We start from the raw sequence: 125,398 nt of genomic DNA, 5'->3' as shown, positions 1-125,398 counted from the left end.
GTTTGGGGATCAAATACTTATTTAGCTCGCCAAACTGCAACCTAATTTATAGTTATTTGTTTTTGTGTTTTTTCGGTTGATCTTCTGTCTCTATCATTTAACCACATCAGCCCCGGAAGATTTTACCCCCTTAATGACCAGAACATTTTTTGCGATTCGGCACTGCATCGCTTTAACTGTATTTTTTCCCCCCTACAAATAGAGCTTTCTTTTTGGTGGTATTTGATCACTCCTGCGGTTTTTATTTATTTTTAAACAAAAGCTCGACCATTTTGAAAAAAAAGCATTTTTTTTTTAAACTTTTTGCTATAATAACTATCCCCAAAAAATATATAGAAAAAAAACGAATTTCTTTCTCCGTTTAGGCCAATATGTATTCAAGTAGAGCATTATTATACTACATCTACCCACACCAAGCCCAATTGGACAATGGCTATCATTCCATTTAGACTCCATAGATTTACCAGGAATGGGTTATGGTGGTGTTGCATATATTCTCTAGGCAATATTTGTTTTGTGTAATTTTATATGTCTAAATTTTGTAATCAAATAAAATAATCTTTTGTTAAACCTTTGTGTTCTTGTGCCTATAAAGCCCATGAGTAAAAACCAGGAAATTGATTTGGACTGGTTTGGAGAATCTAACCTGTCGTTATACCTCCTGAAGTATGGTAATGATTCAATTGAGCAAACCCTATTCTGAGATATCACCATCGCATCGCTGTCCTTTCATATGCAAAGCACCTCAGGATGGTGTTAGACATAATGTCTGCCTAGCTTTGAAATATAAAGTTTTCTGCAATTAATAAGTTAAATAATATATTTTATATATATATATATATATATATATATATATATATATATATATATATATATATATATATATATATATATATATTAGTACCATACTGTGTGTGTGTGTGTATATAATGTGTACATGTATATGTTTTTGTGAGCCATGTCCTGACTAAATAAATTTGAAAAAAAAAAAAGCCCATGAGTGAAGCTGATCTAGTGTGGTGAAGTATAATAGACTAGCTTAAGTATACCCTCCGGCATGTGCTGCAGTTGAGCAGCCAAATAGTATACCCATGGGTTTGGGAATGCTATCCCCCTGTTTTCTTAGATTTTTGTACTTGTTCTAGGCAGATCCTAGGTGAACTTTGCCACCAAAGTAGTTGTCTAAAAATGTAATTTAATAGTCCAAAAAAGCTTAAAGTGGATGTAAACCCGAATTATTATTTTTAAATAAGGCTTGCACCTTGTACAGTATAGGATGTCATGTAATCTGTGCCCAATCTTGGCACAAAGAGTTAATCCAGCTCTGAGCAGTCCTCTTATCTTTTTTTCAGTGAGATACAAATGGATAAATAGGAGTCAGTTTTTCCCCCTTACTGTGAGTGACAGGTAATTTACATATCTCATGCAGGAGCCTGAAAGAGACATTCTATGTACTTCAGATCCCCTCCTCTTTTCTTCTCCAGCTCTCTCAGGATTGGCTGCTCCACACCTCAGCACGCTGAAGGCATGTGTTGACTGGGTTTTGACTATTTTAGTGATTATAGCAGAAGTTCAGTGTAAGAAATACACAGGAGAAAATGCATGTTGACTAGAGGAGTGTAGAGGTGGGTGGGGAGTCTACTGACATCACAACTCCACCCACCGAGCTCCGGACAACAGAATCTTCAGTTTTTCGGGTTTCATAAAAGACGTAAGGAATACATTTGACAGCTAAGGATACATGCAGAAGGCATGTAAATCCTTATAGATAACCACTATGGCAGTAGTTTAGAAAGGATGAGAGTGGGTTTACATCCACTTTAAGAGGTAGTACTATGGGAGCATTATGGAGAAACTATAGCAGTTGAGGCATTAAAATCATCATCACTAAGTTAGCCCTTCCTTCCATAGAGAGACAAATTTTAACTTTGTCCAGGAATTTAGTAAGCAAGAGCAGTATATTAAGATGGGAGTAGTTAGTTAAATTGGGCAAAATCACCACACCTAAATACTTAAATGACCCAACTACCTGGACAGAGTAGAATGTGTGCAGACAGGGATCAATTATGTCCTCTAAGTGTAACAATGCGGACTTGACCAATTGATGGTTAAACTAGAATAGGTACAAAAGTCCGTAATTACTGCCACAGCTGTGTCCCACAGCAGCACTAGCATATCGCCTCCGTATAGCATAAGTTTCTCCTGCTGCATGCCATACTGGAAGCCCACTATGTCCACTATGTCCTCTGAGGAAAAAATCCAAACTGCCAGTGATTCAATAGCTAGGGCAAACAGGGTTGAAAGCAGATACCCCTGTTGCGTGCCCCTGCCCAGACAAAAGAAGGGGGGATACTGCACTGCCCAACCGAATAACAGCCTTGGGGGCGTGATAGAGAAGATAAGGTAGGCTAATATTCCTTACCTACAGGGTTATATGCCATCTATAGGGGAATTGACACTGGTAGACAAATTCTTAGACAGGAAGTGATCCCCCATTAACCCCTCCCATACAGGAAGCACTTCAGTTTTTTTACCAGTGTCTGCAAGGTGGATGGGCACGTTTGTTTGAGCTCTCTGAGCTCCAAGTCTTTAGGGTACCCAGTTCTGGAAGGTCCTCAAATGATAGGAACTCGCCGTGATGGGTGAAGATTAGGCTCTTCCTTTCTAACGCTGCTCTGAGCCTGGACAGGTAAGTAAAACCCCCTTATTTACATATTGTGGGGTGCCCAAGTGATTGTAACAATCAGTCAAGCTAGCTAGAGGCTGAACACCTGTGTGTGGTGACCACAGGGGGAGTTTTGGGCTAGCTGTGGGTGTTAGCAAAGAATACCTTTTTTCTTTCTCTTATATTCACCGACCGACACAGCTCCTCTCTGTAAGAAAATGGGTTGTTAGCCCTATCACTGGAGATTACTAGGCAAGTTGTAATACAACACTTGAGGACTTTTAGTTCCGCCCAGGGGGCGGTCCTTAGGCTACAACCCCCACAGCCTGCCCTAGCAGACTCAGTTTTATTTTGCCTGGTGAAGGAGATGCACCTAGGAACCCTGCGGGCCCATAGGTCCCTGTTTTTTGATGCAGAAGCTTTGCTTTTTGCGCAAGATGAATGATCCTGTGATCTTCTATCAACAGCTGGCTGGGTGACAGGCTGGTTCATTCATTCATTCAATTATCCTTGTAGTCTCCCCAGTCCGGCCATCGAGCGTGTGCAGGTCGTAGCTACGGCTCGGCAGGCCACGACATACCTCGGCTCCAGAGGTGGCCGGTGAGCTTTTATGCAAACATATTACCGGGCTACTGATGTCTGTCTCACAGTATGCCGAGGCCAACAGCCACCCTGTACTGATCATTGAGTGGATCTGTAATGGAATGTCTCCCAGCTCTTCAGGACTGGTTAGTACAGCCCTCTCTGCTTCAGTGGGGCTGAGCAGCTGGGCATTCCCTGGGAGATCGATTCGGGGGCCACCTCACCTCCCTCCTTCTCCCCTGTCCCTATCTTCCCTCTATCCCCCCCTCCGGGGGGGTCGCTGCATGTGTCTGCTGAGCGGTGTGTGTAACCTATGAGGGGCTCTCTGTGGACTCTCACCTGTCATGAGGGGCTGAACGGATAGCGGTGGTTCTGGGTCCTGTGTAGGGGTCCCTGGAAGGTGCCTGTGAGGTTTACTGTGGGCCAGCACTGTGACTCTGCAGGGGGTGTTTTATTTTCACCTCATGGCGATGTCTGGCGGCCATTTTAGGTATGGGCAGAGCAGGTTGTCTGGGCTTCAGCTGCCATTTTCTGTGAGTTTTCCTTGCAGGCCTGAGCATATTCGTTCAGTGTTCTCTAGCAGCAGCATGACATGCTTTCACAGCCTTGCTTCCTGTGGTTCCTGTCTGTGTACAAGATGCCGGGTGGCCATTTTCCTAAAGCCTGAGAACGCTGTACAGATCGTTTCAGCGCTCATTTCCACGGCTGCTGCCGTCACTTTTTTTGTCCCTCTGTGCTTGGGAACCCCTGGGGGCTGCAGGCATCGCTTTGTATTCAGCACAGAACTCCTCAGGGTGGTGAGTCCGGCAGGTAGGAGCCCCCCAGTCAGCGGCAGCAGGAGGGTGGGACCTTTCACTGTCCTAAGTCCCCTTCAGGTGGCAGACAGGGTAGGGTCAGTATGGCTACAGAAACTGGTGTTTTTTTCCCCTGAAATCCAGGCAATTGCAACCGGGGCACCTGCGGACTACTCAGTGCCCATGGACACCCTGACGGCGGTCCTCAATTTGTTGTTGCTAAGATGGAGGCAGTGTGTGGGAAGAAAGGTGCATTAAAGAAGCCCCGTCCTCTGCAGAGAGCTCTGATGCAGACTCGGGCCCTGCTTATTTTGACATGTTCATTTACAGGGAATGGGGTCGACTGCAACTGACCTTTTCGGTCCCCAAAAACATGGAGGTGCGTTACCCCTTTGAGGAAAGCCTTCTCAAAAAGTGGTCGGCTCCTCTGGTCGTGGACCCCCCAGTATCCAGGTTAAATAAGTAACCATGATCCCGGTAGTAGGGACTCCTGCATTTTAGGATCCCACAGACAGGAAGGCCAAGGTAGCGGCTCGTTCCTTGTTTACGGTTGTGGGGTCCGCCATGCGACCAGTACTGGCATCCGCACTGGTGTCGCAGACACTGAGTGGGCAAAACTTTTGCATCACGAATTGGGAGAGCAACAAGCTTCTCCCGTCTGCGTGGAACTAGCAGGCCAACTAGTGCAAGGCCTTAAGTACGTCTGTGACGCGTCCCTGGATACTCTCCCGTTGTTATCCAGGGCTTCAGTGTGAGCTGTGGTGCTGAGGCGCCTAATCTGGTTAGAATGCTGGTCTGCCGACCGGGCATCCCAAAAAGCCCTGACGGATCTTCCCTTCCTTGGCGACCGGCTCTTTGGAGTCGCTTTGGATGACATTGTTAAAAATGCCACTGGTGGTAAGAGTACACTACTCCCACAGGCCAGGAAGTCTAAGGAGTCACGCCGTAGGCGAGGGCCCTTTTTTCCGCTCAAACGGCTTTTTCATCCGCCCGGAGCTTCGACAAAGCGTCCCCAGCGTGACAGGACGGCCACGGACGGACAAAAGCATCCCTGGCACCGCAAGCCTGTGACAAAAAGTGCTACCGCATGAAGGTACGCCCCACCCTTGTTCTCGGGTGGGGGGCCGTCTTCAAGAGTTTGCAGCCCGGTGGTCCTCTCGACTGTCCGACCAATGGGTTTGCGATCTGATTTCCTCCGGCTACAAGCTGGAGTTCCTCTCTTGGCCACAGAAAAGGTTCTTCCCCTCCAGCATACCAGTTTCCCTTGTTCGCCTGGAGGCCCTCTTGGGAGCAGTAAGGGACCTGCTGAGTCGCGGGATGGTTGTACCGGTTCTGGACTCGGAACATTTCCAGGGATTCTACTCAAATATGTTTGTGGTTCCCAAAAAGGAAGGGGTACGTCCAATCTTGGACCTAAAAGCCCTATATCACTTTGTAAGAGTGCAGAGGTTCAGAATGGAATTAGGTCGCTCGGTAGTCGCTGCACTCCATCAAGGGGACTTCCTGGCGTCTTTAGACATCCAGGATGCATACCTGCACATACCCATATGCCTGAGGCATCAGAAGTTTTTGCGATTGCAGTCGGGGGAAGCCCACTATCAGTTTGCGGCTCTCCCTTTTGGCCTGGCATCAGCCCCCCTAGCCTTTACCAGGGTGTGTAGACGATCTCCTCCTGAGAGCATCTTCCGCCTCAGAATTAGAGGTGGATGTAGCGATCACCATGCAGACCCTGCAAGAATTTGGGTGGCTGTTGAACCTAAAGAAGTCGGTGTTGGTGCCGACCCAGCATCTGGAGTACCTAGGCTTGTTGGACTCCTTGGAATCGAGGGTGTTCTCCCTTCAGACAAACTGTAGGCTCTCAGATCCGCAGGTAAATTGCTGATGAACCACCAGTGATCGTCGCTTCGCTTTTGCAGGCTCATGGTGGCCTCCTTTGAGGCAGTACAGTTTGCCCGGTTCCATACCAGAGTCCCGCAGTAGGAGATTTAGTCAAAATGGGCCAAATCTCAGTTGTTCCTGGATCGCCAGATCCAGGTGAGCCAGTCAGAGACTCACTGATCTGGTGGTTGAGGTCCCCGGGGATTTAGTCAGGAAAATCTTTCCTACCTCTGAAGTGGACAGTGATCACAACGGACGCCAGCCTATCCGACTGGGGTGGAGTGATGGGGGTTCACTGGGCTCAGGGCCTCTGGTCAACGGAAGAATCCAGGTTGCCGATCAATCTGCTCGAATTGAGAGCGATCAGGCTGTGCCTATCCACATGATCAATGAGACTGAAAGGACGTCCGATCAGGATCCAATCAGACAACGCCACCACGGTGGCATACGTCAATCACCAAGGGGGAACAAGAAGCTCAGCCGCTGCTCGGGAGGTCGCTCACATACTTCGGTGGGCAGAGCAACATGTACCGGCCCTGTTGGCCATATACACTCCCGGAGTGGAAAACTAGCAGGCGGACTATCTGAGTCGCCAGATGCTGTACCCAGGAGAAAGGGCATTACATTCGGAGGTTTCAGGTCACTGTGCCTGAGGTGGGGCACACCAGACGTGGATCTTCTGGCCTCCCGTCTCAATCGGAAAGTGCCGAGATTCGTGTCCAGGACAAGAGATCTGTGGGCAGACGCGTCGGACGCGCTGGTGGCTCCGTGGGATCAGTACCAGCTGATCTACACCTTTCCTCCACTAAAACTGTTGCCACACCTGCTTCTCAGTGTAAAAGCCGAGGGGATCCCAGTAATACTGGTTGCCCCAGATTGGCCTTGGCGTCCTAGGTATGCAGATCTGGTGCGTCTGGTGGCAGACGCTCCCTGGCGACTGCCGTTTGTGGGACGACCTTCTGGGTTAAGGTCCGATTCTGCTTTACCATCGCGGGTTTAAACGGCATGGCTATTGAGAGCCAGGTGTTGAGGAACCGGGGTTTGTCGGAATTGGGGATCCCAACCATGTTGAGAGCACAAAAATCTTCCTCTCGGAAGATATACCACTGTACCTGGAAGGCCTATATCTCCATGTGTGGGTAGAAGGATGACATCCGCGCTCTTTTTCCATATCCAGGATCCTGCTGTTTCTTCAGCAAGGAGTATACCAGAAATTGGCATTGAGCACCATTAAAAAGCAAATTTCAGCTTTGGCTGTCTTTTTTTTTTTTTTTTTTTTTACAGCGACCCCTGGCGCCTCACTTGTTAGTGAGTTCCTTTGTTCAGGGGGTTCGTCGTGTAGTCCCTCCGCTGTGTCCATTGTTACCCCCTTGGGATTTGAACCTGGTGTTATCGGCACTTCAAAAACCGCCGTTTGAAAATACCAGGCCGATTCTCCTGTTGACTCATTCCCAGAAAGTGGTCTTTCTTGTGGCCATCGCATCGGCCAGGAGGGTTTCGGAACTGGCGGCCTTGTCTTGCAAGTCGCCCTATCTGGTTATCCTCAAGGATAAGGTGGTGTTGCGTCCGCAACCATCCTTTCTACCAAAGGTAGTCTTGGCTTTTCATATGAATGAGGACATTGTGTTGCCACCTCTGTGTTCTAAGCCGAAACATCCTAAGGAGGTGGCCCTTCACACTCTGGATGTGGCTTCAGGCTCTTAGGGTGTATTTGTCTGCCACGGCTCCCTTTCGGAAGTCAGACTCACTGTTTGTTTCGGTGGCTGGGCCAAAGAAAGGCATGACGGTCTCGTTGGCCACCATTTCCAGGTGGATCAGACAGATTGTAGTACAAGCCTACGCCTTGAAGGGGCAGGTGCCCCCCTTTCCGGTCACGGCCCACTCCACGAGGGCAATCGGAATATCTTGGGCTTTCCGACACCACGCATCTGTCGTTCAGGTGTGTAAGGTGGCGACTTGGTCGTCTGTCCACACGTTTACCAAATTTTACAGGGTAGACGTCAGTGCATTGGCTGATCCTTGTTTTGGCTGCAAAGTTTTGCAGGCGGCCGTGTAGTTGCAATTAAAAATGCAAAATATAGTTTTTCCTGGTGTTTTGATAAAACACAGTACTGTTTTTTTGGGGTGATCACTCCTGTTGAGGATACCCTGATTTTAATGCACTGTTGCATTACGTCCGCAGTTTTGGTGTGGTTTTTGGGTAATCATTCCTGTTGATGATACCCTGATTTTTGTGGTGGTTTTTCCACGCACTGTTTGGTGGGTAGAGTTTCACTAGTTCCCACTTGCCATGGTGGATGAATTTTTATGCTGTTTTCCCACCCCTCATTTGCCACTGCTTGGGGACGTCCCATTTTGTTAGAGAGGAGCTGTGTAGGTCGGTGAATATAAGAGAAAATAGGATTTTTTTGTACTCACTGTAAAATCCTTTTCTCTGTAATTCACCGACCCACACAGAACCCGCCCCTCCTTTTTTCTCTTTACGTTATACTGCTTGTTGACGTACTGAGTCTGCTAGGGCAGGCTGTGGGGGTTGTAGCCTAGGGACCGCCCCCTGGGCGGAACTAAAAGTTCTGAAGTGTTGTATTACAACTTGCCTAGTAATCTCCAGTGATAGGGCTTACAACCCATTTTCTTACAGAGAGGAGCTGTGTCGGTCGGTGAATTACAGAGAAAAGGATTTTACGGTGAGTACAAAAAATCCTATTTTTCTTGTTGCCTGGCTGTTTTTTTTTTTACCTTAAATTGTTCGCACTGTGCATCTTGGTACACCATGGCGCACGTGTGTTCACCAAAGTGCTCAGGCGTTTGTGGTTGTTTGGCAGCCATGGTGCACACAGCTTTGCCACAGGTGTTCTGCGCACTGAGCCGCACATGCGCTATAGCCTAATCTGGGCGCACGAAGATTCACATCATATGCAAAACGCTTATTTAAGCTGTTTATGCCAAGCATGTGGTGCTTCCAGAGGGCAGCTGTGGGACACAGAGCAAGCTCTGAACCAGGCATTTTCAGCAGTTCATTTCTCCTTACCCAGGTCACATGAGTCACCAGGTGTAGCTTGGCAGACTAAAGTGCTTAGCATGATTGTTGCATAGGGGCTTGGAGAGCCCCATTAAGGGGTCTCCCTTCTGGGGTATGTAAATACTAAACCCAGGTACTCCCTTTTTGCGGCTTGCAATGTCTTCAAAAAAGAGGAGCAGGGTTAACACTACAGGGAAAGCCACACCAATGTCATCAGTAGCTCCTAGTCATATCCCTGGTGTTGTATCCCCTGAGAGACCAGAGGCTTCTGGACTATCTGAGCCACTGCGCCTATCTGGTATTGTGCCTACAGTCAATGCTGCTGCTTCACTCTTCATAACCAGGGATGAACTGTCCTCAGCGCTAGCTGGGTTAGAGCACAAGATTGCTGGCATGATTGCCTGCATCCTGCAGGGTGGCGAGAAGCGTGACAGATCCCCCTCTCCTGAGCCTCCTAAATTGGAGCAGGAATGGGTTGAGGATAGGGAAGAGCTAAACAAGGATGCTGTGGAGGGCCTGGCAGATGAGTCTGCTTCTGAGCAATCTGGGCCAGAAGAGATCCAGTTGGTCTCTGCCTCTCAGTCGCAGAGGCCTTTGATCCAGACTCTTACTGAGATTGTTCATTATGCCTTTAAGTTGACTCCTACAGAGGTTTCTGAGCCCCTCTGGTCCTCTTTGGGGTCCCTGAGGCCTCCTCGGGCCGCAAAGGCTTTGCCCTTGCAACTACTGTTGGAACAGGCGGTGTATGCTGACTGGGAAAATCCTGATAGGATTTTTATTCCTCCTAAGGTTTTCCCTTTTTTATATACCGTGGAGCATACCAGCCGTAGATGCTGCAGCCTGTTCCTTAAACAGGAACTTAACTGGTTGATAACGCACAGGGCTTGAAGGACCCTGTTGACAAGAAACTGGAGCCATTATTAATGGCTTCCTTTTCTTTGGCCAGTTCAGCTGTTCAGCCAGCTGTCACAGCAATTGGAGTCTGCCAGTCCTTAAAGGATCAGGTCAGACGGCCTGACCGGCCTAACCAAGAGGATGATCCTGCTGAAAGCAAAGCAGATATACCTCGAGCGCTGTTTTTTGCTGTTGATGTCTTAAAGAATTCAATACAGCAGGTTTCTCGTTTTGGCTATCCTGTCTGTAAACATGCCCAGACATTTTTGGCTTAAGAACTGGTCAGCCGAGCTTCCTTTTAAGAAGTTATTGGCAGGGTTCCCCTTTCATGGGGAACGTTTGTTTAATGATGATATGGACAAGTATAGCCAAAAGATTTCCCAAAGGAAGAGTTCTCTACTCCCTGTGACGAGAGACCAGACGTCCCTCCTTTAAAACCTGAGACCACTTTCTCAGGTGTCCCAGCACCAAGGCAGTTCTGCTGCCAACATTGTGCTAGAGCCAGGAGTAAACCACAGGACTAGGGCCAGAAGAAACTCTGGGTCCAAAACTCTTCTAAACCTTTCACCAAGCCCCCCTTTTGATGGGATGCCCCCACTCTATCGGGTAGGGGGAATGCTGTTGCACTTTGCGTACATTTGGAGAACAGTGGTTCAGGATGAGTGGGTCACCTCGACAGTATCCTGGGGTTGTAAGCTGGGGGGGGGGGGGGAAGTCCCCCTCAGAGGTTTCTAAGATCCAGTGTCCCCTCAGATCCTCCAAAGAGAAACTTATTGTTTCAGGCACTAGACCAGTGATGGCGAACCTTGGCACCCCATTTGTTTTGGAACTACATTTCCCATGATGCTCATGCACTCTGCAGTGTAGTTGAGCATCATGGGAAATGTAGTTCCAAAACATCTGGGGTGCCAAGGTTTGCCATCACTGCACTAGACCATTTAGTGCATCAGGGAGTGATTATACAGGTTCCTGTATCCGAAAAGGGTGCAGGGTTTTATTCATTACTGTTTACGGTTCAAAAGCCAAATGGTGACACAAGGCCCATTTTAGATCTAAGAGCCCTAAACCAGTATCTATTAATTCAGTCCTTTCGGATGGAGTCTGTCCACTCAGTAGTAGCCTTGCTCCAGATGGGAGACATTCTCGTCTCCATCGATATCAGGGAACCGTATTTACACATACCTATCTTTTTATCCTCAGAGGTTCTGAGATTTGCAGTAGAGGAAGGTAATTTCCAGTTTGTGGCTTTGCTCTTCGGGCTTGCCACAGCACCCTGGGTGTTCACAAAAGTCCTAGCACCAGTATTGGGTCTTTTAAGGGCCCAGGGGATCTTGGTGCTCAGGTACCTGAATGACCTCCTACTCAGAGATTACTCACTATAGACTCTAGAACAGAGCATAGCCTGCACAGTGTGGTATTTAGAAAGCTTGGGCTGGGCCATAAATACCGAAAAGTCAGCCTTGAGACCAACTCAAAGTCTAAATTATTTAGGTCTGGTCCTAGATGCAGTGCAGGCAAGGGTATTTTTACCACCCGTAAGGATCTGTCCCCTGAAGGATCAGGTGCATCAGATAAGGGGCACCAGACAACCCTCCATCTCGCTCTGTATGAGTCTTCAAGGAAGGATGGTGTCCTCCTTCGAGGCAGGGCCCTATGCCCAGTTCCATTCCAGGCCTATACAACATTCCAGGCCTATACAACAAGATACAATTGGCCACTGCCGGCCAATTCATTTTCCGACTTGATCACACGGGCGAGCCAGGAGAAGCACCTGGAGGGCGACAAGAGTGGGGGGGGGGGGAACGTCCTGCCACCTGTAAAAACATTCAAGAGTCTAAACCGCTATGATTTTTATATGACAGGGAATCACGGCGCAGAAAAGAATGAGATCTGAATGATGCCTGCGGCTACAACTCCAGAACGTCATATGACGTCCACATAAGGAGAAGTTAAAGCTGTACTGGGAGTAATATGAGGTTGCCTAGTTGTCATTCTGCAGCTGGTGTTTTAAATAGCAACCTTCATATTTTTCTCAGTCTAGATTCTTCTTTTAAAATTGATATTCTACTTCTATAACTGTTGCTACCTATAGTTTGTCTAGTTGTGCCCATAATAAAAAGCTAGTGTATTGGTGAATAAGGGGTCACAGAACTTACATGCATAATAAAATAAAATAATGAAAATGAAATGATGCAAATTTATTGCAAATGAAACATGTTCACAAGCATGGATTTATCATACTAACAATAGTATGCTAACAATGATTTATAAATCCGTAACTTCATATATACTGTAAACTCTTGTGGAGAGACAATAAAAAGGTTGTTGGGATTTGAAGTATATGTTAATGTAAACTATACCATATCCCTGAATGTCACCACCAGGAGGCTGGCACCGCAGCCTCCATCTCTGCTACTTTTTTATCTGGGAACTGAAATTGTCCATTGCGCTTTCTCATAAAACCATTATAAACTAACCTGCCTCAAACATTTATCTGACATCTGAAAACATTTTGGAGCATTCTGGTTTCACACAGAACATCCCATAAATGGTACTATAAAAATTTTTTAATATATAATACAGCAACATGTATCTAGCTAGACTGAATACTCAGAACAATAGTTACATTTGTAAATAAAGTCTATCCCTGTGGTAACCTAGTCAACAAGTTGTCCCATGGCTTACAAAGTCTCTCTCAAATAAACACTGTAAGCAGAGTTGGCAGTGAAAGAAAGGGGCGTGCAAGGAACCTGTTTGTCCATCTCCTAGGCAGCAGACTACAGCCTGCCCCTACTAGTACACAGAAGAGCTGAGGAAGGTAAGCAGAGCCAGCTGACATTTGTTTCTGTACAGTATAAAGAACAACTACTACTGTCTAAAAAGTTTAATAGCAGAAGTTATGAAAAGTTTGCTAGTGGGATTTTTAAAACGTTCTGCATAAATGCATGTATCTATATGTATATATACAGTGCATACATTTAACTGCATATTTTAACTGTTTGAAAATGTGTTATTTTGTACTGTGATCATTCTGATAGTAATAACAAATATTCTCTAAGGAGTGCGAAAGTACTCATGATTGTGTATTGTGTTCTTTCTTCTTACAGGTCACTAAAGCTATAGTTGTATGAATGACTCCAGAATTTTTCTTGAATTCATCTAATTTTGCCTACATAAACTAGACATGACTAGTCCTCGACAGCTCAGTCCACACAGTGTTAAGCGGTGGCATCTGGAGAGTGTGGGGCTCCATGGAGGAGAGACATCAATGAAAGATAACATTCATTTTGATCAAACTGTGCTCACTCAGACACGCTTTAGTGCCTGGACACCAGTAGCAAGCAAATCTTTCAACAAACAGGTAAACATGCTGGATGCAAAACTGTTTGCATACAAGGGGCACTGAGATACTTCTTTTATAATGTAGAATTTGTGTTTTTTTTTCTTCGGTATACATCTCTAAAGGGGGTGGTTTAGTACAGCTATGTCTAAATAAGGGGCAGAGTTGAAGCCCAACCAGGGGTGGACTGGAACAAAAATTTGGCCCTGGACTTCATCATGACCGACCCACTTTAATTTTGAGTGTCCCCAACAGTGTCCCGACCAGGAGCCTCCTTCACATCAGAGTGTCCATCCTCTCCTCCCCCTCCCACATGTACTCACTGTTTTGAAGGCAGCTTTTCCTTCCTCTCTCCAGTCATGTGATAAGGGTAGAGAGAAAGGAAAGTCTGCTGGCTGTCTATCTCCCCATGCAGGCTGGGGGGAGCATAACGCCTAATGCTCTCTCCAGCAAGTGACAGAAGCAGCTCCTCCTGGCAGGAGTGAAATCACGATCACTCGTTGTCAGAGAGGAGCAGCTCCAGGACTGCACCTGACTGGCCCACTGAGCCATTCGTTCCACCGGGAAACTCCCGGTAGTCTCGATGGCCAGTCCATGCCTGAGCCCAACTCTGGAAACACTGAAAATCTTCCCTTGCAGCGGGGTTTAATCTTTACTGGATGGGGTGAGGTCAGTGTTAATTGGCAGCAAATTTTGATTTCGTTTTACTCTTAGTCGTAGGACTAAAATGGCATTTTAGTTTTAGTCCCATTTTAGTCTCATGCAATTGTTTTTAGTTTTAGTCGTAATTAGTCAACTAAATCTCCAGTACATTTTAGTTGACTAAAATGATTTTAGTCGACTAAAACTAATTTTAGTCATCTAAAATCTAACGGGTTTAGTTAAATAGTAATGCATTATTTAAACATGTCTCTACAATTTCCGAACTCCATTATATTACTGCTGGAGTGAAAAATTTAATGTTATTATTTATGGTATTGAGATATGAACATGCACTACAGACCAGTGTTAATTTTGACATCAAATTTCAATTTAGTTTTAGTCTTAGTCTTGACTAAAATGGCATTTTAGTTTTAGTCCCATTTTAGTTTTGCCGTTTTAGTTATCTCAATTGTTTTAGTTTTATGCCACGTACACATGAGTGGACTACCCGGCGGACAATCCGCCGGACTTTGCAGCGGAGGTCCGGCAAACTTTCTGAACGAGCTGACTTGCCCACATATGACCACACATGAACAGACTTTTCCGACGGAGGTCCGCCGGACTTTCCAAATGAACGGACTTGCCCACACATGGACTAAAGTTCATTTTGAACATGACTTCAGGTACGACAGGACTAGAGAAGGAAGTCTGTCACCGCCTCCATCGGTGAGATTGACACCTTGCTAGCCCCGTCGCCTGGTATGGGTTTTAAGGGTAACCCCTATGCCGAAAAACGTCATGGGGGTCCCCCCAAAGTCCATACCAGTTCCTTATCTGAGCACGCAGCCTGGCCGGTTAGGAAAGGAGGTGGGATTGAGTGGGCCGCACACCCCAAAGCACCTTGTCCCCATGTTGATGAGGACAAGGTCCTCTTCCCGACAACCCTGGCCATTGGTTGTCGGGGTCTGCGGGTAGGGGTACGATGTACCCCATACTCATTCACATAGGGTGGGGGGCTGGGAATTGTCCACCGGAAAGCCGAGTCCGGCGGACAATTTTGAGTCAAGTCTTCTTTCAAAGTCCACCAGATTTTTGGGAAGAAAAAGTCCGCTGGAGCCCACACGGTCGAATTGTCCGGCGGACCAGAGTCCGATCGTGTGTACGCGGCATTAGTCGTATTTTAGTTGACTAAAATGGTATCAACGAAATTAACACTGGGTGAGGTGGACTGCTTGTTTAGAATTTAGGAGAGTAAAAGTACCTTTACTTACCTGACACTCCTCACCCTTGCTCTGCTGGTGAAGTGCACCTTGGCTTCTCCACACCCAAGACAAGGCTATGGACCCTGCCTCTGTCCTAATGACGTTAGGACCTTAGACTGCTGAAGCTTTGGGAGAGAAGACACTGAAAGGACCCGTCAAAGAGCATTGATGATCAGGTAAGTAAATCTACTCTTCATGCCCCTAGACCTAAAGAACCGCTAACCCTTGCAGTGAGGACACATCTCCACTAAAGGGAGCATTTTTAAGTTTCCTGGACTTCAACTTTAAGTCTTGTCTTAATCAATGTGACTTGCACAGTTATCATGCACAGTGGTAAAGCTTAGTGATGACAAGGCCTCAGAGGAACCATCCTACATCTCAGCTGTGTGCTCAGGTTATAGGCATTCAGTCAGGGTTCTGGGTTCCTTAGAAACCTGAGCTTACTTGTGGTATGTTTTAATTGTAGAAACATTCATCAATTGGTAAAGGAAACAAATTGCAGTACAGAATAGCCATAGTTCTTCTCTGACAAGAATCAAGTCAGAAATAGCAACTACAATGAATAAGATACTCCTAGATATATTAAGCGGTGTAGAGAAAGGGATGCAATAATCCTTATGGTATATTTCTGATAAGAGTTTTGTATATACTTCTAATTTTTACAGCTGAACTCCAGGGAAAAGCAAATTGCTGATTTGCAGGTGGGCTGTCCCCACATTGTAAAGGTTACATGCTAGTTTAAGGCCAGGGGGCCACAAAAAGCGGTGTAATTTCCTTTAAGTCTCTAAGCCCTTGTACACACGGTTGGAGATTCCGACAACCAAATCCGTCGGATTTTGTCCGAAACTGTTGTATACACACGGTCGGACAAAGTTGTCGGAAAATCCGACGTGATGACGTTATTTCGTTACGACGGGACTACATTCACGCTAGTAGCCAATAGCTTTGGTGTAGAAATTTGATCTGAGCATGCGTGGCACTTTGTCCGATCGGAATTCTCTACACATGATCGGAGTATGTCCGATCTGAGCATTTTGTCGGAAAATTTTACCAACAAGTTGGAAAACTTGGTCCGTCGGGTACTCCGACGGAAACAGTCCGATGGAGACCACACACAGTCGGAATATCCAACAAAATGGTCGGATCAGACACATTCTGTCGGAATCTCCGACCGTGTGTACAAGAGCTAAGACAAGTCCCTGCAAAATCTCTGGTGGTCACAGGTTCTCTGATGTCAAGTTCAATGCAGGGCTCATAGTCCTCATAGGATACGAAAACACTCAGAGGTAGTCCACTGCTGGAGTGTAGGAGAATAGTAGAGTGCAGCTGGTAGTGGAGAGGGGGATTGGATGAGTAAAACTGGGTTTTGAGGCTCTCTGGACCTAAACTAACAAATAATCCAGGCAATGTGGTGGCAGCACCACTGCAAGAGAGCATTTTTCTTTTCTTCAGGGATGGTCTTTAATAAACACACACAGAAGATGCACAGGAAGAGGGAAGAGAGCGGAGTGTTGAGATCTCACTTGTGAGACTTCTAAGCGAAGTCCATTTATCTGTCCATGTTGTATGTTGCACTCATATTTAGCTTGTTTCAACTCCGGAGCAGGGGGCAATCCTATCCCCCATAGGCACTTCTGGCTCACATTACAGTGATCCCGAAGGAGGACAAGGATCCCACTGCCCCCCAGAGCTACCACCCCATTTCCCTTTTACATGTGGACATTAAAATTCTGGCAAAAATTTTAGCTAATCGGCTTAAACACCTTATGCCCAGAATTGTCCACCCAGACCAAACAGGCTTCATTGCAGGGGTGAAAGCCAGAGATAACTCCCTTAGGGCAATCCAAATCATCCACTGGGCTTGTACCCGACAGGATCCCCGACCCTATATAATACTATCCACAGACGCGGAAAAAGCTTTTGATCGTGTGTCGACTGGTCCTACTTGAAACCATTATTGGAGTCCCTTGGAATAGGGCCACGAATGCTGACATCAATCATGGCCCTCTATTCGACACCTTGCACGCAGGTTAAATGGTACTGTCTCACAAAGTTTTCCGATTAAAAATTGCATGAGGCAGGGGTGCCCCCTCTCGCCCTTTCTATTTGCCCTAGTGCTGGAACCACTGCTTTGCATGGTACGGGCCAACGGAGACATTAAGGGTCTACATAAGCTATCTACCTACGCCGACGATATCTTATTCCACTTCTCAGACCCCCTGATATCTTTGCCCAACTTGATGAAGGAAATCCAGCATTTTGGTTGACTCTCCAACTTTAAGATAAACTATACGAAATCAGAAATCCTACCCATCCAACTGACCTGCCCCTTAACAAACAGCCTCCAAACTGCCTTCCCTTTTACATGGGCCAAATCATCTAAAATATCTAGGCATACAACTCAGACTGCTTCGATACCTTGTACACTGCCAGCTACCCCCAGCTGCTTACTGCGGTTAAAAGAGACCTTTCACAATGGACGCAAACTGCTTTCACGTGGTTGGGATGGGTGAACCGCATAAAAATGAATATCCTGCCACTTATACTCTTCTTCCTCCAAATGATACCAATACCCTTACCTAGACTTTTTTTTTCATCGCATGTACAGCATGCTGTCCGAATTTGTATGGAATGCACGAAAACCCAGAATAGCCCTAAGGGTGCTGAAACGCCCAAAGTGTGAGGGTAGCTTTGGAGTCCCCAAAATACGGCACTACTATCAGGCCATGATCCTCCAGAGGATACTCAACTAGTGCTTCCACACCCACTCCAAGCTATGGGTCTCCTTAGAGAAGAGCTTGGCGGGCAGAAATTTAAGCGACACCCCCTAGCTAACCCGGGAATACAGGGGGCTATTTGATACAACCTCTCCACTGACAACACAGGTGCTCTCAGTCTGGGACAAGATCAACCTACTATAAAAAGAAAAAATAGCCCCTCCTCGTGGCCCTACTGGGTAGGTTCCTATGGTTTCCCCCAGGCGAACAAATGGATTTTTTTGGGCCATGGGTAGACAACGGCAACGCCAGTTGTGGTAAACTCATGAAGGATGATAAGCTTCTATCTTTTGACACCCTCCAAGCCAGACATCATGGCTCCCGCATGAATTTCTGGAGGTATAGACAAATTAACTTTTTTTACACACATGGCCACTCCATTAGCGACTCCTCCTCCATCACCTCGTTCAAACAACTCTTCGTAGATGACGAACCAATACCCCACATGGTGTCAGAATCGTATCGTCTGCTGGGCTCTGCTGTGCATAAACCTAAACACGCCTACATTCGGAGATGGTAAAGAGACTTCGGCCACAAACTCACGGAAACACAACTAACTCGCCTATATCAGCTCACTCATCCTCTATTGACTCCAAAACCCAGGAAACAAACTATAAGATACTGTCCCGCTAGTACCGGGTACCAACAGACTTGGCACGTTTCTACCCCTCTGGGTCTGAGGTTTGCTGGAGAGGATGTGGACACAGAGGCTCACTTATCCACATATGGGGGAATATCCCCTAATCATATGCTTTTGCCAATATAAGAAAAGCACACTGCCCCATTTACTAAATGCAGCACAGTGCCTGCTTCCAATTTACTGGAAGCAGCCCAGAATCCCTACCCAGGAAGAGTGGGTCAGAAGGGTGAATGACATCCGGGAGGCAGAGGAATGGATAACGACCTGCCGGGGCTCCAGGGACTGATTTACCAGTGTCTGGACACCCTGGTTTGAATGTTTCAGACCCGAGTCACATGCCCTCCAGCTTGGACACAGCTCTAATAGAACTGGCAGACCCATTCCTTAAAACCCGTAGGCATGTGAAAACCTAGAGGACAGGGATACAACTTTTTGCCATACAGCAGTTATCGGACTCCGGAGGACCACCATATCTTAACCAGATGGGATGTGCTCGGTGTGGGTGTGACGAAAGCTTCTTACAAGGTTCCAGGTATGACCTGATCATTCCCCCCCCCGTTCTTTTTTTCCCCCCTCTCCTGTTTTTTTGTTTTTTTTTTCTATCTCTTTTTTTCTCCTGTTCTCTTTCCTAAACCCCTTAGGAATGACACACATTTTCTGTTGCATGGATGCTTGTCCAGGATTTACTCAATATGATATTATTAGACCTGATGCCTCTACGCTCGCGTGGCAGGCTCCTTATTTAAGGGGGCGCTGTTTATCCCCACAGAGCTTAAAATATATTACTCTCTGGTGCACACGTGGGCGGGGGGAGGTTAACAGGACACTATGTTGGCCCCCTCCCTCCGCCGCAGCCGCGGGCCAGGGTTCTATACTTTCATTGAGGAATTGATAGCCCCCGTTGGCTTAACACACATAGTGAGGCTACCAAACCAAGGCCTATATGCATTAGCTGTCTCGCACACTTATCTCAGATATCCATGGGGACTGCACCCACTGCGACCTCCTTAGAACCTTTTTAGAGGATAGCCTTTCTGTTACCTTGCAAGATATTCCCAGGGTACTTCTTCCTTATACTATATACTTCTGTGTTCAATTCATTTGTATGCAAGGTTTATGCACAACGAGCCCACATGAGCCTGAGATTTTACCTTACGAATGTTGAACATGACATGTTATCTGTTTTTTGAAAAAATAAAGATTATCCAAATATTTAGCTTGTAACATGGTCAGAGTCTGTAGCTACTCACCTCCAAACCACCCCCTTATCTTGAAGATCGAGGTTCTTCTTGCAGAGCCTGTTATTATCTTTTTATTTCATGTGGCTGTGTAGAGATCTATGATTGGAGAGAATGCAAGTCCCATCTTCCACTGCAGCAGAGGAACTTGTAATTCTCAGTGGAGCATAAGTGCAATGAAGTCCAACCTCAGTACATATTTGCAGCTGGAGGAACAGTCTGAGGGAGCCTCAGCAGTTGCAATTCTTTGCAGGCTCCAGTTAGTGTTCTGTCTGAATGCTTACTTATGTTGCTTATGTTTGTTCTTTGTCTGCTTCTTTAGTCTTGTTTAGGGTATTCTATGTGAATTGCTGCTTGTGAACATTTTAGACATCATGTTGATTTACTAAAACTGGAGCACTGTGCATGGTGGCCAATCAGCGTCTGGCTTCAGCTGGTTCAATTAAGATTTGACAACAAAAACCTGGTGATGATTGGTTTCTATGCACCGCTGCACCAGATTTTGCACTCCCGTTTTAGTAAATTTCATCATATGCGTTTCTGCACCTGGCACTGAAAGAGACAGTACAATAGTCACGTGGATCCCCACCCAATAGTACAAATAAGGTCCTGTCTGGATATGAGGAAGGGAAGAACAGGGTGGGAGCCTGTGGTCAGATCAGGTTTACCACAACCACTGCACTGGAGGAGGGGTTAAAATAAAACACTGCACTTATATGTGCACTTTAGTGCACAACCAACATTTTCAATACATTTAAAAGTGCAACAGAGGTAGCATCCCTTGTTATTGCCTGATGTACAAGCTTCATACTGGTTCCAAGGCAACCTTCTGACTTGTAAATATGTAGATCAGGTGCTTCTCTCTTCTGTGGTTAGCAGGTAGTAAGACAATTGCGGCCTTCATTAGAAAATGATTTAGCCCAATTATATAGTCAACTTTAAAGGATAACTTCACTTTAGTAAAAAAAAAATTGCACTTTTTTACAAGTAAAAATGTGTATTTATCATTTTTCTTCTTAGGTGCCTGCAGAGCATTAAACCTGCAATCAGCAGTTCTGGGGTACAATGTCAGGCTCCCGCAGACTCTCAGTACAGCTGTCTGCCCGTACCTTAGATACAGGCAGACAGTTACTGAATAACAGGGAGAATCAATTAATTATGAGGATGCTCACCAGTGCCCTCGCAGTTTGAGGACTAGAAGCTATCTGTCTGCCGCGGTGGCGTTTGTTATCATTCACAGGACTCTGCGAATAAATAATGACGCTCAATGCTGTTTTTAAATTGGCACAGCGGGTGCCGGAAGAGGATCCCTTGAATATGGGTGCAACATGTTACTAAAAGGTGAACTTAGCCTTTACCAACCACCATGTTTTAGGATTCCTAAAGAAGATACTGAGGCCTATATAATATAAATATATGATTGTTTAAAAACACAGTTGTTCTTTAATATTCGGAAAAAGCAGCGGGCAGCTCATTCATTTGTATTTAACAAAAGGTGCTTGTGGGAGGGCCAGTTTGCATTTTTTGCACAAAACACATTAATCATATTTCAGTGAAAACCTACTTCGAATATCGTATTAATGTCATGTTTTGCAGAATTTACATAATTTCACTTTGACTTCTCTTTGTCTTTTGCATTCAAAGCTCTGTGTTCACTTCTACACTTCTCATTTTTATTTATTACAATTAATCGCAAATTTGCTAACAGCTCTTTCAGGAGAGAGTGAATCTTATAGGGCATTGGTATGACCTCTGGACGGACAAGCAGCGCAAACAGTTTCTCCATTCTATTTTAACTAGGAGCAGCAGATCACAACTAAAGTAAGTAAGGAAAAAACACACTGGCTCACCTAAAGAGAACCTTTGATCAAACAGGCAGATCTGAAAAATGGGCACTTTTAAGTGGGTTTCTGTCCATATTTCTGTTATTTTATTGGTGGATTATTCATCAGAGTCCCAGTGGCTTAGTGCAATTTACACTCTCTTTCTCTTAACAAGTATTAAGATACCAGCAACATTAGGGTGCACTGTCTTCAATGAGTTGGCCAATTCATAGACTTGCAGTGGGAGAAAAAATAAGTATATATTGATTGGTTTGTGCAAAAGTTATTTTTGGAATTTTTGTGGAATTTTTTTTATACTAGTAATATCGGTGATCTGTGATTTTTAGCGGTACTGCAACATTGCGATGGACAGATCGGAGACTTTTGATACTTTTGGGACCATTGCCATTTATACAGCGATCAGTGCTATAAAAGGGCACTGATTACTGTGTAAATGTCACTGGTAGGGAAGGGGTTAACACTAGGGGGCGATCAAGGGGTTAATTGTGTGTTCCCTCAGTGTGTTCTAACTGTGGGGGGATAGGATTGACTAGGAGAGGAGAGCCCTACTTAGTAGGAACAAACGATATGGCTCCTCTTCCCTGACAGTACAGGGGTTTGTATGTTTACACACACAAATCCCCATGCTGGTGCTCGTGCACGTGATCGCACCCACCGGCGGCACACACACACCCTTTGGTGGCCGCTAAAGGAATGGATGTACCCATACCGGATTTCGCCCAGGGGAGTCATTCTGCTGCAGTATATCTGCGTGAGCCAGTTGGGAACTGGTTAAGCAACACAGCTGACTACAGTGCATGGCATGTGCATTGTGACACGCTACAGTACAGGTGCATTGCTCACTACTGTACTGTGTTGGAGTTCCATACACAATAAATAGTATCGCAACACACCACATTTGAACACGTATTGGTGCATCTTGTAGTAGCATGCATTTGTTATGTTGATACACAGATGACTCTGGTGCTAGTGATCCTTTAGCTGTCAGTCATCAAAGTTGCCATCCACAGGATCGCTGAGAGGCTACCTGTGTGTCCCTATGGAGTTGCTCCCTCTTTAGCTGAGCCAGCAAGATGTCGCTTCCATCACTACCATGTTTGCCCAAAAATAAGCCTGGATCTTAACTAAATTTTGGCTACAAAAAAGACCCTAGGGCTTATTTTCAGGGGATGTCTTTATTAGTATCAGTATTTTGACATCATTTTAATCCCCCAAAAAATCTTGGTTAAAGTACTTTTAGGATTATGTAGTCTGTTTTGTGAAAGGATTGTGCTGGTATAGGGTGCAATGTGTCTCCCTTTGAGGCTGTTTTATGAGAAGTACCTTTTTTACTGTACCCCTGGGTGCTCATGTGACCTGCCTGAGCTTTTCTTCTCCGCTTCGAGATCCCCACTGATGTGAGCCTGCTCCGAGCACTGCAGAGGAAAGGGGCCACAGTCCTCAGCTGGGAGAAGACGGAAGAGCCAAGATCCCCACTGATGTGAGCCCGCTCTAAGCACTGCAGAGGGAGGGGGCACAGACGTCAGTCGTGAGGAGAGGACCTCCAGCGGGTCAGCTGCTTCTGTGGATGGGGTAGTTTGCACGATAGTTGCCGGAGTTGACACACTACACCCTCTGCCAGTGTGGTCGCATTACAAAGTGGATTACATTTTTTTTAAATTAACTTTACTAGGGCTTATTTTCAGGGTAGGGCTTATATTGCAGCCCTCCCCAATTATCACGCTAGGTCTTGTTTTCGGGGTAGGGCTTATTTTTGGGGAAACAAGGTAGCAATAAAGATTCAGCAGCTTTTGAGCCAACAAGGGATTTCATGGGGATACACAGGAAACCTTTTTTGGCAGTCCTTCCACTGGCGATTTGTTGATACTGCCAGAATCGCCTATGTGTCATGAGCCTATCAGCCTTACCGCAACATGATATTCTAGCCCTTAATGTATTTTCGAGAACGCATCACAAATAAAGTGATATTTATTTCTTTGGTTTAGAGATCTTTTACTGCCATTTCTTAAAATTTTCATTCCATGATTCATGTGTTTTTTTTTTTTTTTTTGTAGATTTGTTCAAGACTGGTTCACTGAAGAATGTCCTGTCACCAATTTAGACTTTACCACTGTGATTCCCAGGTTTCTGTCTTTGTATATTTTTTCCTTCCTGAATGCCCATGACTTATGTGTTGCTGGACGGGTCAGCTGGCACTGGAAGTTCCTCGCTGAGCAGGTACAGTTTGCGTTATCTGTGATATCCTGTCTTGATGCATTTTGTTAATTGAATGGGCATATCTTGAATATTAGACAGATTAGGCCATTTTAAACACGGACAGGGGAATTCATAAAGACTAGTGTTAAGTTTACCAAGTTTCTTTTAAGTTTAAGTTTCTTTTATTCATATTAAAAGTTCCAGGTTCATGGACATGATACACATACCTCTGTGAATCTGTCTGAAACTGACAGAACTGATGCAAGTCAAAAATGTAATTTAAAAAAACTTCTAGTAAAACATCCCTTTTACATAACTACTGTACAACCTAGTTGATCAGATTATGACTTCTCTCTGTGTTCACTGATATAAATTATACAGGACTGTCTGTGGATGCCCAAGTGCACGAAGTTTGGCTGGTTTTTGCCATACACTCCAGCAGACAATGAGTATGGTGCATGGAAAAGGCATTATATCTCCTGTGCCTGTAGCCTGGACTATCTCACTCCGAGGGAAGCTGCAGAGATATATGGTACTTTGAATGAGCCTAAGGAAGGAAAAGAGGAGCTGAAGGAAAAACTACAGGAAAAGTGGCTGCGCAAAATGCTTCGGGAAAGGCTGTCACTGCAAAAAAGTGAGCATTTGTGTACACTGGTTAGCAAACTCATGAAAATAAAATATGATGGTTAAATAAGCTGTATTTTGTAAAAGCAGTGACAAACATTTCTTTAGTTTATATAAGTGTAATGTAAAAAGTCTTTATTTTATAATGAAGTTATTTAGTATAGATTAAAGCCTAATGCCCTGTACACACAGTCAGACTTTCCGACGGAAAATGTGCGATCGGATTGTGTTGTCGGAAATTCTGATCGTGTGTGGGCTCCATCTGATTTTTTCCGTCTGAATTTCTGACACACAAAGTCTGACAACAAATTTCTGAATTTCTGACACACAACAAAATCCGATCGTTTAAATTCCGATCGTGTGTAGACAATTCAGACGGACAAAGTGCCACGCATGCTCAGAATAAATTAAGAGACCACAGCTATTGGCTACTGGCCCATTTATAATCCCAACGTAGGTGTTGTACGTCACCTTGTTAAAAACGATCGGATTTTCTGACAACTTTGTCCGACCGCGTGTATGCAAGACAAGTTTGGCACAAAATCCGTTGGAATGTCCGACCGTGTGTACAGGGCATAAGTGTCCCATCAATGAGATGAAGGGAGAGAAGCAGCAGAGAGAAGATGCTATGATATAATGGTTAATCCCAACAATCTAACTATCCAATGTTGGTATCATCCACCTCCTGGCATACCTATACACCTTCTAATCATAAACGCACTTAAAAATATGTGAATATGTAAAAGAAGAGGCCCAGAAAATTTTATATATTTTGATGTATGTTTGTAATTTCTTGTAAGGTTTTTAATTCTGACCCCTTTAAGGTAATTTCCTCTCACTTCTTGTCCATCAAATGCCTATATAAGAAATGAGGGAAGCAAGTTATCAATCAGACAGGAAAGCGCAGACCACATTAAAATATGAATTATGATTGAAGCTTATTTTTTACCTACTGTACTAAAACACATTTTTTTTTCCTGTTGGAGAGATTATCTGTCACTTCCTGTCCTGAATTAGGAGAACAACCCCCCAACAGAGAACAAAAATTGTAGTAGAAAATCTTACAAGGGCTTTAACTAATCTAAAACAAAATTAAAGTGGATGTAAACCCTCACATATACACAGTGAAGTGAACAGCCTCAGATGATACACAGAGATGAAACAAATCCTCCTACATATGTTTTACATGTATAGCTGCTGTCTTCAGCTTTATATATTCTTTATAAAGTAAACATTGTGTTAGAATTTTTACTTTCTCTTCCAGCAATAGTAGCGGAGTCTGAGCATACACTGTGTGACAGCTGATAGGAGGAAAGGCACACACCCTCACTCCACATAGGCAAAGGAACAAAGAAACTTGCAGAGGTTTGCTGTGAATAGACCAGCTCTCTGATAATCTATTTATAGCACCCACCCCAACACAAATTTCAGGCTGGTTTTATCTCAGTTGTCGGAATACTTGTCAGAAGTTATCATGCTGATAACACAATAACGGAGCAAAAATGGGCATATAAATGCCACCCATTGCTGCCAGTGATGCATCTGCCAGCCTATCCGAATTTAGGAAAATATTTAACATCTATTATATACATAGCAAAAGAGTTAATGTGCAATAGCCACCCATCTATATTACAAAATCTGTATTTGTATATTAATGGGATGTAAATAAAATGTTTACGTACCTTTTTTTTGACCGTTTTGCCTCACAAAGACCTAGTATCATTACAGGGTTGTGAAAAATAAAATAATAGTACCACTCAGCTTCTATTTTAAATAGCTTAGATATACAGTGCCTTAACAAAGTATTGATACCCCTTGAAACTTTCCACATTTTATCATGTTACAACCAAAAACTTAAATATATTTTATTGAGATTGTATGTGATAGACCAACATAAAGTGGCACATAATTGTGAAGTAGAAGGAAAATGATAATCGTTTTTCAAAATTATTATGAGTGTCTAAAAAGTGTGGTGTGCATTTGTATTCAGCGCACCATCCCCCCCCCCCCCAAGAGTCAATACTTTTTTGGGTATGTCTCTACCAGCTTTGCACATCTAGAGAGGGAAATTTGTGCCCATTCTTTTTTGCAAAATCGTTTAAGCGCTGTCAGATTGGATGAAGAGCGTCTGTGAACAGCAAATTTTGAAGTCTTGCCACAGATTCTCAATTGGATTTAGGTCTGGACTTTGGGCCATTCTAACACATGAATAATGTGTTGATCTAAACCAGGGGTCTCAAACTGGTGCCCCTCCAGCTGTTGCAAAACTACAAGTCCCATGAGGCATTGCAAAGCTGACAGTTCCAAGCATAACTCCCACAGGCAGAGGCATGATGGGACTTGTAGTTTTGCAACAGCTGGAGGGCCGCCAGTTTGAGACCCCTGACCTAAACCATTCCATTGTAGCTCTGGCTGTATGTTTAGGGTCATTGTCCTGGTGGAAGGTGAACCTCCGCCCCAGTCTCAAGTTGTTTACAAAATCAGGTTTGCTTCTAGGATTGCCCAGTTTTTGGCTCCATCCATCTTCCCATCAACTCTGACCAGCTTCCCTGTCCCTGCTGAAGAAAAGCATCCCCACAACATGTTATACGGTGTATTCAGGGTGTTGTGCAGTGTTAGTTTTCGGTCACACATACCGTTTTGCTTTTAGGCCAAAAAGTTAAATTTTGGTTTCATCTGACCAGAGCACCTTCTTCCACTTGTTTGCTGTGTCTCCCATGTGGCTTCTCGGTGGGGGAGGCTCAGACAGTGGAAGGTTTTTGTACTGTAATACAGTACTGTACTGTAATTTTGAACGTAATATGGTGTCATAATGGCTGCCTCGAGAAATATGTTAAAAATTAATACATTCTTTAAACTATTTACTTTTTATTTCTACATATTACAATACATTTTAAAACTTGGTAAATACCGTCACTGGAGTAGTGGGGAAAACTACGGGAGGTATGGTGTGCATACCTGCAGAAGCCTCCTGAACCTTCTATCATGGCTGAATCGCAAGACCTTCTGATAGGCATAGCTTCAACATTACCTGATAGTGCCAAAGCTTGCCTGCCCTTTCCTGCCCCACATATCCCTATTAGTGATGGTCCAACAGGGGAATAATAGGGTAGGAAACTGGCCAATGTTTGGCCCATGTGTACAGCAGCCTGTCCAACAGAGTCTGACCAATCGTCCGAGTTCTATCGAACAAGCATGGTGGAAAAACAGATGCTGATCAGCATCCGATCAACGCTCTGGCTGCTAGCACTGACTGGTGTGTTCTGGCCGGGGGGGGGGGGGGAGTACAGACACCTTCTTGCAAAATCCTCAGTGTGTACCAGGCTTTAGAACCATGCTACCACACTCTGTGGAAGTATTGGAGATTCTGTTGTCATAACATCTTGCCCCCCCCCCCCCCCCCCATGACATATTTAAAAAAAATGGTTTTATCTTACAGTCATTTTTAAGTGTATGGAGCTGCTACTTCCATTATGAAGAAAGACACATTTCCACTATCGTAAGGACAGCAGATTGTTAAATTAGAGCTAAAGAGATTTTTTTTTCTTTATTTTGACTAGAGTAAGGGAGGGGTTTTTCCCTCTGACAGTTTTTTGGCCTCTGCTCATTGGGGAGATTTTCTTTCACTTTTGGTGATAACAGTAATTGGGACAACTAGAGGGGGCAAATCTCCCCAATGAGTACAGACAGGAATGAAAAACAGACAGGTGTTCTAATACCTATCCACTCTCTTCATATCTAAAAACAGTTCTGCCTATCATTAACTAACCTAAACTAATTTAAACCATAAAATAATGAGCCAATGTTAATCACTGAAGACAGAATCTAAGGAGACCAGCAATTATTCCTTATGAACCAAACTGCATCTCTCTAGTCACTAGTATTGCGTGAACTTCCAGTAATAAAGTTGTCTATGAAAGCTGAAGCTAATAAAACCTATTCTGATTCTTGACAGCCCATGTATTGGAAGTACAGTTTTTGTTACAAGGCATGCTTCTATACATCAATCACCAGCATACTAATTCTTGATCTAAAGGTGCACTTACAGTATCTGTTAACATTTCCCCCCTTCAGTAATAATTACGTGTCTCAGAAGTATTTAAATATGGAGGTCTGTTTTTTGTTTTTTAGAAGAGCTCTTGAAAAACCGGCCACCTTGGATGAGTGGAGCTTGGAGATCAGCCGAGAACTCTAAAATAAGCTTAACACAGTCTATGAGTCTAACTGACCAGGCTTCAATGCAAGCAGCACTGTGGTTAATTAAGGTGAAATGAGAAAGGAAAAAAAAGATTTTTTTAATGGTTTTATTGTGTATTACAGTTTACATATATTAAGAAGTGTTAGCACTTTATCTGGCATGCTTTTACGTTATATATTGTGAATCCGTAAAAATATTTTATACATTGAAAACATTGTTTTTTTAATATTTGTTTATTCGGAAATCTGTAAAGTTCCCAAAATTAAATTTAATATGCAAAGAAGATATTATTTTACTAAGAAAAAGAGTTTGGATGGTTTGGAACCCATGTCAGGTTTTTACTCCTATCCAGGGCTCCATTAGAGAATGTCTCTTGATTCCTGTCCTGCTGACATATTACCAGATAGGAAGTGAGAGGAACTCTACAATACCCTCAAAGACAGAAACAAAAATGCTTTTTCTTAAGTAGAGTAGGGGAAGGCATTCCCCTGTCTACTCTTTCTTTCTTTCTATGTCACTGTTGCAGATTTGCGCTCACTTTCTGTCTGGTGAATCCATTGTCAGCAGGACAGGAAATGAGGATATCTCTTTGTAATGGAGCTCCAGAGAGCAATAGACAGTGGTTGTAATTCTTCTCCACTTTAAAACATTTTGGAAAAATCTTTTTGGCTTGACATACACTTTAAAAGTCATAGCCAGAATTGTGGCTATGCCACTTTTTATTTAGTTCTTAATGGTTCTCAACCCTAGCACTCTCAGTTGTAGTCAATGTAAGATACATAGGTGTAAACATTGATAACAGTATGCGTATGGTGATCGTCTATCCTTTTTTTTGGATTCGTTTATGAAGTTAATATGATTGCCTTTGTTTCAGGATAAAGATACATTCTCAGAAAAACCTTTGACAAGTTGGCTCTTAAAAGAAGAAAACCACACACCCAGCTTCACCTTGGCTTTGGAAAAGAAGCTTGTAGAACAATCAATAGACTCGTTACCCACAAGGTGAACAAATTATTTTGGATCAGATCATTTACCCACACACATACCTGTGATCAGGGCCGCTGATAAGGTGGTACAGAGGTACTGGATAAGGCGGTACTGGGCCCGGGCTCAATCAGTTCCAAAGGGGGGCCCAGGCACTTGCTGAGCAGGAGAAACTGCTGCATTGACTTGTGATTCTTGTGGAGGGAGAAAGTCAGCAGGGGAATCCATTCCAGTATCTGCCCTGTCCACTTAGGTACATGTGAGATGATTTTTAACAACATAGTACATTGTATCACCATAATTGGAGAAGACATTACCCTTAGTGACATTGGCACACTCTCAACAAACGATCTCAAAGATTTCTTACAACTTGGGTTGATCCTACCACCAATCACGTGGTTCTGTTAAAATTCATGCTCTGGAATTCTTCACTATCAGGGTTCACTTTATGTAGAATATGCCACAAAAACACATACAGAAAAGCCATGATACCAACACACAAATTGAAGCCTATTTGTCTTTACAGCAATATGTGACTCATCATTTGAAACAGATCTAGATTGAACCTCTTCCAAGAGTAGCAAAAGATAACCCCTGGCAATAGTTGAGGCATTAGCAATCCTGTCTAATCTGATAAACTGGCATTTACTACTGGACCCAAAAGTCGAGGGAAGATGAAAAATCAAAAGGCAGGACTTTTTTCTTCGGACGTTCCGCAAACAGCTGAATAAATGTTTTTTCACCCCCGAACTGACCACAATGCATTGCGGCACTGAACAGTGAAAAGTGAAAGCTTCAGCCAATCAGGGCACAGAGCACTGTCAGAGTTATGATTGGACACTGTCATCATGACTTTATCCAATCATGGCTCATTACCGCCCCACAGTATCAAAGTATTTTTTCAATAGCAGCGATTTTCAGTGTGATTTTGCCGTGGAAAAAGATAGAACAGGGCTCTGTTCAGTGCTATTGGTTACTTAGTATGCTATACTGTGCTATTTTGCTTCAATTGTCAGTGTAGAATATTAGTTTAGTGTCAGTCTAGGTATAGTGTGAGTATAGTCAGGAGGACCATTATTCAGCTTTGCATAGTATGCAGCTAGAGTAGGGACAGCTCAAATAGAGTCACTGTAGTGTAGTGAGACCGTGTCCGTAATCTTGACATTAGTGTATAGCTAGAGTAGGGACAGTTCAGATAGTGTCAGAAGGTTGAACACCTTCTATTTGATAGCATTACTGTCAGTTTAACGCCATTTACTTCTGTGTGCGTCACTGCCAGTTTAACACCATATAGTTTTGTGCGTTACTGCAAGTTTACAGATGCATATCATTGCAATTTTTTACAGCAAGGCCAATTCTTGCTTTCATCGAGATTACCTGTATAAGGTGACGGTGGGAAGGTGCCACCGACACCCAAAAACTAATTTTTATACACTCGTTACTTCTATCCAAAGTCAAAATTACACCAGAATGTATCCAAAAAATCTCTAATCTTGTTCCCAGTGCACTACATTGTGGCCTCATCATACACACTGGCTCCCCAGCTGTTACTGAGCAAAAATAAAGGCAGCTTGCAGGGAAAATTACATTTTTTGGCTTTATAAATGCAATTATTGCTTCAGCAGATTCTAGACATGTCCCCCAGGGCAGGACCCAGACCCCTATAACCATTGTATACCAAATTAATTGCATATAAGCCTTTAAAATGGGCACTTTTGATTTTTGACTTTCGGATCCATTGACTTTAACCACTTAACAACCGCCCCATAGCCGAATGACGGCTACAGGGTGGTTTCTTAACTCTGAGAGGCCGTCATATGACGTCCTCTCAGAATTCCGCTCTCGCGCGCCCCCTGGGGCGTGCACTCGAGAGCATCCGTGACCGCCGGGTCCATCACGGATCACGGTAAATGGCCACTCATCGCGGCCGTTTACCACGGGATCGCTCCGTCAAATGACGGAGTGATAACTTGTAAACAAACCGGCGCCATGTTATGGTTCCTGTTCCGGTTCCTCCCTCCGCTGCATCTGCAGTGCCCACATTACTGCTCACCGAATTGAACCCCTCAATTCCCTGCCAATACTCTGCAATACCTGCCAATACTCTGCAATACCCAATACTCTGCAATACCCAATACTCTGCAATACCCAATACTCTGCAATACCAGCCAATACTCTGCAATACCAGCCAATACTCTGCAATACCCGCCAATACTCTGCCAATACTCTGCAATACCCTGCCAATACTCTGCAACACCCTGCCAATACTTTGCAACACCCTGCCAGTACTCTGCAATACCCTGCCAATACTCTGCAATACCCGCCAATACTCTTCAATTCCCGCCAATACTCTGCAATACCCGCCAATACTCTGCAATACCCGCCAATACTCTGCAATACCCGCCAATACTCTGCAATACCCGCAAATACTCTACATTACCAGCCAATACTCTGCATTACCAGCCAATACTCTGCAATACTCTGCCAAAACTCTGCAATACTCTGCCAATACTCTGCAATACCCTGCCAATACTCTGCAATACCCTGCCAATACTCTGCGATAAATTGCCATACCCAGCCATACTCGGAGATACCCTGCAATACCCAGCCATAGACGTCCCCCCCATCCCCCTCCCGCCGCCCTCCGGTGCTTCTACCGACTCGCCAATACGATCAAAGCCAGAATCCTTTTTTTATTTTTTTATTTCAGGCTTCCCAGCCTAGAGGTGAGATGCGGGGTCTTATTGACCCCATATCTCACTGTAAAGAGGACCTGTCATGTCATATTCCTATTACAAGGGATGTTTACATTCCTTGTAATAGGAATAAAAGTGATCAAAAAAATTCTTTTTGGGGAATAAAATGTCAAACTAAAATAAATAAAGTAAAATGAACAATAAAAATAAAAATTTAAAGCGCCCCTGTCCCCATGTGCTCGCATGCAGAAGGGAACACATATGTAAGTCCCGCCCACATATGAAAATGATGTTCAAACCACACATGTGAAGTATCGCTGCAAACGAGAGCAATAACTCTAGCCCTAGACCTCTTCTGTAACTCAAACATGTAACCGTTAAAAAAATTGAAAGCGTCGCCTATGGGGATTTTTAACCACTTGACCACTGGGCACTTAAACACCCTTAATAACCAGACCAATTTTCAGCTTTTGGTGCTCTCACATTTTGAATGACAATTACTCAGTCATGCAACACTGGACCTATATGAAATTTTTGTCCTTTTTTTCACACAAATAGAGCTTTCTTTTGGTGGTATTTAATCACCTCTCAGTTTTTTTTTTTTTTTGTGCTATAAAAGAAAAAAGACCGAAAATTCTGCGAAAAAATGAATTTTTCTTCGTTTCTGTTATAAAATTTAGCAGATTAGTAATTTTTTCTTCATAAATTTTGGCCAAAATTTATACTACTACATATCTTTGGTAAAAATAAGTACAAATTGGTGGATATTATTTGGTCTTTGTGAAAGTTATAGAGTCCACAAGCTATGGTGCCAATATCTGAAAATTGATCACACCTGAAGTACTGACGGCCTATTTCAATTCTTGAGACCCTAACATGCCAGAAAAGTACAAATACCCCCCAAATGACCCCTTTTTGGAAAGAAGACATTCCAATGTATTTAGTAAGAGGCATGATGAGTTTTTTGAAGTTGATATTTTTTCCCACAATTCTTTGCAAAATCAAGATTTTTTTTCCTTTTTTTTTTTCCCCACAAAATTGTCATATTATCAGGTTATTTCTCACACACATCATATGCATACCACAAATTACACCCCAAAACACATTCTGCTATTACTCCCGAGTACGGGGATACCACATGTGTGAGACTTTTACACAGCGTGGCCACATACAGAGGCCCAACTTGCAGGGAGCACCATCAGGCGTTCTGGAGCACCCAGGACAATTCTGACATTTCTCTCCTACATGTAAAAATCATCATTTATTTGCTAGAAAATTACAGAGAACCCCAAAACATTATATATTTTTTTTTAGCAAAGACCCTGGAGAATACAATGGTGGTCGTTGCAAATTTTTATCTCACACGGTATTTGCGCAGCAATTTTTCAAACGCGTTTTTTTGGGGGAAAAAACAGTTTTGTGCTTAAAAAAATACAAAAAAAACAGTAAAGTTAGCCCAATTTTTGCATAAAGTGAAAGATGAAGTTATGCTGAGTAAATAGATACCTAACATGTCACTCTTCAAAATTGCACATGCCCGTGGTATGGTGCCAAACGTCGCTACTTAAAAAATCCCCATAGGCGACGCTTTACATTTTTTTTACTGGTTACATGTTTTGAATTGCAGAGGAGGTCTAGGACTAGAATTATTGCTCTCGCTCTAACGTTCGCGGTGATACCTCACATGTGTGGTTTGAACACCGTTTTCATATGTGGGCGGGGCTTACGCATGCGTTCGCTTCTGCATGCGAGCACATGGGGACAGGGGCGCTTTAAATTTTTTTATTTATTTTTTATTGTTCATTTTACTTTATTTATTTTAGTTTGACATTTTTTTCCCCAAAAATACATTTTTGATCACTTTTATTCCTATTACAAGGAATGTAAACATCCCTTGTAATAGGAATATGGGGTGACAGGTCCTCTTTACAGTGAGATCTGGGGGTCAATATGACCCCACATCTCACCTCTAGGCTGGGAAGCCTGAAATAAAAAATAAATAAATAAATAAAAAGATTCTGGCTTTGATCGTACTGGCGAGTTGGTAGAAGCACCGGAGGGCGGTGAGGGGTGGGGGGCGTCTATGGCTGGGTATTTCAGGGTATCACCGAGTATGGCTGGGTATCTCCGAGTATGGCTGGGTATCTCTGAGTATGGCTGGGTATGGCAATTTATGGCAGGGTACTGAAGAGTATTGGGGGTACTGAAGAGTATTGGGGGGTACTGCAGAGTAATGGCAGGGTACTGCAGAGTATTGGGGGGTACTACAGAGTAATGGCAGGGTACTCCAGAGTATTGGGGGGTACTCCAGAGTATTGGGGGGTACTGCAGAGTAATGGCACGGTACTGCAGAGTAATGGCAGGGTACTGCACTGCAGAGTAATGGCGGGGTACTGCAGAGTAATGGCGGGGTACTGCAGAGTAATGGCGGGGTACTGCAGAGTAATGGCGGGTACTGCAGAGTAATGGCAGGGTACTGCAGAGTATTGGGGGGTACTACAGAGTAATGGCAGGGTACTGCAGAGTAATGGCAGGGTACTCCAGAGTATTGGGGGGTACTCCAGAGTAATGGCAGGGTACTGCAGAGTAATGGCAGGGTACTGCACTGCAGAGTAATGGCGGGGTACTGCAGAGTAATGGCGGGGTACTGCAGAGTAATGGCGGGGTACTGCAGAGTAATGGCGGGGTACTGCAGAGTAATGGCGGGGTACTGCAGAGTAATGGCGGGGTACTGCAGAGTATTGGCGGGTACTGCAGAGTATTGGCGGGTACTGCAGAGTATTGGCGGGGTACTGCAGAGTATTGGCGGGGTACTGCAGAGTATTGGCGGGTACTGCAGAGTATTGGCGGGTACTGCAGAGTAATGGCAGGGTACTGCAGAGTATTGGGGGGTACTACAGAGTATTGGGGGGTACTACAGAGTATTGGGGGGTACTGCAGAGTAATGACAGGGTACTGCAGAGTAATGGCAGGGTACTGCACTGCAGAGTAATGGCAGGGTACTGCACTGCAGAGTAATGGCGGGGTACTGCAGAGTATTGGGGGGTACTGCAGAGTATTGGGGGGTACTGCAGAGTATTGGGGGGTACTGCAGAGTATTGGGGGGTACTGCAGAGTAATGGCAGGGTACTGCAGAGTAATGGGCGTACTGCAGAGTAATGGGGGGTACTGCAGAGTATGCACTGGTATTGCAGAGTATGCACTGGTATTGCAGAGTATTGGCAGGGAATTGAGGGGTTAAATTCGGTGAGCAGCGATGTGGGCACTGCAGATGCAGCCCACATTGCTGCTGACACCGATCTCTTTCCCCTCCGCTGTACCGATCGGTACAGAGAGGGGAGGGAGGAACCGGCGTCATAATATGACGCCAGTTTGTTTACAAGTGATCACTCCGTCATTTGACGGAGCGATCACATAGTAAACGGCCGCGACGAGCGGCCGTTTACTGTGATCCGTGATGCGCCGGGTGTCACGGATGCTCTCGAGTGCGCGCCCCAGGGGGCGCGCGAGAGCAGAATTCTGGGAGGCCGTTAACGGCCTCTCAGAGTTAAACAACCGCCCTGAAGCCGTTAATCGGCAATGGGCGGTTGTTAAGTGGTTAAGTAGCGATGTTTGGTGCTATTCCACGAGCGTGTGCAATTTTGAAGAGTGACATGTTAGGTATCTATTTACTCAGCATAACTTCATCTTTCACATTATGCAAAAATTGGGCTAACTTTATGGTTTAGTTTTTTTTAAGCAAAAAACTTTTTTTTTTTTTTTTTTAAAACACGTTTGAAAAATTGCTGCGCAAATACCTTGCGAGATAAAAAGTTGCAATGACCACCAATGTGTTCTCTAGGGTCTTTGCTAAAAAAAATATATATAATGTTTTGGGGTTCTATGTAATTTTCTAGCAAAAAAATTATGATTTTTACATGTAGGACAGAAATGTCGGAATTATCCTGGGTGCTCCAAAACGGCTGATGGCGCTCCCTGCATGTTGGGCCTCTGTATGTGGCCATGCTGTGTAAAAGTCTCACATATGTGGTATTGCCATACTCTAGAGTAATAGCAGAATGTGTTTTGGGTTGTAATTTGTGGTATATGCTGTGTGTGAGAAATAAACTGATAATATGACAATTTTGTGAAAAAGGAAAAAAAATCTTGATTTTGCAAAGAATTGTGGGAAAGAATGACAACTTCAAAAAACTCATCATGCCTCTTACTAAATACTTTGGAATGTCTTCTTTCCAAAAAGGGGTCATTTGGGGGTTATTTGTACTTTTATGGCATGTTAGGGTCTCAAGAATTGAAATAGGCCATCAGTACTTCAGATGTGATCAATTTTCAGATATTGGCACCATAGCTTGTGGACGCTATAACTTTCACAAAGACCAAATAATATCCACCAATTTGAATAATTTTTACCAAAGATATGTAGTAGTATAAATTTTGGCCAAAATTTATGAAGAAAAATTACTAATCTGCAAAATTTTATAACCGAAACGAAGAAAAAAATTTTTTTTACAGAATTTTCTGTATTTTTTCTTTTATAGCACAAAAAATTAATAACCCAGCGGTAAATAAATACCACCAAAAGAAAGCTCTATTTGTGTGAAAAAAGGACACAAATTTCATATGGGTACAGTGTTGCATGACTGAGTAATTGTCATTCAAAATGTGAGAGCACCGAAAGCTGAAAATTGGTCTGGTTATTAAGGGTGTTTAAGTGCCCATTGGTCAAGTGGTTAATGGGGTTCGTTATTCGGGTCCGAACTTTCGCGTTGTTCGTCACAGTTATAGCTTTGTAAACAGACCCTTATAGGTTTAAAAAAGAGACTGCTATCTTGTACCTCACCTCAACCTCAGATGAAGGCATACAATATAGAGGGATGGGTCACTGGTCTGATGCATTTGTGCATATATATTTTTACTTTCAGCTCTTGACCTCTGTAGATAACAGTCTTCCTAAGACAAATGAGAAAAATTGGAAAATATGCAAATATAGTCTAAAGCTCCACCTGCTGGCTTAAATGGAGGATGCAACATATTTACTATGCGATATTTCATATTTACCTGACTAAAAAGTTTTTATTATATTCTGACCAATACAAAGAAAGCCCTATATGCATATGTATGCTTATATAACATGCACATTTTCCCTTAAGTTACAGTAATGGGTGTGTAGTGTACATGTTAAAGCGTCTGTAAAGCTGCTTATTTAGGTTCGAAAGAGCTTAGTGACAGTCCAGCTGATCTGTGGTCTAATAATCCTATGAAAACAGAAATCGAAAATTTTGCAAACACTGAAAGGGCAAAACTATTCTAAATCGCATCAAGTTTGAAGTGGTTTCTAAAGCTTCCATTAGCATCACAAGTATAGTATATTTATTTGTGATAATGTAGACCTGCCTCTCTGATACAGCAACTGTAGTCAGTAGTAGAGGTCAACACAATCGGCTAGACCTGAATAACATAGTATGTCAGTACTCGGAAACCTATCATTTATTTCACTAATTTTATTTTTAATAATTATGAAAAATTGTTTAACCTTTGCTGTTTAATTTTAAGAATTTTTGCACAAAACCAGAAAAATAAAACTTTAGCAGATTAAAGAATGAAATTAACGTGTATCTGTGGTCAAAATTTTAAATAATTTTTTAATTTTCACATTCTGTATCACTTATTTCTAACCTATTTCCATTAATCTGAATGATCTTGAAGTTTGTAAACTTACTTTGTGAAAAATTTACTTCCTTGAATTCTGTGACACGTATTCACTATGCCCTGTGCATAGGCATAGCTTTGTCACACAAATTTTACAGAGACTGCCTTCTGAACTACAAATGTATTGAGAGGGGGACTTTAAGGAAGCAGAGCCATCTGAATCTGTCTGACAGTATTGACTTCAATATAGTGCTAGGTACAGAAAAGCAGAACGTGTCCCAACACCTGGCATCCCCTTGCCACTGTCAGGACCTGATTCACCTGCTGGTGGCACTGTGGTTCTCTGGGCTGAATGCTGTAGTGCAGCCAGCAGGTTCTTGCAGTCTGTTCCACCTGTCCCCATGCTGGGAGGATACTTAAGTCCCACCTCTGCTATTGCAATTTGTGTCAGTGTTTTGAATGCCTTGCTTGCTGCCAGATCCATCTTGCTTCTACACTATCCTTGCATCCTGTTCCCTTACTTCTGCTCACCTTGTTCCTGTACTCAGTCCTGATTCTCAATTTTTCATGCATTGCCCCTGTTATCCTTGCTTCCTATATTGTGCATATTTGTACAGTATATATTGTATATAGTTCGTTTGCTAGGTTTCTGTTAATTAGGCATTTTTGGTTGTGGGTCACGTGTTGTTTATATTCGCTATTTGCTGGTGTGTACATGTCTTTTTGCTTGCTGTTAATAAATGTACTTCTTAATGCATTATTTGGTTACGGTTTCTGTATGTAGCTACATATATCAGGTCATCCAAGCTGCTGACTCCTGACAGCCACTCTGCTTCACCATAGTGCCAGGTGCAGGAACACAAAGAGCATCCCAGCACCCAGCATCCCCCTGCCATTCTACACTGGTTCTCAGCAGATGGTGGCTCCCACCACCTTCATTAATGAACAGTGGCAAAGCTGTTAACTCCCCCATAACCCCTTCCTACATTGATGGTCAGTTGCAGCACTGTGGAATTTGAAAACACGATTATATACTGGTAAATTAAATCATCCAAATAGGTTGTTCTGTAAAGTATGCAATATAGTTGTTTTTGCCTGTGTGTATTGCAGAATATCCTTTGAAATAGAGGCCTCTTCCAAGACTGTTGATCCCTGCTATATGTTACACATTTTTTCGCTTTTCTTTTTTTTAGGCATAATGTAGCTGGATGCAACACCTACCCTTCTACAACCACAAAGAAATGCAGCAGTCTCCAGAGTCAGTCAGCACAGAAGGACACCTCAGGTCCTTTTCACCTTGTGTTGATATCATCCCACATATTGGCATATGAGGTTGTTTATCTGACATCGTTATTACACAAAACTTGAGTTGCTAGCATTACTACTAGATGTATACCCTTTTGCCTTTGTAGGTTATTCTCAGTAGCGTGAAACCCAGTGTGGTTCCTGTAGTTTATGACTTCAATGGGATGACTCTAGAAAGTTTAATCTTTTGTGTGGAGAAAGCTTTGGATGGACGCACAGCACAGAGTGTTGCAGTTGTTGCAGATGGGAATTCCCAACACTTGCATTTACTACAGAGTAAGTGTTCTAGTGCAGAAATGGTAAGATGTACACATTTTGATTTTCAGCCATGTAAAACAACATTTCTTTTTCATACATCATGGGACACAGAGTCAGGCTAATATTCATCACCTGCTGGGTTATACTCCATCTCCAGGTGAATGGACACTGGTAGACCAAAGGTCTTTAGGCAGTAAGTGATCCCTTGTATAACCCCTCCCACACAGGAAGCACTTCAGTTTTTTTTTACCAGTGTCTGCAAGGTGGATGCATAGTTTTTTTGAGCTCTCTGAGCTCCAGGTCTCTAGTCCCACGAATGGTTCCTAAATGAATCAAGGGATTGACCGATCGGATCCATTTAACACAGGCTTTATATGCTTAGATAAATGGTACACGAGCCTCGCAAAGAAGACTCAAAATCTTGCAAGGGTTTGCCTGTAATGCGGCCTCCGGGCACTGGACCCTGCGAAGTGGAAACCTGGACACTATAGCACTAAGGCATTCCTGCAGGCTGATGTGCAGGTCCAAGGGAGTGGACCCTAAACATGAAAAGGGGTACCCAGTCCTTGAAGGTCCTGAAGTGAGAGGAACCCGCCGTGAAGGGGGAAGATTGGGCTCTTAGTTTCTAAGTGGCCCTGCGCCAGGACAGGTAAGTGAAACCCCTTTATTATTGTGGGGTGTCCCAGTGATTGTAACGATCAATCAACCTAGCTAAAGGCTGGACACCTGTGTACGGTGACCATACGGAGGAGTTTTGGGCTATCGGTGGGTGTTTGCAAAGTACCTTTTTTTGCTTGTGTTTGGCTGTTTTTTTATCCAAATGATGGCGCATGACGGTGCGCCACTTCGCCTTAGTTCACCATGGCGCACATGCATTCGCACATGCATTGCTAAACCGCTGCTAGAATTAGCAGTTGTTTGTTTGGGACACGCGGCTTCGCCACACATGTGCAGTAGCCTTTATCTGGGCGCTTAAAGATTTGTGTCATATGCAAATACAGCCACACCCGTTCGCCGGGACCACGCATGTGCATGCACACACAGAACGTTCCGCTGCACACCCAGCTTATTTAAGCTGTGTAGGCCAAGCATGCAGTGCTTCTAAAAGGCAGCTGTGGGACACAGAGCAGACTCTGAACAGACACTTGCAGTGGTTTCTTTTTCCTTACCCAGGTTACGTGAGTCACCAAGTGCTGCTTGGCAGGCTAAAAGTGCTTAGCAGGACTGTTACATAGGGGCTTGGTGAGCCCTATTAAAAGGTCTCCCTTCTGAGGTGTTTTTATACTACACCCAAGTACTCTTTTTATGCCTAGTAAATGTCTTCAAAAAAGAGGAGCGGGACTAACACTACAGGGAAGGGCACACCTATGTCGGCAGTAGTTCCTGATGAACCTGGTCGTATCCCTAGTGTGGTATCCCATGAAGGACCAGAGGCTTCCAGGCAATCTGAGCCATTGCGCCTATCTGGGATTGTGCCTACAGTCAATGCTGCTTCTTCACACTTTATCACCAAGGATGAACTGTCCTCGGCCCTAGCCGGGTTAGAGCACAGGATTGCTGGCATAATTGCCTCCATCCTGCAGGGTGGCAAGAAGCGTGACAGATCTCCCTCCCCAGAGCCTCCTAGTCTGGAGCAGAATTGGGTTGAGGATGGGGAAGAGCTAAAAGCTCAGGATTCAGTGGAGGGTCCGGCAGATGAGTCTGCTTCCAAGCAATCTTGACAAGAAGTGATCCAGTTGATGTCTGCCTCTCAGTTGCAGAGGGTTTTGATCCTGAGCCCCCCTGGTCCTCTTTGGGATCCTTGAGACCTCTTCAGGCCACACAGGCTTTCCCCCTACACCCCCAATTGGAACAAGGTGGTGTATGCTGATTAGGAACATCCTGACAGGATTTTCGTTCCTCCTAAAAGGTTTTCCCTTTTATATGCCATGGATGAAAATTTTGTTAAAATTTTGCCAGCTGTAGATGCAGCAGTCTCTTCCTTAAACAAGAACTTAACTTGTCTGGTAGATAACGCACGGGGCTTAAAAGACCATGTTGACAAGAAAAAGGCTTCATTTTCTTTGGCCAGTTCAGCTATTCAGCCAGCTGTTGCAGCAATTGGTATTTGCCAGTCCGTAAAGGATCAGGTCAAATGGCCTGATAGGCCTAACCAGGAGGATGATCTGGCTGAAAGTAAGACAGATATTCCTCAAGCGCTATGTTTTGCTGTTGACGCCTTATAGGGTTCAATACAGCAGGTTTCTCGTTTGTCTCTCGTCTGTACATATGTGCAGACTTTTATAGCTTAACTGGTCAGCCAAGCTTCCTTGTAAAAAGTTTTTGGCAGGTTTCCCTTTTCATGGGGAACTGTTTATTTGGTGATCATTTGGACAAATATATCCAAAAGATTTCCGGAGGCAAGAGTTCTCTACTCCCTGTGAAGAAAAGCACCAGATGTCCCTCGTTTAAAACCTCAGGGACTGCTTGCTCAAATGTCTCAGCGTCAAGGTTGTTCCCCCACCAACAGGGAGCTAGGGCCAGGGGAAAGCCAGTGCTAGAAAAAGCCCTGGGTCCAAAATTCTTCTAAACCCAGCACCAAGCCCTCCTTTTGTGGGGATCGCCCCCACTCTATCAGCTGGGGGAAAGGCCGCTGCACTTTGTAGATATTTGTAAAATAACAATTCAGGACGAGTGGCTCACCTCAATTGTATCTCGCGGTTACAAGCTGGAGTTGCAGGGTTTCTCCCTCAGAGGTTTTTAAGAGCCAGCGTTTTCTCGGATCCCCCCCCCCAAAAAAAATGTATTGCTTCAGGCACTACATCATCTAGTGCATCAAGGTGTGATTGTAGAGGTTCCTGTATTCGAAAGAGGCACAGGGTTTTACTCCAAACTTGTTTACGGTTCAGAAACCAGACAGGGACACAAGGCCCATTTTGGACCTAAGATCCCTGAACAAGTATCTATTGATACAGTCATGAGGATGGAGTCTGTCTGCTCAGTAGTAACCTCACTCCAGAGGGGAGACTTTCTAGCCTCCATCGCTATAAAAGATGCGTATTTACACATGCCTTTCTTTCAGCCTAATCTGAGGTTCCTATGTTTTGCAGTAGATGAACGTCATTTTCAGTTTGTGGCTCTACCCCTCAGGCTTTGTTACAGCTGTCCAGGTGTTCACAAAGGTCCTAGCACCAGTACTGGGTCTTTTAAGGGCCCAAGGGATTCTGGTGCTCGGTTATCTGGAGATTACTCATTACAGGCTCTAGAACAGAGCATAATATACACAGTGAGGTATTTGATAAGGCTGGATCATAAATACCAAATCGATATTTAGGTCTGATCCTAGACATGGTCCAAGCAAGAGTATTCTTACCACCTGTAAAGATCTGTGCCCTGAAGGTTCAGGTGCGTCAGCTAAGGAATACCAGACAACCCTCCATTCGGCTCTGTATGAGTCTTCTAGGGAGGTTGATATCCTCCTTCAGGGCAGTGCCCTATGCCCAGTTCCATTCCAGGCCTTTACAACAAGATATCTTGTTGGCTTGGAACAGAAGAGGAAAAGCCCTGGATTATCCAATGTGCTCATCACCTCAGGCACACTTAAGCCTAAACAGGTGGTTGCAGGATCAGAACATACGAAAAGGAAAATCCTTCCTCCCATTAACTTAGAGAGTACTGACTACAGATGCCAGTCTCTCAGGCTGGGGAGCAACCCTAGAAGGGCTCACAGCCCAGGGGAAATGGTCAGGGACAGAACAGATCCTGCCCATCAACCCCTTGGAATTACGGGCACGGTCATTCTACCAGGGGTGTAGGAACCTCCTGGGCTTTTCGCCATCCATTATCTGTAGCTCAGATTTGTAAGGCTGTCATCTGGTTTTCAGTGCATACGTTTACAAAATATTATCAAGTGAATGTTCGAGCAGCTGAGGATTCGGCTTTCGGCCGCAGTGTATTGCGGCTGCCATATAAGTTCTGATGACTATTGTTTAGCAGGGTGTCTCCCTCCCCTCAAGACTATTGCTCTGGGAAGTCCCAGCAGGTAATGAATTTTATCCAAAAGAACTGTCAATGACAATCAACACTGCGCTAACCCCAAAAATTACACATAAAAAAGCTGCCAACACAATCACGAGGATATACAGTAGTGAAAAAAATTCCAAATGTTAAATTATAGTGTAGCGCTATATAAAATGAATTTAAACCACTTAGTGATGTGACAATAATATGTAAGTATCAAGATTACATAACATACAAGAGTGCTTGCCCAAACTACCCAACAATTGCATGAATAATAAAAAATAGTGAAAGATGACGTCTTTTGAGGACGAAACGCGTCGGGACTCCTACTGCAGCTCTGTTTTATGATAAAAGCGCTTTATTCATTTGGATCCATGTAAGTTCATTACTTATTCTATTAAATTTTTTAAAACGGATTTACACTATTGTGGCCCTCATTTTCTTCCTGTATGAGTTCTATAATGGGCGTTGAGGTTTAAAGTGGAAGATTTTCCCATCGTTTGAATATTTGATTGAGAATTTCCAGGAGAGCCTTTTTACGTTGGACAACTCTATATGAGAGTATTCTGAAGTTTTGATTGATCCTTCGAATGTATATTCGTTTGGATCCATTCTATCTGGTAAGCCTACATCTCATTTGGTGACGGATATGCCACGGGGTGCCTGCATGTGGTCTTCATAGGACGAAGGTGGATGGCTCTTTCCCTCTCACGTGTGGATTGGACTTAATTGAATTGAATAACAAATTCTTTGGACTGTTTTCACATTTAATTTTTTTGGGTTCATTATAATTTTTTCACTATTTTTTATTATTCATGCAATTGTTGGGTAGTTGAGGTAATGAATTTTAGCCTGACTCTGTGTCCCATGATGTACTCAAAGAAAAGGATTTTACAGGTTAAGTATGATGAAAAAAATCCTATTTTTTTTTTCTAAGCCTAGACCTAGCCTTGCGTAATTCAATCAACCATCAAAAATAAAAAAAAGCACATTACATATTTAACCAAGTAAAAACTGTGAAGAGGGGAGCAAGGGAGTTGGAACTTTGTGTGAAGCACAGGATAGCAATTGGATGATTAGGAGGCATTCAGGTGTTGGCTGGTGGGATATGTTATCCTGACCGGCATCACCCCTCCCCCGTACCTGCCATACGGCGTGACGTTGGTGGGCGGCCCTGCGGGGGCGCTTATATGGTGGCGTATCTCCGGGCGGTCTTGACACTCGAGGCTCTCGTCACACCTAATCACACAACTTGGAATTCCTCCTCCTCTTGGTCTTTTTGCCATTATAGGTACACCTACACTCCTGCATTATCTCTAACTGGTACTTTAGCTTCCGTCCTTCATTCAATTGACCCACTCATGCTTTTGTTACTGCCTTTTTGGCAACCTCTCTGGCTGCCTGTTTTGTTTCCTAGCATCACAATTTTCATTCTTTTCACTAACAGCGGTGTCTTTTTCCTCCCTTATTCTTTCTTATCTTCCAGTCACCTCAGTGACTATTAGTCCTGCTCAATCTCTTTTCACCTTCACACAGATTTGCCCCGTAGTTCCATGGCCGCCTGGATCTATGCCTGCGTGTACGCCTCTGTTGGGTTGTCTGCCAGGGCTCCCGGTTGGAGGTGGTATTCGACCCCATTATCACACCATTAACTGATGAATCTCCACTAGTAAGTATATACTTCGGGGCTGTTCTGGATTTTACCCCATCCCTCTGTATTATTTTAATTACTGATGATGTCCCCATTATGATTTTTACTGTAGACTACCACGTGCATGCTCCTGATGAGTGGCGTGTCAGCCACGAAACGCGTAGAGCTATCTAATGCCGTGTTTCCATCTATACACATGCAGATTTTCAAGTCACGATACTACTACTACCCCTAACAGGCTCAGTGAAGCCTTAGGTCTTGCAAATTTCATGTTGTAATTATTAATTTATTTAACCCTGCCTTGGTGGAACTACGGATTTTTATTAGAGTTTTATTCATGACAATTTTGTATGATTGTATTTACTGTTTTGTTACCTTGTATAATTTTCGACTATTTGACACCAGTTGTCATATTTTGAGACAATTGTATTATTATGGATATTTTTGTCACTATATCTACCATTTATTCTGATATCAACAGTATATGTACAGTGGTGTGAAAAAGTGTTTGCCCCCTTCCTCATTTTCTGTTCCTTTGCATGTTTGTCACACTTAAGTGTTTCGGAACATCAAACCAATTTAAACAATAGTCAAGGACAACACAAGTAAACACAAAATGCAATTTGTAAATGAAGGTGTTTATTATTAAAGGTGAAAAAAATCCAAACCATCATGGCCCTGTGTGAAAAAGTGATTGCCCCCCTTGTTAAAACATACTATAACTGTGGTTGTCCACACCTGAGTTCAATTTCTCTAGCCACACCCAGGCCTGATTATTGCCACACCTGTTCACAATCAAGGCATCACTTAAATAGGAGCTGCTTGACACAGTAAGGTCCACCAGAAGATCCTTAAAAGCTACACATCATGCCGAGACCCAAAGAAATTCAGGAACAATTGAGAAAGAAAGTAATTGAGATATATCAGTCTGGAAAGGGTTATAAAGCCATTTCCAAAGCTTTGGGAATCCAGCGAACCACAGTGAGAGCCATTATCCACAAATGGCGAAGACATGGAACAGTGGTGAACCTTCCCAGGAGTGGCAGGCCGCCCAAAATTACCCCAAGAGCGCAGCGATGACTCATCCAAGAGGTCACAAAAGACCCCACAACAACGTCCAAGGAACTGCAGGCCTCACTTGCCTCAGTTAAGGTCAGCGTTCATGCCTCCACCATCAGGAAAAGACTGGGCAAAAATGGCCTGCATGGCAGAGTTCCAAGGAGAAAACCACTGCTGAGCAAAAAGAACATCAAAGCTCGTCTCAATTTCTCCACAACACATCTTGATGAGCCCCAAGACTTTTGGGACAACATTCTGTGGACCGATGAGACAAAAGTGGAACTCTTTGGAAGGTGTGTGTCCAAGTATATCTGGCGTAGAAGGAACACTGCATTTCATAAAAAGAACATTATACCAACAGTAAAATATGGTGGTGGTAGTGTGATGGTTTGGGGCTGTTTTGCTGCTTCAGGACCTGGAAGACTTGCCGTGATAAAAGGAACTATGAATTCTGCTGTCTACCAAGAGATCCTGAAGGAGAATGTCCGACCATCTGTTCGTGTACTCAAGCTGAAACGAACTTGGGTTCTGCAGCAGGACAATGATCCTAAACACACCAGCAAGTCCACCACCGAATGGCTGAAGAAAAACAAAATGAAGACTTTGGAGTGGCCTAGCCAAAGTCCTGACCTGAATCCTATTGAGATGTTGTGGTATGACCTTAAAAAGGCCGTTCATGCTCGAAAACCCTCTAATGTAACTGAATTAGGACAATTCTGCAAAGACGAGTGGGCCAAAATTCCTCCAGGACGCTGTAAAAGCCTCATTGCACGTTATCGCAAATGCTTGGTTGCAGTTGTTGCTGCTAAGGGTGGCCCAACCAGTTATTAGGTTTAGGGGGCAATCACTTTTTCACACAGGGCCATGATGGTTTGGATTTTTTTTCACCTTTAATAATAAACACCTTCATTTACAAATTGCATTTTGTGTTTACTTGTGTTGTCCTTGACTATTGTTTAAATTGGTTTGATGTTCCGAAACACTTAAGTGTGACAAATATGCAAAGGAACAGGAAATGAGGAAGGGGGCAAACACTTTTTCACACCACTGTATATGTATACTTACAAGCCATTTATATGAATAAAAATTCCCTCGTTCAGCCTTAGTCATCCAATTGCTATCCTGTGCTTCACACAAAGTCCCAACTCCCTTGCTCCCCTCTTCTCGATATAAGGGATGGAAATGCATGACCTTACCGGGTCATAATTTCATTCAAAGTCCCATAGGGATGGACATACGTGACCTTACCAGGTCTAGGTCTCCTAAAAGTCCCTAAATGTTTCCTTTTTTTCTTTTTCAATACAAGTAAAAACTGTGTTAAAACTTACAATATCTGTTTTCCAGGTGTTCAAATCGATTCTCAGAATGTCTTAAATCCCAATATTAGAGAGTTTTGGGAAAAATTAGGCAGCTGTGTGGTGTCCAGCAAAGATGGCGGTCACATTAACCTGTTTGTCCCATTTGCAGCTTCTGGTAAGACATGTTGAATAAGAACATTATATCAAAATAAGTGTGAATATCTGCTCACTCTTTTTAGTTGCCCAGGTACTCCTCGACAGCTAGAATTACTTTGCCCACTGATGGAAATGGTTCTGTAAGACACTACCTCAAGCCCGTAGGCCCTGAGGTCTACACATTTTATATCCCCATCTACTCTCTAGAGATACCTATTATCATTTGTGCCTTTTTTTATCTGATTCTGATATTTGATCAAACTTCATGCAACTCATTAATCCATGATGGCTCGGCTTCCCAACCCCCCCCCCCCCCCCCCCCCCCCAAGAAAAAACAAAAACAAATTGGTCTGTACAAAAATGGGTATGTTGAATACAATATGTTATGTGTCATGTTTATATTTTCTTGATATGGACTATGCTATTTCTTGTGAGCATTAGAAAAGCAGGGAAACCATCTCTTTAGTGGCTCCCTTTTAAATGAAAACTTTTTACATAAATCCTCAATTAAAGCTTTTAAATCTATATCTCATTTTTTTCAGTTTTGCACGATTTAAAGCAGAACTTCACCCTAAAGGGGAAGTTTCACTTTATATCCTCCCCTTTGTCTTTTTTTTTTTTCTGGGGCAAAGATCCTCTTTAACATCATAAACTAATGAACATTTTCCACTTTAAAGAGATGCTATCAACTTGCCCATTCAGGGGGAAAAGGTTAGGATCTGTGAAATCCCCCCATAAACACTTTATACTCCCCTCTTCAGCCACTCCTGTGCTTGTCATTGTAAACTACCTGACACCAGGTAGTTTGGTGGCGACTGCTATAGAGGAAAGAGTGGCAAAAGAATGCTGGAGAGGTAAATATAATGTGGTCAGATGTTGGGTTTATCTCAAACCCAGAATGGCCAAGATGATGGCATCCTTTAAAGTGAACCATTCCTCCACTATGATGATATAACACTAAATACTTCTTAGAGTATGCACGAGTTACTGTCTCTCTTGTCCAGAAAAGCCTCTTCTGTGCCCTGCCTGAGATTAGTTTGGGGTTTAGTGATCAAGTTGAGAAGTTGACATGTAAATAGCACAGTGAAAGTAATCTCAAAAAGGGCACAGAATGTAGACGAGTGCAGGTGGAATGCCAGGTGTGCCTGGGTACACCCTAATCACTCTTTGAGGTGCCGATTCTCCCTACTGCACAGGCTTCCCCCCATGCTGCGACCAACCCCCCCCACCACAGTGCTGCTGACTTCCCTCCTCTCCGCCAGCTGCTGCAGAGGATGTTTCAGGATGGAGAGAGGGAAAAGAGGCTAATCAATACAGTATGTCTTTTACAGGCCACTTCCTTTTCTAAATGAACACAGTTGAACGCACTCTATGTGTTCAATCTGTGTTACTACGTTTCAGCTTGAATGAACAGGAAGACTCTCAGTACAGAGCACTTTCCATTCATTCACTGTCCAGTGCAGCTGAGGCTGCAGAGAAAGGCATGTGTTTGAGTTTTGGGGTGTGCACACCTATGGCACCGAAGATGATTTTCTGGCCAACAACAGCAAATAAAGCAGGAAAAAGTTTAAAACAAGAGGTTGCGTTTTAGATCACTTATTTTCTGTATTAATGGTCTAGTTACAGACTCCTTCTCTTGGCATGACAGTATGTGGCCTGATTTATGCAAGCATTATTCTCAATTCAAATATTGCTTGCAAGTATTTCCTAAGCATTCTAAGCCCTGGTTCACACTAACATTGGGAATAAAATTTAATTCCCACATGTCAGTCCCGATTTCGGCGGCAATTTCAGAGACATCTGTGCGGGTTTCTGCACAGATGTCAATGGAAATCACACCCTGAAATTGCAAAAAGTAGTACAGAAACTACTTTTTGAAATTGGGGCGGTGCAGCAAATACGGCATTGTACTGATTAGGACTGTGTCTCATTGCCGGGCAATTGCCGCCAATTTGACATGTTAAATTGCACCAGTGTGAACCAGGGCTAAAAGACAGTTTCCACTTGTTGGAAGTGTTGATATCACACAGAGATTTTCCAACTTACACAATATTTGTGTGAATTGATACTAATGCCCCCATTCTTACCCTGAAGATACAACTGAAAGTCACTGCAAAACTAGCTGAAGTCCTATTTATTACTGGAATGAGTATCTTGATAGAGATTTTGAGTTAGTTCCACTCTAGTTCACTAAACCAGATAACAACTTTGTCCAGCCTCTTCTTTCAGGCAAGTGGTAAAATTCAGATCACTCAAAGAAATAAGAGTTCTTATGTGGCTTGATGACATTGGAAATACTTTTGCTTCTTGTCATTTTTAACCTTCTTGAATCTTGTATCTTGTGTTTGATTCTTGAATCTAAATGTATTCGATTTTTTTTTTAAGTCTAAGTGTATTAGATTGAATGTAAGTGTATAAAGTGGTTATTATTTACCTGGATTGTGGATGACAATTGTATAACATTTTTGTTTGTGCTTCCATGTATTGATGCTCTATGTAGAAATAGTAAATGCATCCTTTTACTCTTTGTATTGTAGATGCAGGAATGGAAATCCTTGACAATTTGTCTCAGTTAGCTGGCGTTACGTTTTGTTCACCAACTGGCATAGCCACTGGATCTTACCAACACAGTAAGTACAGACTGGAATGTTCGTGACTTTTATCCAATTTTTTTAATTTATAGGGCTTATTTATTACTATAAGCTCACAAAGAGTGCCCCTCTTCAGCTAAAGAGGGAAATTGACTACATCATATTATTCAAAGTAACAGCAGTTGATTGTACCCATACGTATTTTATTTTTTTAATTCAATATAAGCTCTACACAAACCTCTCCATATCACAGAAGCTTAATACAAGTCTTTAAGATTACAGTAGTACCATAAGATTGGTATATTATTTGATGGTTATTGTATTCTAACTATAGCATGCATGTACTTGTGCTACACTCATTCCCTGGAATTTACAAAGACGGATTTTGCGAAAGTGTCTTGCATGCATTCTAAAAGTGGTGCAGCAAACGCCAAATTCATGTACCTGTCTAGAACTTGTACTTGAATTTTGCTCATGCCGAACCACTTTTAAAATGCACGCAAGACACTTTTTGCCAAATCTGTCTGCCCCAGCATCTCTCTCTGTACACCAAAAAGAGTTCCATATTTTATTTTTAATGTAATTTGGCACATTCATTGCACCACAAGTAAAAGTGGCACATTTTAGAACTACCTGAATTTGGCGTAGGAGTCGCTGTCTGGAACCAAAAGTGTTGCATACGCTTCATGAATTTGGCCCAATACATTAACAAGGATTAATGCCAAAAAAGTGGTGCAGTAGCTTTATTGAATTTCTCTTGTTACTGTATTATAAATTACATTCATGTGATGTGATTACTTTCAGTTCTCAGTGATTGGATGACATCTGGAAGACGTGAATTCCCCCCATCTTTATACTTCACGGAAGTGAAACTACAGGCTTGGTGTAGATTAGCCAGTGTCATGGAAGAAGCTCTACATATGGTCAGGAAGCAGATGAAGCGCCATCTTGGTGATCTCCAGAGAAATGTATCTGGCAGGATAATAGGTAATCTCTGCTTCATTATAAGATGTCTTTTTATATAGGAGACACAATACAGAAAAGGGTAATCAATCCCCAGCGTCACCAGTATTTAACAAGTTATTGTTACTTAAGTGATTTTGCATTTTGAGAACAGTTAATGGATGACAAAAAAAGTATACCTCCAAAGTGGTAACATATATATTTCTTGGACATGATAACAATTTCTCAAGTGAACACCTTATATTGGTGCCAATATGAGGCATACAGGCTGGTTGGTACTAGTATAGCAAGGGCCTGCATATATGCCTTTCACTAATTTATAGTGATAGTAGCTCATATAGTTTGTGTGCCAGGCTGGTATCTATTTAGGGGTGATACTCCCTTTTTAATATTATGTTTGCAATAAAAATGTCAAAGCCTTGTATTGTATAATGACAAAAATGGTTGCCTAAGGAGAGTGCTGAATACTCAACTTTTTTTTATAAATAAATTAAATTAAATACCCAGGCTTAGTGGTTAACATTTATACCTTGCAGCACTGTGGTCCTTGGTTCGAGCCTGAGGTATGACACTATCTGCATGGAGTTTGCATGTTCTCCTTGTCCTTGCATGGATTTCCTCTGGTACTTCAGCTTATTCCCACATTCCAGAGATATGTTGGTAGCTTAAAGGGGTTGTAAAGGTAAATGTTTTTTCACCTTAATGCATTCTATGCATTAAGGTGAAAAAACATCTGACACTGCCTATGCCCCCAGCCCCCCCCCCCCCCGTTTTACTTACCTGACCCCTCGAAAATCCTGCGCTCGCCCCTGCCGTCCTCTTTATCGCTCCGCATGGCTGCTGATTGGCTGGAGTGGATGGATGGAAAGCAGCGCAGCCATTGGCTCGCGCTGCTGTCAATCAAAAACCACTGACGCGGAGTGCCGGGGCGGGGCCGTGTGATACAGCGAGCTGCTATAGCCGCCGGCTGTATCACGGGAGCGCGCCCGTAGGTGCTTCTCACCATGCGAGGGAGCTCGCATGAACGTGAGAAGTACCTGCGGGAGGAAGCAGAGACAGCCGCCGAGGGACCCCAGAAGAGCAGGTTTGGGGCCACTCTGTGCAAAACGAGCTGCACAGTGGAGGTAAGTATAACATGTTTGTTATTTAAAAAAAAAATGTATGGTTCCAATGTCTGAAGTGCACTGAACATCACAATGTGGTAGTGGATACAGTAGATGGATACAAATCCATTCCCCCCTAAGAAATAAAGTGGAAAACCAAGCATGTGGGTTGGTATGCTCATTTGCATTTTATGCATTTTAAAGGTTTTCTCCTGCTTCTGGATCTAAAATCCAGCTCCACCCAAAACATTTTTGATATGATTGGAGAGAGGTCAGAAGTTCAGTCAGAAGATTTCTGTTCTTTTCCGACATCAGTCACCTAGAAATGGGTACACAGAAATAAAATAAAAGTTTTATTGCTCCAAGTGTCCCTGTTGAGGTGATTTTCTCTCATTTCTTGTTTATATCTGACACCTGTCAAAAAGTCAAGAAGTGAGAAGAAACTTCCCTTTTCAATTTAAGCTTTGCTAGTAAATATGTCACAAATTATTTTTGAAATGAAATGTGCAGGGTCTCATTGGGTTGTTTTTATAGGACAGTTCATGTTTGAGACCATGCCCATGGTGAAGGTGGAGACCAATCAAGACATTGCTGAGGCATTAACTGAAGGTTTGGTGGAACTTGTTAAGGAAAAGCGTGTAAGTAAATTAAATCTGTAAATGTGATAGAATCAATGTTCCATGCTTTTCTTCATTGTAAGTGGCAACGCTGCAGTTTTATTAATGTGGATTCCTGTACCTGAATGACCCCTTCTTTAATATAATGTAATGCACTAATCCTTTACAGGACTTTTGATCCATTTTCTCAAGTTACCCTTTTATTTTTTTCTTATTATTTGTTTCTGAAGGATGATCCACTGGAGTTCCTTTCCATCTTTCTTTTAAAAAAATGTGGAAAAACCAAAGAGCTCAGGAACCAGTTGCTGCAAGCAAATACAGAGGACACCCTATCAGCCTTTCTAAAGGTGATAGAAGAGCTTTAAAATACAGTATTTAAATTCTTAAATACGTCATGTATGTATTTTACAAGTCTTAAAGTGGTATTAAACCAAAAAGCAAATGTATTATATTGCAGCTTAGCAATTCTTACATGTGATTCCTGCATTAGTTTCCTTTTTTTAGGCTTTTTTCTTTTATGTTCACCTGGTGATTCAGCCAGTAAGGGGCAATCAGTCTGCCTATACAGAGTTTGAATCTCAGCCAGTCTCTGCTGAACCAGCTGAGATTCCAACTGTCTATGGCCGGTTTTACTGTAACTCCTTATAAAGTATTCCAGCGTTCCAGTGCATTTTTATGAGTTCTGAGGCATTTTTGATGCATTTTTCCGCATTCCAGATGCCTTCTATACAGAAAAAATAAATTGTGTTCTACTTTTGTTGATCGCACTGGAATGCACTGCGCTGATGTGAACTAGGGCCATTCGAACCCATGGTAAACACTGTCCGTGCGTTTTTGAGGCAGATTAAGAATGCACTAGACTGCATCTGGTGTGAACCAGCCGTTAAGGTCAAGTCCACCTTTTAGAGCATGTTACGTGTTACATGTTACACTCACCGTTTACATAAACTGCAGCTGCTAGGAGTGCGAGTGAGTCTGACAAACCGACTGTCTGCTGTGTGATGAAAGTGATCTGGATCTGCCAGCTGTCGGATTGCTTCCACCTCCCCCCCCCCCCCCCCCAACCCAAACAATTTTTGTCTCCTGTCAGCAAATACATAATATTTTGGAGGTTTCCTAAAATCTTCAAGCCTACAATGATTTTTTTTTTTAACGTGTGCAAAACAAAACCCCAAAAATGGCTCTGGCAGCACAAGGGTCAAACACTGAAAAACGTAATAAACAATATTAGCCCAGAACCATTAAAGATTCCTTTTATTATAAATGTTGTATATTACAGCAGGAAGATGATAACGATGGTGATGCCATGTCTGAAAAGGCTGTTCTTTCTCCAAGTCGCTCTGAATCTAGGTTTAGAAAACTTACTATGCTGGTAAGTAATGAACACAATGCTTGGAAAATGAATCTTCCTATACTTTGTCTTTTAAGAAACCAAATCAAACAGATAAAAAATAAACAAAGAAAACCGTAAAAAAAAAAAAAATAATAATCTGCAGCATACTTACTGGTGCTGAATGGTTCAGTGATACCAATTTGTTGTAATTCACTAGCAGGCAGAATTATTTATTTAAGAATTCCTGTCTTTTTAGATATGCATACTTTAAGATAATTGTGATAGTTTGATGCCTGGCTGTGCAGAGATGTGATCAGAATTCAGGGGCGATTTGACATCCATCTGTGCGGGGTCCTGCACAAATGTCTATTCCAATCACTCCTGAAGTCACTAAAAGGAATACAGGAAACTACTTTTGGGATTCGGTGCAGAGCTGCAAAGTCGGCTTCGCACCAATTCGAATGGTGCCATTGCGGGCAATAGCTGCCAATTTGGCATGCAGGCTAGTGCAAGGGAAGAACCGGATGAACTTCGGTCCATCAATAAAGTGATTGTAAGGCTTTGTTTTTTGTTTTGTTTTTAAATTACAAACATGTCATACTTATCTCCACTCTGCAGTTTGTTTTGTACAGAGTGGCCCCATCCTCCTCTTCTGGGGGGGATATACGATGCTCCTCCCCGCATCATATAACCCCCTAGGAGAAGCGCTCTCCCGGGGGTTACCTTGTGGGCCCGCTCCCGAGTCCAGCATTCAGCATCCATAGATGCATAGGATGCAATAAGGTGGAAAAACACGAGGGTTTACAACCCCTTTAAGCAATGAAGGGTTTGTACTTGAAAACAATCGGACTCTGTTGCATTGCACAGTGATATTGACATATGTGTTCAGGCATCGAAAATGGTGGTGTTACCCACCTGGCTGTGCAGTGTTGTCTCTATGTGCTATACTAAACACAATGACCAAATTTAAATAAAACAAAAACCGCACTGCTCTTTGCAATAATCCCAAAAAACAGATTTAACACCATCAGCTGTGTAAAATACAGTTAGTCCAAAATGTCAAGTTAAAGTCCCAAACTGACTGTGTTAACAGTGAAAAGTGCTTGTGCTATATAAAGACAAAATAGGTGCTCCACTTTCAAGTGCTTCTGGTGTCACCACAAGTTTTTACCCACTATTGCTAGACAGGTCAATTATAGCTTTTGGGGTGCTGCCCCCCGTGTACTTTGGTCCTTCATCACTTGATTCTGTAGGTTCTCCGCTTGCAGTAGACCGCCACTCATGCAATGAAATACCAGGGGAGAGATCTTATAGTGTAAAACCATTTTTTTATGAAAAGGTGCAGACTTAAATACATTTAAACTCGCATTTGAAGGTGCCTATAGAAAAACTGGCACCAAGTATATGCAGCTTGTATGGGGGGGAAGATGGCCATTGCGGCTTCGATCCCGTAATCTGCATGCATGCTACCAGACGTGATGTAAGCATGTAAACCACATCTCTACGTGTTTTGTCCTGATTGGACATTTTCAGGACGTAGGCCTGGGAATGGCTGCAAAGAATAACAAATATTTTGTCAGGTAGAGGTGTTCACTTATTTGTATTAAAACTTTGCTTTTAGCTGTTTTATTTTAAACTTGATGCCAGTAATTAATATGTGCATAGGTAAAGCCACACAAGCTTGGGTACCAGGGATTACCTTCCACTGGAAAATATTTTGTTGTTTGTTATGTTTGTCACATGTACTTAGACACTAGCCGTCTCTTTTTATGTTTGATCATTTGTTTTGATCTGGTATCATTCTTTTTCCTGTAATAAATCTTTTTCTACACACTTCAGTGTCTGTGGCCTTTAAAGTCCTATCTAAGGGGGAATACCCTTTTTGTTCTAAATACTCAGGGATGTGGTCTATGCACTGACTTTCTCTCTCTTAAGCTAGTATGTAAGATCACTTGGTGTGCTTGTCCTTCTAACCTCAAAGCTAAAGTTGTGCTACCCCTTTCTGAAATGTTTTTATTTGTTTCAACACAGGATAGTAAACTTCTAGCGGATGTAGGAGATAAACGTTCAAGGTTTGCTCGAGAACTCCTGAAGAGTGAGAGACAGTACGTACAAGTCCTGGAGATCATCAGAGATGTCTATGCTGTCCCACTGAAGTCGGCTCTGGCATCAAATCGTGCAATCCTGAGCATTTCTAATGTGCAAATCATCTTCTCTGATATTCTCAATATCCTACAAATCCACAAGTATGTGCATGTTCTTACTGTATGTTATCATTGCATGAGATCCATGCAAAGTATGGAAGTCAATATGAAAGTCCAATGTTACTTGGGCCTCTGCATCATAGTATTTTTATTCTCCAGAAAGGAGGTCCAAGAAAATTAAACCGTGAGCACATTAGTTCAAATTTATAGCTTTTAAACGCTATATACGTTCCAACTAATGTTGAAATCAGCTCTGGCCTCCCAGAGATTATAACAGTCTGTTGGTGGCTGTACAAGCTTCAGTTTTATTATCTGATTGATGTGCAAACAATTAAATAGACCTAACTTACTCTCTGATAGATTTAGACTGGTTTTTATTAAAAGTCCGAATTGATCAGCTAGGGCAGAAAATTATCAATTGTGTTTTGTTAAGTGGCAGCAAAGAGATGATTTGTTTTCTTTTCTGAATTCGTAAGATTCAATGGTGAAATAAAATTAGATCTGTAATTTACAATTGTATCGTCCAACTATCAATCAAAATCCTCTTCCCCACCTGTGTCATATCAATCGAATGGGTTGACGACTATACATCAATTATTCCTATCAGGAGAAATCAATCAGAAGATAAATTGATTATTTAGCAAAGCGTGTATGGCCACCATTGTAGTCACAAACCTGACTGGATTTGCAGCCAAGGACGGTTCTATGTGCATGGCATGGTTGCAGTGAAATAGTTTAGGGACCAAGGAGCAAGAATGCAGTCTCTTCACTTCGAATGGCCTCAATGCACAAAAATAGAAACGTTATACTATTGGCTAACACAGTGCATCATAACGCACAATATATTTACTTTGTCTTTTGTGCTCTGAAGAACAGGTACGTAGCTTTATACCATATACTTGCATCAGAATGAATGACAGCGCACCACAACGTGCATATACTGTGAGAAAAGAGCTTAACTAAGTTCAGTTGATGTGTCTATCGGACCTTATGGAACAGCAGGACATACTATGGGCTGGAGCAGCTAGAGAGAAAGAAATTTCATATGTAAGCTCTGAGGAATATCCCGGGGGCCTTAGTTGCTACTCAATTTATTTATTAAAATTATTTGTTTTGTGATGAGCAAGTGTGCAGCATAACTTCCTGGCACACAGTAGTGGCCATAATGCATCTCACAAACATCTCACATTAACAGGGATGATCTCAGGTATGTTCGGATCCTACTCCGAACCCACCTGAGCTATGCTGCCAGTAAGTGGCCACTGCACACTGCCAATCATAAGTGTTTGAGGCATTTCCTGCCCTGCAGCCATACGTATGCACGTTCCTTGTATATGAACGGATGTGGGGCAGGCAATGCCTCGGACACTTATGATTGCCAGTGTGCAGTGGCCACTTACTGGCAGCATAGCTCAGGTGGGTTCGGACTGGAATCTGAATAAGTCTGCGTTCATCCCTAATTAACAAATGTACAGATACTTGCCATCTGTACCTCTTCCCCACAGTCTTCTAAAGGTCAGCTGTGGACACATTACCTCTGGTGGCACTAGCTCAAACATTATGATGATGATTTTTGATCTGAGTTGATCACTGAAGTAAATGAAAAGGGAAGCTTTAAATTATATGAGTGCGAGTCCCTAATTGGTTCTAATTAACTCCTTCTTCTGCTTCTCCCCTTATTATTTTTATTCAAGTAATTCTGCGTATTTTTTTTTATTTACTATGAATATTTACATTTGTTTTAATTTATTTTGTTGATTTTTTTTTTTTGCAATTTAAACAGGATAAATTATAGAATAAAAGATAAACTATTATTTACAGTAAAATTACTTTAAAAAAATGACTTAAAAAAAGCAAACACTGGTCCAGTTAACCACTTCAATACAAGGCACTTTCACCTCCTGCCTGCTCAGTCCAATGTTCAGCGCTGTCGCACTTTGAATGACAATTGCGCAGTCATGCAGCACTGAACCCAAACAAAATTGTTATAATTTTTCCCCCCACAAATAGAGCTTTCTTTTGGTCATGTTATGATTACCACTGGGGTTTTATTTTTTGCTGTACAAATAAAAAAAAAATACTGAAAATTTTGAAAAATATTTTTTTCTTTGTTTCTATTAAAAAACTTACAATACTTGTAAATAAGTAAGTTTCCTCCTTCACTGATGGGGCTGCACTGAGGGGCACTGATGAGTCAGTACTGATTGGCACTGATCAGACACTTATATGCAGCGCTGATGGGCACTGGTAGGCAGCACTGATCAGGGGGCACTGGCAGGAATCACCAATGGGCAGAGTGGCATCCCTAATGGGCTTTAGTGAGCATACCTGGTGGTCTCCAGTGGGCATCCTTGATGGGTCTGCACTGATAATTAATGTGCTAATTATGAGAGCAGACCTCCCCTGTCAGGAGAGCAGCCGATCGACTCTCCTCTACTCACGCCTGTGAGTGCAACTAGAGGAAAAGCCGATAAATGGCACTTCCTGGTTACCATGTGATCAGCTGTGATTGGACACAGCTGATCACATGGTAAACAGCCTACATCATAGGCTCTTTACCAGGATCGGAAAGGCGTTGTGTCAGACTGACACACCACACCACTGATCGCTGTCTTGGACGTCATATGTAGCCCAGTCAGGATAATACAACTACTTTCCGGCCATCATTCTGCTATATGACGGGAGGTGGTTAAAATAAAAACAAACAAAAAAATCTTTATTTCTATACTTGTTTCGGGTCACAACTCATGCAGCATTGAAGCTGATAAATTGGTATGACAGCCAGACAATTGGCATTTGCAGTAGAAATGGTCAGCAATAGCAGCCTTCTTGATTCTTTCATGACAGGCCTCATTTATATCCTGTCATTTGATAAAGTGGCAGTTGAAAATACCAAATGATATAAAAAATACATGTTTTCCTTGGATCTAGGCAGCTCTCAACAGAGTTGATGGAAAGACTTGAAGAATGGGGACCTGCACAGTGCTTAGGAGATGTGTTTATGAAATTTGGATCAAAGCTGAAGATATACACCAATTTTTTCAACAACTACACAGTGATTCTAAAAACAATTGACAAGGTACCATTGACCTCCTAAAAATACTTTTGATAAATGTCAGCATGTTGTAAATGTCTAGATCCCACATTTTTGGACAGGTAGAGTTACAACATATTCTCCTACCTGTATATGTGACTACATTGGATAATACCTCTTCTACCATCATAAGGAGGTATTGTGGTGCCATAAGTGGTAAGGTGATTTGAACCAGATTCTGCAAAATTCATTTGTAGTGCAGCTAAATTACCAATTTTGCAGTGATGACCCATCCATAGAGGGCACACAGGCGCCACCCCCCTCCCCCCATCCATGCATCCAGCCCCCTGATCCACATATCAGGGTGCCGGACTATGGATTTCAAATGGGGAGTGTTTTTTTTTTTAAGCATGTGATTAGAGCAAGAGGGTCCAATAGGCTTTAAAAAAAGGGTGGGTCCAGGGCGCAGCACTGCGCTCCGAGCCCACTCACCTGTGTGACAATTTTCCGCTATTTTCACACTAGTTCCTCCCTGCCAATCAGGAGGCGGGTCATGAGACTGGTTTCCCCCAATTGGCCAAAAAATCAAGCGATACTATTAGATGACTAACGCTTAAGCGGAAGAGAGAGGAGACACATGAGGAAGCTGCTGGAGGAGCAGACACCGGAGCAGCTGCCTGCACCCCGCCACACGCATGGCGGGCAGACAATGCTGGAGACACCACAGCCACCACCTAGATCGGGTAAGTGGGGTAGTGTTGCACCACCGGCTACGGAAGGGGGGGGGGAGTGATTGTTTGCTGTCACCCAAAGAAAAACACACCAGCTGCCATTGATGTAGTATTAGCTACAAATCTATTGAAATTATGACTTGCTTGTCAGATGTCCCTGCCGACACCCTGACATGCAGTTAAAAAGATAGGTTGTTTGTAATAATCTGTACTGATATTACTTATATGAAAATGTATACAACTAAGCAACACAGATTTTTTTTTTTTTTGCAAATGTGTTTTTCAATTTTACTTGCTAGTATTGTTGTATATGTCCATACTATTCCATGTGGAGAATTTTAGTTTTTCCCTATAGAGGCTATCTGCATGCTGGACATATATATGTATCCCTGTAGAACAACACCTGCAAAAAAAAAGTATTTTACATTATAACTTGTACTTTAGTTACTAAGTTTTCAACAATATGTCCTGTGATGAAGTGCTCTTTTCTCCAAACCATTACATAATAAATACCCAGAAAACCTTAAGATAGTGACCAGACTGTGTGCAGCCTTAACTGAAATATTTTTTCTCAAAGATGTAACCACACAGAGGCATACCTAGAATCTTCAGGGTCCCAATGCAAGAAACCATAAAGAGCACCCCCCTGACCCCCGGCTGAGCCCCCCCACGGTGGTGACATGCAACGTTTGCAACCCTGGTAGTTTGGCCACAGGTGTCAGTATTTTTTTTTTTATTCTTGTTATATTCTTTTTTTTTTTTTTTACCATTTTATTTATTTTACAATTTTTTTCTGAGCCCTGTTGGGGGGCTTTGGTGAAATATCAGGGGTCTAAACAGACCTTTTAATTTTTCACATCTGAGACAGAGAAGTAAGATTAAGGACACAGCCCTCAATTTCCTTTTATGCAGCAGAACAGGAATAGGTCTGTACAAAGCTTCCTTACCATTTAGAATTGAATCAGTAGTAAACATGAACAGGGTCAGTGATCAGTACAGATCACTGACTCTATTCAATAATAAAAGGAAGGGACCAGTAAATGACACTTTTACTGGCCCCTTCCCCACTCTCCATCCTGACACATTCTCCCTGTCAGTGCTGTGGGGGGCGCCAGGGGATTTCACATGGGCCTGATCACAGCAGGAGGTGGATAGGAGGAGCAGCATGTAGAGAAACCGATCCCCCTGCTGAAAGGCTGCAGGAGGAAAATGGAATGGATCAGTTCCTCTACACGCCGCCGGCCCACCCCTTCTATCCAGAGGGCCGCATGGGCCTGGTTCGCAAATTGCAACCCCTGTATGTACGATCCTGTAACCACATTCAATTGTGACCCCTGTACTCACATTCAATGTAAATCTACTGGTAAAGATGTCTAGAGACAGGAAGTATAGTTGTGTCATCATCACAGAATGTGTATCGTGTTCATTTATGTATTTGTAGTGCAGGGAAGCTATACCAACTTTCCGAGCTTTCTTGAAGAGACATGATCAAACTGTCATAACAAAAATGATGAGGTGAGTAAAGATGTATGTACTTTTAATGTCATTGCATATATTATAAATAACAGTGAGTGACTATGCTCAGGTTAGATGTGCCAAGGGCTCAGTGAATCTTGTTTGAAATTAGGCAAACCTAAACTAAAACCATTAAGCAGCATGGGAGGCTGGAGTGCAGTCAGAACTCCCAATCTGCAAAATTGTTCTGGGTTAGTGAGTCCTAACATTTTAAAGCCAGTGGAGGTAGGCTAATTTCTATAATGTTCTTATTAAAAAAGAAGAGACTGCAGAGAATGAAAATGTGTACAGTTGGCCTAAAGAATACAAGGAAAGGGGGGATGTATATCTACATATACTGGGACTTTAAATAAGGTGTAGTGTAGTTGGCCGGAAGAAGGACATTTTAATGAGGGAGATTTGACCGAAATGTACTAGAGACAAAGAGTACAGGCAGTTGTTTTACTACATGCATTAATAGACCACATATGGCACAGCAATGTAAAACTGCCCAGCAGCAGGATAATTGTAGAGACAAAAGCTACAAAAATCTTTGTTTTGCTTGACATACGTTGCCCTTCCAGTGCTCCTTGCTGCAAAGACCAGTTATAGGTAGGTGTAGTAGCCACTTGTTTTGTATTTTGATTATATTGGTCAGGCAAAGCACTGACATTTTTTTTGCCAAAGTGCTATGTGCTGGGTGTTCAGTGTGCCCTTGTACCTTTAAGGAGGGATGGGCTCCCTCCAGGCTCACCTGCCCGCTGCCTATCCATTAAAATGCATGTGCTTCCACTGTGGATGCTCTAAGAAGTTAGCGTTAGGAACTACAGAAAACAAGGTGCCATGATGGGGCCTGTAACTTATGCATGTATTTGCAAATGTGTGCAGACTAAAACCCTGTTCTTAACACATATTGTTAGCCAGGTCAATTTGGTCGCTGGCTGGTTGGTAAGTTTGAGCTTGGAAATCTCCTTGTATTTGTTTGACATATGTCGCTTTTCCAGTGCCCCTTGCTGCAAAGACCAGTTATAGGCCACTTGTTTGCATTGTAATGAGCAAAGCTAGGCCTAACTAAAAGTGATTGTAAATTGTCTTTTAAAAAAAAAAAAAAAAAAATCCAACTGCTCTGTGCAATGGAGTTGCACAGAGCAGCCTAGAACTTCCTCTTCTCTGGTCCCCTGCCAGCGCTCCTGGCTCCTCCTCATTTCTGCATGCCATAAGAAGCTGCTTCCTATCGTGGCACACCTGTGGGATTAATCCTGAGCCACACTGCCTGCTTCCATTGATGGAGACAGTGCAGCTTGTCCCCACTCCCTTGTCACAGGATTTGACCAACAGTAGCAGGAGTCAATGGCTCTCAGTCAAGCTTGTGAGAGCCAGGAGAAGAGGGGAGAGCCGCCACAGACAGGCACGGGGGGTGCGATACTAATACCTAAACATTTTTTACCCATGATGCAGGGAACACATTAATTAAAAAAAAGTTTAGGGTTCAGAACCACCTTAACTAGAGACAAAGAGCACAGGCAGAGATTTTACCACAAGAATTAAAATGAAAAAACAAAAGAAAGCTTTTGTAAAGAGAAGACATTATGGTTAAAAAAAAAAATACTCCTGGGTGAATTTGCACACATATTTGCCAGGACCCTGAATCTCAAACAGCAGAATTCCCCACAAGCCCATGTTATTGGAGGACTTATGAACCTCATCCCAAATTATTAATTTAGTGACAAAAAAAACCTTTGCAGTTAGAAAAAAAAACAGCCTGTGTAGGAGTTATACTAGTATAACCCAGCAGCATAATACTCCAGTGGAAAACCAGTTTTAGTAATTATACACTTATCTCTAAACTGTTTATGGCATGACATAGGAATCTTAGGTTTTTCCTTAATTAAGGTCAGTGTAAAAGTGAACCTGTTATTTACTAGTAAGCCCAATGCTTTGCTGTATGATGGCAGGGGTTAGGCATTCTACTCTCCTAGTAAGAAAGATTTAAGTGTATATTTTGGTTGTGTTCCACTTAGGGGAAACCTGTTCTGAGAGAAATGTATGGGCTGCCATTGCTAGTGTTTTTCTGAAATATCCTGTTGCCTGACACCAATACTTTGCCTCGCTGACTCGTAACATTTGTAAGCCTAACTCCAGCTTTCAGTTAATGGCTTATTTGAACCAAGCTGATCCAAACCAACTATTTGCTTCACTAACACATGCAATGCTGTATAAACTGTGCAGAATCCACTACATACATTATACATGTTCTGTTCATACATAATGTTCTGGCAGCAGGATGGGACCTTCCAGTCTGCTGCCATAACAAAGCCGGATCAGGCTCTGCCATTCACAGGAGGCTTTGCATTTTTTGAATATTTCAATATTTCATCTATCTGCCTCTCCACCTCAGCTAAATGGAGGAAGCCATGTATTTAGTATTTAAAATACAAGGCTTTCTGTGAATGGCTGAACAGCAAACAGCCCAATTAGATTTTTTCTGGGAGTGGGATGGGAAGTCGCGATCCTGCTGACGGAACACATCACTGTACATGTTACTGTATGCGATGACAGAGGGTGCATGTGTTAGTAAAGGGAACAATTATTTTTGGACCAGCTTGGCACTATTTAAAGTTAAATGAAAGCTTACAGATGTCAGTCTGAACGAGTACACATTCCTATGCAGACTGCATTTCTATGCCGACCACCCTATATATGCAATATTGAATAATTAAAAATAAAACTAATGTCTAATTAAAACATGTTTTCTTGGCTGTTTCTATTAGCTTACAGGAATTGCTATTATTCCCGTCTGTTCGATTTGATGAGTATGTGAACCTTTTGTATGCTCTTCGCCTTCATACTCCTCCAGAGCATCAAGATCGCAATGACTTAAACACAGCTATTACAGTGATGAAGCAGTACAAGGATTTTATTTTGCGGGTTGGTAATTTATGATGCATCAGTAACAGAAAATAGTTAAAGATGAACTCCGGACGAAAATGTTATCTTCCCATGTAGCGGGGCTATACCCACACTGCATGGGTTAACTGCTCATTTTTGTCTAGGGGATTGCAGAGCGGAGATATACTTATCTAATCCGCCAAGCCTCCGACCACTAGCGGTCTTGTTAATGGACTGTTCCTGACGTCATTATGCCCATAAACCAGCTCCACTGCTGGACGGGGGGGGGGGGGGGGTCCAAGGATCGGGGAAGTACCCTTGGACAAAGGGAGCAGCCTCACTGGATGGCAAAACAAAACTTTTGCCTTGAGTTTTTCTTTAAATAGAATTAATGCTACCTTAAAGCTTGTCATATGGTAGAATTTCATTCAATTATTTTTTTTATAAGAATGTTCATTCAATTTTACAAACATTAATGGAGTCAGATAATTTTTGACCATAATGACAAGAAAATTCAAATGAGCAGGATGGAAAATTTAGCTTGAATTAAGAAATTGACAACAGTGTATGCTGTTTTTGTTCAATCACTCCAAAAACAAAAAAATTGAAGTACTCTAGAATGACATTTGTAATTTCATTGAATGTACTGAGAATGTTTGTATGAACGGTCATTTGAAAATCTGCTAGTGTATGACCATCTTTAGTCTGACTTCCTAATACACATCTTTTTTTGCTAGAATCATGACAAATTCTATCAACAGCATGACATTCATTATTTATGAGTATATATGTAGGTAAAGAGATTTGAAGTTGGAGATTTTCCACTCATTTCCTGGTTTGGAGGCAATGGTGGTATCACCAGGACAGCAGGTTAGACAGTTCAATAGACAGCATTATCAAGCAGACAGTTGTTTCTAGTCTTCCTCACTATATTAAAAACAGAAATCATGTTTTGCCTTGGGTTATACATTAAAAACATATTTTTACTAACATAAAGATTTTATTTTTTACAGGTGAAAGCTACCTTAGAAAAGGACGCTGAGCTGACACATCTTCAGAAGACAATCCAAGGCTGTCCTGTAAGTTGTATCTGCATAAGTATAAATTATTCCAGACCTTTTGTGACTTTTTACATTCAAGATGGTCTCTTCTGTGAGAAAGAGGTGAAGATCGTGCCTCAGATCTAATTTTTTCAGTTGAGAGAATAACTTCTTTTGATTGCTGCCCCCTCAGTCATTCTCCTTTTGGGTAGACAGCCAACAGCCCTGAGACCACTGCTAGGATGGATGTCATGTCAGCAGCCTCAGCTGACATTTCAAGCTTTTACTCAAGTGACACTTTATAGCATTCCCTTTTGCTCCTCCCTTCACAGGTAGGAATAGAAAGATCCCCTAATAAGGAGATCACAGTACCCCCCGGTACAGTGGGACTTTTAAGGCAGACCAAAATATGAGTAAAAAATATATTACAAATTTATTCACAAAAACGATACACAAAATTGTTTTACAGAACAGTATAAAAATCCATACATATATCAATACGTGGAATCATACATATAAATATATAGTCTGCACAACATCAAAGGTTTCATATATGGTTTTATCATGTGAACTCCAAAACGCCTGACATGTTTCAGGAAAACATTCCCTTCTTCAGAGTCATATTTAAGGAGAACAAATAGCTGTAGTCATTTATTTGTAAATTAATAAAACAACTGAGAATAAATCTCATATCAAAAGTAAATAGTTGTGTGTGAGTATATATATAAATGTATATCAAAGATGTTATCTGCCAGAATTATTGATAGATCGCTCCACGGAGATGCACAGCCAGAAAGTGCTGGGGACCCATAGGTGGCCCGCATCAAACCCGCACATAGGTCTTATATTATGCTGTTGGGGGAACAAACAATCTCCACGTGTGGTGTCTAGGCAGTTGAACAGCCTGGGCTGAATACAGTACAGTAACCACACTGAAGTCATCTTTTATTATTTTTCCAATTCTACACTGGTAAACGGTGACATTTAATGGGTTAATGAACTTTATACACGATCACAGCTCTTTACAGTATTTATCACAGTAATGACTCCGTGGTGTGTATTGAAGTCTTGTTCTTTTAATTTTATCTAATAGTATATAAGTAAGTACACCAGTACCGCCTTTTTAAAAGCAGTACTGGGGTATTTTACCAGGTTAGTCCTTGATTAATGCAGAAACAATGGAGTGTAAGTGAATATATTGCAGCTTAAAGTGGTTGTAAACCCTTACACATCACTTTTACCTACAGGTAAGCCTAAAATGAGGCTTACCTGTAGGTACCTTGAATATCTTGTAAACTTGCACTGTTTAGGACAGGGGTCTCAAACTGGTGGCCCTCCAGCTGTTGCAAAACTACAAGTCCCATCATGCCTCTGCCTGTGGGAGTCATGCTTGTAACTGTCAGCTTTGCAATGCCTCATGGGACTTGTAGTTTCGCCACAGCTGGAGGGCCACCAGTTTGAGACCTCTGGTTTAGGAGATATTCACTGTATCAGCATGTGCCAATGTCATTAGTATATGCACTGTGAAGAAACGGCTCGCTCATGCCGTTTCTTCAGCTGCTGTGCTGTTTCTGGCTGCTCCCGCTCGCATGCGCGGGAGTGACATCATCGCGGCTCCAGATCTGACTCCCTCGATGATTACGATAGTAAAAATATGGAGAGCAGCCATGGCAAAAGAGGACCATTTGAGAGGGGATTTATCCCCAAACACTCCACTATGGAGAAATCCAGAGCTCCCACATTTGGATTCCATCCAAGATCCAGGGGCATGGACTAGATTTGGGATTAAAAAACTATCACAAATTGTACCTGAAGGGAGAATTATTTCATTTGCCGAAATAAGAAAATGTTAGAATATACCTGGGAATTACACTACACTGCTAAATAGACTAAGGGGCAGGGCCACTCAGTCACAGGCAGCATGTTTGGATAAGAGTATGGTATGGATTTGGGGGGGGGGGGGGGGGGCACGTTATTTTTTTAAATCATTTTGGTGTGGTTTTCCCCTCCAAAATCTATACGAGACCTAAGGTTTTTAATAAAAATTTGGGTGTGGGGTTCCCCTTAAAATATGTACCAGACCAAAAAGGGACTGGTATGGATTGGGACCCCGCATTGTTTTGTTTTTCCTCAATGGCACGTGTAATGTTTACATTCAGCTATCAGTGGGGAACCATGCTGACAGCTGATGAGTCCTACGTTGTTAAGGACGCAGTAGATGGCTTGCTGTTCTGATTTTTAAACAACTAGCTATAAACTGATTGTTAAGGACGCCAGTGGGCTGCTGGCTAAGGAAAAAACAAAAAAGCTGGAAACCAGTGCTTAGCTATTTTTTCTGCTGGCACATCACTCCCAAAAATGGAAAAAAAAGGCCTTTTTTTCTGCTCCTATAAGCTGAAGCTTGAAAAACACTTCTAGCTTACAATAATGTGCATGGGAGCTTAAAAATAAACTAGTGTGCACGGAGCCAAAGTTATTGAAGATGTAAGCTTTCAAGATTACTTACCGTATATACTCGAGTATAAGCCGAGATTTTCAGCCTCTTTTTTGAGGCTGAAAGTGCCCCCCTCGGCTTATACTCGAGTCATCGCTGTCTGCCCGCTCGATCAGCGTGTCGAGCAGACAGACAGCGGCCATTCTATGATTCAAAAGCCGCGCCTCCGCCTTCGCCTGTGATAGGCGGAACACTGAATTTCCCAGCAGCCTGTGTTCCGCCTATCACGGGCATCCGCTCATCCTCGTACTACGGACGAGGATGATACGACGTCCGTGATAGGCGGAACACAGGCTGCTGGGAAATTCAGTGTTCCGCCTATCACAGGCGAAGGAGGAGGCGCGGCTTTTGAATTTTACAATGGCCGCCGACGAAGAGGGCACGGGACGGAGGCAAGGCAAGGCACGGCACGGCACGGGACGGGACGGGACGAGACGAAGGCAAGGCAAGGCACGACACGGGACGGAGGCTCGGGACAAAGGCTCGGGACACAGGTAGGCTGGACACACACACACACACACACACACACACACCTGTACTGCCCACTAAACATGATGGGATTTTTGTCGTGGCTATGACGCAAAGTGGCTGCTGAATGGTCTTCTCTGTGTGGGTGGCCAGCGGGAATAAATCTGCGACTCAACTATTCCCTTTTCCCTGCCAAAGTGAATGGGTCCTCAGCCCTGGTTCACACTATATTGCCATGCAGCTAACACTGCAAACCCTATTCATTTCCGCACTGCGTTTTGCGATCTGCTGCGGGTGTAGGTGCAGGTAGGCTGGACACACACACACACACACACACACACACACACACACACACACACACGGATGGAGACACACACACACGGATGGATGGATGGATGGAGACACACACACACACAGGGATGGATGGATACACACAGGGATGGATGGATGGATGGATGGAGACACACACAGGGATGGATGGATGGATGGATGGAGACACACACACACAGGGATGGATGGATGGATGGACACACACACACACAGGGATGGATGGACGGACACACAGGGATGGACGGACACACAGGGATGGACGGACACACAGGGATGGACGGACACACACACAGGGATGGACAGGCATGTCTCACCCTCGGCTTATACACGAGTCAATAAGTTTGCCAGTTTTTTTGGGGGTAAATTGGGGGCCTCGGCTTATATTCGGGTCGGCCTATACTCGAGTATATACGGTAGATGCCTTCTTCTGGCTTAATATAATGTGTAAGCCATGGTTCACACTGGTGTGGCATTGAAATTGCGATTTAAAAGCCACAGATCCGTACGATTTGCACTGCCGATTTCATTGTGGCTTGTGACTTCATTTAACCACTTCAGCCGCCGGAAGGATTCCCTTTATTTCCCCACAAATAGAGCTTTATTTTGGTGGTATTTCTTTACCTCTGCATTTTTTTATTTTTTGCGCTATAAACAAAAAAAGCAGACAATTTTGAAAAAAAAAGAAAACAGTATTCTTTACTTTTTACTATAATAAATATCCAAAAAAACTAAAAAATAAAAAACAAATTTCTTCATCAGTTTAGGCCACTATATATTCTTCTACATATTTTTGGTAAAAAAAAAAAAAAAAAAAAATCGCAATAAGCGTATATTGATGGGTTTGCGCAAAAGTTATAGAGTCTACAAAATAGGAGATATATTTATGGCATTTTTATTATAACATTTTTTGCGGGACTTAGACATTGCGGCAGACAGATCAGACACTTTTTTTGGGACCAGTGACATTTATACAGTGATCAGGGCTAAAAATAGCCACTGATGACTGTATAAATGGCACTGGCAGGGAAGGGGTTAACACTAGGGGTAGATCAAGGAGTTAAGTGTTCCCTAGGGGGGTGTTTCTAACTGGGGGGGAGTGGACTGACAGGGAGTAGGAACAGACTCTCTCTCTCTCCTTCCTTGTGAGAACGGGGATCTGTTTGTTTACATTGACCGATCCCTGCGGTGGCCGGTGGACATTGCAGCCACTGACCACGCGTATCAGCTCAGGCGGCGCGTGCGCCTGCTAGTGCCTCTTAAAACGGCGGTCAAACAGCTACGCTGATTTGCGCAGCCGAGTCAACCAGCTGCAGTATAATGAAGGCGGCTGATTGGCAAATAGTTAACAGAAGTCTATGCAAGTCGCAATGAAATCAGAAAAAAGTAGTGCAGGAATCTTTTTTCATAAAAGCTGCAACATGGGTCGGCAATGGGGTGTGACTTGTCATGCGATTTGGAACTGTCAAATCGCACTGGTGTGAACAGGGTATAAAGCCTATCTTGAAATTGGAATTTATCCCAAAAGCATGCATCTTTAATTATTTAAGTTAGCCAATAAAGGGTATCACTTAATCTCCAAACATTCTGCACCTCTTTAGAAAAAATACTGTTTTCATGAAGTCTTTGTACATTGATTTTTCTGAAAATGCTGCTGCTCTTTGTTTCAGAATCTAATAGAGGCTAACAGACATCTTATTTACAAACAAGATGTGGATCTGCTTAAATGTGCTAGTGAGGAGATAAGTGCATCATTGAGGTAATATATGTATGATTTATATACTCTGTGTGTGTGCGTGTATATATATATATTTTTTTTATATATTAATGGCCGTGACCCTATGACCGAGAGAGATGTGGATCACATAAACATGCGACAAGACTTACGACAAATAGACCTGAAGTGTGCCTTGGTGGTCTGGTCGGTATGCCAAGAAAAGGGGGCATACTCAAGATAAGTAATGGGTAGTTTATGGAGAAGGATGTGCTGATAAGTGCCCTGAAAAAGGGAGGGGCGGGAGGGTATCGCGCACTGGAACCAACCAAGAGCATGGGCGAGTGGGCTGCTTAAATACCCTCCAGGCTCCTCCCATAAATTCACGCCACCATACTGGCCTTATTTATGGTCATGGCCCTATGATTGAGAGAGATGTGGATCGCATAAACTCGACAAGACTTACAACATAAATAGACCTGAGGTGTGCTTTGGTGGTCTGGTTGGTATGCCAAATAAAGGGGGCAAAATACTCAGATAGGGGAATAATTCTTTATTGATTCTTGTGGTTATTGAGCCCGCTTCGTGAAGGCTTGTGCCATATTCCCTGAGGATTTGGGACGTATGTGTCAAAGAAATTGCACTTCCATCTGCCTAATTTCTTGATTACGTGGTCTGGTACTCCATGCTGGGATGCAGCTGAAGCTGCTCCCATCCGGAAGGAATGTCCAGAGAACTGACTGGGGTTGAAGCCTAAGTTGCTTAGGAGGATCCTGTCATGCCTGATAAACTGGCTGCTACTCAGGGGGCTGGTCAGAAAGGGTAGCAATGGCTACCATCAGATTGGCTGGGTAGATGGGACAGTAGCCGATTGAGCATCATCACTGGGCACCAGGTGTTGTTAGTCTGAAACAGGTTGATGTCAACCCCCGGGGGCCGGTTTGTTGAGTTTTGGAGACTGTAAGATGAAGTGTGTAATGGTTCGAAAGCGAGTCGGGTGGCGTTGGAGCAGTGTCTGACTGCCGGAGCCATTGACAGCAAATTCAATAGGTCGTAGAGGACCGTAGATGGCCACATTGATGGCTAGACTGGGCGAAGACCCAAACAGAAAATGAGTAAGGATTTCAGACATGTCCCTGAAGATGGCACTCGTGATAGGTAAGCGTTTGCCACTAGCTATGGGTTGGTGTGTCTGTATGCCTCGTAGGAAGGACCTGATGCATGGCCAAGAATACTGACGGTTTGCTGGGGTCCTGTAAGGACAAAAATGCTTGGACGCCAGATAGGTATAGCCTGACGGTATTTGCGAGAAAGAGCTAGCTGCGTGTGGCAATATGATATGAAGGCTAGGACATGTCCAACGTCACCTATTGTTGCCTTGGGGCAGTAGGCCAAAAACTTGCAGTAGTTGTTCCCAGCTGTTAGATAAGCCTTCTGTGTGTTGCATGCCAAGGATTAGTTGATGAGTTGGGTTGAGTTGGCAAGGTGTGATTTTTGTCCATTGTCGGCAACGAGCAGGGTGGGGTTGGAGTAGTCGTTCAGTTGGCTCCAGCTGGAAAAACGAAGTAAAGTTGAAACAGGCAGCGCATAAGCTGCGATATTGCATTGCCTGGAATATGTCTACAGAATATATTAAACTGGCGATGGAGTGATACCTGCAAGAGCAGCGAGGTTTGGCGAACTAGTGGTGGACAAAAATGGCCGCGAAGCCTGTGGAGGCTGCGGCATCAGTGACCACCTGTGGTGGCTCGGCTGACATTGCCGGGATGGACATTGAAATGCCGTTCCAGCTGGTGAGGAAATTGTCCCACATAGCTAAGTCTGCTATTGGTGTGAGGAAGACTAAAAGCCATGATATAAAGGACCATCTTTGAGGAATAATCCTCATTGCAAAGTTCAGCATCCCTGGTAAGGATTGCAACTGCTTCATGGTGCACCCTTGTGATCGGGTGAATTTGTGGATAACTGTCCTGGTACGGGCTAGTTCGTTGGGAGGAAGGCTAGCCTGTATGGCATGCGTGTTCAGAGTGACACCTAGGAAGGGGATGGAGCGTGCCAGGCCTTCCACTTTATGCTCAGCTATGGGCACGTTTAGGTAGCTGAACACTATTCTCAAACTGTCTAGATCTGCCAGTGGTGTGCCTGGTTGTTTGATTAGCAGGAAGCCATCAAGGTGGTGGATAACCGTCTGACAGTGGGCCTGGTGTGACTTTTACCTGAAATGAACTGGCCCACCCCTGTCGTGCGACTGACCCTGGTGAAGATGCGAACTGTATGTTCTTCCCCTCCTATTTTTTATGTGGAGAAAGACAGAGAAAGATGAGTGTCCCGCATGCCATTGGAGATAAATGGCCAACTGGGTGCCGCCACGTGTTTGTGTGGTTGATTGGGTGCCACTGAGATGTGTTTGCAAATTAGTTTGTATGCGGGTTTGCATGTAGGTGCGTGCCGAAAAGTGTTTTATACTACTGGAGATGATATTGCGTGGTTGCAAGGGTCTCAGTGAGTGTCAGGTTGTGGAGATGAAATTGTGTGGTTGCAAGGGTCTCAGTCTGGTTTGCTGAGACGATATTGCATGGTCACAAGGGTTTTCAGTCTGGTTTGCTGAGACGATATTGCATGGTCACAAGGGTCTGTCTGGTTTGCTGAGACGATATTGCATGGTCACAAGGGTCTGTCTGGTTTGAGACGATATTGCATGGTTGCAAGGGTCTCGATGTGTATGATGTTGGTTTTTGGAATGATATTGCGTGGTTTCAAGGGTCTCCGTCTGGACTGCTGAGAGGATATTGCATGGTCGCCAGGGTCTCAGTCTGGTTTGCTGAGAGGATATTGCATGGTCACAAGGGTTTCTATGTGTATGATGTTGGTTTTTGAGACCAGATTATGTGGTTGCAAGGGTCTCAATGAGTATGAGGTTTTTTTTGAGACGATATTGCGTGGTTGCAAGGGTCTTCTGTGAGTGTCAGGCTACTGAGACAATATTGCGTGGTTCTAAGGGTCTCTACAATGTCAGGTTGATGAGACAGTATTGCGTTTGCAAGGGTCTCAAATGAGTGTCCGTCTGATGAGACAATTTTGCATAGTTGCAAGTGCCTCAATGGGGGTCAGGTTACTGGGCCAAGTTTACATGGTGGCAAAGGTTTTTTAATGAGTGAGAGGCTGCTGAGACGATATTACAGGGATATGCAATTAGCGGACCTCCAACTGTTGCAAAACTACTAAGTCCCATCATGCCTCTGGGTGTCATGCTTATGGCTGTCTTGCTATGCATCATGGGACTTGTAGTTCTGCAACAGCTGGAGGTCCTCTAATTGCATATCCCTGTGATATTGCATTTTGCAAGGGTCTCAGGTTGCCAAGATGATTTGCATGGTTGCAAGGGTATCAACAAATGAGAGTTGGGTTACTGAGAAAAGGATAGAAACACCTGGCTTGTTTGGTGGCTTACCACACCCCTAATAAGGGTTGAGGACAACGTCTATTCGATTTGTAGGTTCCATAGGGGTAACTAACGAACAACATGGGAGACAAGGAATGGTAACAAATTGATACGACAAAGAATGTGGTAACGAATCTTACCTGTGACAGTGAGCCATGCGAGAGGTTCGCGGCAGGCTGTGGTGGGAGTGCAACATAACGGGAAAGTGTGGCTTGGTGCCTTGCACGAGGCAAAACAACAAAGTTTGGTGTGGAAAATGGAATGAGAGAAGTGCATACGAATGATTCCACTGCGGGATCCAAACACATGGTATGGGTGATACTACAAATTGACATGACAAAACATGGTAACTAATCCTCCTATGACAATGGCCTTGCGACTGGGTTGGCATAGGTCTGTAGTGGGTATGCAACGTATCCGAAGAATGTGGTGTGGCACTGTGCATGACGAACGATACGCAAGTTCTGCGGCGGGACCTGAACACACAACATAGGGGATATAATGAATGGCAACGATTAGGACATGTTGTTGTGAGTGCAAAGTAACAATTCCCACCTGCTACCATGAGCGAGATTTGAAAAAAAAGCTACAAATAAGCAACCGCAACAATTTACCCCCATTTAATTCTCAGAATTACAGGTATGACATAACCATACTCCGTCTGAATGGAGTAAATGTTCCATTTCTTTTTCTTGTCCCATAGTGCGCCCAGGTGAGCCATGAAATTCTGCATTCCAAATGTACAGTGCAGCCAGAAAGTATTCACAGCACTTCACTTTTTCTACATTTTGTTATGTTAAAGTCTTATTCCAAAATGAATTCATTATTTTCCTCAAAATTCCGAAAACAATACCCCATAATGAAAATTTGAAAGAAGTTGGTTTGAAATCTTTGCACGTTTATTAAAAATAAAAAACAAAAAAAATCCCATGTACATAAGTATTTGTACATGGGATACACAGCCCTTGTGCAATACTTTCTTGAAGTACCTTTGGCACCAATTACAGCCTAAAGTCTTTTTGAGTATGATACTACAAGCTTGGCACACCTATTTTTGGACGGTTTCTCCCATTATTTTTTGCAGGACCTCTCAAACTCCGTTGGGTTGGATGGGGAGCCTCATGCACAGCCATTTTCAGATCTCTCTAGAGATGTTCATTTGGGTTCAAGTCTGGGATCTGGCTGGACCACTCAAGGACATTCACAGAGTTGTCCCGTAGCCACTCCTTTGTTATCTTGGCTTTGTGCTTAGGGTTTTTGCCCTGTTGGAAGATGAACCTTCGCCCCAGTCTGATGTCCAGAGGGCTCTGGAGCAGGTTTTCATCAAGGATGTCTGTACATTGCTGCATTCATCTTTTCCTCGATTCGGACTAGTCTCCCAATTCCTGTCACTGAAAAACATCCCCACAGCATGATACTGCCACCACCATGCTTCACTGTAGGGATGGTATTAACCAGGTAATGAGAGTTGCCTTTTTTCTTCCAGACATGACGCTTGCCATTCAGGCCAAAGAGTTCAATCTTTGTTTCATCAGACCAGAGAATTTTTCTTTCTCATGGTCTGAGAGTCCTTCAGGTGCCTTTTGGCAAACTCCAGGCGGGCTGTCATGTGCCTTTTACTGAGGAGTGGCTTCCGTCTGGCCGCTCTACCATACAGGCCTGATTGGTGGAGTACTGCAGCAAAGGTTGTTCTTCTGGAAGGTTCTCCTCTCTCCACAAAGAAATGCTAGAGCTCTATCAGAGTGACCATCAAGGTACACCATTTAGCAACTCACATGGTTGATGATTAAAATGGGCACATCTAAGTATGCAGGTATCTGGGGTAAAGCTGTCCACATAGACCATCCGCTGCACTGCTGGCTCTCACCACTGTCAGTCTGCAATTGTGACCAGGAAGACTACCCTGCAGTAGAGTGATCTGAAAGTGAGACTTGCAGCACACATGGAAGGGATGACATTGATGGTGGTGCAGATTACGGTCCATGTGAACAGCTTTACCCTGGATGCTTACATACTTAGATATGCCTGTTTTAATCATCAACCATGTGAGTTGCTAAATGTTGTACCTTCATTAAATGTAACCATATTGCTAAACTTAGAGGTGCCTTTCTTCTCTTTTATACTCAGTTGTGACATGACGCTACTCTTATATCAAGCCATCGCTCGCTTTTCAATTTAAATTTATAAAAACATTTTGCTTGTCTTGTAAAACACTCGCACACCAAGTTACTTGCAATTCAAGGTTTTACTGTACTCATGAGAACACTAGCAAGATACGGAGGTATGATCTCTGTGGGTGGGGTTATCCTATGCTGGCCATTGGCTTTTTTTTTTTTGTTGCCAGAAGAAAGTAAAACAAACTATGCTCTAGGTGTAAAAAACTTCCACTGGCATCCCAGTCTTAGTTTGTAGGGTTCAATACTGAGTTGGCTCACCCTTTGCAGCTATAACAGCTAAAACTTTTCTGGAAAGGCTGCCCACAAGGTTTAGGAGTATGTCTGGGAATGTTTGACCATTCTTCCAGAAGCGCATTTGTGAGGTCAGGCACTGATGTGGACGAGAAGGCCTGGCTTGCAGTCTCTGCTCTAATTCCTCCCAAAGGTGTGCTATTGGGTTGAGGTCAGGACTCTGTGCAGGTCAGTCAAGTTCCTCTACCCCAAACCTGCTCATCCATGTCTTTATGGACCTTGCTTTGTGCACTGGTCCAAATCATTTGGTGGAGGGGGATTATGGTGTAGGGTTGCTTTTCAGGAGTTGGGCTTGGTCCTTTAGTTTCAGTGAAGGGAACTTTTAAGGTGTCAGCATACCAAGACATTTTGGACAATTTCATGCGCCTATCTTTTTGGGAACACTTTGGGGATGGCCCCTTCCTGTTCAAACATGACTGCACACCAGTGCACAAAGCAAGGTCCATAAAGACATGGATGAGCAAGTTTGGGGTAGAGGAACTTGACTGGCCTGCACAGAGTCCTGACCTCAATTGGATAGAACACCTTTGAGATGAATTAGAGCGGAGACTGTGAGCCAGGCCTTCTCGTCTACATCAGTGCCTGACCTCACAAATGCACTTCTGGAAGAATGGTCAAACATTCCCACAGACACACTCCTAAATCTTGTGGACAGCCTTCCCAGAAGAGTTGAAACTGTTATGGCTGCAAAGGGTGGGCTAACTCAATATTGAACCCTACGGACTAATACTGGGATGCCTGTGGAAGTTTTTTTTACACCTAGAGCATAGTTTTATTTTCTTCTGGCAACAAAAAAAAGCCAAACAATGGCCAGCATAGGATAACCTGTCTAAGATTGCGATGCCATTAATGTTCATATGTGTAAAGGCAGGTGTCCCAATTACTTTGGTAATACAGTGTATATTACAAATGCTGGCTCTGAAAGAGAGTGAAGTCATGGTTTTCATAAAGGATATGTTTTATATTGAGGATGACAGAATATAAATTGTTTTATGTTGCACTGTAAAACAATATCATTAAAGACATTTTTCATTGATGATTATATGTCTGTGCTGCATTATAACTGCGCTGTCACTGCTTGTTCAGAGTTGTACCTTGTATACAAGGTCCACTTAAGCTGTCTGGATATATCAGAATGGCTTTCCTTTGTTTCCACAGGATCTATGAGCACATCAGTGACTTATGTCTCTTTCTTTTCAATGATGCACTCGTTCTATCCAGACGTCACATTTTCTATACACCATTTAGGCACGTACCATCATCCTCGTACCAGTTTATGGCTTCCGTTTCTTTGCCACGATTGCTAGTGGAAGACATTCCGGACACTAAATGTAGGTTCACGCACAATTTAATTTTATCTTTGTGAAAATGTAAACCACTTAAAAGGTATTTAATTCTACAAAGACATTCTTCATTAGCAGGCCTAACCTTACTAGAAACCTGTGTAGAGAATATGGAGGCTCTTATTGCTGACCTCTGCTTAAGAAAATAAGTTGCGTATAAAATACAAAACTACTAGTAGCACATTTTGAGACTATGTTGTATTGGTGTGCAATAATGATTTATGGTATTTGTTAGAGAAAACAAGGTTTTCATAAACATCATTGTAATTACTATGGAATGGACAGTGCCATCTACTAATTCTTTAACATGGACTGTGCTGTCAGAAAATATATAGTTTGGGGTCACAAACAATCAAGCCTGTAATTTGTATTTGAAAACCAGTAAGAATGGTCCAGCCACCTGAGGTACAAAATGCAGTGAAATGGTTTGTATTCTGTGCGTTACTAAGTCAGAACAAAGTTGCAGATCAAGACCTTCACTTTGACTTCTTACATGCATGTTCTAGGTCAGTAACTAGCGTTTTCAAGGGGGAGGTCAGCAATGTTAGCTTCCATGTTTCTGTCCTTACAGATTTCCTTTAGGCCGGGTTCATGCGATGTGCAGCGTGGGGCACAGCAGCGGATCTGATGTATCCCCATTCAGTGTTCCAGGTCTGAATTCGGTCCAAATTTTTGCATGAATTTGGACTTGAAACGGAGCCAAAGACGCACAGGATCCTTCTGCTGTGTGCTACGCGGCCACCCCAGAGTTGTGAGAGCCGGTCACACTCTTATGTCATGCGAATTGGATGCCAGGAAACCCACATCCAATTCGCATAAGTGTGAACCCAGCCTTAAAGTGATTTTTTTTTTTAAAAAGCAAAGCTTTACAAACATGTCATACTTACCTCCACTGTGCAGTTCCTTTTGCATAGAGTGGCCCCGACTCTCAACTTCTGGGGTCCCCCCGGCAGTGCTGGTAGCTCCTCCCCACATTGTATAACCCCCTAGGAGAAGCGCGCTCCTGGGGGTTACCTTGCCGGCTTGCTCCCGAGTCCAGCATTTGCGTCCCTAGACATAGAATGCCAGACTCAAGCGCAGACGCCCACATCATTGGATTTGATTGACAGCAGCAGGAGCCAATGGCTGCGTGGCTATCAATCTATCCAATCCAGAGCGGAGACAACAGGCAGAGGGGAAGAGCACATCTCTGGCATGGGAATTACCGGGCTCAGGTGAGTAAATGGGGGGCTGGTCAGTGACAGAAGTTTTTTCACCTTAATGCATTAAAGCGGAGTTCCACCCAAAAATGGAACTTCCGCTTTAAGGGAAGGAGACCATTTGGCATGTCATTTTTTTGGGGGAGGGAGCAGAAGCCCCCCCCTTTTTTTTATTTTTTAGAGGTTTCTAGCTCCCACTTCCTTCCAGCTCATCTCTCCCCCCTCCCTCTCGGCAATCATCTGGGACATGTCACAGGCCCCAGATGATTGCCTGGCCAGTCACAGAGTGCAGTGTGTACCCGGCTGTGAAGCCACAGTCACAATGCCGGCGTCGTGGAGAGGAGCGGGGCTTCATTCCCCTGCATCGCTGGACCATGGGACAGGTAAGTGTCCGATTATTAAAAGTCAGCAGCTGCAGTATTTGTCTGCTGACTTAATTTTTTTTGTCAGAACTCTGCTTTAAGGTGAAAAAACATAAGGGTTTACAACCCCTTTAAGTAATCCTGTTACTCTTTCATATATGGTATATTTAGCATGAGCCCTAAAACTACTGAGGACCTGCACATCTCCCCTGGGGCCACCAAAGTTAGAAGATTATCCTCTAGCCTTGGCTCCTCTGTGCCCAGTAAAGCTGCCCATTATATTTAATAAACCTGAAGTTTATTCTGCATATACATGTGCATCCCATAAAATTAGAATATCATCAAAAAGTTTAATTTATTTCAGTAATTCAATTCAAAAAGTCCAACTCAGTATATCAGAAAATTTGAATATTACATACCACCAATAAAACAAAGGATTTTTAATACAGAAATGTTGGCTTATGAAAAGTATGTCCATGTACAGTATATTATGCACTCAATACTTGGTCGGGGTTCCTTTTGCATGAATTACTGCATCAATGTGGTGTGGCATGGAGGCAATTAGCCTGAGGCACTGCTGAGGTATTATGGAAGCCCAGGTTGCTTTGATATAGTGGCTTTCAGCTCTTACGCATTGTTGGTCTGGTGTCTCTCATCTTCCTCTTGACAATACACTACAGATTCTCTATGGGGTTTATGTCAGGTGAGTTTGCTGGCCAATCAAGCACAGTGATACCAAGATCATTAAACCAGGTCCTGGTAATTTTGGCAGGTGCCAAGTCCTTCTGGAAAATGAAATCGGCATCTCCATAAAGCTGGTCAGCAGAGGGAAGCATGAAGTGCTCTAGAATTTCCTAGTTAGAGGGCTGCGCTGACTTTGGACTTGATAAAATACAGTGGACCAACACCAGCAGATGACATGGCTCCCCCAATCATCACTGACTGTGGAAACTTCACAATAAACCTCATGCGACGTGAATTCTGTGCCTCTCCACTCTTACTCTAGACTCTTGGACCTTGATTTCCAAATGAAATGCTAAATTTTCTACAGTCCATGATGATTTGAGGAGCCATGCCATCTGCAGGTGTTGGTCCACTGTGTGGTATTGTTTGTGTATTGATTCTGTGTAGTTTTGTCAAGAGGAAGCTGAGACACCAGACCCAACAATGCAGACGAGCTGAAGGCTGCTATCAAAGCAACCTGGCTTTCCATATAACCTCAGCAGTGCCACAGGCTGATAACCTCTATGCCACGCCTATTTATTCATGAAAAAGGAGCCCCAACCAAGTATTGAGTGCATAATATACTTTATATGGACATACTTTTCAGTAAGCCCACATTTCTGTATTAAAAATCCTTTTTTTTTTTTTTTTATTGGTCTTATGTAATATTCTAATTTTCTGAGATATTGAATTTTGGGTTTTCACTAGCTGTAAGCCATAATCATCAAAAGAAAGAAATGCTTGAAATGTATCACTCTGTGTGTATTGCATCTATATAAAATAAAGGAGTTTTACTTTTTGAATTGATTTACAATAAATTAAATTTTACCTTTTTGATGATCTAATTTTATGAGATGCACCTGTATGTTACCTTCCCTGGTTCTTTTCTCTCCCCCCTTCCCTATAAGCATGCCAATTACATTTTTTAATATAACCTTTCTATTTTCATTCCATAAATTATTTTAGACCCTGCGACATCATTATTGGGTTTCTGTGCAATGCATGCAGATCATGGCTGGTGGGAAGGGTTGGCAGTGTGCTTTTACATAGCTTCACAAAACCATTACAGCACCATGTCTTAGTACTCTTCTCAAGAGCCATCAACCCTGATACAAGCAGAGATGCTCTTGGAAGGGTTATGGAAATATAAAAATGCCTTCTGGAGGAGTGGGTGTTCCTGTGCAGACTGGATTTGCGTGCAGACTGTTTTATGTAACTCCCATATGTGGTGATGAACCTCCATTATTGAAAGACTTGAAATCCAAAGAGTAAAAGGATGCTTGACATCCTTCAGTTAGGAAATGAGGCAGCTTCTAATTCACACTGTGGGAAGCTCAATGCAGAGTACCCAAATTCAGTACAGGAGAGGAGCATATGCAATTGTGCAAGACTGAAGTTAAAGCTGGAGTTCAATGTTACTACTCGATGGGGGTGAAATGTGATCATCCAAGCTTTAGTCAGGGATTGTATAACAGATCTTTTGCTATGCAGTTTAAAGTCCAATTTGCCATATTTGATAAAGGAACAAGAGTGCTTTAAAGGGGTTGTAAAGGTTTGTTTTAGTATTTTTTTTTTTAAATGACAAACATGTAATACTCACCTGCACACAGTGGCCCTGTTCCTCCTCTTCTGAGGTCCCCCAGTGGTGCTCCTGGCTTCTCTTCTCAAGTGCCCCCACGGAGAAGCACCTTCCATGGGGGCACTTGTGTGGGTGCGTCCCTGAGTATTGCGGCTGCATCTATTGACACAGACAGCAGGACTCTGTCCCTCTACCTGCATCATTGAATTTGATTGACAGCTGCGATCAATCCAATGAGGACCGGAGACAGCAGCTGGAGCTGCTGTGCTCGTTCCTATCACTGGGAAGATCAGGTTCAGGTAAGTAAAGGAGGGGGGGGGGGTCTGGGGGGCTACTGCACTACAGAAGGTTTTTCACATAAATTCATAGAATACATTAAGGTGAAAAACCTTAAGGGATTCCAACCCCTTTAAAGGGGCTATTTCATAAAGCCAGCCTCTGATAGAAGCGGCAGTTTTCTAACAAGTGGTCACAACAAAAGTGACATCAGAAGAAATGAAATGAAATAGCCCATCTCTTCTTGCCCTGAAACATGAATGTCATAAATGCCTGTGTATGCACCAAGTGTACTGCACATTTGGTATCCAATGTCCCTAGGTTTCTTATGTATATGTTTTATGATCCTCACTGCACACATGAAAAATAGATGGTCACACAATGGACACAGATCATTTTAAACCAAATGTCTACATACATACACTTAACCCTAGTCCTTAGATGAGCATTGAACATCTTTGAATCAGAAGGTTGTGCACTTTAGCTCATAAGTATTAGGGAGGGTTAGTGTTAAGCTGGCCATAGCTGGATTGAAATTTGGCAGGTTTAATTTATCTATGGTCATTCCCATTCAAGAGGAGTCAACCTAGTGATGAACTTCTCTTAAACGGGAATGTTGGAAAATGTGTGTTTGATCAGTGCATACAGTCAATAGGGTTCATAAAAAAGGTAAATCTATCTTTTAAAAAGGACAGTCCTATTTCAGCAAGTACACAATTCCTTAAATCATTTGAGATCTAATTTACTCGTTTTCTAATCTATATTTTGTGTTATTGGTTTAGCTATAAAGATTTGTAGGTCCTTCGTTTGGTGACTCTTAATATATCTAACATAGGTAGCATCTCACGGCAGCTTAGATATGTTTGCTATGCATAAAGCTTAATTCACAAAGCTAAAAACACTAGCACAAGGATTTTCAGTTTCAAATAAGTGACGATTATTTTCAGCTAGGCCTAATTAGAGTTAAAAATTGCAGTTACAACATTGAACTAAAGATACCCATCCTTGTGTTAAAGGTTTATTGGTGTTGGTGCCTGACCAGATTTGATGCATAGTAACACAAGAGCCAAAAGGCACAGTTCATATATTATATAAGCAAATTTGGATGCCCCACTATCCATATATACTACATCCATGCCCTGCACAGAAACTCTCTAAAGCATTGACCATTTTGCAATACTGTGCGATGGTTTTCAGCATTCTAGGGTGTTCCCCGGACCGCTGGATAAAATGACTTGTCTGAGAGGTTGCAACTTTGACTTCGATAAGATCAATGGTAACTGAGTCCAGCACAATTATTAATGTAATTGTTATTGTATTTACCAGCAATTTTTAATTATCTAAACATTATTTTCTTTAAATCTTTAGATGTAAAGAATGCTTTTGTTCTGCAAGGACCTAAGCGAAGGTGGATTTGTTCCACACAAACAGAAGAGGAAAAGGTCACTTTGCTTTCTTCATGTCAGAGTACTATCCATGCCAGCATTGAAACAAAATAACCATACCAGTTTTTACTACTGGAGTTTTTTCTTTAACCACTTGCCACCCAGGCCAATTCTGACATTTCTCTGCTACATGTAAAATCATATATGTTTTTTTTTAGCAAATACCCTAGAGAATACAATGGCGATTGTTGCAACTTTTTATTTCACACAGCATTTGTGCAGCAATTTTTCAAATGCGTTTTTTTGGGAAACAGTTTTGTGCTTTAAAAAAACAAAACAGTAAAGTTAGTCCAATTTCCATATTTTGAAAGATGAAGTTACGCTGAGTAAATAGATACCTAACATGTCACGCGTCAAAATTGCACACGCTCGTGGAATGGCACCAAAGTTCGGTACTTAAAAATCCCCATATTGGTTACATGTTTTGAGTTACAGAGGAGGTCTAGGGACAAAATTATTGCTCTCGCTCCAACGTTCACGTTGATACCTCACATGTATGGTTTGAACACGGTTTTCATATGTGGGCGTGGCTTACGTATGCATTCGCTTCTGCGTGCGAGCACATGGGGACAGGGGCGCTTTAAAAAAAAAAAATATTGTTAATTATACTTTTGGCATATGACATGACAGGGGGTCCTCTTTATAGTGCAATATGGGGTCAATAAGACCCCACATCCCACCACTAGGCTGGGAAGCCTGAAGTAAAAAAAAAAAAAAAAGGATCACGCTTCCCAGCCAAAGCGACGCAGTTTTTTTAATGCAGAGGATGGGTATGAAGTCATAACATCGCGCCTGGCCTCCGATGATCATAGAGACTCTGGCGACCATCTGGACTGGCGGAAATCTCCATGATCAACATCCGGGGCCGGCGGATCTTCTGTCCGACTCACCGATCGTAGCAGTGAGCCACTATGATCATTCTTATGGCGTAGGGAATCTCCGGCTGAAAACAAAAATATCTGAATGATGTCTGTAGCTACAGGCATCATTCAGATATACCCGCTCAAATTCCGTCACGTCATATGATGGCAGGCGGGAGTGAGGCGGTTAAACGTATACATAAACTTACAATTATATGACAAAACCTGTAGAAAACTAGAAGTCACATTTAAAACCCTATAATAATGTCTAGGGGCCAGTTCCCAGTCATGTACATGCAGCTGCTACAGAAAACAGGAGCGTCTGGTTCAGGAGATGGACGGTGGAGCGAGTAAATGTCATATTTATTACATTTTTTTAAATGTATAATACATAAAAATGAAATCAAGAAATGTATTAATGATGTGTGTATTTTTGGGTATAACATTGCTTTATTATTTTCTTGGAGGGTAGGGGCCGTCAGGTAGACTGTACAGGGCTTCATGATTAAGCAAACTAATATACAGGTTGCAATCAGTGAGGGAGACCATTAAGTGTCATTGCTAAACAGATGCAAAACATTGAGCTTGCCTTTATCACTACTGTGCCAGTAAAATTTTCCCAATTGGAAAAAAAAAAAACTTGCCTGCTAATCTGCTCCTATGCCCTCCTCTTGCTTGCTTGGCACTTGTAACGGGAATCCTGAGGATCGCACAGATATGGGGGGGGGGTTGGGTGCTCCTTCATCATCTGGATAAGGGTCTCAGGAACATACACACACTATCCCCTCCAACTTGCTTGGTATTGATGACCAAACTGCATGTTTGTTGATTTCTTGGCAATATATGGTCATTCCTGGTAGGGAGGCAAATATTCATCAGATGTTTTGCTGATTTTTGTCTTCAGATTTACCAAAACCATGTAGTGCAAGGGCCTGCCTGATTGCATACAAATTGAAATGCCTAAGGTTTGACCTCATATTATATGGTTTTGGTAAATCTGAAAGAAAAAATCAGCACAAAATCTGATAGAGTGTGTGTGTGGGGGGGCTTCAGTCACAGGTTCCACAAGCCAACACAACCAAGGTATTGTGAGCCAACAGAAGATTTATGTGGGAAATGAGATGAGAAAGTCATCTGCTCCAAATGTTCTATGGCCAGGGGATCAAGTGCAGCAGTAATCAGTTGCTTCTATCAGGCTTTCACCAGTCAGCCAATGTCACAGCTAAGATAGGGTGACGATCGGGACCTTCCAGTGAAAAAAAGAGCTATAGAGTGGGCCACCAGCTGCTAGTCAGTGGGGTCCTTAAGAGGAAGTGAGTCTTCTTCCAGAAAGGTGGTTGTTCAATGGCACACTGCTGGGTCTACATTGGGGGCAGACCACTTTTTAACAAAGTTATGTTTAAACAGGGCTAATAAATGCCTGGAGCGTGCAAACATCTTGTTACAGTGTTTCTCAACTCCTATCTTTAGGACCCACCAACAGGCCAGATTTTAAGTATTACCTTAAGGGGGGGGGGGGGGGGGGGGTGGTGTAGACTAGAATACTGCAATCACTGAGTGGTAAAATTATATCACCTGTGATGTATTTTAGTTATCTTGCAAACCTGGCCTGTTGGGTCCTGAGGACAGGGGTTAAAGCAGTGTGTGCACCAAGACATTTTTGGTGGTCCTAGGAGTGCTAGAGGACCCAAGACTGGGAACAGCCCTGTTAAAAGCAGCAAAGGCTGACCCTCTAGTCTTGTGCGCACCGCGTCAAAAAGAGCCCCTTTCAATTTGGGAGTAATGGAGAGTGCGACTCCTCCGATGTAAGCTCTTCCAATAGGGACTAAAGTGACATTGAATTAGTCTAACAACTGATAACTCAGAGCCCACTACTGCCACAGGCAGATCATATACAGAATCTGCAGGGGAAGGTGTGGAGCATGCTTGTTTTTTTTTTTTTTTTTTTTTTTTCCTGGTATGCTGCTGAGCCAGCTGATGAGGTTTTTTTTTTTATATATCTTTTATTTTAAAGTTTAATACAATACATTTCAAAAATACTTATACAGAATATCAATCTTTTAAGGCATATATAACTTGAACTGCTATATTTACCATTCCATTTATCTATAACATAACATTACCCTCCCTAACCCAACAGAAAAAAAAAAAAGGAAAGAAACCCCCCCCCCCCCATCTCCCCTTCTCTCGCACCACACCTTCTCAATCTTCATTACCCTCTAGCATCAAACAATATCTCTCCATTTTCACAAATGTAAACCATTGCTGCCATGTCTTCTGATATTTTTCCCTAGTTTCCTCCATCGTGTGTATTGACTCTTCTATTAATCTTATCCGCTCAATCCTCCTAACCCATTCCTTTACTGTTGGAACCTGTTGGGTTTTCCAGTGGCATGGGATCAAGGCTTTTGCTGCATTCAGCAAGTATGGGGTTAGTGATCGTTTATATTGTGCCACCCCCTTCTCTGTATCATGGAACAGGCAAGTCCATGGGAGTTTTTCAATCCTATCCCCAGTTATCACAAATATTATTTCTATAATTTTATCCCAATAAGTAGTTATTTTAGGGCAGTCCCACCAAAGATGTTTAAAAGTCCCTAATGCCGTGCAACTCTCCTCTCCTCTGATTTTCTGTACCCTTTGGGGAGTCATATACCACCTTGCTAATACCTTGTAAGACATTTCTATCGTTTGTACATCTTTTGGTAATAGGTATGTCATTTTAATTATTTTGTCCCTATGCTCGTCGTTTCTTATTGGGCCTAACTCCCTTTCCCATTTCTCAAGATAAATCGGGTACCCATAATCCGCCTCCCGTCTTAATATTTTATATATTTTGGATATCCTTCTCTCTAAGCTCTGCGGTGATCTTAGCAATTTTTCTAACGGTCTAAGCTGTGTTATACCTCGTAGTGGCTTTGGTAAACCTTGTATAAAATGTAAGATTTGCGTGTGTCTCCATTTATCTAGTGGTTTGTGCCCCCATTCCTGTGAAATCTCCCTATAAGTGCATATGCTATTCCCCTTCATCACATCTTGCAGTGTTATTTCCTCTCTCTTTGCCCACCTACTGAAATATAAATGCTCTTCCTTCCCAGGTGAAAAATAATTTGTGTCTAAAAGAGACATTAGTGGAGAATTGTAGCTCCACGCATGTCTCCTATTTATTTTGTCCCAAATTTTTAATGTGTTTATTGTTAAAGTGCTCGTGCTTACTCCTAAATCTCGAAACTGAGGTGGTATCCATATCATCTTACCTGTGTCTGTCCTACTCAGTGTGATTTCTAACTCCACCCAGCCCTTCTCTTTCTTATTGTGAAGCCAATCCGTTAATCTAGAGATTGCTATTGCTTCATAATATTTTTTAAATTCTGGCAGTGCTGCTACTCCTCTATCTTTATCTTTCACCAAAGTGCTATAAGCAATACGTGTATTTTTATGCCCCCAAATGAACCTCACCACTACAGATTTTAGTTTACTAAAATAACTTGAGGGGAGGGGTACTGGTACCATCTGAAATGTATAGATTGCCATTGGCAATATAAACATTTTAATTGCATTTATCTTGCCCAACCACGTAAGTGTTTTGTATTGTATACTGTTCAGCTGGTCTTTGATTTTATTGAGAAGGGGCATATAATTAGCTTCGTACAGATTGGTCGTTTGAGCTGTCAATTTTATGCCCAAATAACTCAGCTCTCTCTTACACCACTTTAACGGCAGATGGGCTGTAATGGCTCTCTGTTCTACTTCTGTTAAATTCAGATTCAAGATCTCTAACTTAGACATATTTATTTTAAAATTCGATAATCTCCCATACTGCTCTAATTCCTTGAGGAGTGTCGGGATAGTTGTTCTTGGGCGGGTTATATAAAGTAATACATCATCTGCGTATGCAGATGCTTTGTATTCTCTCTCTCTCACCCGAATGCCCTGAATGTCCGGATTCCTCCGGATTGCCACCAGGAGGGGCTCCAAAGTAATTACAAACAGGAGTGGAGAGAGTGGGCATCCCTGCCTCGTCCCGTTGAATAATTCCAAGGGGCGAGACAGGGAGCCATTCACTCTGATTCTTGCCGTCGGGTGAGTATATAGCGACCTGATCCATCCCATCATCTTCTCCCCTAACCCCAGGTGCTTCAATGTCTCATATATAAACTCCCAATCCACTCTATCAAAAGCCTTTTCGGCGTCTACCGACATGAGTACTGTCGGGATACCCGTCCTGGTGGCTTCCTGGATCAAGAGTATAGACTTTAGGGCATTATCTCTCCCCTCCCGTCCCTGGACAAACCCAACCTGATCTGTATGTAGCCATTTCGGTAGAAGTAATTTCAGTCTGCTAAGGCTTTTGCAAAGATCTTTATATCGGTATTTAGTAACGAAATAGGGCGATAGCTTTCCTGAGCTGCTGGATCCTTACCCTCTTTCAATAATAAAGTAATATGGGCGAGAAGAGCCTCCTCACGGAAGCTCTCCCCGACTCCCACTGCATTAAAATATTCACAGAGCTTAGGGGCTAGATACTCCTGGAACTTTTTATAGTACAGAATAGAGTATCCATCGGGACCCGGACTTCCCCCCAGGGCTATACTCTTGTAACTTCTTCTATTGATATGGGGGCTTCCAGTGCCTCCATAGCCTCCTTTTCCCCCTTGGGGAAGTCCAGGTTCCGGAGGTACCTCCCTATTCTTTCTCTCTTTTTTACTATGTCTCCACCTCTGGGGTTTATGTTATAGAGGGTGCTATAGTAAGCGTGAACATTTTCTGCGATTTCCGGGGTGGCAAATCGCATCTCCCCCCCCCCCCCCCCCCATCTCTTATCCTCAGGATGTAAGTCCTGTTTTTATGTTCCTTCACTCTTCTTGCCATCCATTTGCCTGGCTTATTTCCCCACTGATATCTATCCTTATTTATTTTATGAAATGCTGACTTCATTTCTTTCTTTCTTTTTCAGTTCTAGGCATTCCTCTAGCTCTCTTTTTTTTTATCAACTCCTGTCTTTCCCTGAGCCCCTTAGGTCTAGTTTTTTGCTCTAATTCCTGAATCTCCCTATAAAGCTGAGCTTTCTTTTTCCCCCTCTCCTTCTTTTTCCCAGCTCCGATCCCAATCAGGTTCCCCCTTATGACTGCTTTGTGTGTTTCCCAGAGTATAGCTCTGGGGGTTTCTGGCCTATCATTTAAATCAAAAAAGGCCTTCAGCTCCTGCTCTATCTTACTGCACACTTCCTGATCTTGGATGAGCGAGTCATTCAACTTCCACGTTCTCCCAATCTCCTTATCTCCTTGTACCTCTAACTGTATTTCCACTGGGGCATGGTCTGACAGGGTTATGGGCCTGATTTCTGCCTTTTTGAGGTTTGTCACTAATTGATGCTCTATTAATACATAGTCCAATCTGGGGTATAGCCTGGACAGCTCGGCAAGAATCGTTTTGTTCCCCCCTTTCTTTCTGTCTCTTGTACCTTTACTAGTAATTAAAAACCATACTGGCGACCAGATACGGGACTAAAGGTTGAATATTGCGCAGTGGAAGTTTAGGGGGTGCCCAAACTCCCAAGAAGATAACTTAAGGACAACTTAAGAGGGGGTGGGGAGCACCCGAGTATCTACCCACTAAACTGGGAGCAACAGTCATTAGAGATTATTAAGGACTTTCATCTGGAAGTAGTGGCGTGTCTGTTTTGCCTTTTTTCTTCTTTTTGTTTTTTTAGGTTAAAGAATAGAGTGACTATGAGGGAGTCAAGAATAATCTAAAGACATTTATAGATTTGGAACAAAAAGACATGCATGGCTGTGGCAAAAGCCTTCAGAGGTAGAGGAAGCTGCTATACCCAACCCAAGCTCAGGAAGGCTCCAAAAATAGGAGGACCAGAGGACTTGATTTTAGACTTGGGACATTGTCTGCATCAGAGACTTTAATTAATAGAACATGAGCTGGGTGCGCCTGGTACAAAGGAATTATTCCCGTGTCTAGAACCAGATATTTGAAACTGCTTGGCAATAAAACAATGTAAGCTCAGGGTATAGGGTAAGGCCTCTGGTACTCACAGAACCTAAACACTGCTGCCAGGTGAGGGTTGGAAGGCATCAGATGACCACGGTAATTGTAGGTGCGCATATGGAAGAGAGCAGAGTTTTACTTAGCTCTTTGCAATACAGGAGCAGCAGTGAAGAGAATGTTAAATGCACCCAGTGAATGTCCGCACTCATTTCCCTAGCATTAGTCCCTTCAGCGGTAGGAACCAGCGGAAACTGAAATTTCAAAAGGTAACAAAAAGAGCCAAACAGGTGAGGTAACTCCTGATGCTCAGCCTACCCACAAAGTGAGTTGTCAGGGATGGGGCAAGAACTAAGGCAATACCAACAGCTCTGCACCTGAAAAGATCTTTGTGGCGGTGGTCTCGGCATGGCGGCATTAAGACGCTTGCTCTTAGAGCTCCTGGCCAGGGGCTACCCTGCAGCCCACAAACTACATTTTACCGCACATTTCTGGTACCCACCAGTACCCCAGGCACACAGAAGACCGTATCGCCGATAGACACGCACTGTCTGTGGCATGGATTATTTGCTCAAGCTGCAGAAACCAGCTGTCTCTACTCCGGCGGTCTACAAGATGGCACTGGTCCGCCATGCTGCCAAGGACACGGAGGGAGATGTGGCTGTTTCTGCGGCTTCACTGTAGCCAGGGGATGACTTCACAATGCCTCCCTATTCTCCCCTTCAGCGACCTTTCTCTTTGCCTCCTGAGATCACTGGCAGCCTCGATTGACTTGGAAGAGGATCCATTCAGCCCAGGACATGCCTCTCCTCATACCTCACCCCCCCCCCCCCCCACACTGAGTGCTACCTCAACACAGCACTGGCCAAAGAAGAGCAGAGAATGACTCCACTACTACATGACACAATGATTTCAAAACCCTTGCTACTACAATGGAGACAGCCATGAGGGGTGAGATACAGTCTCTTAAGGAGGAAGTTTCTGCACTGGACTCTCGTGTCTCAGCAGTGGAACAGGAAGCAATGTGCCAATCCATTCAAATCATGCAATCCTCTCATAGCGAATGTCAAGGTCTGTCCTAGATTGTATCTCCGCTTTATACACTAACCCCACGGCCACTGTTCGAATAAATGGGCTAGATTCTGACAGGTTTGGGATTTTGAATGTCACCAGGCAGTGATGTCCTCGCACTACCCTACTATTTTCTTTCCCTTGAGCCATTTTTCCGCCATATAAAATATAACCCAAATATCAGCGGTGCCCAATCTGACCAATATAAGCTCAAAGTAGCAGCATATGCAGACAATCTTCTATTTTGTTTATCACAAAACCTATAACGTCTCTGCCTTCACTGCTACAAGAATTGAAACAATATGACACTCTTTCCAATTTTAGGGTTAACCTCCAAAAATCTGATGCGCTGAATATCTCTCTATTGGATCAAATTATGGCAGGTATACGCCCCTTCTTCCCATTTAAATGGGCCACTCACTCAATCCAATATTTAGGAACCCATATCCCCGCAAACTTAAATTACACTTTCCCCCTGAATTTTCTACCCCTCCTGTCAATGCTCACTGAGATCCTAAGGAATGGAACTCTCTTGCTCTGTCTTGGTTTGATCGCTGCAATGTACCAAAGATGAATGCAATGCCAAGACTATTTTACTTACTACAAGCACGCACTACCTTTTAAACCTTTCATGACTAAGCCCATTTCTGACATTTGGTGTTTACAAGTTAAAATCCATTTTTTTTTGCTAGAAAATTACTTGGAGCCCCTAAATATATATATATATATATATATATATATATATATATATATATATATATATATATATATATATATATATTTTAGCAGAGAATCTAGAGAATATAATGGCGAATGTTGCAATATTTTCTGTCACACGGTATTTGTGCAGCTGTGTTTTAAACGCAACTTTTTGGGAAAAGGGACACTTTCATGGATTTTTAAAAAATTAGGTGACGCTTGAATTTTTTTTCTACGGTTACCAGGTTAGAGTTAGAGAGGAGGTATAGTTCTAGAATTATTGCTCTTGCTCTGCTGATCACGAGGATGCCTCACATGTGTGATTTGAACACCGTTTACATATGCAGGCGCAGCTTCCGTATGCGTTTTCTTTGCTGCGCAAGCTCGTGGGGACTGGGGCGCTTTAAAAATAGGATTTTTTGTACTCACCGTAAAATCCTTTTCTCTGTAATTCACCGACCGACACAGCTCCTCTCTGTAACAAATGGGTTGTTAGCTTTATCACTAGGCGAATACTAGGCATAGTTGTAATATAACCTCAGAACTCTTGAGTTCCGCCCAGGGGGGCGGTCCCTTGGTAACAACCCTCCCATCTGCAGACAGACCTCAGTACATCAACAAGCAGTATAACGTAAAGATAAAAGGAGGGGTGGGTGCTGTGTCGGTCTGTGAATTACAGAGAAAAGGATTTTACGGCGAAAACAAAAAAAAATATTTTCTCTTATATTCACCGACCGACACAGCTCCTCCCTGTAACAAATGGGACGTCCCCAAGCAGTGCCAAATGAGGGGTGGAAAAACAGCACAAAACTTCATCCACCATGGCAAGTGGGAACTAGTGAAACTTTATCCACAAAAAACAACAGTGTATGGAAAAACCACCACAAAAAAACAGGGTATCCTCAACAGGAGCGATCACCCAAAACCGCACCAAACTGCAGAAGTAATGCAACCTGCATTAACATAACAGTACTGCGTTTTTAAAAAAAACTGAAAATAAAAATTGCATATTCAATTGCAACTACGCAGTCGCCTGCAAAACAGGCATCAGCCGATGCACTTACGTCTACCTTGTAGAACTTGGTAAACCTGTGGACAGACGACCATGTCACCGCTTTACAAACCTGAGTGGCAGACGCTTGGTGTCACGAAGGCCCACCTTGTGGCGTGGGCCGTGACCGGAAAGGGGGGCACCTGCCCCTTCAAGGCGTAGGCTTGTACTACAATCTGTCTGATCCACCTGGAAATGGTGGCCGACAAGACCACCATGCCTTTCTTTGGACCAGCCACCGAAACAAACAGTGAGTCTGACTTCCAAAAGGGAGCCGTGGCAGACAAATACACCTTAAGAGCCTGAACCACATCCAGAGCGTGAAGGGCCACCTCCTTAGCGTGCTTCGGCTTAGGACACAGAGATGGCAATACAATGTCCTCATTAATATGAAAAGCCGAGACCACTTTCGGTAGAAAATACGGTTGCGGACGCAACACCACCTTATCTTTGTGGATAACCAGATAGGGCGACTTGCAAGACAAGGCAGCCAGTTCCGAAACCCTCCTGGCCAATGTAATGGCCACTAGGAAGACCACTTTCTGGGAAAGAGTCAACAGGGGAAGCTCACTGATATTTTCAAATGGCGGTTTTTGAAGCGCTTACAACACCAGGTTCAGATCCCAAGGGGGTAACGGTGGACGCACCGGAGGGACTACATGTAGTACCCCCTGAACGAAGGCACTCACTAAGGAGTGAGATGCCAGGGGTCGCTGAAAAAAGACAGCTAAGGCTGAAATTTGCCCCTTAATGGTGCTTTATGCCAATTTCTGGTCTACTCCTTGCTGAAGAAACAACAGGATCCTGGATATGGAAAAGGAGCGCAGATGCCATCCTTTCTCCTCACACATGGAGATGTAGGCCTTCCAGGTACGATGGTATAGCCTAGCACTCAACATAGTTGGTATCAGAGTCCGACAGACCCCAGTTCCTCAACACCTGGCTCTCAATAGCCATGCCGTTAAAGTCAGTCGATGGTAAAGCAGGATGGAGAATCGGACCTTGAGAAAGAAGGTCCTCTCGCAGCGGTAGATGCCAGGGAGCGTCTGCCACCAGACGCACCAGGTCCGCGTACCAGGGACGCTGAGGCCAATCTGGGGCAACCAGTATCACTGGAATGCCCTCGGCTTCCACTCTGTGAAGCAGACATGGTAACCGTTTCAGTGGAGGAAAAGCGTAGATCAGCTGGTACTGATCCCATGGAGCCACCAGCGCGTCTGACGCTTCGGCGCACGGTCTCTTGTCTTGGACACGAATCTTTGCACCTTTCGATTGATACGGGAGGCCAGCAGATCCATGTTGGTGTGCCCCACCTCAGGCACAGTAGCCTAAACGTCTCCGAATGCAATGCCCATTCTCCTGGGTCCAGCATCTGTTGACTCAAATAGTCCGCCTGCCAGTTCTCCACTCCCAGGATGTAAATGGCCGACAGGGCTGGTACGTGTCGCTCTGCCCACCGAAGTATGTGAGCGACCTCCCATGCAGCGGCTGAGCTTCTTGTTCCCGCTTGGTGATTGACGTATCCCACAGCCGTGGCATTGTCTGACTGAATCCTGATCGGACGCAGTCTCATCGACCATGTGGAGAGGCACAGCCTGATCACTCTCAATTCGAGCAGATTGATCGGCAACTTTGATTTCTTCTGTCGACCAGAGGCCCTGAGCCGACTGAACCCCCATCACTCCACCCCAGCTGGATAGACTGGTGTCCGTTGTGATCACCGTCCATTTCAGGGGAAGGAACGATTTCCCGGACTGAATCACCGGGGACCTCAACCACCAGATCAGTGAGTCTCTGACTGACTGGCTCACCTGGATCTGTCGATCCAGGGACAACTGAGATTTGTCCCATTTTGTCAAAATCTCCTTCTGCAGGACTCTGGTGTGGAACTGGGCATAAGGTACTGCCTCGAAGGAGGCTACGATGAGTCCCAGTACTCGCATGCAAAAGCGGAGCGATGATCATCAGCAGTTTTACCGCGGATCTGAGAGTCTGCAATTTGTCTGAAGGAAGAAACACTCTCGCTTCCCTGGAGTCCAGCAGCAAGCCTAGGTACTCCAGGCGCTGGGTTGGCACATTCACTGACTTCTTTAGGTTCAACAGCCACCCAAATTCTTGCAGGGTCTGCATGGTAATCGCCACATCCTCCTCTAATTCTGAGGCGGAAGATGCCCTCAGGAGGAGATCGTCTAGAAACTTTTGATGCCGAAGGCATATGGGTATGTGCAGGTATGCATCCTGGATGTCTAAGGACGCCAGGGAGTCCCCTTTATGGAGTGCAGCGACTACTGAGCGAACTGATTCCATTCTGAACCTCTGCACTTTTACAAAGTGACTGAGGGCTTTTAGGTCCAAGATCGGATGTACCCATTCCTTCTGGGGAAACACAAACAGATTTGAGTAGAATCCCTGGAAGCGTTCCGAGTCCAGAACGGTACAATCACCCCGCGATTCAGCAAATCCCTTACTACCCCCAAGAGGGCCTCCCGGCGAGGCGGGGATACGGGTATGCTGGAGGGGAAGAATCTGTTTGGCAGCCAAGAGAGAAACTATCTTGTAGCGTGTGGAAATCAGATCGCAGACCCATTGGTCGGATAACCGGGAGGACCACCGGGCTGAAAACTCCCGAAGGCGACCCCCCCCACCCGAGATATGGGTGGGGGCAAACCTTCATGCGGTAGCACTTTTAGTCGCAGGCTTGTTAGGCTTGCGGTTCCAGGGACGCTTTTGACCGTCCGTGGACATCCTGTTGGGCTGGGGACGTTTTGCCGAAGCTCCGGATGGACAAAAAAGCTGCCTGTGAGCGGAAAAAGAGGGCCCTTGCCTACGGCATGGCTCCTTAGCCTTTCTGGCCTGTGGGAGTAGTGTACTCTTACCACCGGTGGCATTTTTAATAATGTCATCTAACGAGGCTCCAAAGAGCAGGTCGCTAAGGAAGGGAAGATCCGTCAGGGCTTTTTTGGATGCCTGGTCAGCAGACCAGCATTTTAGCCAAATCAGGCGCCTCAGCACCACAGCTGATACTGAAGCCCTGGATAACAGAGGGAGAGTATCCAGAGCCACGTAACACACGTACTTAAGGCCTTGCACTAGTTGGTCTGCTAGTTCCACACAGACAGGAGAAGCCTGTTGCTCTCCCAGTTCGCAGTCCAAAAGCTTTGCCCACTCAGTCAGTGTCTGTGACACAAGTGCGGATGCCAGTACTGGTCGCACGGCTGACCCCACAACCATAAACAAGGAACGAGCCACTGCATCGGCCTTCCTGTCTGTGGGATCCTTGAATGAGTCCCCTCAACTGGGATTGTGGGTAATTTAACCTGGATACTGGCGGGTCCACGACCGAAGGAGCCGACCATTTTTTGAGAAGGCTCTCGTCAAAAGGGTAACGCACCGCCATGTATTTGGGGACCGAAAAGGTCAGTTGCGGGCGACCCCATTCCTTGTAAATGAACTTGCCAAAATAAGTCAGATACGGGAACACCTTAGGTGAACGTGCTGGCTTGCGGGACCCAAAAGAGACCGGTACATCAGCAGAGGGATCCGCTGGCTCCTGAATCTTCAGGGTATCACGCACAGCTGTGATAAGTGCTCCAACAAGCGCTTTGTCGCGCCCGGATGGGGACTCATCCTCACTGTCCAAATGGTCCTGGTCAGTGTCGTCTGACAAGACAGAGCAATGGTCACCAGCCTCAGCAGGACCCGAGGCTGCGTCAGAGCTCTCCCCAGAGGACGAGAGGGGCAGGGGCCTCTTTAATGCACCTTTTCTCCCACCCACCGCCTCCATCTTGACAACAAACTAATTGAGGACCACCGTCAGGGTGTCCATGGGCACTGCTCAATCCGCAGGTGACCCGGTTTGCAATTACCTGGATTTCGGGGGAAGAAACACCAGTTTCTGAAGCCATTGCTGACCCTAACCTGTCTGCCACCCGAAGGGGACTTAGGACAGTGACAGTCCCACCCTCCTTGCTGCCGTTGACTGAGGGGCTCTTTCACATCAGACTCACCACCCAGAGGAGTTCTGCACTGCTCACAAGTAGTGCCTGTAGTCCCTGTGTGCTCCCAAGTGCAGAGGAAACGAAAAATGTGTCGGTGGCAGCCGCCAGAATGATCGCTAAAACGTTCTACAAAAGTGCTCAGGCTTCAATAAAATGGCCGCCCAGCGTCCAGTACAAAGACAGGAAACACTAGGAAAAATGGCTGTGAGTGCACATGAGCCATGCTGCTGCTAGAGAACACTGAGAAACGTGTTCAGGCTTCCAGAAAATGGCCGCCAGTGTCCTGAATAGGCGATCACTTGGAAAATGGCCGCTGAAGCCCAGGAAGGCATGCTGCCCTCGCCCACACCTAAAATGGCTGCCAGCAGCTCCATGAGGTAAAGACAGAAAAAAATGATAGCAGAGACACCGCGCCGCAACAGACCACAGCAGCCCCTCAGAGGCACCTTCCAGGAGCTTAACACAGAGGACACCGCTAGCCAGCCAGCCCTTCATCTCAGGTGAGAGCCCACAGAGATGCACACATACACCGCTCAGCAGCCACATGCAGCATCCCCCCAGGGAAGGGGGGGGAAATGGGTACAGGGGAGGTTTAGAGAGGGAGGTGAGGGACCCCCGAATCGACCTCCCAGGGAATGCCCAGCTGCTCTGCCCCACCGAGGCAGGGAGAGCTGTACTTACCAGTCCTGAAGAGCTGGGAGACATTCCATTGCAGAACTACTCACTGATCAGTACATGGTAGCTGCTGGCCCGGCATACTGTGACGCAGACATCAGTAGCCCGGTCATATGTATGCCCCGGAGCATAAAAGCTCACCGCCCACCTCTGGAGCTGAGGTTTCGTCGTGGCCTGTCGAGCCGTAGCTGCGACCTGCACACGCTCGATGGCCGGACTGGGGAGACTACAAGGATAAGAGTATCCAGCCTGTCACCCAGCCGGCTGTTGATAGCTGATCACAGGATCATTTATTTTGCACAAAAAGCAAAGCTTCTGCTTAAAAAAGTAGGGGCCCGCAGGGTTCCTAGGTCCTTCTCCTTCAATAGGCAAAATAAAATTGAGGTCTGTCTGCAGACGGGAGGGTTGTTCCCAAGGGACCGCTCTCCTGGGCGGAACTAAGAGTTCTGAGGTTATATTACAACTATGCCTAGTATTCTCCTAGTGATAAGGCTAACAACCCATTTGTTACAGAGAGGAACTGTGTCAGTCGGTGAATATAAGAGAAAAATGTTTTTTTTTCTTATTTAATTTATTTTTATATTATTAAGTTGCTGTCACAAAGAATGTAAACATCCCTTGTGACAGTAATAGGTGGTGACAGGTACTCTTTATGGAGGGATCAGGGGGTCTAAAAGACCTCCAATCCCTCCTTTGCACTTCAAAGTATTCAGATCGCCATTATTGGCCATTCTGAATACTGTATATTTTTTTTAAACCGGCGCCATTGGCAGCCGAGAAAACAGGAAGTGACGTTGTGACGTCGCTCCCGTGTTTACAATCAGGAGGCTGGAACGAAGCCATTTCCGGCTTCATTCCAGTCTGTCCCTAGCCGCTCGAAGCGGCGGATTGTCTATCGGGTCTCTCATGCCCTCAGGAGGCCCGGGAAGAGCGGCGGAAGGGGGGCAGGTCTCTTCCCACTCCTCTGGGATAACAGCCGAGCGGCTTTTAGCTGCATTGTTTGTTATCCCTGAATAGCCGATTGCCTGCTCTAAACAACGGTACAGGGATGACATGGGTGGTTGATTGGTGCCACCATGGAGATATGAAGCTCTGGGTACTACTGGAGCAAGATGTTGCCCAGGCTCCATTGGCTGGCCTGCCATTGGCAGGTAAGAAAATTACTTCCCGGCTGGCAGCTAGAGCGGATGGCGGTGTAAGAGCTTAGCTCTGCCACAACAGGCTTTCTACAGTGGCTCACAGCATGCAGATTTGCTCAATTTTGGCACCAAAAGTGAGGGGAGACAGTGGAGATCTCACAGGGCAAAATGAGCAAGAGGAAGGAAAGAGAAGGGCCACGAAAACTGACGGACCGGCCGTTCCAAGATGACGATGGCGCTGGGACCTGTATTCCCACAGCAACAGCTAATGCGCTTAACCATCCAGCACCATCTGAGGGCGAGTCGCCTGTTACAGGCAAATCCACTGCCATCCTCACCATTTAATAGCCCTGTCAAGCAGAAACAGAGACTGTGGGAGCAGGGAGAGGTGCAGCATTTTACAAGATTGGAAGGGGAAGAAATGGAGGAATTGAATACATGCAGCCAGCAATTCGATGCATTCTCAGGGCAACCCATCCTGGACACCACAATGAAAGAGATGCTGCAAACCTTAAGGGGGGTTCTCCAGCATGATATGGCAGCATTTATGAAATCCACAAAGTCAGAATTAGCTGTGGTCAGCAACAGAATAGAGTATGCAGAGAAAAAAAATGAAGGAATTCAAACTAGTGCACAATGAGCTGGTAGATGTCCATTTTGATGTAGAAGCCGAGATCAAAGCTATGCACCTCAAAATGGCGGATATCAAAGACAGGTCCCGCAGGAACAACCTTAAATTTAGAGGGATCCCTGAATCTGTTAAACCAGCTGACCTGCTTTCATACATTCAAAAGCTTATGACAACAGCTCTCCCATCCCTGGGGCCTGCTTATATTGTCATAGATAGAGCCCACAGACTGCCAAAACCATCATATCTACCTGAGAAGACCCCAAAATTATCTATAATGGGGCTTCCCAGCCAAACTACTAGTTGAGATGCACAATGAATCACACTCCATCTCTTCACTAGAAAGAGGCATGGCACTTCTCCAAAAATGGCATCTTCTCCCCCTGAAAGGCGACAGCGTTGACTCGGATCCATTCCTAAAGCAACATCAAAATCACTGCCACATGAGGAGAGGTAAATAGTATTACGCTGCAACAGCCACACAGCTCATACAATTGCATAATTTCCCTCCTCAAACTGCACTTAGCCTTGGTGCCTTACAACCTCAATACATACTCTGTGATATTTTACCCTAGGCACGCTGTTCGGCTGATACCTGAACTGTTCTTAACCCCACATTTTTTATACGTGATGTTTCCCATATTCTGTTCTCATCAGTGGTTGAAATTTGTTATTAAAAATGACTTGCCTATCTTCGTTTGGCTAAGTTTTTATGAACTATGGTCCTTAGTGGAAATACAGAAATTTTTACCTCAGCGCATGCACAATTCCTGCTCTGAAGTTCCATTCCAGCTCACACCGAAATTCACCACTGGATGGCGACAAAGCACCTCCTACTACACAAATGAATCTTAAAGTCATGACATTCAATGTGAGAGGATTGAACAGCCCATACAAACGCAGATCTCTCTGGAAATCAGCACTGGACTTGCACTGTGATGTTCTATGTGCGCAGGAGACACACTTCTCCAACACCAAGCCTCCGAAATGCAAGCATGTCAAATTTCCACGTGTCTTTAAAGCCAAAAGAAATGGAGTACTAATTGCTATCAAGGACTCGGTATCCTTTTCCCTAATTCAACAGCATATTGACCCGCAAGGTCGCTTCATCATTCTAGTTGCAGAACTGAATGGCAAAACCTACACCCTGGTGAACTTGTACGCACCCAACATCAAGCCCCTGAATTCTATCCGCAATGTAGTCAAACTTGCTAAGCAATTGTTAAAAGGTAATTTACTGATGTGTGGTGAATTTAACATGATTTTGAGTGATGAACTCAATTCCTCTTCAGTGGCTCGGAGAAGGAGACCTAATCTAGGAGCTCTATGCCTGGAGGAAAGGCTAGTTGATCCATGGAGCTGCCTCCAAACCACTGAGAGGGACAACACATACTATTCTATGACTCATAACAGCTATTCAAGAATAGACTTATTTCTTACAGATGTGTACACTCTGCAGTCCATAGCCAAAGCGGATATCCACAACATCACATGGTCGGATTATGCACCAGTAACCACTGAGGTTGTGGATTCAAGCACTGTTTCCCACAGACCCATGTGGCGCAATAATACCTTCATTCTATAGCAGCCCAATTTGAGGGATGAGATTGAAGGAACAATTCAGGATTATTTCACGATCAATGACACTGGGGACTGTTCCCCCATGACAGTTTGGTGTGCACATAAGGCTTTCACTAGAGGGATTCTTATACAAATTGCCTCTAGAGAAAAGAAAAAAACGACAGCGCATAACAACACTGCAAAACTCTATAGCTGATCTAGAAGCGCAACACAAAAACTCCAATACCACTGCTACCCAAATACTTAAAAGCCTTAATTTATGCCATGAGGAACTAAGACAGGTGCCTAGGGCAGATTGTGACATTTTAAAAGTGTACTTAAACTGACATACTACACACAAAATAATAGGGCAGGAAAGCTACTGATCTCCCAACTAAAAAAACCACAAGCACGCTCCAACCTCATTTAGATAAAATACCACCAAACCAATACCACTATATGAAACCCGAAAGCCATAGCTAATGCATTCAGAGACTACTACCACTCCCTCTACAATCTTAATATTGATCCAGATACTCACCAACCCACTGAAGCCAAGATCAATAAATTCCTTAATTACCCTCGGTAGATAACACCACACTGCAAAAAACTGAACTCCCCTATTACTGAAGCTGAAGTTGCCGCAGTTATTAAAACCCTTCCCATGCACAAGGCACCAGGAGTGGATGGCTTTTCCGCTGAATACTATAAGGCCTTTACTAAGCTACTTATCCCTAAACTAGTTGAAGTCTTCAACGGGGTGGCAAAATCTGTCTCTTTCCAGAGCGAAATGCTACAAGCAGTCATAAACACGCTCCCCAAACCCGGCAAGGACCCGTCAACCCACCAAAACTTTAGACCCATATCACTACTAAACACAGATCTTAAAATATTTGCCAAAACCCTAGCTAACAGGTTGATGGAAGTTACCCCCATCTCTCATAGGCCTGGATCAGGTTGGTTTTGTAAAGGGCAGGCAAGCACTTGACGGGACTAGGAGAATGCTTGACCTACTGTGATTTGCAGAAATATAAAAAGAACCTAGCGTATTCCTGGCCCTGGATGCTGAAAAGGCCTTTGTCAGGGTCCATTGGGGATACCTGTCTGAGACCTTACATAATTTTGGCATATCTGTAGTGATCCATTCAGCGATCATGTTCTTGTACTCCAGCCCCTCTGCTCATGTCTATACCTCTAGCTTACTCTCAGATGGGACTTACTTAGATGGCCATTATCCCCAATCATTTTCTCACTTGTTATAGAGCCTCTAGCAGAATACTTTAGATCCAGTAAAGTGACAAGGTATCAACATAGACACCGAGAGTCACAAACTAGGCACGAGTGTCACAAACAGGCCCACCCCACAGAAATACCTATTTCAGTGTGGAACTTTCTACGGGACAAACTAACAGAAAAAATAAAAGGGATATCGTTATTTTCTAAGACTACCTCCCCCCTATATATTCAGGCTAAAACACCCAACGTGTTTTAATGGGAAAGGGATTTACAGAGAGAATTTACCCCAATGGCATTTAGCTATACGATATAGCAGCAGCTCCTCAGCATGTGTAGACCATTGCGATAATACCCAGAAACGAATTCACAGGTGGTATCTCACGCCTGTTCGTATAAACAAAATGGATCCAAACGCCTCACCAAGGTGCTGGCGAGATTGCAGCAGAACTGGCAATCTAATGCAAATTCTTTGGAGCTGTACAGTGATACGTCCCTTCTGGAACAAAGTCTCCTCCCTAATCTAAGAAACTACTGGACATAGGTGTGAGTTAACCCCATCTCTAGCATTACTGAGCTTGGGTGTTGAGCAATTTCCCCCTCTAACGAGAAAAGTGATTATGCATACCCTATTTGCTACACGTTTCATGCTAGCAAAGGAATGGCGCTCCAAGACATCCCCAAACATTGAGGAAGTAACCTCCAGAATAAACACACAATAGTCTAAGGAAAAGAGGTTTGCATACAAGAACAGGAGAGCCAAGGGGTTTCATAAACACTGGGATATCTGGAGATATTCCCCAAAAGCCTCCTCACATTTATGATGTACCAGGACGGTTGTCTCATGATCAGGACAAGTAAAGGGTTTGCCCTCCAGTGGTGACATTAATATTGATACTTACCCTAGCTTAGTAAGCAGACTGTAGGATTACATATGCCAGGAACTACTAGAAATTGTGCATAGAGTGACTCCACATGCATGAGTTTTGTTTTGCATTGGTTTATCTACTAATACTAATAAACACAAGTAGCTTTGAAATGAATGAACTCATCAGCCCTACTCCAGGGCTCGGGGCAGGTCTCTGAATAATGTATGTTTAGATACCTGATCACAGTGTGAACCCAAAAGGGGTGACAGGTTGTAGCTAATGGCGACACTATTGTAGGTTGCATTATGAAGAGCCTGCAAGTGCTTAGACACATTTATAACTTGATATCATTTCTTGTGTTGACAATTTGTATAACTACTGTTTTGTTTTGAAGAATCGGCAACCTGTACTTTATTTAATGTGAAATTTTATTTTAAAAAAACTATTGTTAAAAAACAAACAAAAAGACTTCCCACTTGACTACACATCCACTGATTGGTCCCACACTCTCTGAGATGGAAAGATTCTTTCGACTATCTTCACTGACTAGTTTTCCATCCCCCCATGACACCGATTTTTGGGCATCTGAGATACCCTCCGGGCCTTTCGGACCAAGCCTTTACCGTACAGGCTCCACAAGGGCTTTTACGGACCTCTCACTTTTTACAGCCCGTAGGCTGGATCCCAACTGTGACTTTAATGTCAGGACAGATACTTATTACTCTGGACTTTTGGAGAGCTATGCAGCTTTCTCACTTAATTAGCTTTATGCCTAAACATGCACTCTACACACGACAATTCCACTCATTTGAAGAACTTTGCTTGTGTGACAGATCTATTTGTGGCTCCCTCTCTAGGTCTTACAAAATCTTGCTGGACCTACAAGCTATCACAGACGCTCCTTTCTTGGCAAAATGGGAAAGGGACTTACAAACCACATTTACTGAGCCCCAAAAAGAACTCATACTTTTATTTGTGCAAAAGTCATCACTTTGTAGTAAATATCAGGAAATGTCCTACAAATTAACCACACGCTGGTACCGCACTCTGTCAGTTTTGGCTAAAATATTTCAGTCTGATCAATGCTGGCGCTGTGAGCAACACCCAGGCACTATTCTCCATATTTTTTGGGAACGCCCCAAACTTCAGACCTTTTAACAACTTGTCTTTCGACTCATTCATGTCAAGAAAGCAGCATCACAAATCCCTTCTTAAGCACCTTCTCAACACTGCTTGGGCTTGCATACAATGGAAGCAACAATCTGCCCCCACAGTGGCCCAATGGTTTGGAAGGGTTAATGATATTGAACAAATGGAAGATTTGACTGCAACTATTCGGGACAAATCTGAGGAACATAAGTCCAGGTGGTTCCACTGGGACCTTTTTCGCTTCTTGGATGAATACTTCCACTGTACATAGTTCAGCCTTAATGAGTGCCAGAAGCTTCACCTTTAAACCTGATGTTCGCATTACTTGATGAGCAAAGGGTGCCCTTCACCCCCTAGGTGGGACTTCTTCCCCCCTCCCTTTTCCACATAACTCTCTCTTTCTCTCTTATCCAATTCAAAAATTGGTATGTCTTGACCTTAGTCCCCCACGTACCAATAACTGTTTTTCAAGAACAACTGGACTTACTTCTATTGAAGTGTGAGTGATTACACAATCCACCTATGCAGAACCCTAGACTTACACATCCTAGGTACTGGAGATCCCTGCACACCTAGAGCTTTATTCTATGGTAATTAGCCAGAGTAACCCTATACCCAGTAGGATGCATTCAGATGCTGTCCATTTATATGCTGTTTTGCGTGGACTACCTATTCTGTGAAGTTATACAGAAAAATATATGGCTCCTGCGCTATTAAGCAAAACAGGCAAATAGATCACGTTTAAAAGGTGCTGCACACACCGTATGAGCCAAACAAATCTCATAAATCAGTGAACAAAATTGGTAGAATGGTGTTGCGCTCCCGGCGTGAAAGTGCTCAAGTAATAAATAAACAATTAAAAATGATTAAAAATTCACGTGATGAAAATCCAAAAATCAAATAAATAAAATACTAAATCATCAATACATAGAAAGATATTAAGCTAGCGATAGCCACAATAAATTAACAGTGATCCACTTAAATCAAAAACACGAATATGCAAATCGTGAAAATCAATCAATGAAGTAAAGTGAATAAATGAGTTAAAAAAAAAAAAAAAATTTAGATAATCAAACTTAAAAAAAAATATATATATATATTTGTGTATATCCCAATACACAGTGAAATAGTGTCACTAGGGTGAAAGTCCATATAAATTGTGAATTAAAAGTCATCCAAACAGTACTGAAAAAACATCATCATTCATATGTGACAAATGGTGTCCAGTGCATAATATCCACATGTCCACCGACCCGTGAGTGTGCTAAATAATTACCTTACAGCTGTAAGGTGAACAGCATAAACACAGACTCCTGAGAGGAAGAAGGGGGAGAAGGAAGAGAGGTCCGATATAACACTGCTCCTCCTATCCTGGCACTTGATATCGAAGGTAACTTTAGGGGGATACTCAAAAAACAAAAACGGAGCCGGCCATGGTGTAGTAGTTCATATAAAATAAAGCAATTTTATTTAAAACACAGGCTACTCAAATTTTTACCAAAGTTATTGCACTTTGAATCAGCTCGAGCGGTCCGCTCGTATGTGAACGTCACTTCTGGTGTCCGTCTGCTATCCTACGCGTTACGTCACTGTCACGCGACTTCAACTGGATCCCAGTTAAAAAATGTGAGTAAAAATGTGAGTAGCATCACCATAACATCCAGGAAACCAGTATTTTCAGGATGACCGCAATGGAATTCACCTCATTTTCTCAAGTCAAATTTACCGTAACCACTTCCCGACCGCCCACTGTATACTGTGGCAGGGCGGCCGCTCTGGGCCAGATCATGTACCTAGTACGTGGTCTGACACTCCTGCGACCTGCTCCTGCTGTGATCACACAGAGCGGGAGGAGATTGCTGCTGTTCTGTCAGTAGGGAAGGTATTAATCTGTGTCCCTGAAAAGGAGGAACATGGATCAGTACCTTCCCCTTGTAAAAGCATCTCCCACACAGTGAGAAAGCACAGCCTAGGCACACAGTTAACCCCTTGCCAGCCAGTGTCCTTAGTAAAGTGACATTTTTTTTTTTTTAGCACTGATCACTGTATTAGTGTCACTGGTCCCCAAAAAGTGTCAGTTAGTCTCCGATCTGTCTCCTGCAATATTATAGTCCCACTATAAGTCACTGATCACTGCCATTACTAGTAAAAAATAAATATAAATATCCCGTAGTTTAGAGACACTATAAACCTTTTGCGCAAATCAATCAATATACGCTTATTAGGATCTTATCAAAAATATATATCAGACTGCTTTGGCCTAATTTGATAAATAAATTTAGATTTTTCCATTTATTTCTTTTTCATTGGATATGTAAAAAATAATTTTTTTTTTTTCAAAATTGTTTTTTTCTTGTTTATAGCGCAAAAAATAAAAACCGCGGGAGGTGATCAAATACCACAAAAAGAAAGCTGTTTGTGGGACAAAAAAAAAGGAATACATACATTTTATTACGGTACAGTGTCACATGACTGCCAATTGTCAGTTAAAGTGACGCAGTACCGTTTTGCAAAAAATGACCAGGTCATGAAGTGGGGGGTGTGTGGAGAATATTCCGGGGGTTAAGCGGTAAAAGAAAAAATAGGATTTTTGTACTCACGTTAAAATCATTTTCTCTGTAGTTCACCGACTGACACACCTCCTCTCTTAGACCATTGGGTTGTTATGCCACCTTTAGGAGAGGACTAGGCATAACATGTTAAACATGTAATAATAAAACTAGAACTCTCTAGTTCCTCCCAAGGGCCGGTCCCTTAGGTAAAAACCCCACAGCCTACATTGCAGCTTCAGTACGTCAACAAGCAGTATAAAGTAGAAAAAAATAGAAGGGGCGGGTGCTGTGTCAGTCGGTGAACTACAGAGAAAAGGATTTTAGGCGAGTACAAAAAATCCTATTTTCTCTTACGTTCACCGACTAACACAGCTCCTCTCTTAGACCATTGGGACGTCCCCAAGCAGTGCCAAAACGAGGGGTGGGAAAAAACAGCATAAAAACTTCACCCACTGGCATGTGGGAACTAGTATAAAAACTTTACCCACAAAAACAACAGTGTGTGGGAATAACCAAAAAACTTTGCCCACAAAAAAACAGAGTGCTCCTCAACTGGGAGTCACTACCTCCAAACCACACCAGAACTGCGGTAACAAATGCAACAGTACATTACTTAAAAGGTACTGCGTTTTTACCAAAAAAAAAACAGGAAAAATGTAAGTGCAATTGCAATTATACAGAAAGCCGAAACCACCTTCGGCAGAAAAGAAGGTTGCAGACACAACACCACCTTGGGGATAACCAGATAGGGCAACTTGCAAGAGAAGGCCGCCAGTTCCGAAACCCTCCCGGCCGAAGTAATGGCCACTAGAAAGACCACTTTCTGGGAAAGAGTCAACAGAGGGATCTCTCTGATATTTTCAAATGGCGGTTTTTGAAGCACCGATAACATCAGGTTCAGATCCCACGGGGGTAATGGTGGACGCACTGGAGGAACTACATGTCGGACCCCTTGAAAAAAAGTGCTCACTAGAGAGTGAGATGCCAGGGGTCGCTGAAAAAATACAGCCAAAGCTGATATTTGTCCTTTAATGGTGCTTAATACCAATTTCTGGTCTACTCCCTGCTGTAGAAACAGCAGGATCTTGGAAACGGAATAGGTGCGCGGACACCATCCTTTCTCCTCACACATGGAAATGTATGCCTTCCAGGTATGACGATATATCTTCTGAGAAGAAGATTTCCGTGCTTTCAACATAGTTGAAATCACTAAGTCTGACAGGCCCCGGTTCCTTAACACCTGGCTCTCAACAGCCATGCCGTTAAAACCAGCGATGGTAAAGCAGGATGGGGAATCGGACCTTGAGACAGAAGGTCTTCTTGCATTGATAGTCGCCAGGGAGCGTCCGCAACCAGGTGTACTAGGTCGGCGTACCAGGGGCACCGAGGCCAATCTGGGGCAATCAGAATTACTGTAATCCCCTCGGTCTCCACTCAGCTAAGCAGACGTGGAAGTAGCTTCAACGGAGGGTAGACATAGGTCAGTTGATACTGACCCCACGGAGCCACCAGCGCATCTGCCCAAGGATCTCTTCTCCTGGACACGAATCTCTGCACCTTCCGATTGAGACGGGAGGCCAGGAGATCCACGTCTGGTGTGCCCCAATGCAGGCACAGTAGCCTGAACACCCCTGGATGCAGTGCCCATTCTCCTGGGTCCAGCATCTGGCGACTTAGGAAGTCCGCCTGCAAGTTTTCCACTCCCGGGATGTAAATGACCGACAAGGCCGGTACATGTGGCTCTGCCCACTGAAGGATGTGAGCGACCTCCCATGCTGCAGCTGAGCTTCTTGTTCCTCCTTGATGGTTGACATATGCCACAGCGTGGCGTTGTCTGACTGGATCCTGATCAGATGCCCTCGCAGTCTCATCAACCATGTGGAGAGGCATAGCCCGATCGCTCTGAGCTTGAGCACATTGATCAGCAACTTGGGTTCCTCCTCTGAGAGACCCTGGGTCGACTGTACTCCCAGTACTCCACCCCAGCTGGTCAGACTGGCATCCGTTGTGATCACAGTCCAATGTAGAGGTAGGAACGACTTCCCGGACCGAAGTGCCGGGGTCCTCAGCCACAAGAGCAGGGAGTCCCTGACTGACTGGCTCACCCGAATGTACCGATCCAGGGATAACGGAGATTTGTCTCATTTTGTCAAGATGTCCTTCTGCAAGACTCTGCAAGTATGAAACTGGGCGTACGGCACTGCCTCGAAGGAGGCCACTATGAGTCCCAGCACTGGCATGCAGAAGCATAGCGACGACCACCTGCGGTTCATCAATAGTTTTACCGCGGTTCTGAGAGTCTGCAGCTTGTCTGAAGGGAAAAACACTCTTGCTTCCATGGAGTCCAGCAGTAAACCTAGGTACTCTAAACGCTGAGTCGGTATAAGTAGGAGGAGGAAGATGCCCTCAGGAGGAGATCGTCTAGGTAACCTACGATTGCGATCCTGCATTGTCGCAACAACGCCAAAACTGGAGCCAATACCTTGGTAAAGACTCGAGGTGCTGATGCCAAGCCAAAGGGGAGAGCCACAAACTGGTAGTGGGCTTCACCAACTGCGAATCACAGAAACCTCTGATGCCGGAGGCATATGGGTATGTGCAGGTAACGCATCCAGGATGTCCAAAGATGCCAGGGAGTCCCCTTGATGGAGGGCAGTGACTACTGAGCGAACCAGTTCCATTCTGAACCTCTGTACTTTTTCAAAGCAATTGAGGGCTTTTAGATCCAAGATTGGACGCCCCACTTTTGGGGACTACAAACAGATTTGAACCCCTGGAACATTTCCGAATCAGGAACAGGCACTATCACCCCGTGGTTTAGCAGGTCCCTTAGTGCCCCCATGAGGGCCTCCCGGCGGGTCGGGAGTGAGGGTAAAAATATGTTTGGTGGTCAAGAGAGGAACTCTATCTTGTAGCCAGAGGATATCAGTTTATCCTTAAACACACACAGCATGCCTCGGACACACCCCTCACTCCTTGCAGGACTTGATGCCAGCCTATGGCTCCTGCTGCTCTCTGAGTCTCCTTTTGTCCAGACGACGTCCAATGACGAAACGCGTAGGGCGTGGCCTAAGGTGAACACTCTCTCTCACAGGGGGCGGCGGTGAATACAAACAAGCTTTAAAGGCATATTACTGAGGCGCTGTTTTCTCTCTTATTTATGTGAGTAGTTACTTCTGCATATAATAAAACCTTGGATTTTATACTGGATTACACTATGTACGTTTCATTTTATTTACTACGAGGGAATGAGAAGTAACTGGATGATAACCGGAGCAGCTCTATATAGCGACACAGGGGCTCACACTGTGGAGGCGATTTAACCCCTAATGGGGCAGGGGAGCTGGTGAGTGTGGAATATTGTCCTATGCATGGAAATCGCACCGGTTACAATCCAGAATACACCAAGCACTGAGCACATTGTCACTTTGATTTGACTACAGAGGAACTTTCTGATGTTAATCTCTGCTGTTTTGTATTTGCATTTTTTATATTTATATTTTGCACGTAATCATGGTTACTTTGTTTAACCTGGATACTGGGGGGTCCACGACCGGAGGAGCCGACCACATTTTGAGAAGGCTCTCCTCAAAGGGGTAACGCACCACCATATATTTGGGGACCGAAAAGGTCCGTTGCGGTTGACCCCATTCCTTGTAAATGAACTTATCAAAATAAGTCAGATACGGGAACACCTTAGGTGAAGGGGACTGCTACATCAGCAGAGGGATCTGCTGGCTCCTGAATTTTCAGGGTATCACACACAGCTGTGATAAGTGCTGCAACAAGCGTTTTGTCGCGCATGGACCCGGATGGGGACTCATCCTCACTGTCCGATCGGTCCTGGTCAGCGTCATCTGAAACAACATCTTGGCAGCAAACGAATTGAGGACCGCCGACAAAGCGTCTAGAGGCACTACACTGTCTGCAGGCGAACTGGTTGCAATTGCCTGGATTTCGGGGGAAGAAACACCAGTTTCTGAAGCCATGCTGACCCTACCCCATCTGCCACCTACTGGGGACTTAGGACAGTGATGGTCCCACCCTCCTAACTGCTGCTGGCTAAGGGGCTCTTTCCTGCAGGACTCACCACCCTGACTGGTTCTGCGCCGTCCAGCTAATAGTGCCTGTGTCAGCTCCCAGATGCATGAGACCACACGTTCTGTGCAGAGCTGTGTGAATAGCGCTGAAACTGACCAAAAACGTGTTCAGGGTTCAAGAAAATGGCCGCCGAGCGTCCAGTATAAAAGGACATAATCACAGGGAATATGGCCAACGAACTACAGGAAAATGGCCAGAGCATGTTGCTCCTTGGTCACACAAACAAAATGGCACTGTATACCATGAGGGACAGTGAATAACAGGCAGAGAAATGGCAGTGAAACATTGCTACAGCGATCAACAGACACAGCCTCCAGGGAGAGACCTACACACCTCCAGGGCACAGCCAGCCAGCGCAGCCCCCCCGGAGAGCCCCTGTCTACGGCACATACACCGCTCAGCAGCCCATGCAGCATCCCCCACAGGGAAGGAGGGAGGGAAGATAGGGACAGGGAGAGAAGAAAGGGAGGTGAGGGAACCCAGAATCAACCTCCCAGGGAATGCCCAGCTGCTCAGCCCCACCGAGGCAGGGAGAGCAGTACTTACCGGTCCTGAAGAGCTGGGAGACATTCCAACACAGACCCACTCTCCGATCAGTACGGGGTGGCTACTGGCCTGGCACACTGACGCAGACATCAGCCCGGTCATGTGTGCCCCAGAGCAATTACGCACACTGACCGCCCCTGGAGCATGTCGTGGCCGACCCAGCATGGAGCTCTGGTCTGCACACGCTCGCTGGCCAAGCTGGGGAGACTACAAGGATAAGAGTATCCAGCCTGTCACCCAGCCGGCTGTTGATAGCAGATCACAGGATCCTTAATCTTGCACAAAAAGCAATGCTTCTGCAGAAAAAAAAAAAAAAAAAAAAAAAACACAGACCGGTGGGCCCGCAGGGTTCCTAGGTCCTTCTCCTTCACTAGGCAGGAAAAAAACTGAAGCTGCAATGCAGGCTGTGGGGTTGTTAGCTAAGGGATCGCCCCTTGGGCGGAACTAGAAAGTTCTAGTTTAATTATTACATGTTAACATGTTATGCCTAGTCCTCTCCTGAAGGTGGCGTTACAACCCAGTGGTCTAAGAGAGGAGCTGTGTCAGTCGGTGAACGTAAGAGAAATAAGTGGTTTTCAAAATGTTTACAAATAAATGTGAGAAGTGTGGCACGCATTTCTATTCAGCCCCCAAGTCAATACTTTGTAGAACCACCTTTCGCTGCAATTACAACTGAAAGTTTTTTTTAGGTATGTCTCTACCAGCTTTGCACATCTAGATTGACATTTTTGCCCATTCTTTGCAAAATAGCCCAAGCTATGTCAGATTGGATGGAGAGTGTCTGAACAGCAATTTTCAAGTCTTGCCACAGAGTCTCAATTGGATTTAGGTCTGGACTTTGACTGGGCCATTCTAACACCATCTTCCCATCAACTCTGACCAGCTTCCCTGTCACTGCTGAAGAAAAGCATCCCACAACATGATGCTGGCACCAGCATGTTTCACGGTGGGGATGGTGTTCATGGGGATGTGCAGTGTTAGTTTTCCGCCACACATAGCATTTTGCTTTTAGGCCAAAAAGTTCAATTTTGGTCTCATCTGACCAGAGCATCTTCTTCCACGCTTGCTGTGTCCCCCACATGGCTTTTCGCAAACTGAAAAATTGACTATGGCTTCTTCCCACTTGTCCATAAAGGCCAGATTTGTGACAGGCATGACTAATAGTTGTCCTGTAGACAGATTCCCCCACCTTAGCTGTGGATCTATGCAGCTCCTCCAGAGTTACCATGGGCCTCTTGGCTGCTTCTCTGATTAATGCTCTCCTTGCCCGACCTGTCAGTTTAGGTGGACGGCTGTGTCTTGGTAGGCTTGCAGTTGTGCCATACTTTTTCATTTTCGGATGATGGATTGAACACGGTTCTGGGAGATGTTCAAAGCTTGGGATATTTATTTATTTTTTTATAACCTAACCCTGCTTTACACTTCTCCGTGACTTTAACCCTCACCTGTCTGGTGTGTTTCTTGGCCTTCATAATGCTGCTTGTTCACTAAGGTGAACAAACCTCTGAGGGCTTCACAGAACAGCTTTATTTATAGCTGTATACTGAGAATAAATTACACACAGGTGGACTATTTACTAATTAGGTGACTGCTGAAGCCAATTGGTTCCACTAGATTTTAGTTAGAGGTATCAGAGTAAAGGGGGCTGAATACAAATGCATGCCACACTTTTCAGATATTTATTTGTAAGAAAATTGAAAACCATTTATCATTTTCCTTCCACTTCACAATTATGTGCCACTTTGTGTTGATCTATCAAATAAAATCCCAATAAAAAAAGTTTACATTTTTGGTTGTAACATGACAAAATGTGGAAACTTTCAAGAAGTATGAATACTTTTCCAAGGCACTGTATGGGCATTGCTGATCTGTAGCTTGAGGAAGTGGTGATATTACAACACCATAAAGACCGTAGATGAACAAATCATTTGATACATAGATAGATGGTATTTTTCCAAAAAATATAGCTAAAACATAACACCTGGTTATGCCCTTTCCTTCTTTATTGGAGGCAGCGTATTTATTGCTGTATATAGCTACAAAAAAAGTAGCATTTATGTGAGGTTACATAGTTCATTAAGAAATGCTCATTTTGGTATCATCATATGGTTGTTGTACATATCCACATCACTCTTTTTGGAGTTCCTTTGTAAATGGGGTATTCTACCTTCAATTGGGGGGGGGGAGGGAGAGGAAGGGGGGACAGAGGGAGGAAGAGGGACAGATAAAGCACCCATAGTCCATAAAGTATTCATTATATAGTGATGCCTTCTGATCCCAGACACTTTACTAACCAAACCTTGCCTTTAGCCTTCATAGCTTCCAGCAATGGGTGCAGGTTTGTTTTTTTAATTATCTTCACCAATTCACAAATACCATTGGAAGTGTAAAAGCATTCTAAAATGGCTATTTCCCTCCTAACTCCGGTTGGATTTTTTTCATTTTAGTGATGAGTTGCCTTTGGAGGATTTCAGCGTTTTCTTCCTGTCCATTTGCACGATTTCACGTAATTTCTTATTCTGATCACCACTCACCAGGTGCTGGAAAATTGTCCAACTTTCAGATTAGCCAACATGGATTTTAACTGGAGGATGAACTCTCTAGTACAATGTCAGTCAGTAAAGGTATAAGGGGCTGATCATTTCCAGTTAGAGTACACAGCTTGACAGAGGTATTCTAGAGGAAAAATTGCTGGACTGGCAGTCAGAATACTGACATTGTTGAGTGGCACAGAGAGCTCATTGAGGTTACTGGAAGCAAGAACAAGTGATGGGGGTATCGAAATGTTAATGTAGGATCCTGTGGATTCATACATACAATTATGTAGGTTTCCAGAAAATATTTGATACATCTTCCTCACAGAGGAAACACAGTTACCCGACAGTAAATGTTCAAGTCATTCTGGAGACCTCCAAAATTTAAGAACAAGCAGATGCTCTCTCCCTGCTTTTCTAGAAAGCAATTTGGATCCTTGTAATCCATATGACTTCAATTGCTTCACAATCTCATCTAAAAAAAAAAAATACACAAAAAACATATATTTTTTTTGTGTTCAAGTACAGAATAATATGTTCACATGCAAAGCTACAGGTTAGACAGTAGTGACTTTTATAAATCACAGCAAATGTATGCAAAACGATAGATATTCTACTTAATTAGGGCTTTGTCTTTTGTGATTTAAAAATAAAAACTAAGGCTAGCCATACACATATAAGGTGTAAAAGTGTGAATGGAGGAAGTTTTCCTATAGGCTTATGTTTTTAGACAGCCGCCACCCAGGGCTGTCGGAATACTCAAACAGCGACTAGATGAATTCACCGTTTAACAAAATTATAGTTGACTAAACCGCATGGTGCCAATGGGGGCACCTATGGCTCAAATGTCGGCATTCAGCATGAATTGGAAATGTTTTTATTATACAGTATTTATATAATCAAAGATAAAGACCTTAGCGCAATCACTATGGTGTGAGTAGCGCGACACCAAATTATTGAAAAACAAACATATATGAATTTGAACATGCAATTGCCTCAAGAAAGATGTGTATCGGATTATACACTTGAATACTGCTGCATACACCATGTTCCCACATGGGACACGCAATAAATATAAATATATTTAATGCACAGTGTGATTTAAAAAAGGATTTATATAATGCCAACAGTCTGCAGCGCTTTGCAAAGCAAAAAGGTAGACAGTACAGCTACAATGCAAGAAGATTAGGATGGCCCTGATCTCCTAATCTGCTTCTATTGGAATGCATTGTCTCCATAACACTGTTCCTTGGAGTGGATACCACTCACTTTCTAGTTACATATAGTTACATAGTAGTCGAGGTTGAAAAAGGACAAATCCATAAACTCCAACCTAGTGATGTTGGAGGAGCCTATTTTTCCTATGTCTGCCCAGCCAGAGGTTTGGAAGCCTGGCAGGGGCAGCAGTTCAATTATGAACAATAAAGTATTTTAATATTGTCTGAATAGTAAACAATAGAACAAATACTGCTTTATCCAGTGCCATCAGCACTATGGAAAATGTGTAAAATGCCATTAATTCCTACCCATTTCAAACTAGTATTCACTGATTTATCAGTCTCCAGCGAACAAAGCTTAAGATCTGTAAAGATGAAGTTTAGTCTTTACTGTAAAAGCTGGGCTTTTGCCAATAGCAACCACTTTAGATTTTTTATTTCTGTTTGCTGGACTGCAGTGCTGCTTCTTTGCAAGTTTTTAATAAATCAACCACTGCCATATATTTATTGTCATAAAATGAAGTACTATAAATGATCTCACCTGGATTATTTTCTTTTAGCACTATAAGGTAGAAGAAGCCTTTAGGAGACAAAAGCTTAGGGACCAGATGAAAAAATCTGTCCATAACTTCCCGACCATTTTTACCTCCTGCCCAGGCAGCTTGTATTCCATTACCTCCTACCTGGAATATATAGAGGATATAGATTAAGAACATCAAACGGCAGTTTAAATTTTATCTGTTTATATGTTTTTTTTCAAGCAATCAATTGCAAAAAGAAATTAAGGCATCAACAGAAGTGACAGTACAAGAAACTAAGAAGAGCAGATGGGACGAGTCCCTTTTTCCCAACATTTTACTACAAAGCACAGAGGTTTGATTTCAAACCACTGAACTTTTGTTTTTGGCTAGTTTCTGAGCCATTTTGATTATAGTAAAATGTTTTTGCAGAGCAAAACAATTAGTGGCCAGTATAAAAAACAGGAAACTCATACACTTATGTGAAAGAAAAGTTATGCAATTACTGAGTTTATAAGGTTGAATACAAGACACAGTTCCATCTAGTTCAACATGTGCATGTGTTATTCTCCTACATTTCCCATAGCTCTGTATATTCCGCTTCCTGAGGAGGACATTTAATAGTTTTTAGAAGTTTTCAACGTTCTCAGCTAGAACCACTTCCTGGGTGAGGAAGTTCTACATTGTTACTGCTCTAAAATTAAAGAACCCCTTCTGTAATATATGGTTCAACCCTAAATCACGGCCGCGTGTCCTTATCAGGGACCTTAGAGTAATCAGTTTGAGTTACTGGAGTCACTTTTGGTATATTTGTAAATTGTAATTATATTTCCACTTAAGCGCCTCTTCTTCAGGAAAAAAAAATCTGCAATTTAGGTTATCGATCCTCATAGTGGAGGTCCCCAACCCTCCATAATAATAAGTATTGCTCATGGCTGATTCAACAGCGCCATTCTGCAGGATTGCTGACCAAAACTAAACTGAATATTTAAGATGAGGCTGAACCTGCATTTTGTTATTTCAGGAATCTGTGCCCTTTTTAATAAATTGGAGTATTTTGCTAGCTTGTTAGGTATGGCTTGGCATTGCATTCTATTGCCAAGTTTGTGATCTCCAAGCATCCCCAGATCCTTTTGAGCATCACAAATTCTCCCACCTCTTAATGTGTAATTAGCATTTGTATTTTTGGCAGCCAAGTGTACATAAACTAGTAGAATCATTTTGCCTGCTCTCTACTGTCACTTACGGTTATAGAAAGTGGCATACTGTACTGTGGTCCATGCATAACTGTAGAATAGCAGCATTTTTGCAAAAATAGACATACTTTAAACACATATGCATTCCTATTAAAATTACAGTATATTACTTAAAGTGGATGTAAACCCTCACATATACCCAGTGAAGTGAACAGCCCCAGACGATACACAGAGATTAAACAAATCTCCCTCCATAAATTTTACATGTATATCTGCTGTCTTCAGCCTTAGATACTGTTTAGAAAGTTCAGATGTGTTCGCTTTTCTCTTCCTGTTCAACGCTGCAGTGAAGTCTGGGCATACAGCTGATTGGAGGAAAGGCACACACCCCCCTTCTCATGAGGAGAGACTTTCAGAGCTGATGGTTAAATAGTTCAGGGCTCTGCTAATCTATTTCATGAATCGGGTTTATATCCACTTTAAGTAGTTTAGTTTTACACTGGTAAAACTTACTTCCTCTGAAGGTGTGACCACATAAGGGGGATTAAACAGAAGAAGATCGACTTGGCCCTGCAGCCTTGGTAGAAGCCCACTAGCCTGTATAAAAAGAAATAACGCCTCATTGTATTAGTGCTATGTACAAAGACAACAATACTAGTCCTATATTAAAGGCCAAACTAAGAGGAGTACAAAAATGGCAAAAGCTAATGGCCAGTAAAACACCATTCTCCTGCATGACAGGCAGGGCTACTTATCAATACACAAATGGTTTCCTGAAATTATGCCACCACCCAATTACCTTTGTAAACCTTTCACTAATCCCGATTTACAACTGCTTTAGAATGAAGCACATTGTGGAGACCAGAAACAAGTGACCTTTACACTAAATACGTTTCAAAACTAAGGATTACTTGCACATAAGATGTCAGTATTTCACCTGCAGATCATCTGCATCATTCATTGGAATTTTACAGAGGCTCGAGACCTTCCTAAATGATTTGAACCTTTGTGTATGTGGTAGAGGAAACTTTAGTACATAGAAAACAATTACATAAAATACAAAGGGGAAAAAAAAAAAAAAAAGAAAGCCTTCTTCATGTCTGGGAATTAAACCCTCAGTCTGGTCTGTGGCAGGCAGGAATACCTTTCACAATACTTACGAGAAACTACCTCATGAACTACATCCAGTAACTTGCTCTAGCACTACTTTCCTTCAATGTTTCTTCACCGTGTAAAATAACAGTGTTACAGCAAACTATTGTATTTCTATTGTTCCACCTGCAAGGATGTGAAACATGCCCTTTCTAGTATGTGAACCTTATAAAACACCTTACAGAGCAAATGCACCTTTTATAAATGTTACACTTGCAGAATCTATATCATTTTAGCCCTTTGTACACATAAACACATTACCAGGTCAGTTAGAACTGGTTCAATGAGTACTTTGTTGGTGCGTGCTGTCTCAAGGGTACATGAAGCTGCCAATGGATTAACATCAGTACATCTGAAATGAGAAGACACAGAATGCAATCATTATCCCTATTCATAACAGCAGGTTAAACAAAAAGAACAAGCCACTTACAGATAGAGAGCTTTTGGTCCAACAATTGATGCTACAAACGCTGACACAACACCAGACCCACAGCCAATTTCAAGGCAGAGCTCAACCCTTTAAAACACAAACATGAAGTGAATGGTTATGAACAGGCTCAGAATGGCAGGCATAGTTTTATGACCGGCTTAGGAAATTACCGAGCTGTGAGCTCATCAACTTCTCCTTCCAAAGCATCAATAAGTAGAAATGTATCTTCTGCTGGTTCATAGACTTCAGAAAATTCTCCGCGGCCAACGTGTGAATATACAGGAGTAGGGTACATAGCTTAACTAGAAAATAGTTTGAAAAGAAACAATTAAATCTGCGATACATAAGTAAGACCCATAATATCTTATTAAGTATTAGAGGTCGACCGATATATCGGCCGGCCGATATATCGGCCGATATTTGCCGTTTTTTAATTAATCGGCATCGGCCGATTGAGCTGATAAAAAGGCCGATTTAGTACAGCGGGACTTGGAAATGACTTCTGTAATAGAAGTCAGTGTAAGTTGCCTGAGTCGTCATAGAAACGTCTTTCCTCCTCTCTGGGCAGCCTGCCAAGAAAAGAACAGAAAGATACAATGTTTACACTTGAATGAATGAATGAAATCATCTCAGTGTGTAGAAGTTCTCAGTTTAACCATTTAAAGGCTAAGGCCTCATGCACACGAGATGCAGTTAAACGCGTGTTCAGAGGCAGTTGGACACTTTTTTCAACTGCTCCTGAACTCATTCAATGTTATCCTATGTGTCCATGCACACAGTCTCGTTTTTTGCCGTTTTTATGCAGTTGCGTTTAACCTCGTTTTTCCAGAAGCAAAAAAATGGGTTCAGACGCAAAACTTTCCACGTTTCAGACGCAAAACGCGGCAAAACGCCGCTACCGCGTTTTGAAGCGTTTTCGTTTATAAGCGTTTTTAAAGGTGACCTTTTTTTTTACATTAAAAATCTCAAAAATGATTGCAAATGATGAAAAACCATTAGAAAAATATTTTCAACAATTGCAATTGCAAGTGGACAATCCACAACTTGTGGCAAGTGACATGGCAGGTGGCAAGTGACGTGGCAAGTGGACAATCCACAACTTGTGGCAAGTGACATGGCAGGTGGCAAGTGATGTGGCAAGTGGACAATCCACAACTTGTGGCAAGTGACGTGGCAGGTGAAGTGGCAAGTGACGTGGAAAGTGGACAATCCACAACTTGTGGCAGGTGACCTGGCAGGTGACGCGGCAAGTGACCTGGCAGGTGACGTGGCAACTGTAAAATCCACAACTTGTGGCAGGTGACTGGCATGTGACGTGGCAAGTGGACAATCCATAACTTGTGGCAGGTGACGTGGCAAGTGGACAATCCACTTGTGGCAGGGGACGTGGCAAGTGACGTGGCAAGTGGACAATCCACTTGTGGCAGGGGATGTGGCAAGTGACGTGGCAAGTGGACAATCCACAACTTGTGTCAGGTGACGTGGCAAGTGACGTGGCAAGTGGACAATCCACAACTTGTGGCAGGTGATGTGGCAAGTGATGTGGCAAGTGGACAATCCACTTGTGGCAGGCAAGTGACGTGGCAAGTGGACAATCCACAACTTGTGGCAGGTGACGTGGCAGGTGACGTGGAAAGTGATGTGGCAAGTGGACAATCCACAACTTGTGGCAGGTGATGTGGCTGGTGACGTGGCAAAAGGACAATCCACAACTTGTGGCAGGTGACGTGGAAAGTGATGTGGCAAGTGGACAATCTACAACTTGTGGCAGGTGATGTGGCTGGTGACGTGGCAAGTGGACAATCCACAACCTGTTGCAGGTGGCATGGCAGGTGACGTGGAAAGTGGACAATCCACATCTTGTGGCAAGTGACGTGGCAGGTGATGTGGCAAGTGACGTAGCAAGTGGACAATCCACAACCTGTGGCAGGTGGCATGGCAGGTGACGTGGAAAGTGGACAATCCACATCTTGTGGCAAGTGACGTGGCAGGTGATGTGGCAAGTGACGTAGCAAGTGGACAATCCACAACTTGTGGCAGGTGACGTGGCAGGTGATGTGGCAAGTGACGTGGCAGGTGATGTGCCAAGTGGACAATCCACATCTTGTGGCAAGTGACGTGGCAAGTGACGTGGCAAGTGGACAATCCAAAACTTGTGGCAGGTGACGTGGTAGGTGACGTGGCACGTGGACAATCCACAACTTGTGGCAGGTGACGTGGCAAGTGACGTGGCAAGTGGACAATCCACAACTTGTGGCAAATGACATGGCAGGTGGCAAGTGATGTGGCAAGTGGACAATCAACAACTTGTGGCAGGTGGCATGGCAGGTGACATGGAAAGTGGACAATCCACATCTTGTGGCAAGTGATGTGGCAAGTGGACAATCCACAACTTGTGGCAGGTGATGTGGCAAGTGACGTGGCAGGTGATGTGGCAAGTGGACAATCCACAACTTGTGGCAGGTGACGTGGCAAGTGGACAATCCAAAACTTGTGGCAGGTGACGTGGCAGGTGACGTGGCAAGTGGACAATCCACAACTTGTGGCAAGTGACGTGGCAGGTGATGTGGCAAGTGGACAATCCACAACTTGTGGCAGGTGACGTGGCAAGTGACGTGGCAAGTAGACAATCCACAACTTGTGGCAGGTGATGTGGCAAGTGACGTGGCAGGTGATGTGGCAAGTCACGTGGCAAGTGGACAATCCTACAACTTGTGGCAGGTGGTGTGGCTGGTGACGTGGCAAGTGGACAATCCACAACTTGTGGCAGGTGGCATGGCAGGTGACGTGGAAAGTGGACAATCCACATCTCGTGGCAAGTGACGTGGCAGGTGATGTGGCAAGTGGACAATCCACAACTTGTGGCAGGTGACGTGCCAAGTGGACAATCCCCAACTTGTGGCAAGTGACGTGGCAAGTGGACAATCCAAAACTTGTGGCAGGTGATGTGGCAAGTCACGTGGCAAGTGGACAATCCACAACTTGTGGCAGGTGACGTGGCAGTTGGACAATCCACAACTTGTGGCAGATGACGTGGCAAGTGACGTGGCAAGTGGACAATCCACAACTTGTGGCAGGTGCCGTGGCAAGTGACACGCTAAATACAAGTACACTGCAGCTCTCACAGCTGCTGCTACTCACTCTGGTCTCACAAAATTGCTGAAATAGTTAATAATACTGTTTTTTGAGCTGGGGAGGGTCTATGATGTTAGCTTAACTAAACGCTTCTAGACGCAAACGCGGTAAAAAAAGCCGCTAAATCGCGGTAAAAATCGCGGCAAAACGCGCGTTTCTAAATGCCGGTTTCAGCTTTTAAAAACATGTGTCCAGCAGAGTTTGCATCTGCGTCTCGTGTGCATGAAGCCTAAATCTTTTCTGACACTTGTTGCTTACAAGTAAAAGTCCTGTATTTTTTGCCAGAAAATTACTTAGACCCCCCAAAAAGTATATATAGTTTTTTAGTAGAGATCCTAGGGAATAAAATAGCGGTTGTTGCAACATTTTATGTCACACGGTATTTGCGCAGAGGTCTTTCAAATGCATTTTTTTTGGGGGGGGGGGGGGGGGGGGAAGACACTTAATGATAAAAAAAAAAAAAAAAAACAGTAAAAAAAAACAAACAAACAGTAAAGTTAGTCAATTTTTTTTTTTCGTCCAAAAGTTTTGAGTACTTGTTTTTATTTTATAGGCTGCTTGCACACTGGAGCGGGCAGGCATAAAATGTTGCTAGTTTTAGCAGTGCTTTACCATCATTTTAGCGGTGCTATTCAGCTGCTAGTGGGGCGCATATAATCCTAGCTAGCGGCCGAAGAAGAGGTTAAATGCGCCCATGAAGCACCGCTGCCAAATCGCATTGCATGCGCTTGGGCAGTGGTGCCCATTAATATCAATGGGCAGGAGTGGTGGAGAAGCGGTATACACCACTCCAAACGTGCTGCTTGCATCGCCTCAGTGTGAAAGCACTCTCTCTTTCACACAGACTGCAGGGGAGCCGTTTTGCAGGCACTTTACAGGCGCTATTTTTAGCCCAAAAGCGCCTAAAAAAAACGCCCCAGTGGGAAAGGTGTCTGTTAGGTTTTATGAGATGAAGGGGGATAAAAAAATAAAATAAAAAAATCGGCCTAACATATCGGCCCAAAAAAATCAGCATCATATATCGGCCATCGGCCGCCATGATTTCTAAATATCGGCATCGGCCAGAGAAAAACCCATATCGGTCGACCTCTATTAAGTATTCTTCATGCAATATTGTCCTTGAACAATATTGTACATCTCCCCAACACTTCCTCAAGAACATCAGGTAATGGCAAAACTTTTAACCACTTGACCACTTAAACACCCTTAATAACCAATTTTCAGCTTTCGGTGCTCTCACATTTTGAATGACAATTACTCAGTCATGCAACACTGTACCCATATGACATTTTTGTCCTTTTTTTCACACAAATAGAGCTTTCTTTTGGTGGTATTTAATCACCGCTGGGTTTTTTATTTTTTGAGCTATAAAAGAAAAAAAGACTGAAAATTCTGTAAAAAAAAATAATTTTTCTTCGTTTCTGTTATAAAGTTTTGCAGATTCGTAATTTTTCTTCATAAATTTTGCCCAAAATTTATACTACTACATATCTTTGGTAAAAATAATTCAAATCGGTGGATATTATTTGGTCTTTGTGAAAGTTATAGCGTCCACAAGCTATGGTGCCAATATCTGAAAATTGATCACACCTGATGTACTGACGGCCTGTTTCAATTCTTGAGACCCCAACATGCCATAAAAGTACAAATACCCCCCAAATGACCCCTTTTTGGAAAGAAGACATTCCAAGGTATTTAGTAAGAGGCATGATGAGTTTTTTGAAGTTGTCATTTTTTTTCCCACAACTCTTTGCAAAATCAAGATTTTTTTCCCTTTTTTTTTTCCCCACAAAATCGTCATATTATCAGTTTATTTCTCACACACAGCATATGCATACCACAAATTACACCCCAAAATACATTCTGCTATTACTCCCGAGTACGGCGATACCACATGTGTGAGACTTTTACACAGCGTGGCCACATACAGAGGCCCAACATGCAGGGAGCGCCATCAGGCGTTCTGGAGTACCCAGGACAATTCTGAAATTTCTCCTCTACATGTAAAAATCATCTTTTTTTGCTAGAAAATTACATAGAACCCCAAAACATTATATACTGTATTTATTGGCGTATAACACTCACTTTTTCACCATGAAAATCGGGTGCAAATAGCGTGTGTGTGTTCTACGCCAATACAAAAATTTAATTTTTTTCCTGAAACTTCCCTCTTAAAATGAATGTGCGTGTTATACACCTGTGCGTGTTATACGCCGATAAATACGGTATGTTTTTTTTTTTAGCAAAGACCCTAGAGAATACATTGGTGGTCATTGCAACTTTTTATCTCGCACGGTATTTGCGCAGCATTTTCTAACGCTTTTTTTGGGAAAAAAAAATAGTTTTGTGCTTAAAAAAAACAAACAGTAAAGTTAGCCGAATTTTTGCATAACGTGAAAGATGAAGTTATGCTGTGTAAATAGATACCCAACATGTCACTCTTCAAAATTGCACACGCTCGTGGAATGGCGCCAAACGTCGCTACTTAAAAATCCCCATAGGCGACGTTTTAAATTTTTTTACCATTTACATGTGTTGAGTTACAGAGGAGGTCTGGGGCTAGAATTATTGCTCTCGCTCTAACGTTCGCAGCGATACCTCACATGTGTGGTTTGAACACCGTTTTCATATGTGGGCGGGACTTACGTATGCGTTTGCTTCTGCATGCGAGCACATGGAGACAGGGGCGCTTTACGTATTTTTTTTGTTTTTTTTATTGTTCATTTTACTTTATTTATTTCAGTTTGATATTTTTTCCCACAAAAATAAATTTTTTGATCACTTTTATTCCTATAACAAGGAATGTAAACATCCCTTGTAATAGGAATATGGCATGACAGGTCCTCTTTACAGTGAGATATGGGGTCAATAAGACCCCGCATCTCACCTCTAGGCTGGGAAGCCTGAAATAAAAAAATTATTCTGGCTTTGATCGTATTGGCGAGTCGGTAGAAGCACGGGAGGGCGGGGTGGAGGGGAACGTCTATGGCTGGGTATTACAGGGTATCTCAAAAATATGGCTGGGTATCTCCGAGTATGGCTGGGTATGGCAATTTATGGCAGAGTATTGGCAGGGTATTGGCTGGTACTGCAGAGTATTGGCGGGTATTGCAGAGTATTGGCTGTACCGCAACCATGTGCATTGCAGGTCCCAGTCAGGGCGGCACTCGGTAGGCCCTCTCCACTGCAAAGTACGGGGAAAGCTGAGCTGGTGGCAGCAAGGAGCGCAACAATTCCTCCGTGAACAGGGCCGGGGAGCGACCCTCAGCTCCTGCCAGAAGGCCTACAATCCTGAGGTTGTTTCTCCTGCTCCGGTTTTCGGCATCCTCGGCCCGGTACTCAAGTGCTTTTACTTTCATTTGTAGGGAACGGATAGAGACAACATGGTCTGTTACTGTGTCCTCCACCGCTCCCACTCGCAGTTCAGCCTCTGAGACCCTGGATCGAATCTCGTCTAGGTCTTGTCGAATTAAGCCCACATCTAGCTGGACCTCCTCAATCTTCGATGTCAGGGTGGTCTGGCAGGAGGCGATAGCCGCCATAATCTCCGGCAGTCCAGGGGGTGTCAAACTCGGATCTGCCTCGTGGTCTGTAT

At 43.5% G+C, this 125,398-nt stretch overlaps 2 protein-coding genes across 4 annotated transcripts in view; one reads left to right on the top strand and one right to left on the bottom strand.

Moving 5' to 3' along the window:
* The first annotated feature begins 11,626 nt into the window (after positions 1–11,626).
* ECT2L (epithelial cell transforming 2 like) lies at positions 11,627–84,765 on the top strand. Of its 2 annotated transcripts, XM_077486752.1 has the most exons (23): positions 11,627–12,653; positions 12,943–13,196; positions 21,443–21,555; positions 23,633–23,795; positions 24,156–24,408; positions 28,530–28,663; positions 29,471–29,598; positions 39,119–39,257; positions 39,338–39,506; positions 47,542–47,670; positions 50,189–50,281; positions 51,047–51,229; positions 52,843–52,946; positions 53,156–53,272; positions 54,205–54,297; positions 56,290–56,504; positions 59,394–59,541; positions 61,669–61,742; positions 64,493–64,649; positions 65,624–65,689; positions 70,610–70,698; positions 77,722–77,894; positions 83,414–84,765. In XM_077486752.1, the coding sequence occupies exons 2-23, from the start codon at positions 13,020–13,022 to the stop codon at positions 83,542–83,544; spliced, it is 3,048 nt and encodes a 1,015-aa protein (XP_077342878.1). In that variant the 5' UTR covers positions 11,627–12,653; positions 12,943–13,019; the 3' UTR covers positions 83,545–84,765. The 2 variants fall into 2 exon arrangements, with proteins under 2 accessions (XP_077342878.1, XP_077342879.1); XM_077486753.1 differs by lacking the exons at positions 11,627–12,653; positions 21,443–21,555 and having other exon boundaries at positions 13,076–13,196.
* A 28,841-nt stretch (positions 84,766–113,606) lies between these two features.
* Positions 113,607–125,398, bottom strand: part of HEMK2 (HemK methyltransferase 2, ETF1 glutamine and histone H4 lysine) — a 21,598-nt gene continuing 9,806 nt past the window's right edge. For both annotated transcript variants that reach the window (XM_077486750.1, XM_077486751.1), the window contains exons 2-7: positions 118,839–118,970; positions 118,669–118,755; positions 118,500–118,590; positions 117,600–117,683; positions 115,914–116,055; positions 113,607–114,630 (exon numbers count right to left, since the gene is read on the bottom strand). In XM_077486750.1, the coding sequence (XP_077342876.1) occupies positions 114,518–114,630; positions 115,914–116,055; positions 117,600–117,683; positions 118,500–118,590; positions 118,669–118,755; positions 118,839–118,963 (642 nt within the window). In that variant the 5' untranslated portion in view covers positions 118,964–118,970 and the 3' untranslated portion in view covers positions 113,607–114,517. The remainder of the gene's footprint in view (positions 114,631–115,913; positions 116,056–117,599; positions 117,684–118,499; positions 118,591–118,668; positions 118,756–118,838; positions 118,971–125,398) is intronic.

The sequence above is a fragment of the Lithobates pipiens genome, unplaced genomic scaffold, assembly GCF_037356315.1.
Source record: "Lithobates pipiens isolate NorthernLeopardFrog02 unplaced genomic scaffold, aLitPip1_a1.2 Scaffold_18, whole genome shotgun sequence".
NCBI lineage: Eukaryota > Metazoa > Chordata > Amphibia > Anura > Ranidae > Lithobates > Lithobates pipiens.
The sequence above is the reverse complement of the archived record's forward strand: the minus strand, read 5'-3'. Positions and strand labels throughout refer to the sequence as shown.

Bases quoted from the DNA above. Each gene is read 5' to 3' on its own strand.
- ECT2L (XM_077486752.1), top strand. From the start codon at position 13,020: ATGACTAGTCCTCGACAGCTCAGTCCACACAGTGTTAAGCGGTGGCAT. The intron at 13,197-21,442 runs GTAAACATGCTG...ATTTGCTAACAG, and splicing joins GCAAATCTTTCAACAAACAG to CTCTTTCAGGAGAGAGTGAA. The intron at 51,230-52,842 runs GTAATCTCTGCT...TTGTTTTTATAG, and splicing joins TGTATCTGGCAGGATAATAG to GACAGTTCATGTTTGAGACC.